We start from the raw sequence: 137,510 nt of genomic DNA, 5'->3' as shown, positions 1-137,510 counted from the left end.
TGAATATTTAGAAAATGACTAATATTTTAGGAATAAATAAAAAATTGTTGGGTGTAACAGATTTTCTTTCGGTGTAGGAAGAAAATCCCTTGAAGTGAGTGATGATTCAACTACGTATTGGGCTAAAATACATTAGTGAGACGGATTTGTTTGAGCCATTTTCTAGTTGCACCACCAAATTATTTGATACACCCAACTCTACTACATGAAATACTGGAAATGCCCTTACAAATAGATTGGCAATCCGTTTTGGTCCATAATTGTGTAATCATGGGCTTTGGTAACAATTATTTATAGTGGTTAACAAATTTTGTTGTATCTCCTAGCATATCATTTTATACACGTTGTAGTCAAAGGCAAAAGCCGAAAATACACTTAGAAATTGTGGATACAGTATAGTAATCCAGGGCTATTTTTTTAATTATGATATATTTTTATTATGTTTTTATGTGGGTGGAGACAATATTGAAGGAATGCAATTTTTACTGAGCTAATGAGATTCTCAACCAAACCAAACACTAACATTAATTTCACAAAACAAGAATGCATCTCAGAAAGGAGAAAAGCAAAGAAACCTGCAGAAGTTGTTAAAAGGACTTGAACATTTACATATTAAAAAGAAAAAAACAACAGAGTAAAGAACTAAAACAGAGTATATTTATAATGCAAATTGATTTGTAGCATACGAATTTGGAAACAATCTCCAAGGCTATTTTTTTTTTAATTTTGATCCTTTTTTAATTTTGTTTTTATGTGGGTAGAGACAATATTGAATGAATGCAATTTTTATTGAGCTAATGAGATTCTAAACCAAACCAAACACTAACATCAATTCCACAAAATAAAAATGCATCTTAGAAAAGAGAGAAGCAAAGTAAAACAAAAACTTATCATAGTCAGTGTCCTCGTGCTTCCCTGATAGTTTTTTACTTCAGATAAAGAATATCTTAGTCATTAACAATGGAATTGCAAAAGTGAAATGAGTTGTTCTTCCACCAAGGAGAAGCAAACTGACAATACCACTAGATGAAGCATTCAATACAATATTCTTTTGGGCTCTAATAGCAGCTGACAATATATTTCAAAGGAAAGTCTTCCCAATTGTTTGTAGCATGAAACCTTGTTTATGAAACCCACAATTGTATCCTAAGGTGTAGTTGCATGTGGTTCATTTGTAATTGTGAAGTTTCTACCAGAATAATCAAAATTGTTAGATGGCTTTTTTTTTCCTAGCAAATGCACCAATGCTTGACACGTGTAGTTTTTTTTTTCAAATGAAGCAGTTTTTGGATCCTCAAATGTTAGTCATATAAATTAACTCCACCATGATCTGATTGTGCTCCTCTGTCAACAACTTCAATAAAGTAGAATGGAGCTTAGTTAACTAAATTTGTGTCACACTTGAGTTGTTCTACAATGAATTTATTTTCATATAAATCAAAGTTAGAACTATCTAGACATGGTAGAGAAGTATAATCTTTTAAAGATTTTTCATTCTAATGTTCCTACCTGATTTGTATGATAAGTCAAATATACTATGGTTGTATGCTGAGTCAACTACCTTTTCAGAGTCAATTTTCAAACACACAGTCTGCTTTTTCAAACAACCATAATCCATTTGAATACTGCATTATTAACATTGTTATTGGTATTATGACCGGTAAAAATCAGTTTAACATTGAAGATTTAATAACTCAGTTGTTGAAATTAATTTTAAAAAATCATGCATATTAGACAATAAATAACTGTATTCGAAATTCTTTACTAAAGTTGCTACCCATTATGAATTGGGGGTCCAAAAACAAATACATTGCTAAACAAACAACATTAACTCTTGAATTACATTACTTAAAGTAGCATAAATCAAAACCTAACTTGACATTAATAGAGTAAATTAGTCTCAATCATCATCAAATATTGTCTGCAATTTCATTCTTGAATTCAAAATACAAAAGACAAACACAAACACAAACAAAACAAAATAGTCATTCCTACATAACTTCACTTTTGCAGCACGTATAGTCCACTAATTTAAAATCAAATATTCTCAACTTTGATCCTTTTCTTCAAAGAGTTTAGTGGCAAATGCATTCTAAAGATTGACTCTGCATCGGTTCAACATCCACACCAACACCATCCATCTTCCCTTTCAGTTTGGAATTTTCATTAGTTTTAACACTTTCAAATTCACCACCTTCTAATTGCTTATCTGCACCTTCCTTTCTTTTGGGTTGTGACTGCATTTGAGTTCCAGAATTAATGAACAAACATCATTTTCCTTTTTTCAGGTTACAGACTCACTTTCATTCGAAGTCAATACTCTCATAGCTGATTTGCAACTATAAATGTGTTTGGTAGGAGTTAACTCTTCAAAATCCTTTGATAAATCAGTTGTTTCTTTTTCATCATATTGCAAATCATTTTCAACAACATTAAAAAACTTGGGCATCAAAATCCTAAAAAAAACATGGCATAACAAACCAAGGCAGTATTGCTAGAGACCTTGTTATATTAGTCTTAAGTCTTTAAAACTGAGAAACTTCTATTAAGTCCATTAAAGTAATTCATCAATCACATTAATATAAAATTATTTTTTTATTTAAGTGACAAAATTAAATACTTATAATTTGTTAAGTTTCTCGTAAAAAAATAATTTGTTGACTTAAAAATTTAAATGAAACAATTAAAAAATTTAAGAATTTTTTTAGAATTTTTTTTTAATTTGAGGGACTAATGTGAAAACATAAAAGGATACCAATATCAATTTGGATAGAATAAATTCCCACCTTCGTTTCCCTAAATAATGAGTTCATGACGCCAACCTTATACTCTACTATATAATTTTCCTCAGTTGTTTTGGGTGCTGCAAAATCTAGCTAATTGTCATTTCTCGTTGTTGGTGCCGTCATTACACCAAAACCACATCCTATAAAGAAACGGCCAAAAAGTTGAACTTTATCGGAACTCAAATGATAGGTTAGCCAGTTGCATAACACAACTTGGTCAACGGAGAAGTTTAGTTGTATTCTGCTTTGGGTGATTCCATGATATTATACAGGACGATGTCAAAGGTTGGAAAGTTGGATAGGTGATCTAAAGTGACGAAATATTTTATGACATTAGATATATTAGTTAAATATTCAATGGTTAAGATTGTTTAATTATTACTGATTGGTTCAGTTTTTAACATTTAAGTTTGTTTTGCATATTATTTTTCATATTACTCTACTACCCCTCTCATATTTTGTCATCTTTCAGCCTTCACCTTCGAACAACAATGTTGGGGTTCAACTCTCATCCACCAAAATCATTTGCTACAATCCAAACACTGCTACTTAGGCTAATGAACCAATTCAAGAAAAAGCAAGAGCTCCACCATATTTCAAAGCAATGTAAAGTCCAAAACACAACAATTTGTAATACTAATCAGTATGAAAAAAAACATATTAGAAAAGGAAACAAAAATCTTTTTGTCACTAGAACATTTGCCAAACGCCACCATTGGAAGCGATTTTCGACAATGATGCTTTTTCTCTTCCCTTTAGTCTTTCTATCTCCAATAGTAGGTGTAGAAGACACTGAAGTTGTTGCCCGGTGCTCCCTCCATTGCGATTTACAAATTTACTTCGCAATTAGATCTAATTCACACTCGTTCCTTAGATTTTCAATTACTTTTTTAATGAGGGGCTCTAATGTCATTTTCAAGTTTTAAAAAAATGTATAAAAAAATAAGTTGGTTTAACCTCTTATTCTCGGTAAAAAAAAAAACTTCCCCATCCTTATCTTACTTCTCCACCTTAGACGTCGTCATTATACAGCTTGTATGTGTGAGAATTGATAGTTCCATATATGCCAAACAAGGAAGAGAAATGTGGGCTTTTTTTTTAATCCTATAAAAATTTGCCACTCAAAGTCTCAAACTACAAATTGAATTATTGATAATGATAAATGTGTTGCTTCTTTTTTAGTGGATGAAGAAAGAGCCCAATTTTGCTGCTTTCTTCTTTGATAATGATTTGAAAGGCAGTTAATTAGTCAGGTACCATTATTAGACCAACAAAAAAAACAAAACAAAAACAAGTACATTATAATATTCATGCTTAGGGTGCCTAGTGCTTTACACGTGATCTTAAACAAAACTAAAATATTATCAAAAAATTATTACATTTATAAAACCTTTTCTTTTTCTTTTTACAAATATATTAACTATTAGGTGGTGTTTGATATAAAGAAAATAAAACATTTTTCATAATAATTGAATATAATTATTTAATATTTTCAAAAAAAAATAATAAACAAACTAATTATTTCTAAAAGTATAATAGTAATGAAACATATTTTATAATATTTTTATCAATCCTGTTTTTAAGAATCTCATTATAAGAAATGTGATTTGATTAAAATAAAATATTTCTTAAATCAATGTCATCTTGAAATATTTTTAATTTTTAACTCTACTATTTTAAGTGAATATTTATAAACTTGAAGTTAGATTAACTCGATTTCATAAATTTTATTTTAGTTAATTGGTTTTAAAATAAAGTGATTTAGGTCTATACTCTTTTTTAGAACTTGTAATTTTTGTAAGAAATAAAAATGATGAATTTCGAGTATACAACTATATATGAATGATTAAAATTAATAGTTAGGATATATCTACTTAAAAAATGTTTTTTGTCTTTTAATTTTAATCATTTAAATATAATCTAATAATTTAGATTTATTGTTCTTAGTTTGCAAAATTGCATATTTAAGATTTGAATTTAAAATTATTAATCAATTAAGTTGAAACAATCTCACACTAATTAACCTAGTGAGAATAACAACTAATAAGTGAGACTATTACAACCTTTTATTTTGAGACTTTTACACTACATACTTTAAACTTAAATTCAAAAATATTGATCAAGTTAGAATAATCTTACGTTTGTTGATCTAGAAGTATGGATAACAAGTAAGTCTCATTTTAGAATTTATATAAATTATATTCAGATAAAAAAAAACTTATCTTTCTTGAAAATTTTTGTGCAGATCATCTGAGATTGTATTCAGATCTCTCACAATAAAATAAATAATTATAATTGTTTGAGCAACAAATAATAAGGTAAAAATTAAAAGATTTAATTTCATTTTTTGCCATTTAGGTATTACAATTGTGTCATTTTAATCTTTAGTTATGGCAATTGTATAATTTTGGTCTTGTTAGTTTTTAAATATTTAATGATGTAGCAATTGACATTGTTTCACACATGTCATATGCGTCTTAATTTTACTTTTTATCTTTTACAATTATAATTTTAAATTAAAGGAACTAAATGTCTAATTAAGTCAAGTGCCATCATTTTTTTTAGAAAACATGTCATCATCTAATGTTTAATAAAATTAAAAAATATTTAATAAAATTAAAAAAATTAACATGATAAAAGAATGAAAATCACATTTATAAGAATCTAATTCACACAATCAAAATTTAGAAAACTAAAATCATATATTTATAATATGAAACTAACAGTGGAATTAAGTTAGATAAATATATGTTTAGATTGAAATTTGGATTAAGCTTAATTTTACAAAAACAATTCAAATCTTATTTTTATAAAACTGATTTTTTAAGACAAAATATTAATTTTGATGTACCAAGGTTGAGAATAACCATGTTACGAAAATAAGTTTACTCTCAAAAATAGATTAAATATCGAAAATGTACTTTTTGAGCTATTAAGCAAAGATGTACTATAAATACATCCGTTGATTCGATGTATAACGAACGATTCTGTGAAGCAATAGTTTTTCTGCGAGCCAACACAACCATAGCGTTGTGTACACTGTTGCATTGCTAATTACACACAGACACAGCAGCGTTATTAAGTTTAACATGATGGAGTGCAGAAGAAGAAGAAGATGGGCGTGGATTCAGATTCTGATAAATTTCCAACGGTAAAAGCGGGTGGCACAGAAGAGAAACGTGCCGAGAGCGAGCGACGACATGGGAGAGTGTACAATACCAGGTGACACAAAGTTGATTGATTGATGCGAAAACCCTGCTGCATTGCAACGACGTCGTGGCTAGAGAAAGAGAGAGACATGGTTGAGCTGAGAATGTGATTAACCAAAAGCAACGCAGTTACAGAGTGATGTGATACGTGTCGTGACGGGAGAACAGAATAAGCATCGCATTTCTATAGGACATAGGACGTGCCGTGAAAAGCAATAGGTATGAGGCATGAGCCACCACTGCACTCTCTTTTCTTTTCTTTAGATATTCATTCCATCAGTACTATCACTCACTCCGTCCAATCATCATCTTCAAATTCACTAATCAAATAAATACTTCTACCATTTACCTTCTCTTTTAATTGGAAAAATAATATTAAATGATCTAAACACTCATGTTGAAAAATATTCACAAGTGTCTTTATGTTAAAACGCATTTAATTGACCAATTAATGTCTATTGAATTTAAGTGGTAAGAAGTTCGATTGTAAGTCAAGTCTCGTGTTTAGGTATTGGGAATGGAACATAAGTGTTAAGAGTTTTACTTTCCCGTTAAATAGATTTAATGCATGTTTGGTTTACCCTTTTAACATTTATGATCCATGAGCAATCTAAAACATTTAAATGTTGTTTTTGTGTCTTTTTAAATTTTTGACACGAAAATGAGGAGTAACACACATTGGGGACGCTTAAGCAATAACACACAGTTACTGAACTCAACTCAGATGATATTGAGGATCTTAAAAACATTTATTTAAACTTTTTTGTATTAAAACCTTTATTGTTTTTTAAAATAATTAAAAGTATTTAATATCATATATTGAATATTTAAATATCCTTTAACCAAAAAATTAAGGAAATCGTTAACAAGATTCATATATTAAAATTTTTTATTTTTCAAAATAAATGTAAATATGTTAACCTTACCAAATTACATTAAATTTCTGTACCATTAGGATCTATGGATTAATTCCCATGATTAGACCCAACAAAGGAAACCTTGTCATGCAGTAAATTGTATTGAGGTTCTCCATGTGTCCCAAGGCATGACATTTTTTACCTGTGGTGGAGCTTTCTACAATCCACCTAAAAAAATGGGCGAATTTGCACCAGAAAATCTCAGTCATCAATGTAAATGATTTTTATATCAACGCCGGCATTGCTAACAGTAACAGGTTCTTTTGTTGAAGTTATATTTATTAATGTTCACCACTATAAATGAAAACAGGATTCTCATACTCTTTTTCCATTTGTACTCCAAAAATATCGTTCAACTAACAGTAAAAAATTAATTCATTTTGAGATTTGGAAGATAATAAAAGTGAACATAATTTTTTTATAAAGTTTTTTTCTATACAAAGATGTTAAACAAATCTAATTAATATTTTTAAGGAATTCAATTATCTGCATATATGCCAAAATTTGATCACCTTTCACTTCCTTTTAGTATATTATCATCTTGTTCTGTCGAAGTTACCATTCAATACGAGGAATGGATAAATGATGATTACTTGCAAATCTGGAATTGGTAAATGGTTCAAACCAAAACGCTTTTGAACAAGCGACTGAAACAGAGAGTGCTCCAATGTAGTTCGCGGTGTGGTTGTCTCAGCATTTAGGTATAGAGAGAGGTTACAGTCCAGTAGCAAAATGCAAGAGCTTTTATTGGTTTCTCCTTATTATTCTTTCTTGGAAGCAATTTTGATCCATAGCAATGTTTTAGCGGAAACTTCATTCATAGAAAACACAATAAATGACTTTTAAAATATTTATATTAAACATTTTTTACATTTCTAACCTAAGATTAGAAACTTAAAAGAATATTCCCCTACTTAGCACCCCCATAAGGTATTGATCAAAGAAATCAATAATAGAAAGTTTTACTAATTGAAAAGATGCATTTTAAAATCCTGCAAGAGGTGCATTAATAACATAATAAAATTTGTCTTTCTTTTAACTAATATTTTTAGGGAATTCGTAAGCATTAATTTACCAATTTGATTTTGTTTTTTGGGATTCTTATCCAAAGTTGAAACTAGCTTATGGCGGTGATTCCTAACAGAATATTAGAACTTCAAATGTGCACTTTTCATAATTTTACAAAAGAATCAGGAACATCTTCCATTCACAATTCACGTGGGTTGATCTTGCCACTCTTTTGAAGGAAAAGAGTTTGGATTATGTTATGAAACATGAAGTATGCATGCGGCATTTGTGTTCACTTTAACCATTTCAAAATGATGCTTGCTTCACGTTGTAAAGTATTTGCTCTCTATTTGATTAAACAGCCTAGACTAGAAAGCATCCAACTAGCTAGGAGTAATTTGCGTAAAGAATCTAACTTATGGTCCCATTCTACACCCCTCTTCTTTCCAAAAGGCTACCATGGTTTTGCACTTTCCCACATTTAAAGCCAGATGCTGATCAAGAGACTATTTTCCCATATTGCCAAGATTCTAATCTAAAATGTAGAAAGACGAAAATATTATTCCTGTTTATCCTTAAGAAAGATGCACACGTGCCAACAAAAAAAAATAGCTAGCTCAAAACAAGTGGCCATGGAATTGGTTTCATCAATTGTTTTTTAATGCTGCATGGATGATAGTTAGGTTGAAAGGCTTTCATTTTATTTTTTCTATTATATATCTAGAGTTATATGGACTTTATATTATCTGTTAGGATTAGTTTAACGGTGAATGATTTGAGTGATTTGTATAAAATCATAAGTTGGAAACTCATTAATAATAACTGCACTTTCTCATCATAACCTATTATGATAAGTTTAGCTAGGTGTTTGTATAATTAATTGTATCTGATTTGAGTGCATCCTATTCTTAAGTCTAAAAGGTTTCACATCAATAAATTGTGCTGCTTATCCAAAAACAAAAAAAGAATAAAAAAGAAAAGAAAACGATTTTATTTATAAAATCACGTAAATTTTTTATAATAATTTTTTTATTAAAAATTACCATGTTAATAATACTTAATATTATTCTTTCATATAATATCTTTTTTGGGTCCGTATATAATATCAAGAAAAAAAAAATCAGGTATTTGAAACATAGTTGGACCATAGATTGTGGCTATTTTAGCTTGGGCTTCATCTTCTTTACCAACGTGGGCTTCAACTAGGCTTGCTAGTTATACGGACGTAAAAAATAATGATTAGTTTTCTAATAGTGTATAATTTTAAGTAATGATTGCTAAGCTTTATATTTAGACTTTAAACACTTTGTTTTGTTTGGTAAACAACAATTTGGAAGAAAGAAAGATACATAAAATGTATTTTTTTTTAAATGTCTTCTGTTGTACAATGGTTTGGAAAAGTATAAGAGAAAGCAAAAATAAAACATTATAGGACCCTAATCCCTTAATTTCTCTCGATAGACTGAGACCAAGAAAGAAGGGGGAAAACAAAATTATCTATTAGAAAATGATCATATTTATTAAATCTTAACGACATAATTATCTATATTTAAGAAAAAATTATTTTGTTACTCTTCATGTTAAATTTTTTTTGTGAATAATACAGGTTTTGATGATACTAAGATTTTGAATGTGTAATCAATTATCATTGATGTGTAATCGATTACCAGTAACGGAACTTTTGAAATTTAATTTGAAAAGTCATGACCCTTCAAAATATAAATGTGTAATCAATTACCAACCTGTAATCGATTACCAGTGAAAATTTTTAGAAAAAGCTTTTTAAAAAGACACATATCTTCAAACCATTTTGAAAAGGCACAAAGGACCTCTATATATGTGTCTCTGACTTTAAAGTAAGAGAGATATATTCTAAGAGAACTTCATTGCCAAATGCTCTCTCAACTACTCTTGGGCAAACACTTGCAAACTATTGAGAGTTCATCCAGGAACATCAAATTGTATTATCCACTCTAAAGGAGAGGAATTTTTTTGTTCATCTTAAAAAGTAAGTTGTAATCAAGAGACTGGTTGTCTTCTGAATTGTGAGTTTCCTGAACACAAGGAAAAGAGATTCGTGTTCAGAAGTTGTAAAAACGATTTTTACAAAGTTAGTGAAAATTTTAAGTGGGTTGCTTGAGAACTGGACATAGGCATGAGAAATGGCCGAACCAGTATAAATCGAGTTTGCATTTCTCTCTTCCCTTATCTCATTTATGTTATTGCAATCAATTTTGTCTTGCATGTTTAAAGAACATTATTAAATTGATTGTTGCTTCTTCTTCTACATTTTGAGCCTGTTATTTAGAAGGGGGTTAAAAGTTTGTTAGTGAAAAATTTTGAAACTTAATTCACTCCCCCCTTCTTAAATTATTGAAGCCACTTGTCCAACAAGTGGTATCAAAGTAAAATTCTTGTTTACAATTTAAAAACTTCAAGAATAATTATGGTCTCATCTAACTTCTTTTCATTTCCTGAGGGAAATTCTATTAATAGACTTCTTGTTTTCAATGGCGAGGGTTATTACTGTTAGAAAACCCGAATGCAGAAATCTTTATAGAAGCCATAGATTTAAATATATGGGAAGCCTTTGAAATTGGTCCCTTCATTCCTACAATGGTAGAGAGAAATGCAACTATAGAAAAACCTAGAGAAGAATGAAAAGATCTGACAAGAGAAATTTCAAAGAAAAAAAAGCATACATCACTTGGGAAGATAATGACATAGATTCTTCAAGTAATTCAGAAAATGAAATCATAAATCAAGGTCTCATGGCCAAAGACTATGAAAGCCAAGAAGAGGTAATGTCTTCTAACTATGACTTATCTATTTCTTTTGATGAACTCCAAGATGCATATTCAATGATTTGCATAAAGAATCTGTTAAACTTGTCAAATTAGTTTCATATTTTAAAAAAACTATTTCAAGTTTAGAGATGGAAAATTTGAAATTAAAATTTGAAATTCGAAATTTAAAATTTAAAATTTGATATTTGAATTTGAAATTTGAAAATGAAATTTGAAATTTGAAAATTGAAATTAGAAATTTGAATTTGAAATTTGAAATTTAAATTTAAATGTGAAATTGAAATTTGAAATTTTAAATTAAAAATTTTAAATTTTAAATTTGAAATTGAAATTCAAAATTTGAAATTTGAAATTTCAAATTTGAAATTGAAATTTAAAGATTTAAAAATTATTATTGCCAAATTTACTGTTGATACTAGTTCTACTTTGTTAACATGCTTTTAATGTGGTAATAAAGATCATTAGTGCATCAACATGTTATATTAGAAAAAAAGTGTAGTAGCATTAATATGGGTTCCAAAAGGATCCTTACTCAAAACTAACATTCAAGGACCCAAGAAAATTTGGGTACCAAAATTAAAATATGGTCATATGAATGATGGACTCCTTAAAGCAAAGTTGACACATTGATAGCGGTTGCTCCAAACACATGGCGGGAGATGCATCAAAGTTTATTCACATTTCTTCCAAAGATAGTGAATATGTGATCTATGGAAACAACAAATAAAGGTAAAATTATTGGAGTTGAAAAAATAGGTACGAATCCCTCTACTTCCGTAAAAAATGTTTTACTTATTAATGATCTTAAGCATAGTTTATTAAGTATTCATAAATTATGTGATAAAGGCCATTTATCTAATAAGAGGATTTTAATGTTTGTCTATTTTTTTGATTATTTTTGCCTATGATTGTTAACTTTTGATTGAGTTTTGATGTTTGTTTTCTGTTTGAGTTTTGATTGTCCTTGATGATTATGATTGATAGTTATGTTGATTGTCTTTGATGATTCCTTTTGATGATTGCTTTGGATTGAGTTTTGATTGTCTTTGATGATTGTGTTTGAGAATTATATTGATTGTCTTTGATGATTGCTTTTGATGATTGAGTTTTGATTGTCTCTGATGATTGTGTTTGAGAGTTATGTTGATTATTGATTACTTTTGATAATTTTTTATTATTATATATTTTGATTATTTATGCTGAATATGTATTTTTGTGAGTGTAAAATAGTTAGTTTTAAGGCATTTTGATATCATTTGATTCTCATACATTCAAACAAGCGGTAACATTCTCTTTTGGGGCCAAGAAATGGTACTTTGAACGGTATGACATGCTCTATTCTTTTAATTCATTATAAATTGCTTAATGCTATTCTCCTCTCTGCTCATGATTTATTTTTGATATTGACAAAAGGGGAGAGATAGATAAAAGATAAGATGGTAAGAGGACTTATCTATTTTATTTACAAGACAACTTTTATATATATATATATATATATATATATATATATATATATATATATATATATATATATATATATGACATCTTCAAATGTTTTATATAAGCAACCATTGCAAAATCAAAGGGGAGTAAACTATACAAATAGATATTCTTTTGTTTATACTCCTAACCTACAGATGATTGTCATCATAAAAAAGGAGGAGAATGTGAATCATGCAGGTTTCAAGTTTTGATAACGCCGAAAAGAATTTACTTGATAATTATTCTCATAATAAAAAAGGGAGAGAATGTGAATAATGCAAGTTTTGATGATGTTGACAATTTGAATGTGTAATCGATTACCAGCAACAAAACTCTTGAAATTCAATTTGAAAAGTCATGACCCTTCAAAATATAATTGTGTAATCGATTACCAGAAACTTGTAATCGATTACCAGTGAAAAATTTTAGAAAAAGTTTTTTGAAAAGACACATCTCTTCAAACCATTTTGAAAAGGCACGAAGGACCTATATATATGTGTGTCTGACTTCAAAAAGTAAGAGAAAGATATCCTAAGTGAACTTCATTGTCAAATACTCTCTCAATAACTCTTGGACAAACACTTGTAAATCTATTGAGAGTTCATCCAGGAACATCAAATTGTATTATCCATTCCAAAGGAGAGAAATCTTTTTGTTCATCTCAGAAAGTAAGTTGTAATCAAGAGACCGGTTGTCTTTTGAATTTTGAGTTTTCTGACCACAAGGAAAAGGGATTCCTTGAGTTTTCAGAAGTTGTAAAAATGATTTTTACAAAGTTAGTGAAAATCTCTAGTGAGTTGCTTGAGGACTGGACGTAGGCATGAGAAATGGTCGAACCAATATAAATCGAGTTTGCATTTCTCTCTTCCCTTATCTCATTTATGTTATTGCAATCAATTTTATCTTGTATGTTTAAAGAACATTATTAAATTGATTGCTGCTTCGTCTTCTACATTTTTGAGCCTGTTATTTAGAAGGGGGTTAAAAGTTTATTAGTGAAAAATTTTGAAACTTAATTCACTCCCCCCTTCTTAAGTTATCGAAGTCACTTATCCAACATTTTTCTCACACTAAATAATCTAAAAATTTATTAGTTTAATTTTTCGTATTACTTTCTTTCTATTCGAACTATTCTTTACTTAGTTATTTATGTTGGAATTTTATAATTCCTAATTAATTAATTAATGTGGACTACATATTATATTATAACATTTATATTAGTTATTTATATTTTTTATAGGCTGAATATAAGTGATCTAATTTGGAGGCCTATTAGACTATCAACAGAAAAATTGATATGAACTTAATGAGCGAAAACCAGTTTGACCCATTAGGGGATAATGAGAACCCTAATAGGTTTAAAACCTGAGGCACGATTATGGTCCGCAACATACTAAATCAAGAAACAGTTTCTCCTCTTCCCATTTAAAGAGAAATGACAGTCCCATAAGGAATAAGGTGATTTGGTTAAGGAAGATCATTAAACCAATTGTTCATGACTATTATCTAGATTCCGCTGCGTTTGTTTGATCAATCATTATGGATTTAAGTATTTCTAAAACTCTTCTTGATAATCTAACATAATATATTCCTGGTGGTTATTGATATTTTATAAGGATCTCTTAAAATTTCAACAAATAGTATTAGAATCACCATTACTATTAGATTATTAGGAATTAAAGTTGTCCGGTTCATGGTGTTATATATATATATATATATATATATATATATATATATATATATATATATATATATATATATATATATATATATCCCATTTATTTTTCTATCTAGTAATTTTTTTTAATTAAATTGATTGACATGATATATTTCCAAAAGTAGTCCCTATTGTGAAAATTGATTTGATTAAAATTACATAGATTTTTGTATGAAATTCTTTATGCGAATTGTGTTCGGACCAAAGGAAGATGCAATTTGGTCAAATAATATTGTACATGTGATGATAAATGTGTGACAATTATAAGATATTTTCATGTAAATAATAGTCGGTCCAAAGAAATTATATTATTTGACAAAATTTATCGTTAATATTTGATCATTACATTGAGAGTACCAATTAAAAATTAATTTCTTTGTCAAAAGACTTATTAATGTTGTGCTAGGACCCAAAGGAAGACACAATTTGGGAGAATAATTACATGCTTGCGATGGTAAACATGTGATGATTATAAATAGTGTGATCTTTCATATAAATAATGAAATTTACAAAGACAAACATTATTTGACTGGAGTAATCATCATATAAGTTTTTCATGTGAGTAATGGAGTGTCCAAAGATAATCTTTATTTGATAGGACTTATCACCAATGTTTAATCAATGCATTGAGAGTATCACTTGTAATTAGTCTTCAAAGACAATAAAATGGAATTTAAATAACTTTTTCTCTTAATTTTATTATTTTTAATAATTTTTAACCTGTTGAAAAAAGTGTGTTTCTAATTGAAGGAAGAAGAAGGAAGAGAAAAATTGTGGATTCAAATATCTCTTGTTAACATTTTAACAAAATTATCAATTTTAATTTTGGGATTAAGAAAAAAAAAACAAACACCTTACCTTCTCGTGTAGAAAGAAGAAAGAGTGTGACGCAAATGCAACACTCTGACTCAACACTCAACAGTATGACTCTCTCTTTTTACACTAGCAGACCCAAGCAATAAGCATCATGTGACATCAATATAGCAATAAATCAGTGGAACAATGAATTTTAAATTTTTGTGTTTTAATGGAAATGGAATGGTCCTATTGCGTTCCAAATTGTGAGTGAGTTAATGAAAAATATTTGTATCATCCCAATAAAGATGGGCTAACATGAGGCCCAATACATCATACGCAGCCCAAGGAATCAGTGGGACAACTCATAGAATGAGGTGTTGCACGACCCAAGAGTAATGCTTTTTTTAGCTTTTTATTTTTTTCTTTCTAAACTAATGATTCTTTTAACTTTTATCATTTTGTCCAACAATATATCTAAATATAGTTAAGAGGACTATTTTTTTTACTCCTTTTCTAAGTGGGAGTAGTTGAAAAAATACAAGAACTTGTAGAATAATTTATAATGTGGTAGCTGGAAATTTAAGGATATTTTAGTCTAAATATATACTAATTGAGTATTTTTTTTTATAATCTTTGGGTCATTATAACCTTAAAAGGACTATTTTTTTTGGAATGAGAATATTATTTTAGCATATGTATTCCATAAAATAAAATCTACTTTATACAACTAAATTTACTACTTCTGAATACATAATTAATATTATAATTAAAATTTGTAATAAATAAATATTTTTAATATATAAAATGGAATTTAAATTTATGATAAATAATTTATATTTTGATATATTATTATTTTAAATTATTAATCATTTCTTTAAAACAAATATTAAAATGCAAGCTAACACTAAAGATATTAAAAATAAAAGATTGGAAGAGAGATAAATGGTTAAATTAAATCATTCATTTGATATTAAAAGCATAAACATGAGATATATCAAATGCATTTCAGGAGATATTAAAATTTTGAAGATAATATATATATATATATATATATATATTGTTTTTAGTCTTCATATTTTAAATTTTATTTATTTTCTCTTACTAAATAATCTAAAAATTTATTAATGTTTTCTTATTATTTTTTCTATTTATTTATTCAAATTAAATAAAATGTGAGAGGTTTTGATGGCAGACGAGGGAAGAAGGAATAATATTTAATATTATTAGTTCATTAATAACAAGTTTGTGTCGCCTACAAAAAAAAAGTTTATGTCAATCACAAGAAAGCCAAATAAAAACATGCATATAAGCATATTCAACTATGTACACTGAAAAAAAAAAAAACCCTAGTAAGATCGATGGAGACATGGAGTGGTCGATGAACTGGCTTGGATGAACTTATATATTGAACTAGTTGCATGCATTTAGCCAAAAATACGAAAGTTCATCCAAACATGTCTTTTCCGTAGAAGAGGTCGTTATCGTATGCATCATCAAAACGAGAAGTTTTAACATCATTTTGCATGGAATAATCCCCTCCAACTCGAAAGGTAGCTTGATTTGGCATGGCACATTTGCTAAACTGGTCAACATAATCAGAAAAACCTTGTGGTTCATCAAAGTCCCATAAACTAAACCATGAGTCATCATCCACTAGAGTACTGTCTTGCCACGTGGACGAGAATCCCTCATGCAGGGAATTAGGAACGGTATATTGGTGCTCTGTTGTTGGATACATGAAGCCCATTTCTTGTTGCTTACAATTTTGTGTCTCAAAGGATTTTGTTTCGTTTACGGTCTCTTCATGAGACATGATGCTTTTAATATCATACTCTTGAGGTTGTTGTTCCTGTTGTTGCTTGTGTTTCAATTGTTTAAGCACCCTTTTCACTTTTGGCCTTTGCAGCTTCTTCTTGTGTTTGGATCTCTCCCTCTTCCCGAAGTGAGTTCTCCAGTAATTCTTAATCTCGTTATCAGTTCTACCCGACAAGTACTTTGCTATTGTAGACCACCTGCATGTTTTTGTAATTCTCATAAAAATAATAAGTTTGAGAAATTAATTAGAAAAAGAAGGCAAAGAAGAATATGGTGTCTATTAATTACTTGTTACCCAAGGTTGCATGCAGTTCAATAATGATTTCTTCTTCCAGCGGTGTTAATTGACCTTTCTTGAGGCCGGGTCTCAAATAATTTACCCATCTTAACCTGCAACTTTTGCCGCTCCTATTTAATCCTGAAATTCAATTACAGGAGAATTAATAAGGTAGGACACTGTCTTAAAAAAAAGGTAGAAGCCAGAAGAGAAATATGTACAAAGGAAAAATATAGATGTTTCCTTCTTAATTATCAAAATTAAGTGTGTGTCATATAAGTCACACAAAAATAACTATGAAAAATTTCACAATTTTAAAGTTACATTTCATTCACACTCATAAGAGAACTAAATTGCAAATATATCTTTTACCATTCACTTTAGGGTAATAAGATATAGAAGCCTATACATCACAAACACCCGTTTTACATCTCATACAACGTATATATCTCGTGAAATTTTCATCCCATATACCTATATACTTTATTGGCAAAAAAAAAAAAAAAACAAATATATTCGTACAAAAAGTGGAGTTCAACCTTTATGTATATATTCGTCTGCATTTTCACCTTCTCCTTGTTTTTCACATTCCCAAATTTTACTTCTATCGTTTAATAATTTAGGGGTACGTGGTGCAATATTCATAATATATGGGAATCAAAGTAAAAGTAATATACCTGTAAATTTCGCCACCGAACTCCACCTACCATCCCCATGCAAGCTAACATATTCACTTAACAACTTGTCCTCTTCACCAGTCCAAGGGCCTTTCCTCCACCCTTTCTGTGTAGCAAGCGAACCCATCATAGCTACCACGATTTCACTTTAACTTATTAGACACAATCCTACTTATATCTGTGGTTTCTATAACGAATATTAATATATCATGCTCCATTTATACCATGTTAGTGGGCCATATCTTAAATAGATATTATCATTGAGAACTTTGAAATTAATTCCTCAGTTCTTTATTGTGATGTCAGCTATATACTCCACATATGTTTCACAGCTTAATTACCTTTGCAATGAGAATGGGGCTAGTGGATCAAGGAAATCTTAAGCTCCCGTACGGAATATAATACAGATATATTCCAGCGAAAGTAGAAATATGGTTCATCATATGCACGACATAATCTTTAATCAAGACAAAAAAAATAAAATAAAATAAACTGGAGTGCCTTGTTGTTCCCTTGAAAGTGGCTTTTGATCCAAGGCTAGTCCAACAGCTGTATGATTAATTATTAATTAATCCTTAATTCAGGATTTAGATTACATGTATATTGATTATTAGAATATATTTGTAAAGCATGCTATTTTGTTTTATGTTTTTTTTACCAACCTTGGCCGTGTGCTTTAAAATTGTTCAATGAAACTAACCATAATTTTCAGCATAGGATTCCAATTAAGGTATAATGGGGAACATGACTATGTGAAAGGTGAGTCACTTAGTCAACACGTGGCCTTCCTACTGTAATTAGTAGCATATTTGGTGCATTAAAACATTGTTTAATTGCTTAGTTCATATGATACTGAAAGTGGTTTTGCCCGTAAATAGGTATTGACAGCAACTGAAACAATTGAAAAATGTAAAGTTGTTCGCTAAAAGATGCAAACGAAACTTCAAGATCTTCTAAAGTTTCGTAGGCTTTGGTATGGGATGCTTGGTTTGATAGTGCTGAAAGATAATGGAATGCTTTATGGATCTTCTTCGTTTAAGAATTTTGCCATTCAAAAGTAGACAATTAATATTAGTGGCGTTTACGCTCACGTGTACATATGCAAGATTACGATCTTCTTCCCCAAATCTAATTTTGAGTGATGATGCAAAAACAACGACAATCGATTTCAAAGTTTTCTCCATACAAATGTTTGTCGGAGTTTATTTAGAGATTTTTTTTATTCTGTAGCGAGAATATGCCGACCCTTTTTTCTCTATGTTCATAATAGCGTTGAGCATCGAAGATTACATATCGAATTAGGATAAAAATATACAATAGAGTATAATAGAATAGGATAAACAATAACATAACACCATCTTATCTTATTAACATAATAATAAATAAATTATAATATAATAGAATTATTATCCTATCGTATTTCCTTTTATCTTGATCGCTAAACAAATTTTAAAATAATAATTATTTTAAAATATTTTTTTGTCACGTAATAATTATGAGACTTAAGAAGTACTAAGGATAAGAGGAAAGGGAGTAATTAACAAGTAATAATGGGCTTTAGAATTATTCCAAAATTAAATGACATTAGGAAACAAATGCTGGTGCCTGTCAGATCGATCAAGATTACTGGAAACAGCTAAATTTTGATGGCATTTATTTAACAGTGAATTTGATTTCTCTATTATCCTTTTCATGCTATTTTTATGCTACCCGATTAAAATCATATAATTTTTATGATTTTTAAAATTAAATATCATCATTAAATTGTTATTTTAATAACACAACACAGAAATAATAAAAAAGCCAAATCTACAAAAAAGTATCCACATTCATGAACGAGTTGTTTAACATGAATTAATATGAACAGGTTGCTCACTCCGAGTCATCATATGATGTATTTGTTTTCCCACCCATTTTACCAATTCTTGGAATCTTCATGTTTTTCAATAATCAATTTAATTAAAAAACATCGTTATTCATGAACGTCCATAAGTTAACCTGTTCATAATTACCGACTTCAACATATTCTGTTCTATCTTGCTGGGCTCCATATGATGTAGTAAGCTTGTTCTGCATATGCCAACTAATGTGTAAACAGTAATCCTTATCTTTTTAATTTATTTAATTCAATACGTCCCCGATTTAGTTAACTGTAATAAATCCTCTTCTCTAGTTTAATTAAATTATAGTGAAGGTAAATGCGGATAAAAATATTTCAAAATTTTGAAAAGTTGAAATACATGACAATTTATTTCTTTTCTTTTCAAATTTTGTTTGAATAAATTAAACAATTCAATTTTTTTTTATTTTTTGAATAAAATAATTTGGTTTTCATCGCATGCAAAATGTTATTTTTGAACATATATTAAAAAATCAATTTATATTTTTTTTTTATCTAAAATAAACATTAGCCAATTACTTAATAATAAAAAAATAAAAATTTCTTAAAGTCAAATGATTAATTATATCATTTTAATTTCTTTTTCATAGATAACTACAGAATCGAATATTAAGTTTTCGGTATTCTAATTTCAACATATAATTAATGAAATATTTTTTATTAACAAGAAAAAATATATTAATATTTTATTATTATTAATTGTATTGTAAACTTGTATTTTAATTATCATAAAAAAGCAGAAAGAGCTGTGCGCAGTAGTTAAATAGTGGTCGAATTATACTTCTTTAAAATAAAATAATACCAGTTTCTTGGTACTATAATATATATATACTTCTCTACAAAAATAATACCACTTTCATGGTAAAACCGTAAAAGAATACCAATAAAAAAACTTGTATTCTCTAAATAGTATCAATATGGTCTAAAGCAGTTAAAATTAGTATAAAATATGATTTTTCTGTCTATAGTATATCTACTTCTATTTTTTTAGGTTTATAATAATATCTACTTCTTAATTGCAATCTGATAAGTAATTGTAATTCAATGAATTGACTAAATTTTCTACAATTATCTAATTATCGATCGAAGTTGATGATAACGGTGAGGTGGCAATATAATAGTTATAGTAGTAGACTAGAATTTTTGTAGACTTCAGATGTCAAATGTGTGAATTGCGTAAGTGCGTGCAAACTCCCTCATATGATCACCCATCTTATGTATTTACTATTAAGTAGGTAGCGCCTTAAATAATTTTCAAAGTCATACTCCACCAATCAGAATTCAGACTTAATTCGTTATAAATAATAACAAAAAAAAGGAATTCAGACTTAATTTTAACTTTTTTTCTCTGTATAATCAACATACAGTTAAAACTTTATAAATTAATAATGTCGGGACCGGAGAAATTTATTAATTTAGAGAGTTATTAATTTATCAATAAATTAATAATTATTAATTTAAAGAGTTTTTAAGTAATTATATTGTACATACCAAACAAAAAGACAAATTAGTCTATGTCTCTTAGAATTACGTTGCAGCGAACTTTGATACTCAACGTAAATTAGTAACTACTGTGTTCATATGCATTGGAAATCAATAATGACTTTTGAAGTACTTAAAATATAAACAAGAATAACAAATGTGTTCAATGTATTCTTAAGCAAGTTTGACATATATAAATTACATGACCTTGAGACTATGATCAATCAATGTGGCTATCGTAATAAAATGAATATCGACAATCTAATGAACTACCCAGGTGAAAATGAAGCATGTTCGGAGGTTCAGAGTTTAAAAGATATTGTAGGTACTATCATTGAGAACAATGCAGAGGATGACGACGAAGATGATACGGTGTCTTTGGAGTGTTACGCGAAAGAAAGCACTTATGGCGTCGAATACTCTTTATAACTTTATGATACAATATAAGAATACAACACCTGAACTATTGAATGTAATAAGAAAAGTTAGAGATGAGCTCCAAATAGACTTGAACTTTAAAGGAAAATAGACAACTATTGAATCATTTTCAATAGAGTATAATATATTTTTTTTCAGTTTCTAAGAATTATTAATTTATGATTTTATTGAGACCGAAAATTATAAAAGGATCTCACAAAAAATTATCTTATTATTTTATTGAATTTTTTAATTTTTTACATTGACCCAAATTGGAACCAAACAAATTTATTATTTTAGAAAATTTATTAATTTATCGAGTATTAATTTAATGAATTTCTACTGTATAAGAAATATATATGTGATATATATCAAACTTCTTTACGCCTTCATTGCCTTGTACACAATATTTAGAAAACACATTACACACATTCAAGAGAATATAGGAGTTAACAACATGGATCAAAAGCTTGTCTCAAGCTGGTTCCATCTTCATTCCTCAGTGCCCTTATCCTACGTGAAACCACCGGAAAGTAGACCTGGCATGGTTGTAGCTTCCGACAAGAAAAAATCCTGGTGGTGGATCTTGGGCTACATGATCGTGACCTTGAAACAGATTTTGAAAGCCTCCGAGGAGTTTGGGTTTTTCCAGGTTCTTTCTCAAGAATTTTCTTTTCCTTTGTGTTTTAAGTAATTTCACTACCTATGTGTTTTCTACTTCCATCTAATAATTTCTCCTTTTTAAATTAATCAGCACACATAGCAGGTAACTATATAGTAAAAAACTCCAGATAATAATCATTTTCGTGTACTAAAAATATGTAGACTAAATTACACTTTTAGTTTCTTAATTAGGTATCACAATATGCATATGGTCCTTTGAATCTCAATTGCATAAAATGAGTCTTCCTGGTATCATAATTGTACAAGTTTAGTTGCTCCATTAGTTTTCCGTAAAATATTTGATAAATTTTACAAATTTTTCAGTTATAATACATACAAATACTAGCAATATCTTAGCGGCTAATTATATCATATTTTAGTGTCATATGAGTAAAATCTATTATTTAATAAAGGATTTGATAAATATAATATATGATATTGAAATTGTTTCTAACTATCTTTATAAAAAAAGCAAAAAGGATTAGCAAAAGTATTCTAGAATCGAAAGTGAAATTAAGTTAATATGTATGATTAAAAAAGAGCAGCCAAAATGACAATATAACTATGTTACGAATGAAGCTCCACAATCACCATTAACAGAGGCACAAGCAGAGCAACCATTAACAGAAAGGAATCAGAGGCAGAGAACTAAACCAAAGTACCTGAAGGACTTTATTGTCTAAAGGGAAAGGAAGCTGACGTGGCATAGAGTGGTCCAGAAGGGAATTATCCCACGAGCCTTGTAATTCTGTTAGAATAGAATCTTCGTGAATCCTTTTTTGGTTAGGCCCTAGCATCAGAATTCATCAATTCTGTTTGTAACAATTCAAAGAACATACTATATAAAGCAATTACTATGTAATCAAAAGGGCAGAATGAATAAAACTCATCTTCTTCATCTTGTTTCTGGAGAGTCCTAGCTCTCGAATTCTAGAATTGCAAAAAGGGGAAATTCGGCCATAACAACTTTGGTGCTTTCATTGAGAGTTGTCCATGGCTGAATCCACTCGATCTAAGTCCAACATGGAACGAATCGAGGAAGCCATTGCCAAATTAGCCACCAACCACCTCAACGTTTCAAACAAACTCGACGATCTTCTTAATCGAGTCTCCGCCATTGAAGCCAACCAACACAATACTCCCTCTCACTCATCTTCCTCCGCTAACCCGACACCTCCTCACACCCCAAATCCTTTACCTCGCATGAAGCTGGACGTTCCCCGTTTTGATGGGACTGACCCCTCCGGCTGGATGTTCAAAATAAGCCAGTTCTTTGCTTATCACGCAACCCCTGAACCAGATCGACTCACCGTCGTTGCTTTCGCCATGGAGGGACCTGCCCTCGCATGGTTCCAATGGATGTCGCGGAGCGGGCAAATTTCTTCGTGGCTGGGATTCTTGCAAGCCCTTGAAGGCCGATTTGCGACTTCTCAGTATGAAGACCCCACAGGGCTCCTCTCGAAGCTTACTCAAACCGGTACAGTTGCGACGTACTTGTCTTAATTCGAGACCCTTGCCAACAGAACCATAGCGCTTCCAAACTCTTTTTTACTCAGTTGCTTTGTCTCCGGTCTAATACCGGAGATACGTCGTGAGGTGCAGGTTGCACAACCCCTCACTCTCACACATGCCGCGACCCTGGCTCGTCTGCATGAGGAAAAGCTGGCAGACCAGCACCACGCGAACCGCGGTAGGTTTGGCTCACCAGCGCCACCACGGTCGTCGCTCGCCGTGCCCTCACCAGTGGTTCCTGCTCTTCTGCCGCCACCAGCTAAACCTCCCCCTCCGCCACTCAAACGCCTGTCCCCGGAAGAAATGGCGATGCACCGCGAAAAGGGGCTGTGCTTCAACTGCGATGAGAAGTTCTCGTGAGGGCACAGGTGCTCCTCCAAGTTCTTCCTTCTCATTGCTGAAGCAGATGATGCGGCCGTAAACCCCAACCCTATGGAAGAAGAAGCCACTAATAGTGACCCTGACCCGCTCCAGGCCCAAATAAGCTTCTACGCCCTATCGGGTCAATTAGCCCCAGAAACTTTGCGAATGGTGGGCCGGGTCGCTAACCAACCCGTGGTTGTGTTGATCGACGGCGGGAGCACACACAATTTCGTGCAAACCCGTCTCGTCCGTCCATTGGGCCTCACGACACAGGCCACACAACCTCTTCACGTGGTGGTCGGAAATGGCAATGAGGTCCTCTGTCAACAGCTATGCACGGGGGTGACAGTCATAATTCAGAACCAGGACTTCACCATGGACCTTCACGCATTACCTTTGTGCGGTGCCGACATTGTTCTTGGCGTCCAGTGGCTTAAGTCTTTGGGTCCGGTCTTGACAGACTACAACAACCTCACCATGAAATTCATTTCCGACGGACACATAGTGGAGTTAAAAGGAGACACTGATGATACCTTGCAAGCAATAACACCGCCACAACTCCGCCGTATCGTTCGAACCGCAAGTGCCAGTGCCTATTTTCATATCAGCCTAATCCCACCTGAGCTTCCTTCAACCTAAACACTACCCAGAGATTGACGCCTTGCTTACTACCTTCACCACTCTCTTTCAGAAACCCACATCGCTACCCCCTTCGCGTCCCACCAACCATTCCATTCACCTCCTTCCCCAATCAGAACCTGTAAATGTAAGGCCCTATAGATATCCTTATTTTTAGAAATGCGAGATTGAGGCCCAAGTCGAGACCATGCTACAACAAGGGATAATCAGACCCAGCACGAGCCCTTTTTCTTCTCCGGTTCTGCTCGTGAAGAAACGTGATGGGTCCTGGCGTTTCTGTGTTGATTACAGGGCGCTGAATGCCATCACCGTGAAGGACAGGTTTCCGATACCGACAATTGATGAATTAGGTGGTGCATGCTGGTTCTCGAAGCTAGACTTATTGCAAGGGTATCATCAGATACTGATGAAGGAGGAAGATGCTGGCAAGACCACTTTCAGAACCCACAACGGTCACTTTGAATTTCGTGTGATGCCCTTCGGGCTCTGCAACGCGCCCTCATCGTTTCAGGCGACGATGAACAGTACCTTTGGACCACACCTACGCAAATTCATCATCGTGTTCTTTGATGATATTTTAATCTATAGCAGAACCTTTCAGGAGCACGTGAGTCACTTGGAACAAGCTTTCCAGATTCTTCTCGCCGGAAAATTCTTCCTCAAATTATCCAAGTGTACTTTCGCTCAGCAGCAGGTGGAGTATCTGGGCCACGTGGTCTCTCAGTCTGGGGTTCAACCAGTCTCGACGAAGGTAGATGCCATTCAGCAATGGCCGACACCATCCTCGACCAAGGCCTTAAGGGGCTTCCTTGGGTTATCCGGCTTCTATCGCAGGTTTATTAAGGGGTATGCTTCAATTGCATCGCCCCTAACTCAGGTTTTGGCCAAATACAAGTTTCGATGGTCACCGGAAGCTCAAGCAGCTTTTGAAAGACTCAAGACCGTCATCTGCAGCGCCCCAGTCTTACGACTGTCGTATTTCTCTCTGCCATTTGTGGTGGAGACGGATGCATCGGGAATCGGAATGAGGGCCATTCTTTCTCAACAGAATCATCCCATTGCTTTTTTCAGTAAGGCCTTTTGCCCCAAGTTGCTCTGCGCTTCGACTTACATTCGTGAGCTCGCCGCCATAACGTCTGCTGGGAAGAAGTGGCGCCAGTACCTACTGGGCCACCAATTCATCATACTCACTGACCATCGGAGTTTAAAGGAACTAATGTCCCAAGTGGTTCAAACTCCAGAACAGCAACTCTACTTGGCGCGCTTATTGGGATATGATTATAAAATTCAGTATCGCTCCGGCAAGGCCAATGCGGCGGCAGATGCCTTATCTCGCATCCCAGACACAACTCCAAGACAATTACTTCTGCTAACAACACCAAATTTCGTGTTTTTGCAGGAACTTCAGACTCAGCTCTGCCAGCACCCAGACTTCATTGCTCTTCGAGCTTCAATTAACCAGGAACCAGAGAAACACCCTGATAGTATCATTGTTCAGGATTGGATCATGCATAAGGGGCGAATTTGGCTCCCAAGGTCACTCAGTCTCATTGAACCCCTCCTCCATGAATTTCACTCAACCCCAACAGGGGGCCATATGGGTATCACAAAAACACTGGCGCGCCTCAGTGACAACTTCACGTGGACAGGGATGAAGGAAGATGTTCGTAAGTTTGTTCTCGCTTGCAAGGATTGTCAACAAACTAAGAGTGACCATAGGAAGTCACCGGGATTACTTTGCCCCTTACCCGTGCCGGTACGACCGTGGGAAGACTTATCGTTGGATTTCATCGGAGGATTGCCGGCCTTCAAGGGTCACACAATGGTGCTCGTTGTTGTGGATAGATTCTCGAAGGGAATCCACCTGGGTTCACTTCCTTCCCACCACACCGCGTTCAATGTTGCCCATCTCTTCATGGAAATCGTAGGGAAGCTCCACGGGATGCCTCACAGTCTAGTTTCTGATCGTGACTCGTTGTTCCTAAGCCGCTTCTGGCAAGAGCTGTTCAGATTAAGTGGCACGAAACTCCGTATGAGTTCGGCCTATCACCCACAGTCTGATGGGCAGATTGAGGTGATGAACAGGGTGGTGGAGCAATATCTCAGGGCGTTTGTTCACTCTCGACCGGCGACGTGGGGAAGGTACCTCATGTGGGCTGAATGGTCCTACAACACGTCCATTCATTCTGGAACGCAGATGACTCCATATGAGGCGATTTTCGGTAAACCACCCCCATCTTTTCCTCAATACATCACAGGGAGTTCGAGCGTGGATGCAGTAGACGATTTTCTAAGTAATCGTGAGGAATTATTTGAGAAACTTCGAAGGAAGCTCCTCAAGGCACAAGATAATATGAAGCGCTTTGCAGATCGTAACAGGCGTGATGTTGAGTTTGAAGTGGATGACTGGGTATTTGTTAAACTCAGACCACGACGCCAGGTGTCAGTAACTGGAAATTCCCATCCTAAGTTGACCAAGAGATTCTTTGGTCCTTTCCAGATTACTCAGAAAGTGGGCCCAGTAGCGTATCAACTTCGACTTCCCTCACACTCGCGCATACACTCAGTTTTCCACTGCTCTCTGCTCAAACCATGTCATGATCCCTCAGACACAGGCTACACTGTGGAGTTACCCCCATCGTCGATTGGCAATGATCCTCTTATCTCACCACTTGTGATTCTCAACACCAAATGGGACTCAAAAGGGGGCACTCCTAACCTGAAGGTATTGGTTCAATGGGCAGGCCTCCACCCAGATGATGCTACATGGGAATCGTGGGAAGAACTCAAAGCAGAATACCACCTTGAGGACAAGGTGTTTTTTGAAGCACAGGGGAATGTTACGAATGAAGCTCCACAATCACCATTAACAGAGGCACAAGCAGAGCAACCATTAACAGAAAGGAATCAGAGGCAGAGAACTAAACCAAAGTACCTGAAGGACTTTATTGTCTAAAGGGAAAGGAAGCTGACGTGGCATAGAGTGGTCCAGAAGAGAATTATCCCACGAGCCTTGTAATTCTGTTAGAATAGAATCTTCGTGAATCCTTTTTCGGTTAGGCCCTAGCATCAGAATTCATCAATTCTGTTAGTAACAATTCAAAGAACATACTATATAAAGCAATTACTATGTAATCAAAAGGGCAGAATGAATAAAACTCATCTTCTTCATCTTGTTTCTGGAGAGTCCTAGCTCTCGAATTCTAGGAATTGCATAAAGGGGAAATTCGGCCATAACAAACTCCCACGCACATAATGGGGTCTAGGATGAGACTATTTTTGAGAATTAATTTGAATACACCTCAGTGCTAAAATGGTGAACACATTTAGTTAATATATATGAAAAACTGTGATGTAGGTTATCAACAATGGAGTTTCCAAGGAGTTCATGGATGATACACTGAATATCTTCAAGGAATTTCATGCCATGCCTGCTGAAGAAAAGATAAGGGAAAGCTCCCGAGACCCAAACGGAAGTTGCAGGCTCTATACAAGCCGCGAGATTAACAACAAAGACATCGTTCAGTTTTGGAGGGACACATTAAGACACTTCTGTCCACCTTCGGGAGAATTTATGGAGTTTTTGCCTCAAAAACCTGCAAAATATCGTTAAAATAATCTTCAAGTCTATCTATTGCGCGCTTTCATTTTATGTATTTTTTGTTATTTGAAGTATATAGCTTCTTGTGCAACTTAATTTAAATGAGCTTCACGAAATGCAATCTTATTTCATCTTTGAGTCAGCATTAATATAAATAAATTATAGTAAATCCTTGACAATGATAAATTGATAATGATACTATAAATTTCAATTCAAGTCAGAGATGCTTTGAATGTACGTAGAAGTTGATGTGTTCTCGGGTCGGTTGACATGACATCTTACAAAATTATAGTAGGTCAATCAAATTTTTTAATTCCAATCTATTCTTTGAAGCATAATTAATTCCTATAAATTTTATTTCTAGATTATTTCATATTCGTCGATTTTTTTTTCTCTACATGCATTTTCTAAAATAAGTTGGTAATGAGATTTTAACCATTACACTTGGTTTAGTCTGAACATCCATGAGTCATCACTGATTCATCTGCAATGTCCGTATGCATTATTTATACCATGAGTCATCACTAATTGAACATTATTATCATCTCTACGTACCGTTACTATAGTTGCATATCTAGTCCTAATTACCAAAGAGTACAATTGACATCAACACTTTCATATATATAGTTACCACCCATTACGTACAACTAACTACGTAGCTTCCCTCTTTATGAAAACACACACACAAATCCAGTTGACAAATATTTCACAATTTTTCCTCGTATATGAGAAAGTTAGTCATTTGGGGAAAACATGTTGGAAATTATCTTTGTAATTAATATGTGTATATTTACTTTCCTTTTCTAGATAAAGATACAATCCCACTAATTGTGGATCACACTATCTTAGCATTAGTATTAGGACTGATTGATAAGGCATGATGTATATATATTATACTTTTTGTAAATAAAACATATCCTTCAGTACCCTTTTCTAGAGTAAAAGCACATTCTAAAGGGTCATTGTCTTAAATACTATAATAATTGTTATTAATATATTATTATTGGTATTAATTATCATTATCAGTGATTGTAATCTTAACACGAAAAATATTATTTATCTTCTTTTACAACCCAACTCATTCTAATTAATGAAAAAATTATTGTATCCACTACGAATTGGCTATTAGCTGGTTTAATGTTCAATAATTTAAGCAATTTTTTTTGGTGATGGCACGTTGCAGTGAAGTTGTTGCAAAATACGCACAAGAAATGAGAACACTAGGAGTCAAAATTTTGGAGCTGTTATGTGAAGGATTAGGGCTTGACCCAAAAATACTGTTGTGGTGGACTTAGTGATAGTCCATTATTGCTAGCTCATCACTACCCGCCTTGCCCAGAACCAAGTTTAACTTTGGGAGCTCCTAAGCACCGAGATCCAGACCTTGCTACCGTTCTTCTTCAAGAAAAAGATATAAATGCACTTCAAGTCTTCAAAGATGGGGAATGGATTGTTGTTGAACCAATTCCTTATGCTTTTGTGGTTAACATTAGCCTTATGTTGCAGGTGTATGTTTCTCCATCATGTTAGCTCAGAAATTACTATCTACTAGTATTTGACATTGATATAATTATAAGTAGTACACTAGTACGTACATTAGTTGGCATAATATTTGTATTCTAAAACTTCACATCACACACATACATGATGATTAATCACTTGTACTTAATGGGATTGAAATTACTTGCTCTCGTCTCGTGTCTTATTTCTTTCTTTGTTTTCTCAATTAAAAATTGAGATGTGGCAATACTATTATATCTTTCCTAGTTACTCAAAAAAATTATCTTTCCTAGTTAATTTGTTAATGATCGACCATATAGGTGTTATTTTTTAATTAGGAAAACACTAGGGTAAATAGCTAGGTCAAGTGATTTGGTTCCTAATTCGATCCCATTCATTATTAGATAAGGTTTTGCATGACGTACGAAATTCAATTGTGACTTATCAATGTGCAGATCATTAGCAATGGAAGGTTCATCGGTGCTGAACACCGTGTCGTCACAAATTCAGGCATTGCGAGGACCACTGTTGCATATTTTATCCGTCCAACAAATGAACAGATTATAGAACCTGCAAAGCTTTGGTTAAGTTCTGGTGCTCGCCCCATCTACAGCTCCATTACATTTGAAGAGTTCGTGAGAAATTTCATGAGCAAGGGTCCTGACATTGAACAAGAATTGCTCTTATAACCTTCGTAGGAAAGTGCACTTTATAGAAACGTTAATGCATGCCCCTCTCAAATGTTGTCAGCCAATATTTTATTGGTTATAATTCATTTCATGCAATTTCTTATGAAAATCATTCATGCTAAATAACACTTTTCTGTAAGGAAATAGTATGATCAGTATCCATCAAGCACTTCAAAGATTCAAAAGCACTTCAAAGATTCAAAAGACCCAAGCTTAAATACCCACTCTACAATCGAAATTTTGAAAGTAATACAGCCACGACATTACGGATCTAATCTTAACCAACCCAAAAAGTTTTCTGCACCTTTTGACTCTGCAGGATACACTTATTGGGACTATATTGATGTCTGGACGAATGTGTTTTGACATCAGAACAATAAATTCAAACATTCATGGTTAATTTATTTCAAAAATAATATTGTATACAATTTTCCAAACTGGTTTATCCAATGGTGAACTTATTTTGGTCCAATCCCACAAATTTTCTCAGAAGAAGTCCAATAAGGATTTCAACAATTCAACATAATGTTCAACAGCTAGGAATCAAGAATTCCAGCTGATCTAATGTATTTTTCCAGCTTTGGTTTGCCATGGATCTTTTCATGGCAATACATATATGGAAAAATAGATAATAACAAGCAATATCCACCTTTGCAAAGACATGCTTTTGTCAAATGGTGGAGACAATTTGACACTTCAAAGGCTGCTCCGGACCAAGTCAAGAACTGGTTTTAGAGTCACCCAGAATTTCTCAAACCTACTGACCCAGAAACATCATTATTTTTTAATCAAAAATCTCAACTTGCAACATTCCTGGCCAGCTCAAAATCCAAAGAAAGCCTTGCGCAGAACCTTAAAGAAGTTCTCCAGCTACTTCAACAAGAAGAAGAGAAAAAATCTTCAAAGAAAGAGGTTGAATCTTCGGAAGACATTGATGATTAAGACGATGATCCTTTCTACCAGAATGAGGATGATTGTTTCGGCATCTCATTAGAAGAAGATTAATTAGTTGTAATGAAGGATTAATCATTGTAACTAAGTAACCGGTCAAAAAATCATTGTTTAAGTCAATTATTGTAATAGTCCCGGTTGTTGTTACCGGTACTGTAGAAACAGTAATTCATATGTCTATTTAAGGAGTCCTCATCTTCATTGTGAGACACCCTTTCACATAGACGTATTTCAGGTCATCAAGAGGATATAGGTGCTCTAAGAACAACTTTATAAGCATTTCTTTCCGTTTTCAATAAAATTCAAGTTTTTCATTCATTTCCCTTCTCCCTCCCTACTGATCCTGTGCGGCTCTGTCGCCGCTTTGATTTCCTTGCTTGCGAAAACCTGGGATTTGTAAGTCGGAATCCGGTGTGCCCTTGATAACTGTTTTCAAATTTTGCATTTACATCTGTCATTCTAGATTCCTTACTTCTCTTTCGTCCGTTTGATCCCCCCCCCCTCTCTCTCTCTCTCTCTCTCTCTCTCTCTCTCTCTCTCTATATATATATATATATATATATATATATATATATATATATATATATATATATAACAATGGGAAAATCTCCACCGTAGCCCACAAAAAAAACTATTTTGTGCTTATTATTTTCTCTATCTAAAGTCTATTAATTAAAGAAAAATAGATTATGTTTTTCTATAAGCAAAAGTTTTGTTTTATTAAAGAAAAATATATTAGTAGCTGTATAAAAATCTATAGAAAAAGATAGAAACTGTTTATACAAAATATGGTAAGAGAGTGAGGAGACAAAATAATAAGATAGTGAGTAATTTTGTCTTTTATATCTGTTGTACTTGAAACAAAAATTATCCCATAATTTAGTGGGTAACAAGATCTTATATGTTTTCTTCTGTGTTCTCTTGTCTCTTTTATATTGTCCGATAACCGTAAATCCTTTTAAAATTGAATGTAAAACAAATATAATATTTTTGTGTTGCTATGTCCTTAAAATTATGCATATATGACGCATATGGACAAGAGATTGTGTTGGTGACATTAGTGTTAAAAAAATTTATTCCATAATCAATGTGAGCTATTATAAAATAATTATATTAATTATTTATTATTAGTGAGTTTTATTTTATGTGATCAATTTAAGTGAGTTCGTTAGACAATTAAATAAGATGATATATAGTTAAATAAGCAAAGGTTATTGTGACCCATTAGGAGATAATGAAAACCCTATTAGGTTAACACACTCTAAGAAGGTTATCATCTCCTATATACCAAGTCGTCATACATAGTTTTTATTCCTTCCATCTGAAGAGTTACGAAGGTCCTATTGAGGAATAAAGAGATTCCGATTGAGAAAGAATCGTAATATCATTATTCGTGATCGTGATGGATAGCTGCAAAGATCTTACAACATATGTCAAAGAACGCTTAGATAAAGAACCAACTACGAATCTAGGTATTTTATCTAATCCTTAATAATCAAATATGCCCTAGATTTTAGGGCTTTCGGTGAATTATCCTAAACTATAGACCTGTAAATTTTTAACTTCCACATAAAGAATAAAGATTAAAGGTATTCCATCAATTACTTTTTAAGCATGTTTCTTAGAAGGTTTCTATTTTATTAGGTAGTGAAACATTTTCAACAGATGCAGAGTTTTGTTAAAAAGTGAGGCAGTCTCAATTGGGGCAAATACCAACCCTAACATGCTTCACACACCAAATGTCTATCACCCAAATTAGCTTAGCTATGAAGATTGAGGAGGAGTAAAGGTGAATGTTTTCGGTAAGTGACAAATTGGAACTATGTTTCTGAAGTGTTTAGGCCACTCAAGTTCCTCACAGAGGCAGTATCCAACAATAATAGAAGAGTTGTGCCATCAATTTTCTCTTGCCGATCTTGGGAAATCAACCAACAACTTCGATCAAAACAGAGTCATTGGACGTGTAATATTCCATTTTTTGTAAAATAAATTAAAAAGGATTTTATTTAAAAATAAATAAAGTTTTAGAAAAATAATGAAATTTTTATAATTAAATACATAAGGAGAAATAATTTTCTTAATTAAAATAATAATTTTAAGATAAATAAAATAAATATATGTCCTTAGAAAAAAATGTTTTATTTATTCATTAGATAAGGAGTAAAATAGAGTTTATTTTTTAAAATGATAAAATAAAGAAAAATATAGTAAATAATAGGCTATGAGTACCTAGTTATAAATAGAGACATAGTAGGTCGGTTTTCACATTGACAATACGTCTCTACACTTTCTCTTCTTCTCAAATTCATTTTCTCTTATTTCTCTCTCAAAATCCTCTCTTTTTCCCACATACACTCAAACTTATCTCAGTAAAATGACAATTCCGGATTCATTAACCATTGGAATGTTGTTAAATTTAAACATTAGGTTCAGAGCTTATTTCCACACATACCTACCGTTAGAATTTTTGAAATAATATCTGCGGTGAGGGGAATATCCCTCTCACGTAACTCTGTTTTTCTAGCATACACTCAAACCTACCCCAATAAAACTACAATCCAGGACAGGTTAACCGTTTGATTGTTGTGAAATTTGGACACCAGGTTCCAAAAGCTTTTCTGCACATTGCTACTGTTGGGATTTGAAAAATAATGTCTGTGGTGAGAGGAATGTCCCTCACACGGAGACAATGAAATGGAAGCTCCAATCCTTTCTCCTTCTCTCTAACACTTGGAAACCCTAACAAAGCAAATAGAGAAAAAACTTGAGGAATCTTAGGAAACTGCTAAAGACATCGCTATCACTATCGAACTACACACGTGAGCCCACTTAGAGGTAAAAGATGATTTTATCACAATTGGGATTAGAATGAACATGTGTAGGGATCCTTAGAGGATCAAATTGGGGTTTATTTTGGTATGTTTATTGTATTGTAATTCTTCCTATATGATTATGTGAAATTGTTTGAGGGGTTTTACTCCCCATGTTGTGAGAAGAATTTTCGAATAATTTGTTTGTATTTTGGACAAGATTACTATATTAGCATAATAAATTGTTATAATGGGATCATGAAATTGTAATTGAAATTGTGTGTAATGGATAAATTGAATATGTGTTGATTTATGAGATACATGGAAACATGTGATGGTGGATTGTGATGTTGTGATATGTTAAAATTGTGGACATGAAATTTGGTTGTGAATAAGTGTGTGGTTAACACTTGATGTGATAATAATTGTGTTGTGAGTTGTGAATTATACAATAACCCAACTGGTGTTTACCTTGAGAAACATGTTTATGCACAAAGTGTTAAAGGGAAAGTTTAGGATTCCTAGTTAGGAACCTAAAGTGTTAAATTGTAGGGCAATGTGTTAAACGTGTTTGAAACACGAGGGTGAGGTCGTGCGTATTGTATAATTCATGAGCAGGATTTGCGTGCAAAAATTGTTTTAGGGGTTGGACCTGAATTAGGAAGGTGAGGCCCTAACGGATTCTTCGGAATCTAGGCCTTAGGAGTAAAGACACTCGATTTGAGTGCTCCTTTAAGCCTATATTGATTTCATATGGTTGGAGCATTCTCGCAAAACAGAGTGACCCTAACTGGTCACCTTATGATTTTACTTAGTGAGAGTGACCTGACATACCCATTGTGTGGTGTGTCTTGTTATGTACTCATAAGCGCCCTAGTGTGATTTTTCACCGACATGGTACCACATTGCATATAGGCTTGAGTTTTAGTATAATTATTGCATAACGCCTGTGAATTGTTTATTATCAAATTCATGAGTGTTGTTACGTCTTGACTCGAGTGTGTGATTCATATGTAATGTGATTGGTGATTGAAAAATGAATTTTAAATGATAAAGTGGTGAAGTAACGTGGATTGTATTAAGTTGAGCAATGTTATAAATACTTCTATAATTTATTTTGATTATGTCTTTGTTTATCTATATTTTATTTAGAAATGTGATAATTTACTCTATGTGTGTTGTTTGTGTTTGGATCTTATGATGATCTCGAACCTTGTGTTCGTGGGAGCAGATGACTAGGTGAATGACTTTAAATAATCTCGTGCTAGAGGACGTTGGGACACAATGCTCTAATAGGATGTGTGACATTGGGGCATGAGTTTTTATTTCAATTGTATGATGTTATTTTACTTTAATTTAATCAACTATTTAACAAGATTTCTTTTGCAAACTTTGACGGCCTTGTCTTGAGCCAGATATGTTTTTAATAAGTTTCATTTGGTAATAGTGAAGTAAATATAATCCTTTTACCTCATGAATTTGTGTACATGATTTTGATAAAATTGGTTTAATTAAATTCCATTATTTTATATATTTTTCTTATTTATATGTATGTCCAGGTAGAGGGTGTCACAAGACGCGAAACATTTAGTACAGTATATAAAGGTTGTCTCCAACATAAAGATTCTTCTAGTTATACAATCGCATTAAAACGGTTTAATGTGGGATATAATGCAGTGTTTAAGAAAGAAATAAACCTACTCTGCCAACTTCACCACCCTAATTGTGTGTCTCTTATTGGATTTTGCAACCATGAAAACAAGATGATTATTGTGTACGAGTACATCTCCAATGGATGTCTAGATAGACGCCTACAACGTGGGAAACTCAGAAGCCAAGCGCTTCATCTTTCATTGTATCCTCAGAGCCAATACCATTCTTTTGGATGAGGACATGGAGCCAAAACTCTAAGGTTTCGGCCTTAGCATATAAGGACCACAATTTAATTCGAAGGCGAAGCCGAAACAAATTAATGCAGATCATATTAAGGGTAATTTTATTTTTTATGAGCTAACTAGGATGAATTTTTTCCAGTTAACTAAGCTAATACAGTAATACTTAAACTTATAGATAGTCTTGGTTACATGCCTTTGGAGTATGTCATGGATGGTTTTGTGGCAGATAAATGGGATGTTTTCTCATTTGGTTTGGTTCTACTACCAGTTGTGTGTGGAATGGATTATTTAATAATGCCAGCAAATATGGAACAAATGGAAAAGCCTGTTGAGGAGAATATTGATTTGAATATCAAAGGAAAGATTGCACCAGAGTGTTTGTGACACCTTCTACCCCGACATACATATAATTAAGAAAAACATAAAAATTCGGAATTTAATTAAATCAATTTTATTCAAATTACTTAAACCAATTCACATGGGTAAAAAGGTCACATTCACTTCATTGTTACCAAATAAAACTTATTAAAAAGCATCTCCAACTCAAAACAAGGTCGTCCAAAACTCCAAAGAATGAACTAAAGACTCAGCATGTGAAACAAAATGATAAAAACAAACTATTCAAAACTTCATGCAATAATACAAAAACTCATGCCCCAATAATATATCTTATCAGAGTATTGTGTTCCAGCATCCTCTAGCATGAGTTTCTCTATAACCATCCACCTAACCATCTGCTCCCACGAACACAAAGTTCGAGATCATCACAGGATCTAAACATAAACCTCACACAGGGAGTAAGTTATCACATTCCTAACTAGTAGAGAGAAACAAGACAACATAGATATACATATCATATAAATGAAATACAACTTACTTAAACACAACTCACGTCATTCCACCACTTATCGCGTAACATCACTTCTGAATACTACACGTCTCACACATTTTCACATCATTCACGTACTTAAGGATTAAAGCACAATATCACTCAACCAATCAATATCGATCAATACACAAACGTTATGCAACAAATATACTAAGACTCAATGCTATATGCAATGTGGTACCATGTCAGTGAAAAACCTCGTCGGGTGCCTAGGAGTACATGACAAGATGGACCACACACTGGAAGTCAGGTCACTTTCACTAGGTGAAATCATAGGGAGACCAGTCAAGGTCACTCTGTTTTGCAAGAACGCTCCAATCATATGGGATTAGCATAGGCTTAAAGGAACATTCAAACCGAGTGTATTTATCCCCAAGGCCTACACTCCGAAGAGTCCGTCAGGGCCTCTCCCTCTTGATTCAGGTCCAATCCAAAAAACATTTTAACACGTAGACTCTATGTATGAAATATACAAAACACACAACCCCTCAATTGTTCTCAAAATAATTTTAACCCGTCGCACCTCAAAGTGATTAAACTCGTCGGGTTCCCATAGTGGATCTCATCACCTTACTCATCGCGCATTAACTCGTCACCCTTAAAAGGTCTTATAGTTGTGTGATTTTATAATTCATAGCTCACAATTCAATGCATACAACATCTCAATACACGTGTGATCTCACAATTTAACACATACTCAACTTGTCACTTACATACAGTTCATCGCACTTCCCTAATCCCAAGACAACAAGTTATCACGCCTCATGCATCATATACATGTTACACAATAAAAATATCAATATGTTATGTTCATACGATTAAACTCCTCAAATAATTTTACATAATCATATCAAAATCAAAGGAATCAAAATCATAGGTTCAAAAACACGAAAACACCAAGAGCACTCAATTTTATCAACCAATTTGCATATAGGCATCAATTGGTCCATCAAACACAACAATCTTGTGATTATAATCATAAAGGAAAAATTACAATAAAATAAACATCCCAAAATAAACCCCAATTTGATCCTCTAAGGATCTTACACATGTTTACTTTAACCCCAATTGTGATAAACTCATCCCTTATCTCTAAGCGGGTTCACGTGTGTAGTCTAGTGTCTCTAGCGGTTCCCTAAGATTCCTCAAGTTTTTCCTTTGGTTGCTCTGCTAGGGTTCCCAAGCGTTAGAGAGAATGAGAAAGTATTGGAGCCTCTATTTCACTATCTTCATGCGAGAGACATTTCTCTCACCATAGACATTATTTCATAAATTCCAACGGTTAAAATTAGTTCCAAACCTGGCGTTCAAATTTCACGACGATCCAACGGTTAACAAGTTTGGCAACGTAGTTTTACTAGGAAAGGTTTAGGTGTATGCGGGAAAAAGAGAACTACGTGTGAGGGACATTTCTCTCACCATATACATTATTTCTCAAATCCCAACGGTGACGGTGTGCAGAAATGAGCTCCAAACCTGGTGTTCAAATTTTACGACAATCCAATAGTTAATGAGTCTGAAACTATTAGGATAGGTTTGAGTGTATGCTGGAAAAAGAAAAGATTTTGGGAGAGGGGGAAGGGAAAACTAATTTGAAAGGAAGAGGGAGTGTAGAGACGTATGGTAAATGTAAAAACTAACCTAATATGTCTCTATTTATAGCTAGGGTACCCTCAGCCTATTATTTACTCTATTTTTTCTTTATTTTATTATTAATAAAAAAATAACTTTATTTTACTGAAGAAATGTAGGTGATTAAGATAGCTGAAATTGAGGTTATTGTTTTCAGTCACAATAAGCTAAAATTGATTGAGATAATTATTTGTAGCTTTTGTTGTGATCCTTTTTTCTAGCATTTTTTATTTTACCAAATGTTGTCATTGTAATAATCTTGTAATAAATTTGAAAGGAATGCAGGAAATTGGGTGCCAACAAACTAGTAATGATAGAACCACTTTATAACTAAGTGCTAATATAGGGCACAATAGTATAGAAGATCTGCGTTATCAATTGTAGAGATCACTACACACCTAAAGCATGTAGTATTTTTAAAAGGTAATGTTGATAATTTTTTAAATGGACAAAGACACGGTAATCTTGGGAAATCCTAAGCCTTTGATAGAACTAGACCAGAAACAGAGGCAAGGAATGTGTGTATTATTATAATAGTGCACCCAAAACATAGTACATATGAGTTTCGAGGTTTCACCACCCTCTACTTCCTAAATTCTCTCCCTCCTCCCTCTAATTCCCCTCTAATAAACTATTTATATTTTCTTAACCAACTAACAGTTAGTTCTAACTATCTAATAGTTAGTTGTAACTAACTAACAGTTAGTTATCCTAGCTATCCTAACTAACTGACAGCTAACATACACCTTTCCTCCATCTATCAATACCTCCTCTTTAAGATGGACCTTGTCCTCAAGGTCAAGGTTAGAAAAACAACCTGCATTTCATAAGCAAGGGTCTCCTTCATCCTCTTCCTCCATAATCATCAATCTGAACTGTTTATTTTTACTCACATGAGCAGGATTATACTTTTCGTCACAGGTGAAATATTCTCCTTTCCTCATTTTCTCATTTACTTTCGTGAGTGACAAATTATGGAAGGTTCTTCTACCTTGCCACCCACTGGATCCTCTTTTAACAGCATTAGTAAGATCAATTGCCTTACTATTTGCTGGTTGCCAATCCTTTACAGATTTCTGACCCGAATAGTTGGGTTTCTGCAAATTATACCCCTGGATATTACTCAAGGGTAACTTCCATAAAACTCTATTCTTATCCTCCACTCTTCGAGCCTTAACCATGGCTTCCTTCAAGTTCTTTGGCTCATGAAGCCTTACTTCAGTACTAATCTCTTCCTTTAACCCCTTAGAAACACTTCCACTAGAAATGACTCCTCCAACACTTTCACCATTCTAACGCACTTTTCAAATTGACCGATGAATCCCTTCACAGTCTCTTCTTGTTGCAATGCCAATAACGCTTGAACAGGATATCCCAAGCTCGAAGCCTGAAACCTTTGAGTGACTGCAATCTTGAATCCATCCTAAGAATGATTTGGATTCCAAGATTCCCACCATTGGAACCAACCCAAAGCTTCCCCCTCCATCGCGATCACCACTACTTCCAGCTTGTCCTCTTCCCTAACTGCCCGTAACCGAAAATATCGCTCAATCCTGGTCAACCAGCCCATTGAATCCTCACCATCGAATATGGGCAATTCTAAATTCCTCCACAGATTGTCGTCGTGCACCGCCATACCTTCATCCCCTTCGCTCGCGTAAATTGTATGCACGTTCATCCTAGAAGATTTTTTCTCCCACGCCGCTGCCAACCTTTGGATCATCCCTTCGATCGAGCTCAACCACGATTCCACTGCTTCGCGATTCTCCTCCATGGCTATCTCCATAGCTTCCATGCGTGTCTCCATTCTTGCGTTCGCCTTCATCACCATTAACGATTTTACACTCCAAGATTGGAGCTTTGATACCAGTTGATAGAACTAGACCAGAAGCAGAGGCAAGGAATGTGTGTATTATTATAATAGTGCACCTAAAACATAGTACAGATGAGTTTCGAGGTCTCACCACCCTTTACTTCCCAAATTCTCTCCCTCCTCCCTCTAATAGACTATTTATATTTTCTTAACCAACTAACAGTTAGTTATCCTAGCTATTTCAACTAACTGAGAGCTAACGTACACCTTTCCTCCATCTATCAGTCTTCAATGCAACTTCAAGAATAATATTGATATCCTAAGCCTTCAATTATTATCGGTTTGTGCCAATGCTCTTCTCATTATCTTCGAATTGCCAAATTAAATATTTCTTCCAGATTGATTTTAATGATTGATTGTGATTGAAATTGTTTGATTATGCCAAGGATATCAACTCCATATTTGGATTTACTATGATATTTTGATCAAGTTTGAAATTTGTGTGCTTCTGTAAAATAATGGAACAATTGGTGTAATTGTTCCAGTTTTACAAGATCTCAATATCAAGTTGCACCAAAGGTATACGGAGGGGGAGTTTCACGGCTCTTGGAATGATCAACACTTGTACTGGGGAGCTAACAGCATTGATGATACTTTCTCCTGGTGTTAGAATTATGCAGACAGCTATGAAAGCAGGGAATAAGTGTATTGGTTGTATAGAGGGGGTTGGGTAGAAATGCATGAAATTATGCAGTCAGGAACTAGATTCTCTTGCCGCCAGGGAGGGTAAGTAGCGCTTATAGTTCCTATTATGCTGGACGGTAGCAACTTTTTTTACTGCTCTGGCTTGGTATGGCCATACCTTTTTCTAATTTTCATTTCTGCAAAGTTTACTCCAGGAATGCTAATAGATATCTGTGACACTGATTATTTTCACACACTTTCCACTTTGCATTCTAGAGATGTACTTGATTATATAAATATAAATAAACTCCAAAAAATGATATGTTTGTGGGGTTATTATTTTCTTTGTAATGAACAGAACTGAATGGGGTTTAGAAAATTTGGGAAGGTACCCGAAGTCATTACAATTAAGATAGAAAGGTACATTTTGTAATACACACAAAGAAGTCATGTTCTTTAAAAGCAAAATAAAGGCATGTGAGCACAATCTGGCTGTTTAGTCACTTACCAGTCACCACAAAACCTTACCAGCCATCTATCTGTTGTTTCCTTCTCTTTCTTGTCACACAAGTGGTGTGCTAATAATACAATGACCTCAATTTTTTTTTACATTTTTACCAATATATTAAAAAATGGGAATTTTAACCATAATAGGTTTGAGAGAGGGGGAATGCAAATCTTAAATCCTATGTTGGGCTGAATTTTTTTGAAAAGCTAAAATGAACATTTTATTAATAGCAGCAGCCTAGAAAAGAGCACAAGGTGTGACTCTTCCTAAGCTAAAAATGAAGCCAAATACAATAGCATATTGACATCCGAAAAGCAAAGCCAATATGAATACCACCTAAGAGTGATATACTTTCTTTACAACTCGAAGGGGCACCAATTGATGTGGATTACTATTGGCCTTTACTTCCTGCACGTCCATACCTACTTCCTACACTTCCCAATTTTTTCAATATTCCTAAACTACCCTTCTGATGTATTTAACTTTCCTTTATTCAACCTTTGTCCTAAAAGCAGCTGACCTACTCCCAACACCTTCTTCCATTTTCATTCAAGTATGTTTTCCGTGAAGGTTGCACTGGCGTAGACATCGTTATATCCGTCGAATGTCACGAACATTGGTTGTTTTGGTGCAGCTCCGCCAAGGTCGGGTCGAGGTAGCATCTACATTCTGTGCATAGCTCCTTTGAGGGTTGGGTTGAGGTAGATACTGTAGGTAAGTGGTTGTTTTGACTCTTTTGCTTGGTTAGTTTTTTGTTTGGAGAACTCATTCCAAAAGGCAATTGTGACTAATTCTTCTGGAAAAGACTTTATGATACACTTATACCACAATTACGGAAAAGCTTTTTTTGTAAATAATTATTATTCAGAATGGTTCAACAAGGATTCTGAAATAGCTACTCCGTGACTTTCATACTAGACTTCCGAAGAGCCTATTCTAGAAAGTGAGTTTGTTTTTTAGAATGTAATCTGGAATGCCTATTATAACTTTCCAAAACAACTCTTCCATAATTCTTTAAATATGCTTCGAGAAATCATTATCCCAAAAAGAAAGTTTTGGGAAAAAATGTTCCAGAATGGTCGTTCTGAAACCTGTAGTATACTTTTGATCTGTAACAGTACTTATAGGGTTTTGGATATACATTTAATCTGTAACAGTACTTATAGGGTTTTGGATAAACTTTTCGAGAAAGTATTTTTTTAATTATTTTTAATTTGTATTATAATTGATCAGATCAACCTAAGTTATAATTTTTTCTTTAATTTTAGTTTAAAAATAAATTTATTCTTAAAAAATTTCTATACTATTAAAATTTACTTTAAAAATGCTTTATGTGGTGATGACAATAATGTCAATAAAAGATAATGATTACGATAATAATATTTATACTAACGACCATAATAATATCAACTATAAAGAGAATAATAATGATATAATAATGTTCATGATAACCGTGATAATGATCACAATAATATTAATGATGATAACTATAATAATAATAATGATAATAATAATAATACCGGTGACATAATTTTTTTTAAAAAAATAAATATAAAAATATTTTAAAAACGAGTTAAAAACTAATTTAAATTCATTTTCATTAACACATGTTTTATGTTAAAACTTACATAAAAAAAAAAAACTCTCAACCTCCCCGAAACAGGCCTAATTAAATTAATATTTTATTTTACCACCGAAGCCAAAACCTGTCATGAATATGCAAGTCACTTCACTTACGTGAGCACATTAATGATTTGAGAATATAAAATATGAGTAAAATCAAGTTATGATTTCAACTATGTTAAAGAAAATTATGATTTGAACTAAATATACTAAACTAAATATTTAGCTTCATGCTAGACTATTTATTATATACCTCCAAATTATGATGTCAACTAAATATACCAGTAGGCAATATGTATCTAAAGTAATGCCTCTAACGGAGTTTATCGCAAAGGGCAACACGATTATTTTTTAGCATCATACAATCTCACAAACAGACAAAATAAGAGAGGACCATACCGAAGGACAAAACAACCGTTACACAGGAGAATCTACAGTAATGCCTCTAATGGAAACCATAAAAATGTTAAGTTATAGATAGATGAGATTCCTGCAGTAAAAGAAAACATGTTCACATTAAACTTTTTCAGTCATATAAATATATTAAAAAGTTAATAAAGTAAAAAAAATATAAGAAAAATGTATGAAGCGATAGATAATGTAGAATCCTCCGGTGACTTTACTGATTCCAGGCAAGTCGGATCCCTAGGAAGATTGAAGAAGAGTAGCAGTGAATGTTTTTGGTAAGTGACAAGTAATAATTAATCAATAATCAAGCAGGTTTTACAAATTGGAACCATGTTTGTCAAATTTGGGCTTCTGCAGTTCCAAGCACACAAGTACAAGTTCATCTCAGAGACAGTATCCAACGGTGATGCAAGAGTTGTGCCATCAATTTTCTCTGGCCGAAGTTTAGAAATCAACGAAAAACTTTTATCAAAACAGACTAATTCATCGTGGAAGTGCTGGTAAAGTATATAAAGGTTGAAGATCCGCATAGGAGTAGCACGTGGACTTCACTACCTTCATGCAGGAGTGAAGCTCACCATCATTCACCTTCACATCAACCTTAGCAACATTCTTTTGGACAACAACATGAAGCCAAAAATCAAAGATTTCAGCCTTAGCCTAAAGGGACCACATTTTATGTCAAAGCCAAAACCAATTAAAGTAGTTTCTGTTGTGGGTAATGTCTTATTTTATGAGCTTACTCTTTGCAATGAATTTTTGTCGGTTAAACTAAGTTAACACTTTCACTTATAGGTACTGCAATGAGTTTTTATCAGTTAAATTAAGCTAATACTTTCACTTATAGGTACTTATGCCTACATGGCTATGGAGTATGCCATGTACGGTACTGTCAAAGATAAATGTGATGTTTAGTCATTTGGTTATAGTTCTGCTAGATGTTGTATGTGGAAGGAAATATGTACAAATAAAAGCGCAAAGAGAATTTTTGGAGAAGCCTGTTGAGGAGGAAATTGATCCGAATATCAAAGGAAAGATTGTACCAGATTGTTGGTAAGTCTTTACAGATATCATGGTAAGATGCTGGGATTATGAACCAGATGAGCACAAAGAATGGGTGAAGTAGAGGTGGAACTTGAGTCTGCTCTGTTGTTACAGGAACAAGCAGATATCACAAACATCAGCAGTAATTATACCTTGTATTCCACCACCAATTTTCCAAAATACCAATGGCCGGTTAGATGGACTGAATCACTGAACTCGGGATACAGTGATACAGATACTGAACAAAGTATTGAATCCGTAGGTGATTTGATTAGGTAAGCTGAAATTAAGGTTAGTGTTTTGAATCAAAAGAGTCACAATGTCCTAACAAAATGACTATGGTTGTGTTGGGTAATGGGGATATCACTAGTGCATCTTCTTCTAGTTCTTCTAGTGAGAGTGAAAGTGAATGTGATGTACAGCCCCTGAAAGGTGATCCTTTGATGGTTAGGAGGTTAATGCGTAAGTGTGTGCAAGGATAGAGATGAAACTCAGAGAGAACATTTTTCATACTAAATGCATGGTGATGGGGAAAGCCTTAAAAATGATCAAGTTGAATTGAGTTACTTGTAACTTTTGTTGTGATCCCTCTTTGTTTCTAGCATTTTGATTTTACCAGAAGCTGATTGCAATAATCTTGTACTTGTACTTGAAAGGAATGCAGGAAATTGAATGCCAACAAATCAGTAGTGATATAGAACACAATAGTATTGATGAGCAATGTTGTCAATTTTTCTGCTGCCAATCTTATTAGATAAACAACTAATAGCTTCAATCAAAACAGAATAATAGAAAGAGGATGCTTTGTTACACTCTTCTCATATGATGCAATCAATGGCAATACTAGATCCAACAGAAGTTAGATGTATACACCAATTATTTTTATTTCCTTTTCCCCAAGGCAGAGACTAACTCCACCTTGATATCTTACAAATCGAGCAGTGGAGGAATGTCGGAAAATACTGAGATGGGGGATTTGTAAGTTCTCTATTCTTTATTTCTTAGACTTGGTAACCTCTTTTTAATGGGCCCTTTTGATGAGTGTCCTTTATTTGCTCATTATTGATTTATATCAGTTTCGAATCGCTCATATAACATAACAAATGGCCAACTTATTAATCAAAACAAAAACTATACATCTTAAATCTTCTAACTTTTCCTCAATTATTACACGGGTGCATAGTGAAGCAAAATGGAAGACAAATGAGATTGTAGTAAGAAACTTTTGAATTTTTAAGCATCGGAGAATTTGTATTTCACACAATCCAATCCCTTAGTTGATTTCACGTTATCAATACATATGAGGTCATTAGCCTGAACAGCAGAGAATTTTGACTTAACTTCCAGAAGAGTTCCTCAATCTTAAGAATACGAAAAATTGCAAATACAATTTGGCCACAAGCCATTCAAGTGTTACATGTTCACTACACTATATAGTTCATATCGTTGGACATTGCATAAACTTCATTTTTTCAAGCACAATATAAATTTGTATAGTCATGAAAATATGTCTGCAAGGGTTTCATTCCTTTTCCATTGTTTTTTGGGAGTTTATTAGGAGCAATTCTTCTTCAAATTGTGAGCCTTTGATAAAAAAAATTACCCCAAACCTCCCCAAAAGTCATGGATCTGAACACTGGAGATGTTAAACTTATCAGAGGCTTTGCAGGTTCTATAAGGGATTCTTTTGTTGGGTTAACGAAATAGACAACATTGTGTCTCGTATTGCTTGAATTTGTGATAACCAGGTGTTTAGCAGCAATGAGTCTTCCATTTGCTAATGATCTATATATCAATCATAGAAAGTTGAACTTTGTCATGCAAAACCTTATCATGAAGGTTAGCTTCAAGTAATCAAACTAATTCTTCACAAGATACAGTACGAATATATGGATTTTAGTAAATTAATCTATCTATAACTGTTAGATAGAAACAATAGTTCTGCATATGAATCTGTTAGTACAAAACTGTCAGGTAGTAAAATCAAAATGAATTATTGAAAAATATATTTAAGCCTAAAAAATTGAGATATACTTTTGATTATTTTTTCCTAAAAATATACTTATTGATTTTTTTTCAAATTATCATTTTGTGTCAATAACAATATATTTGAATGAGTAAATAGTCACTTTTGTCTCTAAACGTGTAATTCACTGACAAATGTGTCCCTAAAAGATGAAAATATAAAATTTATTTCTCAAAAGTGTAAAAAGTGCGACAAATATATTCAGTCGTTAACTTTCGTTTATCACCGTTAATAAAATAACCTATGTGACACAGATGGACGAATTTGTCACTGAAATGATTGTCAACGTGACCAAATCTAATTGTCATCATAGGGACATATTTGTTATATAATATTTTTAACAGAACAATGACACAAAACCCGTACAACCCAATAGTTCTCATTCTTGTAAATATCTCTTTATGTAAACATTTTTTCTGTTAGGCAAAAAGGATATTCATTGGCCTTATTCCTTTAGGTTAATACGTGTATATAAAATTGTATCTTTTTTCTAAAATCAATATACAAAATTCATTCTCAAATCATTACCTTAGCGTCTTGAATATCTTCTCTCTTGTCTTTATTCGTTTTATGGTATCAGAGCTCTGCCTGTTGTCCTCCCATGTCTTCAATGATCCATCGCTCAACCCTTCAAGTCCTTATTTCATCCATCCTAGTGATGGTCCTTCCTCTGTGTCTATTACCCATGTCCTTGACGGAACCAACTACCCGTCCTAGTCTCATACTTTCCATATGGCCCTCATCTCCAAAAATAAAATGGCATTCCTCCTTGGCACAATCCTGGTCCCTTCTATCAAAGAACCTTTTTACTCTGGGAGAGATGCAACACTCTCATCATGTCCTGGCTTTTGAATTCGCTTTCCCCCTCCATTGCTCAAAGCGTCATCTTCCTTGAATATGCTACCTACATTTGAAACGGCCTTCGTGAACGTTTTTCACAGGGAGATCTTCTCCGCATTCCAGAGCTCCAGGAATAAATATATGGCCTTTCTCAAGGTAACTGTTTTGTCTCTGACTTTTACACTGCCTTGAAAATCCTCTGGGAGGAATTGGATAATTATCATCCTTTTGTTACCTATTCTTGTGAGGCCAAGAAATACCACCAGTAGGATTTTGTCATTAGATTCTTGAAAGGATTGGATGAACGTTTTTCTGTTGTACGTTTCCAAATCTTGCTTTTGGATCCCTTTCCGACGGTCAATCGAGTTTTCTCCATGGTGGTTCAACAGGAATGTCAGCTCAGTGTCATTCCTCCTTCCTCTGCTAAACCCAATAGCTTTATCAATGCTTCCAACGATTTTGGTAAAAGTCGTGGTGTGTTTGGTTCGTCGTCCACCAACAAAAACACTTCCAATAAAAAGTTCTCTTATTGCCACCACACCGGACACATTATTGATGTTTGTTGGGGGAAGCACGATTATCCACCGGGTTACCCTCGCTACCCTGGCTGCCCACGGTTCAAAAATCGTGACTCCTCTTCTTCTACCAATAGCGCTGCTTCAGTCGACCCAATGGAGAGACCAACTGCTTCTTCAAGTCCTATTACTTTGACCCAAGCCAATTATCAATCTCTAATGGCCTTGATTCAACAGCCCAACTCTGCTTCTGATGCTACGGGAACAATCTTGTCCAGCCCAATAGCGCCAATCTCATTCAAGTTCCTTTTAATCAAAAAAATGGTTTTGACTCTAGTGGTATATTTCTTGCAACAATACACACTTCACACACAATACTTCTTCCACCACCCGTAAACATAGTGTGCCCTGGATCATAGATTTAGGAGCCACGGATCACATTGCATCTTCTTTAAATTGTTTTTCAAGTTATTCTAAAACAAATCCTATTCAAATTAATTTGCCAAATAAATCCATTGTCACTGCTTATATTTCTGGAACAATTATATTTTCTTCAAATTTCATTCTTCACGATGTCCTCTTTGTTCCTGAATTTCATTTCAATCTCTTGTCTATATCTAAGTTGCTTAAAATTCGTAAATTTACTCTTATCTTTGATGGTTTCTTTTGCATTATACAAGACAAGCATTCGTTGCAGATGATTGGTTTGGTTAATCTAGAGCAAGGTCTTTACCATTTAAATATCAATAAAGAAACCAAGATCCCTCAACCAAAAAAAAAAATCTCCATCAACAATAATATTGTCCGCACCATCTCCTCTTCTAACCTAAGGCATTTTAGACTAGGGCACCTTTTGGGAAACCATTTAAATATGTTACGTGAACAATTTCCTTTTATTCCAAGTCATGTTAATGAGAATTGTGACATTTTTCATTTTTCTAAACAAAGAAAATTGTCTTATAATCTTAGTACTAGTAGAGCTTTAAAGATTTTTTATTTAGTCCATATGAACATTTGGGGTCCTTTTTCCAAAGCTTCAATTGATGGATAAAAATATTTTTTGACCATTGTAGATGATTTTAGTAGATATACTTGGGTAGTGTTATTAAAGTCAAAATCTGAAGCTAAAATGCATGTCCAAAAATTTTATTGCTTTAATAGAAAATCAATTTGATTCCAAAATAAAGTGTATTCGTTCAGATAATGGACCCAAATTTTTTCTTAAAGATTCATTTGCCACAAAGGGTATCATTCATCACACTAGTTATGTTTACACCCCTCAACAAAATGGGCATGTAGAAAGAAAAATATCAACACATTCTTAACATTGCACGTGCCCTTATGTTCCAATCTCAATTACCTGAATATTTATGGTCTCATGCCATAAAACATTCATTCTTCCTTATTAACAGAATACCTTCTCCAGTCACTAATAAACAAACACCTTATGAGCTTTTGCACAATCATAAACTAGATTTTTCAATGCTTAAAGTTTTTGGGTCTTTATGTTATTCTTCAACCAATGGACCACATCAAAAATTTGATCCTAGATCTAGACAAGGTGTTTTTCTTGGATTTCAAACTGGAACAAAAGGGTACGTCATTTTAGATTTCCAATCAAGAGAAATTTTTGTCTCAAGAAATATCATATTTTATGAAACAATATTTCCTTCTATTCAAAATAATCAGGTTCCCAAGGAGGCCCAACATGATCCTCTACCTATGCCAACTAATGCCCAAAACCTTCATGAGGAAAGCCCAATACAAATGCCCAATCCAGAGTTAACTACTACTTACACCACCCAACAGCCCAACTTTATCCCATCTCCAAACCGACATTTACCATCATTTTTTTACCTTCACTATAATCACAGCTTCCCTCAACATCTCCACAATCAAGTTCTCCTCAATCTAGGACACCTGGTTCCCCTTCTTTCACCATTGACACTCCTTTGCACCATAACCCCACTCCTACACCTACTCCCTTTGTCCCAAGACGCTCTTCTCAACCTATCAAACCCAATGTTTGCCTTACAAACTATATTTGTAGCATCGAGACGTAGCCAAATCAATCATCATCAACATGCTTGTATCCTCTCCAATCTATTTTGTCATATTCTAACATCTCTGAGTCTGAGCATCACTATATAATGAATCTATCTTCTGGGGTTGAACCTCGAAGTTATCAGGAAGAAGTTTTGAGTCCCTGTTGGGTTGAAGCCATGAAAGATGAAATTGAGGCTTTGAAACTCAACAACACCTGGGATATTGTTGATACTCCAGCTGGTGTTAAACTTATAGCATGCAAATGGGTCTACAAAATTAAGAGAAAATCGGATAGAAGCGTGGAATGGTACAAAGCACAAATGGATGCAAAGGGCTTCTCTCAAGTGGAAGGAATTGATTTCTTTGAAACATTCTCTCCCGTGGTAAAAGTGGACACTATCTGTGTCATCCTCACTCTTGCTTCTGCAAATAAATGGCAGCTTCAACAACTCGATGTGAGTAATGCTTTCCTCCATGGTGACTTGTCTGAAGAGGTTTATATGATAATTCCTCAAGGATTGCAAGCCCATGGCTCTTCTTAGAGTTGCAAACTCAAAAAATCTCTATATGGCCTCAAGCAAGCTAGCCGCAAATGGTATGAAAAGCTTTCTGATCTTCTTATTTCATCCGGTTACAAACAATCACATGCAAATCATAGTTTATTTATCAAACACAATGGAGATGAATTTACAACTTTGTTGATCTATGTGGATGGCATTATTTTAATTGGAAATTCTGATGCTGAAATGGCCCAAATAAAAAATATTCTTCATTCAAATTTTCGAGTTAAGGATTTAGGAGCATTGAAATACTTTTTGGGTTTAGAAAAAATTACTCTGCTAATGGCATATATGTATCTTAACGTAAATATTGTCTTGAGTTGCTTGCTGATTCTAGAATGATGGGTTGCAAACCTTTTTCAACGCCTATGGAAAGTTCATTGCGGCTGCATCAAGATGATTCTAGTGATCTTCTTGATGATCCTTTATCCTATAGGCGTCTTGTTGGTCGTCTAATTTACCTCACCACAACCCATCCTGACATTGTTTTTGCAACCCAACAACTCAGCTAATTCATGGCTCATCCCATAAAGTCTCATCTAGGTGTTGCAAGGAGAGTCTTAAGATACCTGAAGGGTTCTCCAAGCAAAGGTCTTCAATTCAAGAGGGATACTTCTATACATTTAAGTGGCTTCAACGATGCTAATTGGGCAACTTGTGTTGACACCCGCAGATCAATCACAAGTTATTGTTTTTTCATTGGGAACTCTCTAGTGTCATGGAAAAAAAAAAGAAGCAAAATACAGTGTCTTGTTCATCTTCGGAAGCAATGCATCGTGTTATTGCTACAAGTACATGTGAACTACAGTGGCTCACATATCTTCTCAATGATTTAAAAATATGTTGTTCTAAACTTGCAACATTATATTGCGACAACCAAAGTGCACTTTACATTGCATCAAATCCAGTGTTTCATGAGAGAACAAAACACTTGGAAATTCACTACCATCTTGTTCGAGAAAAGGCTCAAGCAGGTCTAATGCGGTTGCTACCAGTTCCATCCTCTCATCAACTTGCTGACATGTTCACTGAGGCATTATCACCTCGTCTCTTCAAGTCAAATGTATCCAATTCGAGGTTAATTGATCTTTATACACCTCCATCTTGAGGGAGGCTAACAGAACAATGGCCCAAAACCCATACAGCCCACTAGCTCTCATTCTTGTTAATATCTATTTATGTTAACATTTTTCTGTTATGATCCTAAAGTAGATTCTAGAATAGTATGAGTTGTAATTTGTTAGGCAAAAAGGATATTCTTTGGCCTTATTCCTTTAGGCTAATACGTGTATATAAAATTGTATCTTTTTGCTAAAATCAATATACAAAATTCATCCTCAAATCATTACCTGAGTGTCCTGAATATCTTCTCTATTGTCTTTATTCATTTTAATTTTTTTTATTTTTCATTTTCCCACTCTACTAACAAATATGTCTCGAAAGGTGAAAATACAATTTGAAAAAATTTATAATGATTGCGACAAATTTTTTTTAACAAACTCATAAATTAAATTGAGTCTAAAAGAAAAAGAATACTAGTTTTATAAACTCATAAATAACTTTTTTATACTCCCATGCTTGATGAAAGTTTCAACTAAAACAAAAATGCTTTCAAGGAAAACAAAATGCGTCTCTGAAAGATGAAAATATAAAATTTAGTCCCTGAAAGTGTAGAAAGTGCAACAAATATATCCAGACATTAATAATAGATTGTGACTAATTATTATAATTTGGAAAAATTTATAATGATTGCGACAAATTTTTTTAACAAACTCGTAAATTAAATTGAGTCTAAAAGAAAAAAGAATGCTAGTTTTATAAACTCATAAATAACTTTTTTTATACTCCCATGCTTGATGAAAGGTTCAAGTAAAACAAAAATGTTTATTGTAAAACATTATAGTTAAATTAGATTCATGAATAATTTTTAGGAAAAATTACAATTACAATAATATTTTTAATTTCTAAAAAAGACTCACCTCCTTTGGAATAATTTTTTAAATGATCAGTCAATAAAAAATCATTGTGGATGATTTTAAAAAAATAATTTAAAAATCAACAAAATTTTATTATAACTTGTAATTTGATGTCATTGCATATACTAATAGATATTCATATTTTATTATGAAAAATTTATTAAAAAAATTATTAAATAAATAGTGTTTGATTAAACAGAAACAATGATCTCTTTATCGTTTTACAGTAAAAAAAATTGTTTTTTTTTCTGTGTTGATAGCATTTATTCAAGAGTTAACAACCAAATGATTGATTTTTTTGTAGTTGAAGAAAAGTAAGAAGAATTTGCCAAAGTAATAAAAATTCACTTCCATTGATAATATTTTATCGCAATCATTATAAATTTTTCAAAATTAAAATAAGTAGTCACAATCAATTATTAATGTACGAATATATTTGTCGCACTTTTTACACTTTCGGGGACTATATTTTATATTTTCATCCTTTAGAGATATTTTTGTCAACGAAGTGGGAAGACGAAAAATCAAAAAAATATTATATGACAAATATGTCCCTATACTGGCAATTAGAGATGACCACGTTGATAGTCATTTTAGTGACAAATTCGTTCATTTGTGTCATGTAGGCTATTTTATTAATGGAGACGACCAGAAGTTAACGACCGGATATATTTGTTACATTTTTTATACTTTCGGGAACTAAATTTTATATTTCCATCTTTCAGAGATACATTTGTCAATGAATTACACATTTATAAACAAAAGTGATTATTTATCCACATTTGAATTGATAATTTTACTAGAGCAAGCTACGGGGAAAAAATACCTGTAACATAATCCCGATGTTTACCACAAAGGCATTGTGAATTGGCTCAACACCAATCCATTCCCATCTTTGAAGACCTGCAGTGCATTGATCCCTACTTCTTGAAACAAAATGGTAATAAGGATAGATTCTTTGTGCATGAATGTTCCTAAGGTTAAACTTGGTTCAAGACAAGGAGGGTAGAAATGAGACAGCACTACTGGATTTTCACCAAGTCCTCCACAAAAATATTCTGGGTTGAGATCAAATCCTTCACAAATCAGCTCCAAAATTTGAAGTGCCAGTTTCCTTAGTTCTTGTGTGTATTTCCCTACAACTTCACTGAAAAACTGATACATGCTTGGTCAAATTATCAAATAAAACAACTGCAACAGCAGTACAGCACTATGAAAGCATTATTTTTGTGAAAACAATTAGTAATTTTTCCCAATGAACAGCGAAATTCTGTGGCAACATTCAAAATTAGTACGTACAAATAGAAATTAATTAAGTGTACCAAGAAGAGCATTTGGAGAAAGGATAATAAAGTATACCAAGAAGCGTGTGGTCTACCCTTGGATAGTTGGGTCGAAAAGATTCACACTAGGCATGACAACAGGACATGGGCGGGTTTAGCCTCCCCAGCCTGTGCCTCACTCCTTGAACCTGAAACCTGATCCTTGTCGGAGTCCAAAAGTTAAATTCATTCCTCTCCCGCTTAGATAGGGATCGGGTTTCCTTGTCTCGTCCCGTCCTGCCTTTGATCCTATCTTATTTTATTATTCATAAAAAATGGAAAAAAATGATAATTTTTTTTTGTAATTAAACTAAATCTATTACATAATGTTAAATTAAAATTTTAAGTAAAAATCATTTGATCTCATTTATTTTTGGATAGCTTAAAAAAAATAATGATCATAACACCTTGTTTATTAAGGTTGAAATTCCAAGTATTTAGCAGTAAATAAGTAAAAATTATTTACTCATTTATTTTTTCAGCTCAACATGAAATTAAGTAAAAGTTATACATAATTATAAGAAAAATAATAATTTCATGCATAAAATAAATATTAATCCATTAAAATTTATAATAGAAACTAGTAACTAGTATCATCAAACAAAGTGTTCTAAAATAAACATACAGTCTTGTTCCATCTTCCAACAATCTAACAAAAAACACAAAAAATAAAAAGAAACATAGTCTAAACTTTCAGGTCTAGCAAAGTGTCATAATAAAACCTAGTTGACACGCATAAGAAATATTTAAAATACTAATTTAAAATATTTATTATATTAGAATAGTAATAGGAAGGGGGCAGAGATTAGCATTTCTGATCCATTTTGAACTCAACTTTCTCAATCAAGAAAAATTCAAACCCAACTCGACTCTTATCAACTTGATTTTTCCGGTCAAATTCGAGACGAATCCGGGTCAATCCCACTGGGATGAGTACAATTGTTATGTCTGATTAACGCATGCTTTTTTTTAAAAACAAAATATTAACACAAGCTTTTTCTTCTTGACAATTGTTAACGTTTCTCTTAAATGTACATTAAAAAAAAATTAACAGCTCAGAATAAAAAAAAATCAATTGACATAATACTAGGATATCGTGTTCAATTCGAATAAAAAAAATCAATTGACATATTATGAAATATGTTCACTTCTAAGAATTTACATTCTTTAGATTATCTAAACTGATTGTAGAATATTATAGTATTTGTGCAATACACGGTCTAGCTATACGCAGAATATTATCTAAACGTACTGATTAATATTGTAGAATATATATTTATTGTATACCTAGTAGTTATAGTTGCATGATATTTATTCTCTCAAATTTTGCAGATTTGTATAAGGAGATATGTATTAAGAGTTATGTGACGCAGCTAAGATTTTGTTATTTAAAACGGCACCGCCCGTTGTTTTTATACCCTATTATTATTATTATTATTATTATTATTATTATTATTATTATTATTATTATTATTATTATTATAAGAAATCCACGAGCTAAGAACACATTATTATAAACCTAGCTAGCAGCTCAACTACAATTAAAAAAAAAAAAGATATATTGAAATTTAAAGGAGGTAACGTGCACGTTTAAGTAAAAAAAGAGAGAGAGAAAGCAAAGAAGAATTTACCGGTATCCAACAGGTTTCTCGGGCCAATAATCCTTGAATTCTCCAGAAGGTTGACATGGGTGTGATAATGTGTCTTTCCAATATTCAACCACGTCTTTGGTGGTTCTTGCACTACTTGTATAGATCTTGCAGCTTCCATTTGGATCCTTAGGGCTTTCATGTATCTTTACATCCGCAGGCATGGCATGGAATTCTTTGAAAATATTCTGTGTAGAATCCACTAAATCCTTAGAAACTCCATGGTTGATAACCTAGCTACTTCACAGTTTCAGATTAACCATGGCATACATAATCAACCCAAAAAACAAATGATATATATATATATATATATATATATATATATATATATATATATATATATATACACACACACACATCTAAGACTGTCAAATAATGTATCGTATTTTGCATAACAAGAAATTTATTGGACACACCAAGTTATATAACATAACACCAAAGATGCATGTTATGTAACTCGTGTAGCCAATAGATCGTATGTTACACGATGAAAGCTGATTCCAACTCTACAATACAAACACATTTGTAAAAACCAGTACTCATCATGTTACGACAAACACATGTGATGAAGGACGTACTAATAAAAAGAAGAAATTAACTAAATCATAGGGAAATAGTAATAAATCAACAATTTGAACCTGGAAAAAGACATAATCCTGGGAGGAGTTCAAAATGTTCTTTATGGTAACAGCTCGATCATGTCCTCCAAGATCAATAACTGGAACTAACTTGCCAGAGGCCAAAATAGCATTGCCGGGTCTTCTTTCTGGTGGTTGCACATATGATGATGTCACCAAAGAATCAAGATTATACCAACTAGACACAAGCTTCCGATCCACGATGTTAAAACAGCATGAGTGGCACGGATGATCTCTCGGACGATAATAAGCGAAAATGCGAGGCAATTGTTAAATTAAATACACTTCCTTATGATGTATCCCCTTCCTATTTTTCTTTTAATTTTTTTTGTTTGCAGTGACTGTTCACTGAAATAAGAGAGATCTATTAGCATTTGACTTTGGTTTCTTCAACACGATTTTTAAGAATAAATAAAACTAACTCAAGGATTGATTTCCAAAGTAAGATACTACTATGCTCAACTCTGCATTGACAATGACATGACAAAGCTCAACTCTGCATTGAATAGCATGAATACAATGGACAAGACATGCATGACAGCCAACAATTGTTCTTCAGATAGGCTAAGGCTGAGTAATTAATAAAAATTACCCACTCCGATCCATTTTTATTTGTACACCGCTCTTCCTGGTGTGATAGAAACACATGTGTTTGCCAGTCATTTCCTTTATAATTAAGTTCATAAACAGCTGGGATACATGTTAACGGACTCATAATTGTCACACATGTTGGAATTTTCAGTTTTTCAATTCCTATTTTCCTGTAATGTTTTTTGTTCGATTTTTATGGGAAGTGAATTTCTGTCCATGGTCCATTTTCTAGTTACATTCAACCCATGTTGACCAACGTTTCAGCAATAAGTCATGATATTATTATTATTATCCATATCCACTTTATAAATAAAATTTAAAGTTCTTATTTTGGATCATCAAACCTACTCCTCTCTTTAAATAAAACACACCATCGAGTTTAAACAAGTGAGGGATCTAGAAAGTTAAAATTATGAAGGTCGAAGAAGGTTGATAACAATGGTGAGAGATATGTATCTCTGAAAATAATATTTTTCTTCTCTGTTTTTAGTGTTTGGTCTGAATGTGTTGTTTATGATTCAAACTAGTATATTTATAAATTTTACATTTACATTTGATATCAGAGTCTTCTTTGCCTCTGTCTTGTTTCTATTTTGACACTCATACGTTCTTTTTTTAAGATATGGGCACTTCTTGGTTTTTGAACGTTTTAATTTATATTAAAACTGAAAATCATATTAGAATCGATTTTCCTTTTTATATGTGATTTAAAATGATAACTTTGACTTTGTAAATGACTAAAAACCATCGGGTGTCCATTCGGGTTCGTGGGTCGCAACCGGGTCAAAGTGATCCGGCTCAAGGTTGAAGACAATTAAATGACCTTTCGTATTGTTTCATTTCCGTCATTTTGATGCTAATGACGTGGGCTATTTTTGGAATCACTTATTGCATTTTAGTACAGACCATCTGGCTAATGCTTTTAATAATATTAAAATCATACTCTACACAATTGATGCTGAAGGCTATGTTTGCTTTGGCCACCCATGTCGTTTTTAAACCATTTGAAGGCCTAATAATTGTTTATATATATAAACAACTTATACATTGTCCAGCGATATAAGTTTTATGTGAAATACCTTAATGTCTTTAATTAATAATTAAATACGTACAAAATTTGCTAAATAATTGAATAACATATGCTAAACATTGTCTTCCCTTTTCATATGCCATAATTTTTATTGATAATTATACATATGTTAAATAATTAAATTGAACTGTTTAGTATATATATGGTTATGAATTATTTAGTGCATTTTAATGTGTTTAAATTATTTTTTCATTATATGTTTGAATTTAATATTTATTTAAGCATGTAATATTAAGTTAAATGATTTATGCACGTTAAAAATAATCATTAGAGAGCTTACACCTTTTCTTTTATTGAATAATGATATGCATATATTATTTATTTATTTCTTGAATTTTGTAAGTATGATTTTATGATTATTGTACATGCAAAATTATGTTAAATAATATTTATGCAATGTTATTCAATTATTTGCATTATTGAGAATGTTATGCAAATATTTAGCTCTTTATTAAGAATTAATTAATGTTAAGTAATTAATATAATTTAAATGATTAGAAAATAACCACAACTTCTTTAATAGATTAGGTGGGTATATATATATATATATATATATATATACTTAAACATTAGTTGTGATTAATCATATGTAATATAATATAATCTGCCCACAGGGATTTTATTATATTTGTATGACTAATTAGGATAAAATATTAGGTTGCATTTCTTAATTTACCCACAAAAATTAAGGAAAAAGGAACATAATTTGATAGTTTTATCATAAGTTTGAATCTAATTGGGTAGGACTTTAATTCACAAGCAAGTTTTATGTCACTAGGTTCATAAACTAATACAAGTGTTACATTAGTAAAACAAAATATTTTATTTAGTCTTAAATTATGAATAATGAGAATGTATGTTTGAACTTTGTAATTAATCAATTTGCGAGCATTTTTTATATTAAGTGTGATATTCCCGAATTGAAAGGGGACAATTGTAAGGTTTGGAAAGAGAGAATTCTCCTTCATTTAGGGTGGATGGATATTGACTATGCCATTAGAAAAAATGAACCACTGGTATTACTGAAACTAGAACTTCAAATGTTATTGATCTTTATGAAAAATGCGAGAGATCTAATTGCCTCTCTGTGATGTTCATAAAAACCAATATATCTACTAGTATCCGTAGTTCTGTTGATCAGCATGAAAAGGTCAAGGATCTTTCTAAGGCCATTGATGATCAATTTGTTACATCTGATAAGGTCCTTGCCAACACCCTTATAATCCAGTTCTCATCCTTAAAGCTCTATCGGATAAGAGGAGTACGTGATCACATCATGTGCATGAGGGATATAGTGGCTCAGCTAAAAGCCTTGGAAATTACCATGTCAGATTCTTTCCTAGTACACTACATTTTGATGTACTCTACCTATGCAATATGCCCATTTCAAAATCTCTTATAACACACATAAGGATAAGTGGTCAATTAATGAGCTATTGACTATGTTTGTTCAAGAATAGGAAAGGTTAATAATGGAACAGGGTGAAAGAGAATATTTGACTGCTCAAGGAAAGAAAAAGGGGGATCAAGCCAAGAATAAGGACAAGATTCCTGCTCAGCCGGTCATAAAGAAAAAGTCAAAGTGTTTCTTTTGCAAGAAAAAATGGCACATGAAGAAAGACTGCTCAAAATTTAAGAGTTGGCTCGACAAGAAAGGTACTTCATTTACTTATGTCTGTTATGAATCTAATATGATTAATGTTAATCATAACACATGGTGGATTGATTCTGGTTCTACAATCCATGTTTATAATACCTTGTAGGGTATGGAAAACCTCAAGAGACCAGTGGAAAGTAAGCAGTACATCTATTCAAGAGGCAAGATGAGCTCGTATGTGGAAGCCATTGGGACATGCAGTTTAGTTTTAAGCAGCAGTTTTATTTTGTGTTTAGAAAAGACATTTTATGTTCCAATTTTTTTTAAGAATTTGATTTTTGTATCAAGACTTGCACCATTGGGTTTTTCCTTTAATTTTTCAAATTTTGGCTTTTCTTTAATTAATAAATCTGGAATTAATAGTTCTGGTGCATTACTTGATGGCTTTACTTTATTGAATTTCAAAATGATGTTGCCTATAATTTTATGCATGTTACTGTTGGGTTAAAATGATGTGTTGTGAATGAGGAATCCTCTATGTTATGGCATTGAAGATTAAGACAAATCTCTACCGAGAGAATTAAGAGATTGGTAAATGAATGAGTACTTATGTAGATTGCATTAAGGATAAGCAAACTAACAAGTCTAAGAAGGGTGCAAAGAGGAGCTTAAACCTATTAGAAATCATACACGCTGATATTTGTTGTCCAGACATGGACTCAAGTGGCTCGAAATACTTTATCACTTTCATAGACGATTATTCACGATACATGTATCTCTACTTACTTAATTCTAAAGATGAAGCTTTCAAAGTTTTTAAGGCCGAAGTGGAGAAACAATGTGAAAAGCAAATTAAGATCATGAGATTTAATAGAGGTGGAGAGTACTATGGTAGATACACGGAGAATGGACAAGCACCTGGTCTATTTGTAAAGTTTCTTCAAGAACATGAGATTGTTGCCCAGTACATTATGTCTGGTTCTCTGGATTAGAATGGTGTGGTAGAAAGAAGAAACCAAACTTTAATGGACATGGTGAAGAGTATTGTTAGTCACTATTCATGAGTTAGTTTAGTGTTGAATACTTGCAAGAAAATAGCGCTTTAACTCCAATTTATGGTTCTATTTGTAGGAATTGTACATATTTTTTTGTTTAGTGTGATTTTATATAGTAGAGACTCCAATTTTGTGAATTAATGTTGAATCCAACTCAATTTCAGGCCAAAGAAGATAAGGTTCAAGTAGTTGATGACTCGCTCAGCGAGGCAGATCCGCTCAGCGAGTGGCATTCGCTTAGCGAAGCATCAAGCTCGCTTAGCGGATGGAGAAACCCGAGAAGAGGATAAGCCAGAGATGTGCTCGCCCAGCGTGCAACCAGCCCGTCCAATGAGGACGTTGTCTCTTCTCGCGCTCAGTGCGCCCAGTTTCGTTAAGCCAAAATTCACTTACTCTCGCTTAGTGAGCCAGTCTCGCTAAGCGAGCCTTCAAAAGCTGAAAGGTCCAAGAGCCTTTAAAACACTGAAGTTGGCGGAAATAAAAAGAAGAAGTTCGCATTTGGAAGCAGAAGAGACACAAGGAGAGCAGCAAAGAAAGCTTAGTCCAGAAAATAGAGAGATTTAGGGTTTAGAGGTTGTAGGAGATATCCTCAACCATCTTCTTCCATTTCTTTCACCAAAAATAGTTCATTTCTTTTAGTTTGAGTTTTTGCTTGTAATGGAAGGCTAAGCCTCTTTGTTGGGGAGCTCTGCTGAACAATATTGATGTAACACTCTTACTATATATTCAATGTTGTTTTTTTGTGTTCATTGCTTCTATCTATGCTTATTTTATATGCTTGTGGCTTGATCACCCATTTGTATGTGTAGTTAGGCTTTTTAGCATTAGGAAATGCTTCAAAACCTTAGAACTTGTTAGAGCAAGCTAGAAATCTGTATGTCTAGGAATAAAGCGCAGTGATCTAGTCCATATTATGCTCTAGGCTTAATACAACTCTTTTAGACTAAGTTTGTTGAGGGATCAAGGACGAAGTTTAAAGAGAGTTAGGCTCATTCACTAGAGGAATCTTGGTTTGAGTAGTTTCTCAGCATAAGAACACTAGGATAGCGTTAAATAGAGAAAAATGCATACTAAACATCAAGAGAAATTCAGTAGAACGACCCAATGCTCTTTACTTGATAAGTCTCACCTTCATAGTTTTAGATATTTTGTTTATGTTCAAATAGGTTTTCTAGTACAAAACTCAATACTTACTTTGCTTTTAATTCCTATAATTGTTTGCATACTGAATGTACATGGTCTGAGTGAAACAAATTTCTTGAGGATACGATACTCATACCGTTTTATACTACTTGTGTGAATTGGTACACTTGTCAATCAGCATTCCAACAAGTATGAGGAGTAATAGAAAACTTCCTTAATTCTTGTGGATTGAAGCACTAAAGATGATTGTGTATATATTAAATTGAGTACCAACCAATGTTGTCTCAAAGACACGTTTTGAGTTATTCAAAGGTTGGACATCGAGTTTGCAACATATCGCATTTGGGGATGCCCGTCTGAAGTGAGAATTTATAACACACAAGAAAAGAAACTAGACCAAAGAAGTATCAGTGGGTATTTCATTGGATATGAAAAAAGGTTCAAAGGGTATAAATTCTATTGTCCATCAAATACCACTAGGGTTATGGAATCGAGAAATGCAAAATTTCTTGAGAATGACTTGATCAGTGGGAGTGGTCAATTTCAGGACATTGATTCTGAAAAGGATCATTATGAAGCTCAACCATTTGGCTTAAATGATAGATTGGTTGTCATTCACAACCCTCAAGTACAAATGTGTGTTAAACAACCAATGATTGAAATTTCACAAACTGTTGAAAATGATCCTGTAGATCAAGTTGCAGACAAGGAGCCACAAATGATCTTGAATCATTTTCACAGGCAATGAGTTATAAGGAATCAAACTTGTGGTACAATGCTATGAAAGATGAAATGGATTCTATGGCATCTAACCAAGTCTGGGATCTCGTCGAGTTGCCTAAAGGTGTAAAAGCCATTGGATGTAGATTGGCCTTTAAAACAAAGAAAGACTCACAAGACAACATTAAGAGACATAAGGCAAGACTAGTTGTCAAAGGGTTCACTTAAAGAGAAGGAATCGACTATACAAAGATATTTTCTCTTGTATCTAAGAAATATTATTTTCGAGTAATTATGGCATTAGTAGTTCATTTTTACTTTGAGTTACATCAAAGACATTCCTTAATGGTCATTTAGAGGAATATGTTTACATGAAACAACCTGAAGGATTCTTCTCTAGTGATAGTGAGCACTTAGTCTCTAAGCTTAATAAATCCGTCTATGGATTGAAACAAGCCTCCCACCAATGGTATCTAAAATTTCATGAGGTCATCACTTCATTTGGTTTTGAAGAGAACATCATGAATCAATGTATATACCAGAAGGTCAGCGAGAGTAAGATTTGTTTTTTGTGTTATATGTGGATGATATTTTGCTTGCAACTAATGATAAGAATTTGCTATATGAGGTAAAACAATTTTTTCAAAGAACTTTAATATCAAGGATATGGGAGAGACATCTTATGTCATTGGCATTAAGATCCATAAGGAAAGGTCTTGAGGCATTTTAGGTCTGTCTCAAGATACGTATATTAACAAAGTTTTAAAGAGATTTAACATGAAAGATTGTTCACCAATTGTAGCTCTCATTGTGAAGGGTGACAAACTCAATTTGAGTCAATGCGCAAAAAATGATTTTGAACAGGAACACATGAAGAATATTCTATATGCTTCAATTATTGGAAGCCTTATGTAGGCTTAGGTTTGCACCATACCTAACATTGCATATGTTGTTAGAGTTTTGGGAAGATATCAAAATAATCCAGGTATTGATCATTGGAAAGCTACAAAAAAAGTGATGAGATATCTTCAAGGAACAAATGATTACATGCAGGTGTACAAACAAACTAATTGTCTAGAAGTGATTGGCTACTCAAATTATGACTATGATGGTTGCGTTGATTCACGAAAATCAACATTTGGTTATATTTTTATGCTAGCTAGTGGAGTTGTATCTTGGAGAAGTGCCAAGTAGACCTTGACTGCTACTTCCACTATGGAGGCTGAGTTCGTTTCCTGTTTTGAGACTACCTTGCATGGTGTATGGTTGAAGAGTTTCGTAGAGTTGTGGACTCTATTTCTAGGCCATTGAAGTTGTATTATGACAACTATGCTGCAATATTCATGGCTAAAAACAACAAAAGTTGAAGTCGAAGTAAGCACATCGACATCAAGTACTTAACCATAAGAGAACATGTTAAAGAAAAGAAAGTGGTATTTGAACACATTAGTACTAAGTTGATAATTGTCAATCATTTGACTAAAGGCATGCCACCAAAGAATTTTAAGGATCATGTAGTACGAATAGGACTTGGTTTCATGGTGTGATTTCATTGTAGTACAATTGATATTTTTGAAACTCTTATTTAGTTTGATATTTTCTCATATTGTTTTGTGAACATTTTTAATTATTTATTTTGAGAAATGTCATTAAGTTTAGATCTGGAATAAATATATGGTTTATTTATAAAGTTGAGAGCTAGCATTTACAGACTTAATATATTGAGCTAGCATTATACCGTTAAAATAAGTGGAACCGCATATATGCGATAAATAATTTATATTATATATGATAAAAATATTTTGAATTAATGAATGGTGTTAATGTCAATTGATAACGTAAAAAAATAAGTTCATTAAATTTAATATTTTAAAATTAACTAATTATACTATTATTGATTTTTAGTTTATTCAAAATAAGAAATAAAATGAATTATTATTATTATTATTGAAATGCAAAAATAATTAAAATAATTAAAACATTTTTAATGTCATAAAATAGTCAGCTAATCTATTAAAAAAATTAAAATTAAAATCTTCTTTTCTAATTTTTCTTTTATATCTAAATATTATCACAAATAAACAACATAAGAAAACCATATAATCAATAAATATTTTGACCAATGAGATTTAACTCAATTAATTGAATAATATAAATAAGTTGTTGTAAATCTCAAGTACTATTTTCAATTCTTACAATGAAAAAACCAATAAATATTTTAATTCAATCCTTTTTATACATTTTAAAATATTACAATTTAAAAGAATTTATTTTGTATTTATAATATTTTTCATTAAAATATTATTTAAAATGTTATAATTATAAATGTGTTTAGATAAAAGCTGACCAATTAAAAAAAAACTTAGGTATTTATACGTTAGATTGGCATTCATAATGATAAAATTAAAATTCAAAACAACCCCCATGGACGGATAATATAAATTAATAACTCGATCTATTGAATGCGGACGGCATGCTCACTAAAGTTCTGAATAGCAAAATTAGTTAAATTACATTAATTAAACTAGTTTTTTTGAATTAACTAATTAAATAGTTTACAAAATCTAGAAAGACGCCTAATCAAAATAAGAGTCTCGCCAAGGAAGTCAATTCTTGGTCCCTTCAAACAAGAAAGTGTGGTAGTAATTAATATTCTACATCGTGATCTCTTTATATGTGGTTGAAGTTGTCGTGAACAACTGCATTACCCTATTGACCAGACCTTGGGTCATTCTTTGCATATATCAACTTAAAAAACCGAAAAAACATGAGGCTTGCCCCTGGTTTTCTTTAAAAGTCAAATATTTTATCTTTGAACACAGCCCACTGTATAGGCCGAACTTGTATGCCAAGTCTTCTTCTAATCAGCCCTCCAAACCCTATATATACAAATCGCACACAGAAATTCAGGCCATGCAAGAAAATCAAGATCAAATTAACAACCATTGTTCGTTGTGGCAGTAGCAAAACAACACCTTTTTGAAACCCGAGGTTCAGAGAGAAAAGAAACATTTTCCAAATTAATGGGGCGTTGGATGAAACCAGAGGTACATACCATATACATTATTTAATTTCATAGATTTATTAATCTCTTGTTTATGAGTTGCTTTCACTTTTATAAAGTTATTTATTGACTGGACGGTATATAGTAGTTGTGTTTTACGAGACTCTGGCACCTGACCTATATATATTTGTAGGTTTACCCTCTATTGGCTGCAATGACCTTTGTTACCGGCATGTGTGTGTTCCAACTAACAAGAAATGTGCTCGGGAACCCTGATGTTAGGTAAAGTTAGTTGATTCATCAAGAAATATTATACTCAAATTCGTTATTTCAAGAGCTTAATTTTCATATAATAAATCAATATAAAGAACTTTACATTATAAAACTATATTTTGATTTGTGCGTTCAGTGACTGGATTAAAAAATCTTATAAAGGGGTTAAATTTTTTTTTTTCTTTATAGTTATTTAAATGTCTAACTTTTAATAAATAATAATTTTTCACTTAAAATTAAAATTATTTTTTATATTAAATAACAATAACCTTATTTGTTATTATAATAACAACAAACACAATTAATTTTATATAATTTTACATTAGTTATCATCTTAATCATTATAATAAGATCATAAACATAACTAATTTTATACTAATTAATATTAATCATTATTACAATAACAACCAATTAATTTTATATAATTTATATTAATCAACTTAATAAATGAAAAAAAATCAAAAAAGGAGAGCCGAGCTACTGCTAAACAGTATTATCATACATGACCATCTACTAAAAAAATCTTCATACTTTGATTGCACTATTTTGCTCATGTTGTTTGGCAATTTGCTGTAGGATTAACAAAACTCGGAGAAGCATGGCAGTGTTGGAGAACAGAGAAGAGGGAGAGAAATATGCTGAGCATGGCCTGAGGAAGTTCCTTCGTACTCGACCACCAGAGATTATGCCAACCATCAACCACTTCTTCAGCGAGGATAAATGAAAGAGTGTCACACGTAGTAGAATACCAAAATAATTCAACTTATGGAAGAAAAATCAAAGTTTCTAAATCTGTCAAGCAGCTTGCATATGAACTTTGTCATATTACGTGTTGTTTGATGTCTCTTCGCGTCTTGTAATTGTCGGCATCAAAATGAAAAATAAAATTTTTGTATAATTTTGTTTATATATAAATCATTGCTGTTCTTACTTTTATTACTGGCAAGTTTTTTGTGTAAGTTTAAATAAAATGTAAATAAAAATTAATTAAAGAGATTAATAGATATTTTTATTATTAAAAAATGTTATATTTATTAAATAAAAATAAATTAAAATTAAAATTTAAAAAATTATGAAAAATAAATTTTTGATTAAGATGAATCATCTTTATTGATATGGTGTGGTTAATTAGTCAGCATTAACAATATTCTTAACACTAAATTTGGATTTTTTTTTTAATATTGATTCTTTATTGTTGTAAGAGTTTAATGTCTTTACATGTAAAATTTATTTTATATGATTATCCAATCATAAATCACTTTTTGAATTATTTTAAAATAATTTTAAATCAACAAACTTATTATAAATGTTAAGTTATAATTGAATGATTATATAAAAAAATTTACACTTTTAGTGTATAAGCATGTTTACAAGTTATAGAAATATAATTGTCATAAATCAATAATAATCTTATTCCCATGTTTTATCAAGGGCACCTTGCCACCTCTTTTAGGGAAGTTCTTTTTGCAACTTCCTTTTTTCTACCTGCACTCCCCATGTTTCTCTTACTTTCTCACAATGTTAAAAAAAAAAAGGAAAAGAAATGGGTAGTGTGAAGAAAAAAAAAGAGTTAGAAAAAGAAGCACCCTTTCTTATACTGTTGTTTTAATTTTGTTACGGTCCACTTCTTTTTTCGGGTCAACTTTACTGCCTTCTCGGATAAAACGCAGATGTTCTTGGGCTCTCAATTCAGTATGAGTGTTTATTTCTGTACTTTCGGAATTGCTTCTTGTTGCACTTCTCATATTAAGAAGAGTGCAAGAAGCAATTCAGGGTGCAGGAAACAATTGTCCAGTATTTTTTCCTTACATTATCTCTACCCATTTGTGTAAGCCTAAATATTCTAGTGCTAAACTTGGACTTGGGTATAGCTGCCGTTAGACCTTTACTGCTCATCCTTTCGAGTGTGTATGGAAAAGAAAAAAGGTTACACATTTGTTTCCATCCTATGTAATGTGTACTCTATACTCTTTAGACCGGGAAAAAAATGTACTTTATCTTATATATTTAATCAAAATTCAAATCCCAAACTGGAGAACCTACTAAGAAAGAACCCCATGAAAGTACATGTCAAGATGACAATTGAAAAATATCCCGAATCCTCATTGTCTATGCATATGATTCTTTGGATGCTATTCAATCATATCGCAAGATTCACAGTTATGCTTCTCCCATGTTTTGCTGTATGAATAATGGGCTGCAAGTTAAGAATGATTTAAAGCGAAAGTAATAAAAAAACAAAAAGATAATCCCAAAAAATTACATTTATCCATTTCACTCCAACACCATTTGCTGGCATTGGGTACTAATCTTGCTACCCTATGACCCGACAGAGAGGACTTATCAGTTTTTAAATATAGACAAACATCAATGGTCATGCTTTTTGTGGCTTAAATCCATAACAACTTAGTTATATTTCACCATGCAAATCTAATATTTTTGGTTGGTCTCCTGTTAGTTTAATTTAATCCTTTTTTAGCTTGCCCCTTTTTTCTTTCTTTCTTTCTTTTAATTTTTTAATTCTGGGAAAATAAAAATGCCATCAGTATCAAAGGAATTACAGGCTTACACTGTTGCACAAACCTGAATAAATAAATAAAAAGTATTATCAAAGCATGATTGTCAAACGCATGTGAAACATCACTTTCACTAAGGGAATCATTTTCTATTTTGCATCAATCAAGCGTGACCCGAGATATCGATTTGCTTGATCAGTTTATTTGAAAGAAAAAATGAGTTGTAGGTACAAACCTTTTTTAAGATTTTGAAATTTCAATTTGGAAAACAAAGGACACTGATTTGTAGTACAATTACATTTAATAGGAAAGTAGGATTTGCAATTTTGCATTTGAGATTACTATTAGCCACATTTTATTGGGGCCATCCTCCGAAAGGTCTTTAACTTAGACATGTGATACTACTACTTTGGAAGAGTCATTCCATTCCATTCATGTTGCGAGCGTAGTAAATGTATCCACCGGCACAGGTTCAGAGAGAGTCAGGGTCAGAGGGAGCCCATAAGATTGTGAGCAAAAAGAGGTGGCAAGTCAACTTCAGCTTTTGAATAATCTACACTCATTCAAACACACATTTCAATGGTTCATGACTTCAATTTGAAGTTTGAACCAATCATTTATAAAATCTCTGGTATTAACCTTCCCAGCAGTTTAATCCGTTACCCCCACCCCCATGTAGTAGTATTTTGTTATGAAGCATGTGATTAGGTAGATTAGGAAGTGTCTTACACATGTTGCAATATTAATTAAAGACTTAAAAAAACCACAAAAAAGTAATCTATCTTGAACTTTTTCTGAAAATATTATGCATATATAGAATACAGGATCCGATGATTAATCTAATGCTTGCTTTCTCTTCCAAGATGATTTGGTCGCTCTGTGCAATAATAATCGTGGGGTATTGTAATTTACCTTAGAAAAATAAATAAAAAGATAGGGTTGGGGACGGTTTTTGTAACATAATTTAATTGTGAAAAAAGTGTGTTCAAGAGGGGGTTTTATATTATGAATGGTTAGGTTACAAAAATTTGGTAGCTAATTCCTCGGGCCACATGCATACTGTCGAGTTATTTTTTATGTAAGTAATAAAATTTAAACGTGAAATCTTAATGATTGAAAGATGAATTCTAAATGTACAAGATATGCTTATAATTATGATCACCGTTCTTTTTATAATTAATGATTTACAAAGTCCAAGAGCTTAAAAAAGTACTTAATTCCTAGACATCTTTTAAAAATCATATGGATATAAAGCAGAGTAGTAGTACACTATATAAAAAACAGGTATTAAGTTATAACTTTTTCCATAGACATAGGATGATAACTTATTTAGCTTCAGTGGAATCCATGAATGGGTATAATTATGGAGATGTCAACCTCAAGGTTTAAAATGTGATTGACCATATTGAAAAGAAAAGAAGAAATTGCAACAATAATAGTGTATACATTTTTGCAATGGAAGAAGAGAGGGGGAGGGGTCACTGGATGGAGGGAGGTACAAATGAAAACTTGGTTAACGGGGCTCACAAGTTAACTGTTGTCTGGTACTTGTCAATAGCTTTGTTTTGGTACGTACCAAGGTACGATATTCCCTCGAGGGGGTAACATGCAATCAGGCATCATTTTCCATTGTTGTTTGTGGCACAAGCGCAGCCCCACTAGTTAGTTCCTTTGAGCTTCATCATCCTCAATGTGACCAAGCAGACACCGGATCACATGGGTTTTGGTACTCCTTTTCTAACATAAGGTTACCTATTGTGGACTGAAAGCAAGGGAATGAAAAATTTCAATACAATTTGCATCAATGGGAATGAAAGAAACAACAGCAAAAGACAAAAGCACTCCTTAAGTATCAATGGGGGACCTTCTACACATGGGCTGAAGTGTTTGATTTTGTGAATGTGGAGCCTCCCTCCATAAAGCTAAGAATCGTTTCTTAAGTGTTGCTGGTTATAGCCAATTGCAAACTAGCTAGTATTATATGACGGTTAATTACGTTCATCGGAGTGAGAGATAAATAATTTTGATAATTGGATCAATCATCAAGATTAAATTTCCCATGATTTTCAATGACTATATATGTAAGTTTCAATCTTCACTTGAGAGGTGGCTCTGGGCTCTGATTGAGATAAGGTCTCTACAAACATCTTCATAGATCTAACCCGAAAATGACTGTGAAATTAAGTAATATGAAAATCTAGAATATTTATCTATTAAAAACAATCTGGTTCGAATAGGTTAGAATTATTAACGACCACAAAGTTATTTGATCAATAATTTAATGCAACTGAATTCTCATAACCTAAATTTAAAATTACAAATTAAACTAAAAACAATCTTATTATCATGTCAGTTAATATTCATGCTTAACATTTAATTTTTTGTATAGATGAATTGGATAGTCAATGAATAAGTAGGTTGAAAGATATGCATTTAAATGATAAAAGTACATAGTTCTTATTATCACATAATATCTATTAATTTTATTAATAATTAATCTCTATCAGAAAATATAAATATCTATTTTTAGTATATTTTCTTTTCTCCCACAATTTTTTCATTCAAAATATCCGATTAAATTGTTAAAATACTTATAATTTAGTGTAAAATTCAAATAACATCCATAATATTTTAAAAGCTTAAAAATATTTTTGCGTACATGTATTTTTTATGTTTAGTTCTTGTAAGGTTTCTTTTATCCCTGTAAGTGTTAAACCTTTTGTTCTTAGTTCATATAGTCTAATTCCATAATAAAAATGTTGATGCTCGTGATTGAAAATGATAACATTATCAAGTATCACATTAACAAAAGATTATCTAAGATGATCTCAACATGTATCACACAATTAAAAATGACATGTCACCATTTTATTTTTTAATTATTTCTTAAATTAAGAATGAAAATAAAATAAAATATTAGTGAAACTAAAAAAAATTATATATTTACATAAATGAAAAAGATATGTGACTATGAATTCGAATGATTTGTTAAAGATATGATACTAAATAATACAAGAGAAATACCACAGGACAAATATACAAGTTATAAGATAATTTTTTATCTTATATATCATTTAACAAATAATGGACAACATAAAATAAAATAATATAAAAATTATTAAAATACATGATATTAATTATCTTAATACAATTTATATTAAATTTAATATATTTATCGAAATAAAGAGAGATAGAGAGATTATAATAAAAAAAATATGATTTTTTTAAAAATAATTATGTTGGTTGATTATTATTTTTTCAGTTATTAAAGAGATAAAAAAAATATTGATATATATATATATATTATTTTAATATTGATAACCTTTGCGTAATATAAATCTTAATTGTGAGTGATATTTTGAACGTACATCCAAGCCTTTCTTTCTTTCATGTGAAATCCAAGATTCAAATCAGTCCGAACAGACGCCATGCATGCACCCATCTGCAAACAGGACCAATAGTGACAAATTTTAAATAATCAGAACATGCTAAAATAAGATTATCTCTTAAAATTAAAAGAGAAAGACACAAGAAAAATAGAAACATAACTAGTAAACCTTTTCATAACACCAAATCATGATAATCATTCTCTTATGTCTTTCTTTCCTTAACAAGATCATTAATCATATCCCGCAGAGAAAAGATCCAATTCCACTCAAGAATACTTGCTCAACTGGGAAAGGGGAGAAAGCAAACAATCAAACAAAAGAATCACATTTTGATAGTGTCGGTATACTCATTACTTGGTAGTAGTTGTTTGCCGAATTATGTTAATTGTGAGTTATAAGTATTTATGTACCTAAGTTGAGTGTGTGTGTCTGCGTGGGCTGCAAATTTGCAGCGTGTGCATGGAAGTAAGAGGGTCAGTGCTCAGTGGGATAAATTAAAGGGGAGGTCGCTGCATAATCAACTGCATGCCCTGCACAAAAATCAGATATGGACCACACGTGAAACATTTCAACCATTCTGCCACCGTACTAAACACCAAATATATAACAAATAAAACATGATTTGTCTTTTTTTTAACTTCACTTTTAGTTCTTAAATAAAATATTGATTAGTCTTAATTCTTAAATTTTTATTTGCTAACATTTTTAATTCGTCAAGTATTATTATTTATGTGATAATGTAAAAATTACGTGAGTTGTTGTATCATCAAATAATATGATAGATAATCACATTTACATTTCTTAATAAATTATGTTGTTAGTTCTTTATTTTTTTATAAAATTTATTTTTAATCACTCAATATTTTTTTTACTAGTCTTGTTAGTCCTTTATTTTTTTTTCACAAAACTTACTTTTAGTTTTTTTGAATTTTTTTATCTATCATTATTTTTAGTTTCTTTCAATCAATTATCATCGTCAAACAACTTATATTAAATTTATTCTAATTTAATGTAAAACCAAATCCAATAAAACATGATTTGGTTAGGTTGAATTCATTATTTTTTTGTTAACCAACCCACTCAACCTTAATTGTGATGATTTGGGTTGGGTAATCAAGTTGCTGAGGTTGATTAATTAAAATAATATTAATATTTTTATTTTTTTTTGCAAATTTGAAAAAGAATAAACAACATAAAAATGAAGTACCTAAATATATTTTGAGAATAATTAGGTGCTTCATTTTTGTTGATATCTTCTTGAAAAGGGATAAATTAACTTCTCTACTAGGATCAATGGCACCTAATATCTTCTTGTTAAGGGTATCTTAATGTTTCATGCATAATTAAAAGAGTTGAATTGCATATTTAATGACCAATGCTCCTTATGTAGCAAGACAATGACACTCTGGTCGCCAAAGATCACCACAATATAGCAATGTTTTAGAGTAAAAATATTTTTTACCATTGAGTATTAAAAGAGTTGAATAGCATATTAATTTAATGACCAAGTAATAAAGTTAACTCTAAGCTTTGCTTTGGCTTCTAAGAATACTTATAAATTTTTTAACAATATTGATAATATGTGCAATCTTTTAGAAAAACATTATCCCATTAATTTCAATGAAAAATAGAAGATTAATTTGCAATGTGAACTTCAACATTTTATTATATATACATACTCATTAAAAATCTAAAAGATAATAAACCTCGAAGAATTTATCAATTATCTAAAATTGTGTACTGGTTTGGTAACTAAAAGAAAGTCACAAAATTTAGTACTTGAATTACAACCTACTGTATTTTATCATGACTCTTCTAATTTCTCCTACTACAATTGAAATATCTTAATTTCTTAGTAAAGGAAATATCAAAGGTTGAAAAACAAGATCAAAGCTTTGTTTATAAAAAAAATAACATGATAGTCTATATTAAAAGTGAGAATACTAGAAGTTTTAGTTCTAATTCAATTATGAACAATTTATGCTCATAAAAAAAACACACATAGACACTTTAAGGTAATTCCTAATAATTTTTGTTTACATCTTAAATTTTAAAGAAATAATATATTGTTACATATAATATTATTAATTTTTATGATAATTATTTTGAAAGAAAATTATAAAATTCTTAATTAAAACATGTGCTTGCGTATTTATTATTATAATTATAATGTATTATTAGATATAAAATTATTGACTTTTATCATAATTATTTTAAATAATTTTAATTTGATATAGCATTTTATTATTTCTCTAACCTATTCAATATAAAAATATTTTTTATATTTTTAATATATTAAAAAAATTATATTTTATAAATTATAAAAAATATTTATAAATATTATAAAACATTTAGCGTATTATTGTGTGTCGTGATAAATTAAAGTAACTGCAAGGAGACCCAAAGGAAAATAACCTCTCCATGAAGAAAATTAGAAAAGATATAGGAAATAAATAAGCGACAAACACATCGATTCAGAGAATACAAACAGGTGCACGTGGATACGACCTGCCACACGTGTACTCAATCATCATGCGGATTTTTTTCCCTTCTCTCTATGATAAGAATAGAATAATAAAGTTGTAAAGAACTAGAAAACAAATGAGCATTGATGTCTGATTCTGACCTCTGAAGAGAACTGAGGCTAGCTGTTAGTGATAGACTTCTAGGTCTGCACAAGATGCATTAATCTCATTGTAGTTTTTGTGTTTTTTTTTTTCTTTAAGTTGGTAACTGAGTCTCACTGTCTCAGAACCTCGACGGGGTTGAACATTTATTCACCGTTTAATTCTTGGCGGTATTCTTTAAGATCATGTTGGTTTGGAAAAAAAAAAGTGAAAAATAATAGAAACGAACAATAAAATTATATAAAATTAATATTTTATTTTAATTTCAGTTTTTTTTTTACTCTATCAAACGGATCCTTAACAGTTGTAAGGTGCATGATCAGCCATCTTTTAATTTCGTTATTGGTATCAGCTGGTTGTTGGCACATTTGAATTAGAGGGAAAAATTCAGAGAGAGAAACTATAAATAAAGATATGTTTTGTTATTTGAGTGAAGGAAAAAAAGATAAATTTTTTTATTTAAATATTTTTTCTTATAGTTTAGTATTTTTTTATTTTTGTTCCTGTAAAAGAAAATTGTTTTAGTTTTTATAAAATGTATTTATTTTATTTTTCATCCTTAAAGAATATTAGATTAGATAGTATTCTAAATAGTAAAAAATGAAAAAAAAAATAGTATTTAAAATAATTTAAGGACAAAAAATAAAATAAATACATTTTGTAAGGACTAAAATAAAAGAAAGTTATAAAAACAGAAAAAAATGTTAAATATCAAGAACTAAAAAAAATAAAAAAATAACTATTTTTTATTTTAAATTTCAAAGTTTTCTTTATTTTTTCAGCCTACCAAACACGAGGTAAAGGATTTAGGTATTTTAATATATATCAAGGCTATGTTGGATAAGCTAATTCAATCAAATTCTTTATTAACTGTAACTTTCTTTTTAAGAATATATATTAAGTGTAATAATTTTTTTTTAAACCACATATATTATTCACCAAAAATAATTCTATTTGAGTAAGATATGATCACCTTCAACAATAAAACTCTTCCTCGAATGATATATTAAGTGTAGTTGTTATGAACTGAAACAATTAATCCTTAGTTTCAATGACTAAGGGCCTCCAGAATTAGAAGGGAGAAGGGACACAAAACTGATAATTCTTTCATATCCTCAAAAGCTGCAATTACATATCTATATATAGTATTCATAGGTCCTAAATATAAGAATAAAGCAGCAGCAATTAACGAACCTATCCCACTACCGACAACACTAGCTATGACAGAATTGCTAATTTGTTGGCAGACAACATTACTATTGTTACAATAGAATTTCTATAACAAACTATTCCATATCTAATTGCAATTCCTTTAATACCCTTACAGTAACTAATTTACTTAGGCTAGGTTCCTAACAATTCCACCCCTCTTCACAAACACCTTGTCCTCAAGTTGTAGTTATGGTCAACACTTCAGCCTTTGGAAATTTCAAATTAGAACAATCCACTTCCTTCATTTCACCTGTGTGAATTGAAACAATCTGAGCCTCAAATGACTTGTGCCTGTATATCAACCACTCTTTAGGCATTCCATTCTCTCTTTTCGACATAACAAATAGTCGGCGTTCATCAATGCTCTCATGGTTTCTCAAATTAAGGGTCAGGTCTCTCAGTTCATCATGTTGAGTAACTAAGATCTCAAAGCAACTGCTATACGTGCCTGTAGCTCGAGCCTTTTTCAATAAGGTGAGGAGATTTTTTTTTTTGGAGAGCTCAATCACAATGGCATAAGCTTTTGTTTCAGGAATATCATGGATTTCCACCCACATATTGATGAGAACATCCAGAGGGATTTTCTTATCCTCAAGAAAACAACACAGGTCCAAGTAGCACTCCTTGATCTTCTCTGGAAGGTAATTGATACTAATTGCCATTCTGTCAATCAGATTGATTTCATGGGATTCCCCAATACTTTGGCCCTATGATAGCCTATTTTTAACACTCAACCAAAACATCTCAGTATGATCTTGCAAAGAAACTCCAATCACCTTAAGAGCCAAGGGAAGCCTTCCACATTCAGTCACAGCCTGCTTGACCAAATTCTCATTAGCAGCTAAAGGAATTGATTTCTGTCCAAAAGCATGGTGACAAAACAAAAACAGGGCATCCTCTTCAATCAGAAATTCCACTTCATAACTCAACACCGTTCAGAATTTTGGCCTTGATACCACAAGAAACTTGCAACCTGGTATTCTACACATAAGCTGATCCACCACGGAGAGTGTCCACACATCATCCAAAACAATCAGAGTTCGAGCTTCACTTCTGCACTTAAATTGTGGCATCCATTGGGGAACCACGTAATTCGTATCCAACCTCTCGTTGCCCATAATATACCCCCAAATATTCGTCCTTAGTTTGCTCCACATTCGTGTTGGATCAAGTGGTCTCAGAATAATTATGAAGGGGGGTTGAATTAATTATTCCTAAACCTTTACTAATTAAAATTTTACTCTTTTAAGGCTTTTACTTATGTTGTTAAGAGAATAAGGAGTAGAAGAGAAACTTAACAGAAAGTAAAAGAGGAAATTAAATGCACAGCAGAAATTAAAAGAGTAGGGAAGAAGGAGACAAACACACAAGAGTTTTTATACTGGTTCGGCAACAACCCGTGCCTACATCCAGTCCCCAAGCGACCTGCGGTCCTTGAGATTTCTTTTAACCTTGTAAAAATCCTTTTACAAGTAAAGATCCACAAGGGATGTACCCTCCCTTGTTCTCTTTGAACCTAGTGGATGTAACCTTCACTAGAACTTATCCATAAGAGATGTACCCTCTCTTGTTCTCAATCAAACCCAAGTAGATGTACCCTTTACTTGTACCACAAAGGATGTATCCTCCAATGTGTTAAGACAAAGATCTCAGGAGGTTAAACCTTTGATGCTTTGTGAATGGGAATACAAAAGAATTCTCAGGCGGTTAGTCCTTTGAACACTTTTGAATAAGGGAATGGGAAGAATCAAAAGAATTCTCAGACTGTGTCATTTTGAATTCTTTGACAAGGGTGAAGGGAGACACAAAAGAATTCAGGCGGTTAGTCCTTTGTTCTTTTGGAAAAGGGAGAAGAGAGACACAAAAAGAATTCAGGCGGTTAGTCCTTGGCAAATTCTTTTTGGCAAAGGGAGAAGAAATGAAAAGAATGAATAGCACAAGTTTTCAAGGTTTAGAAAACCAGAAAACTTTGGAAAGCTTTTGGCACAAAGAAGAAGAAGAAGTTCAAAGAGATTCAAGGCTTGTAAAGGATTGTATAAGATTGATTGGAAAAGTATATTGAAAAGCAAATCAAAGCCTTGCTTTTATAGACTCTTCATGTCTGGTCAAGAGGACCATTTAGAAGAGTTATAACTTTTAGAAAAACTTAAAACCAATTTGAAAAAGTCAAAAACCATTTGAAGAGTTACATCTTTTGATTTATTCAGAAACAATCACTGGTAATCGATTACCAATTCAGTGTAATCGATTACACAAGGATTTTATGTGAAAGGATGTGACTCTTCACATTTGAATTTGAATTTCAACGTTCAAAGGCACTGGTAATCGATTACCAAAACATTGTAATCGATTACAGCTTTTTGAAATTAATTGGAACGTTGTAAATTCAGTTTGAAAACTTTTTCAAATCCATTTTGCTACTGGTAATCGATTACAACAATCTGGTAATCGATTACCAGAGAGTAAAACTCTTTGATGAACATGTTTTGAGAAAAATCCATGTGCTACTCAATTTTTGAGAAAACCTTTTCATACTTATCTTGATTAAGCCTTCTCTTGATTCTTGAATCTTGAGTCTTGAATCTTGATCTCTTGAATCTTGATTCTTGAAATCTTGATCTCTTGAATCTTGATTCTTGATTCTTGAAATCAACTTTCCTCTTGAATCTTGAAGTGTTCTTGATTCTATCTTGAATATCTTGAACTCATTCTTTGATTGACCTTTGAGCTTTTTGTCATCATCTTTTGTTATCATCTTTGTTATCATCAAAACATTTGTTAATCACTCTTGATTCATCATGAAGCTTTGCTTCTACAATTCGGTGACTGCAACACAATCAGGAACAAAATCTTATCCTTGAAATAACTTGGAGTGCTAATACCGAAATTGATAGCAAGGCAAGCAATTCTCCTCCAGGAAAATTGGTGATCAATTATTTCCTTTCTTCTTTCCAAGCCCTTTAAGTAGCCTCCAGGGTCAAATGTGTCAATACTAAGGAAATGCCCCAGACCTTGTGGTATAAAAATAATACCCAAGTGTGCAGCCATCAAGACATCAACATTACCCAATAAAATGTGTCTGAATTGCAAGTGACCTTTGTCGAACTTTTTGAAGAGCCGAAGCGTTTCTCTGTCGTACACCCAAAAGGGGTTCTCCTTCATGACTTCAAATGAAACAACATTAGCATCCTCTGAGTTTAAATGGCCGAGTTCGAAGGGCATATGGCAATGAGACACTCTGCAGTTGTAGTTGCCGAATCCACAACCTTGTCCAAACACTAGTTTCTCATTGCTTCCCAGTACGAATTTGGAACCATCTTCACCATGAATTTCCGCCTCCATGGTTTGATTTTCCGCAACCCTCTCCCTTGACTAGAAACCGAGTTCAGCGACTCTTCCATGAAGTTCTGCACCTTTTTGTCTAAGCAAACGAGCTCGGTTCGAACTCCACGGCTCCGTCTTCGGTATTCGACTAAGAAACCGTGTCGGCGGCGGGTTTCTCAGATGAAGGGGTTGAAGAAGGCTAGAGCTCATTGGAAAACTGATAATGGATTTCAAGAAGGGTCAACCTCTGAAGAATTTCGTCCAGTTTGGTGGACATGGTGTTTTAAGTAACGATGAAGTAGAATTGATCAGAGGTGAGTTCCGCAATGGTGGCTTCGATGCGATCCATAGTGGACGTGGAAGAAGCGAAGGCAGCCATTGATTCTCTCAATGAAAGCACCAAATGTTATGAACTGAAACAATTAATCCTTAGTTTCGAGGACTAAGGGCCTCTAGAATTAGAAGGGAGAAGGGACAAAAAACTGATAATTCTTTCATATTCTCACAAGCTGCAATTACATACCTATATATAGTATTCCTAGGTCCTAAAGATAAGAATCAAGCAGCAGCAATTAACGAACCCATCCCACTACAGACAACACTAGCTATGACAAAATTGCTAATTTGTTGGCAAACAACATTACTATTGTTATAACAAAATTGCTATAACAAATAAGGGTGGGAATAGGCCAGGTTAGGCCTGGCTTTAAAAGGCCTGAGCTTGGCCTATAGCCTATCAAAGATTTTTATTTTGACTTAGTCTGACCTTTTTAAAAGCCTAGTCTGGCCTGATAGCCTTTTTAAAAGCCTTCTTCACATTAAACCTTTAATATTCCTTTGATAGTTGTTTTTACAAAAAAAAAATAACACACCTTCTATAATAGGCTAAACAAGGCCTTAATATATAATTTGACCTAATTTTTAATCTAACGTTAATTTAGTTGGTAGTCCTACAAATATATTATTAATATAAACTAAAATCACCAGATGATATAAAATAATCCAAAACAAAAGAGAACCTCATGCTTGAGGTAGATCATCGAAGCCTATCAAACCAACATATTAACTATTACAAACAAAAAATAAAGCCTACATCTCCATTTCATTTGAACAGAACTGGTACATAAAATATCTACTAATAAAATTAATAGTAACGCCATTTCATCATTAACTCCTCCAGATCATACACAATCACCATAAGAATTTCAATGCAGCATGCAAGCTTTCTAACCAGACAAGACAATCAAAACTTCAATGTGATTTGTACCTTTTCTTTTCCAGCCTTCAGAATAAGAAGAAAAATACATATATATTAGTTACTGAACTGAAAAACACTACATAAATAAATGAACAAGTTGCTAAAAAATGATTAAATATTACTTATAAAAATTATAATAAGTAATATTAACCTTTGATTTTTTTTCTTCACATTATATTTGTGACGAAACCAATCTCCACCACAAATTAGAGCTTCAACAGATTCTTCGTTTAATTTAGAGCAAAATTCATCAATTACTCTACCTCCAGCACTAAATATGAACTCCGATGTCACAATTGAAATTGGAATAGCTAGTGTATCAGCAACCATCTTAGACAATATCTTATGTTTTATGCTATTGTTCCTCCACCAGTCCAAAGCACTAAAGGAATTAGTTTTAGGAACATAAATACCTTCACCAAGATAATCTTGCAATTCTGATTTTATAGGAGAAATAACTTCCTTTTCATGTAGCATGCTCATAATTTCGTCAAAACCAGTGACAACTGAAGTATTCAATTGGGAGGATGATGAAATATTATCATCCAAATTAACAACACTAGACGTAGACTCTTTGTAAACATAGACCTACATACTCATCATACAATTCTTCAAATGAACTTTTCACCTTCTTTATATTCTCACCAGCAACTTCTTTAGAATATATCAAGGGAAAACATATACTCACCATATGAAATTTGCACCTAGGATCCAAAACACTTGCGATAGCCATCAACATATTACATTCCCCCCAATATTTGTCAAACTTTTTCTTCATTGGACCTACATTTCCCTCATGAAGAGATCTTCATCTTCAATCTCCTTATCAAGTATTTGTTTAACCTTCCAAACTTCTGCCAAATACAAATTTGCAGTCAGATACTCACTACCTGTGTTTAAATAATAGTTATATTAAAGAATTTTAGGGATAACAAAGTGATCTAATAAAATACAAAAAAAAATTGTTATTGTACCTGAGATGACATGAGTAGCAAGATTAAAAACTTCCAGCAGCTTACAAACTTTCTCAACTTGATTCCACTCCTCAAGTGAAGGTGCATAATTATAGTGAGACTTTCTTTCTTTGTAAGAAGCAAATGCAGTCATAAATTTCAAAGCAGTTGACAACATATTAAAGGTTGAATTCCATCTTGTTGGACAATCAATGACAAGTTTCCTTTCTTTCAAGCGTTTTTGCTCAACAACATCACAAAATGCCTTTAGTCTTGCATCGTTGTGGTTAATATATTTGACACTTTCACTAATATTGAAAATGATATCCTTAATTGTACTAAGGTCATCTTGCACTAACAAATTCAATATGTGAGCACAACATCTAACATGAAACAAAGAGCCACCAAGGAATAACTTACTACTTAGAGATATATTCTCTTTGAGACATCTTATGCATGAGTCATTGCAAGAAGCATTATCCACAGATATTGAAAAAACTTTATTTTCAATCCCCCAAGTTTTCAAACACTTAAAAATAGCATCAGCAACATCAATACCATGCCTTGGAGCAGGCACTTTCACAAAACTTAAAACTCTTTTTTGAAGATTCCATCCTGCGTCGATGAAATGTCCAGTAATAACCATATATTCAACTACTTGATGGCTAGATTTCTACATATCTGTAGTTAAACTGATCTTGCTCACACTTTCTAACAATTTCTTCAATGTTTTCTTCATCTCAAACAGTGCCAAACAATCATTTCTTGCCGTTTTATGAGTAACCTTATGAAAACTAGGGTTTGCATATTGAAAGGCCCACATCCAAATAGAATCCTCAACAACACTAAAAGGATATTCATGAACCATGATAGCAGTTGCAATTATTTTCCTCATCTTTCCGTTAGAGTACCTAACACCGGGAATCATAAAAGGGTTATTTGAATTTGAAGGCTAGAATGGAATAGTGGGTTGTCTACTTTCAATAGTTGTTTTAGCCTTCTTTTGAATGCAACTTTTGGAATGTCTTTTCAAATGGGTAGTACTTGACCCAGTTCCATCAGTACCAAATTTACTTTTGCAATATTTGCAAACAACTTTCTTTACCCTAAGGGAGATTTCCATTTCATCAAAATCATTCCAAACAACTGATGTTTTTTTCCTCTTTCTCCCAACAATTGGTTCTTCATGTTCATTTTCTTGATTGTTAGCTTCTACTTGAGTTGAATCTACATGAACTTGTACATTCACCTCATTATCATTTGTACGAGTGGATGCTATTGGTTCGCTAATTTTCAAGGGAGAAGACATATGCTAAACATAGTAAAAATATGAATTAAAAAATGACACAACATAGGACAACAACAAGAGGAACCATTAAAATTGATGTCCCAAAACTATCTAAATATAATAGTTATAATGACATGCAAAAAAAGTATTGATAGAAATCATATATCACCAAGTAACAAAAAACCAACGTGAACATGCTTAAATCAAGACGCAAAATGAAACTTGTTAAAGGAATAAGAAGATGAAAGAAAAAATGGCAAGATTTTGAAGATTTACCTCTATCAAAGCTTGAAGTGAAAAGGATAAGATTTTTGTTTGCTCCACAATTTTTGTTTAGTTGTGTTCCGTATTTTACTTCAACAGAAACTTAATAGGAAAAGGAAACGGTAAAAGGAATAGGAAAATAAGCCAATAAAAATAATGAGGAATATAAATGGAATGAATTGGATCTCTTAAAACTAGTAAAAAGAATGAAACCACCGTCAGTACATGACTCACACCACTTAAATTATAATTAAAGTCTTACTTGATTATAGGAATAGAAGTTATGAAACAGTTTGTAATCAAAGTCTGCTAGTTTCAAATAAAAAATATTAATTATATCGTGTATTTTGTTCAATGCAATAACACATATATATTGGTACCCAAAAAATAGTATAAGTATATATATATATATATATATATATATATATATATATATATATATATATATATATATATATATAGGCCGGCCTATCAGGTTTATAAACCTAAGCCTGGTCTATTTAATTTAATAGACTTTTGAAAAAACCTAAACATAACCTTTTTATTAAATAGACCAGTCCAGATCGTAGGTCCCTATAGACTGGCTTGGCCTGTTCCCACCTCTAATAACAAACTATTGCATATCTAATTATAATTTCTTTAATATCCTTATTGTAACTAATTTACTTAGGCTAGATTCCTAAGAGTAGTAATAACGAGTTAAGTAGTATATATATTTGATTTTTTGTAAATAAAATTACAACTTCAAATTTTATGTGTAATAATATAACTTTATTTTTTATGTGTAAAAAATTAAAAGTCAACCATCATATTATTGCCTTTATTTTAATTTTGATTTTAATTTTTAGAAGTTGACAATTCTATTATTAACTCGCAAAAGAAGAAAAGAATAACAATAAGTAATAACGTTACCTATTTGACTCGCAAAAGAAGAAGACATAAAATATAAATAATATTTTTTATATGCTTATAACTAAAAATGGAAGCAGTGAAATGTAAAATAAAATCTCAAAACACTTTATTATGTATAATTTAAAAATTATAAAAACACTTTTCTTTCTTTAAATTTCCTTAAAGTTGGAAGAAAGACAAAAGCAGTAAGAGAGGATTTTTTTTAGAGATCACATGTACTATCCATGAACACAATTTTGACATACCTAAAACTTGAACTCAAAATTATTAGTTAACAGAATTTTGTGTAAAATGATATGCATCCTTAATGATTGATAAGAGGGGCTTTTAATTTCCTTATTTCCTCTCCAAATTTCCAAATTAATAATGCGACAAAAATATAATTAAGATATATTAAGACAAGATTTTTAAAACATTAGATATGTGTCAATTAAATAATACTCTAAATTCTAAATAAAATATAAATTGACATCATAACAAAGAATTTTTTTAAAAAAAATAAGAAAAATATTAAAACACAAAATAACATTTTTATCATCAAATTCACAAACTAAAAAAATATATATAAATAGTTTTCACCTACTCTGTATGTCACACAATTATTTGTATATTCACTCTATAAATTTAAATTATTCTTTATTAACATGTCTCTTTATTATTATTTTTAATTATTTGATCGTATTTATTTATATATTTAATTTTTAGGTATTTAATTTATTGTAACAATTAATCTCTTATTAATATCAATTAAAAATAAATAATAGTGATAATAATTAAAATTCTATTACTAAAAAAATAATGAAATAAATTATTACTTATTGTTTTTTTTTCATTTCTTTTTATTTAGATATGATAAGAGGAATATGGAGATAAATAGGAAAATAAAGAAAAAGAAATAACAAATGTGATGAGTAATATTATAATAGTAACAGAAAAGTTGAATAAAAGGAAATAAAATAATATATAAGGATGGTCTAAAAAATGGATGTAAACTAGGTCATCAAAACTTATGTTATCAACATGTCATTATCCATACATGAAGGGTCAAGAATTAAGGTGGTTAATAGAAAATGAAAGGGTAAATAGTTATTTTTGTCCTTGAATATGTAGGGCACTGATAAATTCATTTTCGAAATATGAAAATTCAAATTTTAGTTCAAGAAAGTGAAAAAAATTACGACAAATCTATTCATCCGTTAATTTTCGTCCGTTACCATTAATGAAAGAGCCTATGTGACACATTCATGGACGAATTTGTGAGTGCTCTACAAATTCAAGGATGAAAATGGTTATTTATCCAAAATATAATTTAATCTTCATTTTCCTCCTTTTTTTTAATCATTACAAGCATAACATTATGATAAACACTAAAAAAATAAGTTAGAACAAATATAATGATAAGCATAATGTTGATTTATAAGCATGACCTGTCTGTTAAAATTAAATTTCTATTGTGACAACATTAGGTAGTGAGAAAATTAAGTTGAGTCTTTTTTTTTTTTTGTAAAGATTAACTTAATATTTGTGCATTTTTGTTTCAGTTTCATATTTTGGGTAAGGTACTGTCACGTTATAAATTTCAGTTATGTTTATTAATATATTTGTTTTAACTTATGTTTATTTTCCTATTTTTTTTAGTATTTATTGTAATGTTATGTTTGCAACAATTAAAAAAGAGAGAAACATAAAGATTAAATTATATTTTTGGTAAATAGTCATTTTCATTCATAAATATGTAAAGCGCTAACAAATTCATTTCTGAATGTATTACGTAAGCTCTTTCATTAACAGTAACTAACGAAAATTAGTTTTGTCACACTTTTTTTTACTTTCGGGAACTAAAATTTGAATTTTCATCTTTCAAGGATAAATTTATCAACATTCTAAACATTCGGAGACTAAAATTTGAATTTTCACTTCCTAGATTTCTTCCGTGGATATTATCTCTATTTATGTTTTAAGATATGGTCCCAAATGCATGATTTAACGGTTTGAAGACAACAAGAAAGCAATGAATAAAGATATATATACTACCATCTTTTTCAATGTTTTTCATGACGACATGCAAAATGGAGACCATACATCAGAGAGAATCGTGTTAAAACTTGAGCAATACTGTATCAAACCTACATGGTATAGTTTGACAAAAGTGGCCCTATACAGGGAGCAATTACACAGTAAACCCGACAAATATAAGTTAAAATTAACAGAAGGATTAGCATTACATTCTTTTCAATATATTTTTAATATTGATTAAAATCTATTAAAATTACAAGAGAAATTTATTAAATAAGATATGGGCCTAAATCTTTTTATGATTTTTAATAAATTTTAATTAATAGGAGAGGGTGTGTTAAAAAAATTATTAAAAATGTGTTGCTAATATTTTTCTAAAACTAATACTTGAATCATTTGTTTTAAAATAGAAATTTTAGTTAGACACTTTCTAATATATTTTCGTTAAATATATGAAATTAAAACAAAAATATTTAAATATGGATTAGAATAAAAGAAAAGAAACGTAGAAATGTAACTTCTCGAGAGAAAAACTTAAAGATAGATAATATTGGATAAAGAGGAGAGGTTTGATTGGGGGCATATCATGACTTGATAAAAAAGAATCCCTAATAGTGAAAAGCGAAGAAATCAAGCTGCACACCACATAATCAGAAAGATTGATGTCACCGGGGATTCATTGGTCGAAAAAAACTGAATGGGATGGTTCATGAATATTTTTCACGTCGGAACAAAAATACAAACAATCATGCGCATTTTAGGAGCAAAAGAAGATAACAAAAGTTGATGATTATAGTACACCTATCGAAGGAAAAAATGCAAGAACTGAAAATTTTGAAATTTCTTGACAGCCACTAATCGATAGAATCGGCCAAAACCAGAGCCGTGATCAAAATGGTATGCATTGGCTTTATTCAGACAAAGTGATCAATAAATGTTCCTTACTACTACCATTATAGTGTGGTGAAAGTTTTAGATGTGTTTTTTTTTATAGGTAAATGTTAATGGTTAATATTATTAGTTTTTGTTAATGAAAGAATTCGAATTCACAATTTTTTTTATTAGATTAATCTTATATTTTTAAGTTTTAGATATGTGTAACATATGTACTATGTAGTATCTTGAACAAACCATCCACGATTGAGATAGCTCAGAGTGTGGAGCCAAACACCATGAAGAACTAGATGACAACCACACGAGAATTGACCAAAGGAGAAGAGCCACAAAATCCTAGACATAAACGGAGAAAAAGTGATAAACCCCAAAAATGGTTTAAGGGATTATACAAATATGTTGACTCTTTCTCAAGTCTAAGTAAGACCCACTATTGGTCCTTCAATTGCATATTTACATACAAGGTCATTCACGCGTGCACATGTGCAACTGTATCTTCAAGCTATAAAAACAGAATGAGACATTCAATAGTTAAAATTCTTACAATTTCCTTGAATAATTTCTTTTCTTACTCTAAATTAAAGAAATGATTTTCACAATTGTTTTTTTATTTATTTTACATTATAGTTTCTTTCTCTTTCTCATCATTAAATGCAATGGGTTGAGGTGCTATTAGAGGAAGAAAATTCGTCCATGGAATAAGTTCTCCCCAAAGGCAATTATGAAGATAAAATATAATGTGAATGTTACTCGAGAAGGACACTGAAGAAGAAAAAGTACACAATTTCTTGCAAGAGAAAAAGCACATCGAAACATAACAGAGGCCCTCGTGCAAACTTGATGTCTCAATGTACATCACAAACTTTTTGGACCAAAAAAAATTGCATATCACTGTATCAGAAACTTTGGTTTAAAGTGAGAAATAAATGAAAAACAAAGCAAAAGGAAAGGATATAAACTTCATGCGTGCGTGTGGGTAGACATTCCTCTCTCTTTTCTGCAACCATTGCCGTGGCCCACCTCTCCCAACCAAACCAATTATTTGACTCACCTTTCTTCCACCCTAACATGCTTCTATTTAACCTATCTATAGTTCAGTTCTGTGAATCTCTTTTGTGATCCACCTTAAGTCTTATCATATGTATACAGTATTTTTTATGGTTTTAAAACTAGGTTAAATTATTTCATAGTTCTCTAATTATTTGATAATTTTTAATTAATTTTTTTAATTATTTCCCTATATGTATACCATATTTTATGGTTTAAAACTAGGTTAAATTATTTCATAGGTATCTGAATTATTTGATAATTTTTAATTAAGTTTTTTTTAATTATGTCCCTTAACTTGTATTATTTGTTTATTAATTGAGTTCTCTTATTGTTATTAAAAAAATAATACATACACTTAACCAGAAGTGTAGTTAGGGAATTGATGTTTCTGGAATGTGTGTTGTAAACACAATTTAGTAGTTATAAGAGTTTTTTGCAGGTCAACCTCTGTAAGTTAACTCAACTCAATATTCTTTAGAAAAATCTTTTTAAGCTCCACCCAATAGCAACCTTGCAAAAAAAAATGCTCTTGCAATTGATTCAAGTGTACTTACAACACACTTTTAAAGCATCAGTTCCTTGTAGATGTCTGTTAATTTTTTATAATGGCAATTAGATAGAAAGACTCGATTAAATAAAAAAAAATAGAAACCTAAATAAAAATTATCAAATAGTTCAGAACTTACAAACATTATTAAAACTACAAATACTTTTTTATGAGAGCATGAATCCTTCATGGATCCCTTTTCCAACTTTGTCGCAAAATGTAAGAAGTAGCACAAGGATTCATGCTCATCTGCTGAGGCCAAATATTGTTTTATGATAACCACTATTTTTGAGTTAAAGTGGTTAAAGGAAATTCTTTCCATATTTGCTATCTTACATTCTTAACCTATGCATCTTTATTCTAATAACCAACTAGCTAACTAGCATTCCACAGTAGAGAAAGGGGAAAAAAAAAAAAAAGCATTCCACAATACAAATAATTTGGATTTCACAACTGTGCCAAAACATATATTGAAGTTAATTTGTCATTTTGTTTGGGATGAGATTCTAAAGAGAAGTATTAAACCTACTTATGTCTCTGTCACTTCACAATTGGTCAATATATTTACTAAAGCATTCAGTCCTACTCAATTTACTTCCTTATTGCTGGACATTTGCAATTTGCATTCTCCAACTCTAGTGGGGTAATGTAAAATGTGTACAATATTTTTACAGAAGTTATAATATATCATCATGATTATAAAAAAACAGGAAATTAGAAAATAATGATATATATATATATATATATATATATATATATATATATATATATATATATATATATATATATATATATATAAAAGGAGAGATCAAATTATTTTTTATTTTTATAATTTATTTTCTTAAAATCTAAGAGTTTTAATGAATAATTAATCTTAATTATTATTTTTTAAGAAAATGAACTATAAGAAGAAAAAGTAACTTTTAGAGTTATTCTTGATGTAATTCCATTCCTATTCTAAATGAATACATTATTATCCACGAAATTACAATAATAATAGTATTACTTCAACGACTTACAGACTAAGGATGAAACTAACAATAAAATCACATATACTTCCTAGATAGTGAAAAGCTTGACCACTTGCCATCTACACATTCCAAAAAGCCATGAGGATGAATGAAACAAACATGCAAATGATGATTAGGTAAGAAAACATAGGAAAAGATTAGGCTCCTCTCAATAACCAAACATTATCAAATCATATTTGTAGCCAATATTTACCAATCAAACAAAATGAAACACTCTTGAAGGAAACCTATCTCTCCGTTCAAATAGAATAACAATATATTGTAAAAAGAGATACAAAACACTTAAATTAAAAGTTTCTACAACCGTGATTAACTATCCAAAAAATTATCCTCTTTTTCTGTTGAATCAACACTGGTTTTTTTTAGGAAAGTTAAACTAATTTTCTTAATCAATTTAAGTTTTTTTTGTGAACTTAATGTATCTCCCAAGTTAGCAGGAACCAAAGACTAATCACTTAAAGTACTAAAATTAATTTGAGGATAAATATTTTCTCTCTCTGTACATACATACATAATCATGGAAATCAAACTCTAACCACATTTAAAAAAAAAAATATTATGTTAGTTGGGTAAAGTACGGGTCTTTTAAAAAGTATGAATGAAGTAGTAATACTGATTAATGCTCCAATACTATCTATACCATTCCCATCTCTAATTAATGATTATCGAACCATATTTTCTTTGCAATCTTTGCCAACCATAGGTTTATAGCAATTGTTATTTGTAACATCATCCCTTTTGGCTTACCAATTGCCACTTTTTGTTAGCCTTTATCACACAGCACTACAAAAAAAATTGTCATTTAGCGACGAAACTATTTGATCGTTAAAATATCAAATGCAGTCACTTATTTATTTTGTGACCAATTCAGCAACCCACATGCATCGGTGTCAAAACCCCCACTGCATATGTTGTCACCGAAAATATTAATTGGTTTCTAAATTCAATAATTTTGCGACCAATATTGCCCGTAATAAAAGTTAGGCTAAATTGTAATTTTGGTCTCTTAACTTTTCAAATTTATAATTTTAATTTTCTTGATTTTTAATTGTAAAATTTGATTCCATAGTTTTATAAAATTATGATTTTAGTCCTCTGGATATATTATTAACTAATAATTTTTATTATTAGTGATATTAAATTAATTATAAATCAAATAAAAATTATTAATCATTCAAAACTTTAATAAAAAATTATTAACCTTAATATGATGTTACTATCGATATCGATAAAGTCGTGTGCAGTAATGGAGGTAGAAAAGATATTTACAAAGAAGAGGAGCACAATGTTATGAAAAATTAAGATTAATAATTTTTTATTTAATTTTTTAATAATGAATGGTTTTGAGTATTTTATAATTAACTCAATAAATCAATTAATCAGAATTATTCAAGGAGGATCAAAATTACTCATTTATAAAACTAAGGAAATTAAATGTTATAATTAAAATTCAAGAAGACCAAAATCATAAATTTTTAACTAAGAATAAAATTAAAATTTAGCCTAAAAGTTACTTGGATCATGAATATTTATAATTAACTACTAATTTAGCTACCAATGGTATCCATTTCTAAATTAAAAATATTATTGTTAGAAAGTTCATAACAAGATCACAATCACTAACAGCACTACAATCTAAATATATTAAACTGTGTAATGAATATTCGCCCGTAAACTTTCTCACATGTTTCACAATATTCCGCGCAATCATTCTTTTCATCAAAACTTCCTATCTTACCTAAGTTTTTTCATCTACACTGCTACACATAAATTAATCATCTACATGCATAAAATCATATGAGGAATTAAGCAAAATTCCTAATCAATAATCCTTGCAAAAATATTTCTTGCAGCAACATACATAATTGTAATTTGTGTATGCAACTGATATAGAAATACAAACTTAAAATCAAGTAATTGAATATTTATTATAACATTGAATTTCTTTAGTTTAGTTGTAAGTTGGGTTTTATGTTTGATGCAAAAAAATATTCCAAACTAAATTACTTTTCTCAGAGTAAACATTTCAATAAATATTCTTAAGAAATTTTACAAAATATGTTTGATTGTCATTTATTTATTTTCTTCAAAAAAATATTATGCTTAGAGTCAAATTCAATGCGAATGTTTAATATTAACTTATATTCAATTATTGCAAAAAAATAACTGTTTCCACTTATCAAAGTAAAATATACTTTTTTACAAATTAGTATCTAAAAATATTATGTTTAGAAAATATTTATTATCTTCTATATGTAAAGCTTGTATATTAAGTCACTTTCTCAACAATATTAGAACATTCTTTATATTAATAGTTTAATGTATATGCATTCTGTATTAGTGAATTTTTTTTTTAAACAGAATGACGCAATGGCAAATTAAATTCTTATTACTAATTTATGTAAACAAAAATAACACCAAAAAATATATATAAACTAAATTCTTGTATTAAAATTTTCAAATAACACTTTACAAACAGTGTTTCTTACCCAATAATTTTTTAGGTTAACATGATATTAGTTTAAAATATTCACTAATTGAAACTATTTGACTAATTATATTTAGTAAATTTTTTTTATTTATATTTTTTCATTCATAAGATTTAAATTTAAAATTTTATATAAAGGAAATTTAATTTCACTCTAAACAACAATTTATTGTTACACTCGAGAATTTGAAAGGCATAAAAGACTAAAAAAAGAATCTTATGGTAATTTGTGGATAACCCCATGCTTTTTATTTGTGATACTAGAGAACAATGGCTGCAATTTTTTATGTCAAATCTTTCTACGGATCTCCTAGTGGAGCAAATTGACCTAATGAGATTAGTTTTACAAATTTATTCCCAAAGTGGGTCTCTTTAGAAAGAAATTCTAGAAGAAGTTTGTTCTTAACGTAACTCGCCATGCATGCTAGCGAAACATGCATGGGACGCGACACGTGACGACGATTTTGCCATTGTCACTTGCAAAATGGAATTACTTATTTCGCCAGTCAAACTGGCGATATAGGCCAGGTCAAGGTAGTACAACTAGGTCGACAGGCACGCAGAGCAGCCGTGCATATTTTGCTAGCATGATTGGCGAAACATGTGTCATGCATATTTCGCCATTACTGTTGAATCTTAAGTCCTATTTTTGGAAAAATCAATTTACCAAATCCCCTTCGAGAATTTGCTAGGGGATTCCTCCTTCAATTTCGAGCATTTTGATATATTATGGGTCTCAAACGAATATTTCTATAAAAAGTTACAATCATTTCAAGCTTATAATTTATGTATGCCGAAAGTATTTCGCCAACAGTAATGACGAAATACACTGTCCCTGTTGCCACGTATTATGTATTTTGCAAATGGTAATGGCGAAAGATGCATGACAGATGTTTCGCCAACCATGCTAGCGAAATATGCACTGCTGCTATGCATGTCTGTCAACCTAGCTATACTACCCTGACCTGGCCTGTATCGCCAATTTGACTGATGAAATAAGTGATGCCATTTCACAAGTGGCAATGACAAAATCGTCACCACGTGTCGCATCCCATGCATGTTTTGCCAGTATGCATGGCGAGTTACGTTAAGAACAGACCCCCTCTGAAATTTCTTTCAAAAGAGATCCATTTTGAGAATTAGTTTGTAAAACTAACTCCATGAGGTCAATTTGCCTCCTCGTGGATCCTCACTTTTCTTTTGGTCGCCATCCAATCTAACCTTTTATGCCACTTGAAGACAAGTCCTCTCCTTAGTCCTTAGAGCAAATTAAGTCAAAAAACAATATAAGGATTGAGGAAGGAAATCATATTAACCAGAAATCACAGGACGAACGTATGCCTCATTTGAATAATGTTAGAGACGTGATCATCTCGTACATCTACCTATATTAGCAATGATAAAAGTCAAATCCATAGCGGGTTGGATTGAAGTGGAAAAAGCGAGAGAGATTGAAAGAAAAAAAGTAAAATTAGAGTGCAAAAATGAATGATAAATATGATAAGTGATTAAAAAAAAAGAAAGATAAAATTGAGATAGAAAAGAAAGACTACATTACTCGTTTAATATGTTCTTTTATTTATTATATTCAGACTCTTTATTATTAAAAATTTTAATTTAATAATTTAATTTTTACAATTAAATTTATATTAGACTTTTCGTAAAATTAACACTAACCACGTTAACTCTCAACTCTCAAGCTTATGTGTCAATTTCACTATATGTCAACTAATGTCATGTTAGTTAGACAAAAAAAAAAAAAAACATTGACTCGATTTTGATAATTGAGAAACCAAACTTTTTTTTAATCCAAACTAATTTTTTGAATAATACAGAAATCAAATTAAATATATTAATTGAAAAATGGACTAAAATAGTATTTTAGTCAAAAGAAAATGAGTAGTATATATTAAATATTTTCCATGAAGAATTTATGCGGATCTATCCTAAGATTGGCATGGTATGTAAGTATATTTAATTTAATTAATATTGATGAACGAATCATAATCCTCCTCAATAAGGAAACAAATAAATAAATAAAATGGATAAAAAGAAAGAAGTGTTTGTCCTAAGATATCGTTGGCCGGCGATCCAGTACGATGTTTTACTAAACAAGTCATGTTTTTTTATTTGCCATTAAGTTGTTTTGTGTTTTGAACAATTTTGAACATATTTTACAAATAATACTGATAAGAAGTATATAGATCATTGGGGTGGGTCTAGTGATAAGACGTTAGAATAACTATATAAAGACTTATATTTTAATCTTCTTTGTCATAATTGTGCAACAGGTATCATAAAAAATACATGTATTAATTGTTGTGAGATTGCTAATTTAATTAGAGATCTTAATTTCAAATCCAAAATATATAATTATTATAAATATATACTTAAAAAAAATTTGCCCACCTAATCAAATTGAATCTCGGACCAAATGAGGAGAAGCAGATCAAAAAATAATACTAAGAGGAAAGTGACACTTTTTAAAATAGGATCGCATGACATTATTCATTTCATCTTGATCGGATGAGTTTGATTGGCCACCATCTTTTGTACGGTTAGTGTTCAATGGTCGGTCGGTATCCTTTCGTTACTTCAAATTTTTCGAGGTTTCTAATTTTCATGATTGTAAGGGTAAAGATGAATTTCAGAGAGAAATACGGCGTTCATTTGCATACGTTTTTTTATTTAAAAATAAAATATTTTAAAGCATAATATTTGGTAGGAAATTTTTTTCATCTACGATATTATGATTAATTTCTGTCTAAGATATTAGCAAGAAAACAAATTTATTGGGGATCGAGTCTATGGGAGCACTTGAAAGGATATTGCAGTAAAAAGGGTTATCAAGAGAATTACAAATCACATCTCCATAAAAAAAATTGAAGGCATTAGATATGAGTTACGTATATTGTATACTACAATATTTATCTTATAAGTTATAACTATAAATGTATTGTTTTTTTTAAAATATTTTATAGAGTGAAGCTATGTTTTAAAAAATTATTTTTACAATTTATTTTTTTTATCTCTCTTTATTTTATATATATATATATATATATATATATCATGTATATTATTTTACACTTTTTTAATCTTATATTGTAAGAATTATTTCTGTAAAAAAAATAGAATTGTTCTTTGAGTGAAATTTCTATACATTGTGGTTATAAAAGCCTTTCTGCTGTCAACCAACAAAAAATAATATTTGGTATAATTTTTAACATAATTATCATAAAAATAAAAAAAAAACTATTGCATTATTTGTGCATGCATTATTTACTCTTATTCTATTATAAAACATGGACACTTTTTTTTTTTGTTTTTTTGGTCATTTTTATACTTTTTCAGTTTACCCTACTTTATTTTCCTTTTGTTTTTAATAACAAATTGTCAGTTTTTATGTAAGATTTTTTTTTTATATATAAAAAAAACCCAACCATTTTAACTTCTAAACGATGTCGTTTGCAATTTCTCTTGAAAGCATTTTTTTTTAATTTTTTTGTTGACAAATCTGAAAGAATGGATCGTCGTCATATAGTCTAAGGTGAAGTATCTATTTCAGTTGGAAAACCACATATGAAACACCAAACTAATTCATTAGCTTTAGTTATCATTATGTAAAGGAAAAATATGTCCTTTGTGAGCCTCAAGTCTCAACCATGCAAATTTTCGTAATCAACAAGGAAAACTGAAAAGTAAAGGGTAATCAATAATTAACCATCTTGAAAAATTATATACGGTATCTGGGTTGGTTGCTGAGACATGGCACCATGGCAAAATCCAAATCTCCATTTCCTGTTAATTCGATCAGATGCATGCGTTTAGCTCATGTTTATTGGAAAAATTAATCACATAATTGAGATAAAAATAATCACATATATTATAACGTGTTCCTTTCTTTAGATGGTAATAGTTTTTGTAATGGAATTGAAGTTCATCTTCGTTAAGATATAAAAGTTAAGGCTTATCTTTCATTGATTATGATTTATGTGATACATCTATAATTCTATATCTATGTATACATACATACTTACATTCTGGGTTTCTTTTCTTTTCTTTTTTCTTTCTTTTTGCATGTACATGATTGAAACTGATCTGGTAGTACTTGTTTGGTAATTCACCCATTGTGGAAGGCCACAAGACTGAACAGTCCAAAAAGTCAATAGCACAGTTGAATGATTTTCTAGGAATTACAGTCCCACAGGTTGAAACTGCAAGGGCGAGTCTAAATTTAAAAGCATGTAGTTACTAGTTACTATTAGATGAGAACTAAATTTTCTCCTCTGGCGACACACATTCACATGAGAGTTGTATTACTTTAAATATGAAAGAATTTAATTAGAAAGTACTTAGGTTATCATTTTTTTTCCTACATGACTATCTTTTATGGGAGAAATGACTATTAGGAACAATAATTTTTTTTTTCGAATATGTAAGATTATGTTGCTGTTTAAATTGTGGCAAACTGAATTCCCATGATTGCTTGAAGGTAATGCACAACAAAACAAATATGTACTAATACAACTTTATTTTGGACTTAGTTTCAAAAGTATTGATTAATCTAGTGGAATGTCATGTCCATATTCATTGAACTTTGCATTATGTAATATTTATAATGTCATCTAATTACATTAAAAGGAACATTTGATGATTAAGAGTATATTTTACAAAGTAATGTTACTTAAGTTGACTTAGATTATTATATGTAATAAGTTATTTTTTGGGTATTTAACATAGGTGCGCGTGCATTCAATACACAAATTAGATACTAATGATTAAACTAAAAAACTTCACATAAATTGATCAATACACTCAATTGTAATTAAGAGTTTACATTGATAATTCATAGAAATTAAACTGAAAATCAAAATAGCAATAATCGTAATCTTATTGTCCAGGTGATATTATTTAAAATAATAAAAAAATTGAGAAATTTTTTTTTTTCCTCGCATTTATAAGTGGTAACCCAAAATCAACACCATATACCAAAAGAACTGGCGCAGTAAATAATTTACTGTTATATACTTCATTGAACAATCATCAATCAACATCCTTCCAACCGACCCTTCATTGCTTCTCTTCCTTCTATAAAGGCAGCAAAGGTTTCTGGCTTGAAATCTGTATTTTTTACACACCATCATTGTAGACTACTAATGTCTGTTGAGTTGAGTTGTACACTCCCCTGATATCCTTTTCAAAAGGCAACTACTTTTTCTACTCCTATAATCTCCAATTCATTTTCTTTTTTCCTTTGGGGTGTTCACTTTTTAATTTTTTAATCTCCAAGGCCTACAATAGGGGATGCCACTAGCCTTATAGAGTGGCGGTTTTTGTTTATCTAGCTATTCTTGTTATGTGCAAATGGTAGTAGCTCAAGGTCCTATATATATGTGTATGTGTGTGCACTTGTTGTGACTTCTTCAACAACTGAAGCAGGGTGTTACAACTGTCTTAAAGTCTCTTTTTTGGGAGCACCAATGGCTTTGTTCATAGTGGTTCTTGTTGTTGTTGCCTTGGTGCTCTGTTTTTGCACTGCTCTCTTGAAGTGGAATGAAGTGAGGTATAGGAGGAAAGGTTTGCCTCAAGGCACAATGGGGTGGCCTGTTTTTGGGGAGACAACTGAATTTCTTAAGCAAGGTCCAAACTTCATGAAGAACAAGAGAGCAAGGTAACTGCTTCATATGTGTGTGTTTGTTTCTTTCTTTCTTCATAGTTATGTGCATGTGTTCACAAGTCTTATTCTGTTCATTTGTGTTAGAGGGGAAGTAGTTGCTTTGGTTGTAACAGTTTGGTACATGGTTTTTATCTAGTATCTAGCCTATTCCTTTTGTGTGAGCATGACTTGTATATTTTAGCATTTTTTTTCCATTGAAAGATGTTTCATCAACGTCCCCTGCATGCGACTGTGATTTGTCACAGCAATTAAGGTTATAGTAGGTACTAGGCCTAGCATCTTGCATTTTCATGAGGAAAAGTTTGTGACTGTTCATCCATGAGTGAAGTGGTTTTAGAGATGTCAACGAACGTTGTTAGAGAGTAAAATCAATAAACTACTACTCTCTTCCCTTGTAATTCTGGGAGTGAAGAGAAGAGGGTAGTGGGTAGGGTCATAAAGCATAGACATGAATGAAGATCCAGGGAAAGATAAACTCTCACTGTCCCTAATGAATGGCACTCACATCATCAATGTGTGTAAATGAAAAAAAGAGACATCGGATATATACTACAAATTTTCTACAATAATTGTTTTTGTAGAACAAAGATATAATTGATGTGATGGAGATATGAAAAAAAAGAAGGTCGTAGAGATTGTGGTAAAAAAGTGTAATAGGAATAGCATGAAAATAAAAAAACATTATCTTAGTGATATATTTAATTTTTCCACAAACTAGTTAAACTGGGTGTGAGGTAAATACTGATCATTGTTGTACTTGTTGTCTTTTTGGTTATGGATTTTATGATTAAAACTTGTATTTTTCTTCTTCCCTTTTGTGAATGGCAGGTATGGCAGTTTTTTCAAATCCCACATCCTGGGGTGTCCTACCATTGTATCCATGGATCCAGAGCTTAATAGATACATACTCATGAATGAAGCAAAAGGGCTTGTTCCAGGGTACCCACAATCCATGTTAGATATTTTAGGCACACGCAATATTGCAGCCGTTCATGGCTCCACTCACAAGTACATGAGAGGAGCACTTCTTTCAATCATTAGCCCCACCTTGATCAGAGACCTGCTTTTACCAAAAATTGATGAGTTCATGAGAACCCACTTGAGTGATTGGGAGAACAAAGTCATTAACATCCAAGAGAAAACTAAAGAGGTTTGTATCAGCTAACAATTGAAATCTAAAAAATACTTGAACATACAAACCGGAAAAGTTTTTAACGTAACTGCAAATTCTTAATTTTTTTGGGACAGATGGCATTTCTCTCTTCCCTGAAGCAGATTTCTGGTATGGAATCCAGCTCAATTTCTCAACCCTTCATGACCGAGTTTTTTAAACTAGTTTTAGGAACTCTATCTTTGCCTATTAACCTTCCTGGCACAAATTATTGCCGTGGATTGCAGGTATGGTCCTTGATCTTTCTCCCATTGGTGCTTGATATTGATCGTGTTTGAATTCACATATTTTAGGCAACTTTAAATAACTCTTACATTGGATAAATATTTTATACTAAATTTTTGTATTAACTTATTTTTAAATAAAAATATTCAAATATAAATCACTTTATTTCAAAATCAATTTACAAAGTAATTTTCATTTAAATTCAATTTTAACGAGGTACATCCATACACAATATGTTTTATAAAAAATTAGACCTTTAAATTGTTCATATTGCCAATCTATTCTTCAATTAGACATTAATAATATATATTTTAATCAATGTGTCTTGCAGGCAAGAAAGAGTATTATCAGCATTCTTAGTCAGCTGCTAGAGGAAAGGAAATTATCTCAAGAAGCCCACGTAGACATGCTTGGTTGCTTGATGAATAGAGAGGAAAATCGATACAAACTAACTGATGAGGAAATCATTGATCTAATTATTACAATTATGTATTCTGGTTATGAAACTGTTTCAACTACATCAATGATGGCACTAAAGTATCTCCATGACCATCCCAAAGTTCTTGAAGAAATAAGAGTGAGTGCAAGAATTCTCATGTTTCTTTAGTAATCTTGGTGTTGCTTTATTGTGTTGTCTGTGTCCTGACTATGATAACACTAAATACAGAAAGAGCATTTTGCCATCAGGGAAAGGAAAAAGCCAGAGGATCCAATTGATGGTAATGATCTCAAATCAATGAGGTTTACTCGTGCGGTAAGATGTTTCTATCATTTTTCATTTAATGCTTTTCAGTTTGATTTATTTTTTTCAATAATTGCGTTGAATCTTTGAAGTTTGATCACAATTTTGATGTTTTTTTTCCATCTCTGTCTTTTGCAGGTGATTTTTGAGACCTCGAGATTAGCTACAACAGTTAATGGGGTTCTAAGAAAAACAACTCATGACATGGAACTAAACGGTGGGTTATATGTCTCTAACTCTTGTTGTGTTCATGTTTATGGGCTCAAGAAGCTGTTTTTTTTACTTTTGGGGTCTTCTTTCAGTCACTTTTTCAGCATCAATAAAACTTGTTAGAAAGTAACCGGTTAATAATTTTGTCCCTAGGATAGTGTAATTGGACACAGGGCATTGCCTATCAGCCAAATTTCCCAACCTGAGTCATTCCATTAGTATATTTAACAAGTTATCCATCTAAAGATGTCTTTTTCCTCAAATTCCTCTTCTATTAGCATCATTTTATATTTTTAATATGCTTTGGTCATAGATACAAAAATCAGGAAGGGGCCATGTATGGATTTTACAAAACATTGTTCACTTTCTTTTTTAATAACTATAACAGTATGTGTGATTAGCATCTTATTGCAATCAAGATACTTATTGGAGCTTATTTTTTTATATGTTTTCAGGCTATTTGATTCCTAAAGGGTGGAGGATATATGTATATACGAGAGAGATCAATTATGATCCATTTCTGTATCATGATCCACTAGCATTCAACCCATGGAGATGGCTGGTTTGTAACAACCTATTCCTATACCTTTTTCATTTTCTTTTCTTATTTCATACTTTTAACAAAATAAAGGCATAATTTAATGACCAACTGCAAAATGTAGGGTAACAGTCTAGAGTCACAAAGCCACTTCTTGATATTTGGAGGAGGGACCAGACAATGTCCTGGGAAGGAGTTGGGGATAGCAGAAATTTCCACTTTCTTACACTACTTTGTAACTAGATACAGGTGAGACTTTATTTGTTTGCCTATTCAACATCCATCACTTTACAAATTTGTTTGTTCGATGTTACTTACTGATCCTGCACATTAACAAACCACTGGTTTGTCTGTTTTGAAAGTCGAATGATGTAATTAATAAAACACATTCAGTTTCTGACATGTGATATTTAATGTTTCCATTGCAGGTGGGAAGAAGTAGGAGGAGGTAAACTAATGAAATTCCCTAGAGTTGTGGCACCAAATGGACTGCACATAAGGGTCTCGCCTTACTAACTAGGATTTGTGCATGTACAGTAATGAAATATTGGAATAGTAGGGGAGTTTTATTTTTTGTATGATAATATATTCTAAGTTCTAACAAAGTAGATAAATCAATGAAATTAGCTTCTTTCTACTCTCCTTGTGTTACTCTATTTTTTTTTTTTCCATCGTGTAAGATGCTTTAATTTGAGCAGCATTTACTATAATGCTTGACAAAGTAACAAACCATGCAAATGTAATATGGAAGAATATTGGAGGCATGCAAATTGCAAAGTGGTTTGGTTAAGTCAGTCACTGGTTTAATAGGCCTGGCTTTGCAGTACTGAGGCCTAGCCCATGCCTTAATTGGTAAACCTTTGGAAGCATATTCATTTGTGGATCAGGCTAGAACACGCTTTGGTCAAAGCTAGAGCTTAGAGTGCCACACCCTAGGATGCTCCTATCCCTTTCAACTGATGCACACTTGGGCCAGGCCTAAAGTTTTGGCCTCAGATTTCAAAGCTATGCTAAGCCTGTCTAATATGTCAGGATTCGGTTTGAACTTTGAACCGAAACTAAAAGAGTCAGGACTCATTCATGTTCTTGAAGAATTTAATGTAAGAATATTCAAATCATACATCGACACACATGGGATGTTTGACCAAAAAGAGGATAATTTCATTTCATTTGAAATTTATTAAATAAGAATATTTTTTGAATTAACACCGAAATAAGATTAAGTTAAAAATATTTTATTTCATTTTATATTTTTAGCATTGAAGTTGTAAAAACTTCAAAGTCCAGTTTTAACTTTTTCATTTTTAATTATTTATATAAAGTCGTAAATTTTTTAAAAAGTTAAATTGTTTTTTTTAACTATTTATTTAATTTAAACGACTTCAAAGTCGTATTTATTTTTTAAAATTTTTAAATTATTTTTCAACTCTAAAGTAGTTTTAATTTATATTTTAATTATTATTTTATTTAATATTTTTATATTTTTTTACTAATGTTAATGATTTTTTTGGATTATTGTTTGTTTTATAAACTAGAAAAAATATGTAAATAAAATACATTAATTTAAATAAAAAGTACTACATATAGATTTAATTTAAAAAAAAATATTAATAATGGAATAATATCCAACGGGAGTTCTTTTTGGATGTGTCGTGGAGTTCTTTTGGATGTATCTTGATCTTTCATATTTGATTTGATGATCGTTGTTATCTTCTTGTTCTAAGATCTCTTCTTCTTCTTATTGCATATTAATATTGTTTTTACTTTTTAATTTTATGTTTGTGTTTGATTTGTATTGTTTAATTTATATTAATATATTATGTTGATCTCGTTTTAACAATTATTATTAACTTATCTTTTGTTGCAAATATTAAAACAATTTTATCAAATAAAATCAATTAATTATATTGCACAAAAATATTAGTTTACTTAATGATAAATATAAAAAATAATTTAATATTATTTAATAAATTTTGTTAAGATTAATTTAATATTATCTGTTAATAGCAGTAACAAAAATATAAAAATATTGAAACAAACTATTAAAAAATAGAAAAGTCAAAGAAATTAAAAAAAAGTCATTCAAAATTAACTTTAAAAAAATTATGACAACTTTGAAGTAGTTAAAATTAAATAAATAATTAAAAAAATCGACACAACTTTGAAGTTATTAAAATTTTTATGCCTTTATATAAATAATTAAAAATTAAAATTAAAATGTGATTATAAAGTCATTGAGTTTTTACAACTTCAATATTAAAAAAAGTTCAAAGTTTTGAATTTTTTTTACAACTTCATATCTAGAATCATAAAAATCCTTATGACTTACTTCTATTAGGATATTAATTCAAAAAATATCCCCATTTGATAAATTTCAAATATAATTATTCTCTTTTAGTCAACCTCTTTCCCCATAATAATATTATGGTAGTACTATATATATAAATCATCAATAAGATCAATAAACGAGTTATATTAAATTTGATTTCCTTAAATAAAGTTTTATTTCAAATCTTATATGAAAAAACATAATGAGGAAAAGAAAGATTCATTAAAGGTGATCAAGTTTATCATGAAAATTATTTATCAATAAAGTTGATGAATATTTCGTATGAATAAAAGATAAAATAAAATAAGTAAAAGAGAGATTAAAAACACGAAGTTATATTTATTCCAAGGCTTATGTGGATTACAGAAAATCCAATGCAAAAAGTAACAGTGAAAGTGGAGGAAGTTTTAGCCTACTTCCACTCCACACTAAAAGTGAATTGACCCATTTACTGTAGTCAATATTGGGCTTTCGAACTTAGGCCTGTGAGTTTCATAATCAAACAACAAATAATGTGGAAATAGCTAAATATACCTTTAAATTGCTAAACGAACTCTATTAACTTTTTTTAAGAAAAAATTGGAGCTTACTAAAGATACCCCCTTCCTAGGACCTATGGAGCTTGCCCAAAAATCCATCCAACTGGTGAAAATAATAGTAGGCCCATTCTTTGTTATTATATCTGTTTCAGTATGTATTTTTCATGACAATTGCTAAAAGTATCCAAAATTTCAAACATATTCGTTGTTTCGTTGGGGAATAGTTTTGTGAAGGAAAAGTGTCATTGTGGAAGAAAGAGTCGAAATTATAAATGGAACAAGGAACAAAAATGAAGAACTTTGTCAGAGAATGGGAAAAGAAAGAAAAATGCACAATCAGGAGAAGCAAAAGGAAGAGTATTTGAGTACGTGAAAAGAGATAAAAAAAAAAGGTATTTGAATAAAGTTATTAGCAAAAAGTAAAAAAGGAATACATTTAACAATGAGCAAGGGTGCATTTAGTGATCTCCTAAGAAGTTAGTTTTTAAGTGTTGTTGTTGTCTGTTTGGGCCTTATTTTTGGGCTCTTTTGTTGAACATAAAAATGAACTTGGACCTCAGCACCAATAGGATACTTGTGGAATGGAACCAGAACCAGAGCCAGAACCATAGTGTGCTGCACGTGCGAAAGTGATATTGTAGGCAACAATCGTAATTTTTTAAGTAAATTGCAAGGCATTGACAAAAAAAAATCAAATAAAAAGTAAATGGGAAGAGGGGTTGGGTGGTCAGTGGCCTAATACCATTTAGACTAAAAAATTGCCTAACCCAATAAATGACTGATCAATGTGCTTTCTGCCACAGTCCTCACGTCAAAGCAGATGCATTTTCCACCAAATGTGCCGAATATGTTGTTAAGCTAACACTGTCAAGCAAAGAAAAGGCAAGTCTAAGTTCAGCTTCAGAGTTTCATTTACATTACGTAGATCATTTAGCTAGCTAGTTAGTTAAAAAATAACGAAATAGGCACGCCATAGTTAGGTTATGGACCATATAATGGTGATGTATCTCTTTTATCTTTGATTTACCAATTTGGTTTCGAGTGTTGCAATTTGCAAATATGGCTTTATTTGTTTCAACTCTCTCTTATTATAGCTATATATGTTAGCTAAATATTCTATTTGTAGTCCAAATAAATTGGTTGAGCCATTGTTTTTAATTTTTATATTTTTGTTCTGATGACTATTATGTTAAAGATATTGATTAAGAATTCAGAAAAAATCTTGGAGGAATTCAGAAAAAAAAAGATATTGATTAAGTATTACCGATTTGAGATTATCACAATTAAATAAGGTGATCAATATAAATCATTTTTAGATTTCAAGGGATTTATATATATGTTTTAGATCAAATATCACATATGCCTCATAAATTAATGTTACTCGTGCTGTTGCTATTCTATTTACTCAAGTGATTCAAATAAGAAAGGTTTAAATTAAACTATTATAATAAAAGCGTGGAGAGAATGTGCTTATCTACTAGTCTACAGACTTCAGATCTATGATGTAGATCTAAACATTAAGTATTATAGTCCATTTTCATTTTAAGACTATATTGCAAGCGCATAAATTAACAAATGACATGTATACATAGATATTTTGACTAGCATCATCATTCATCTACACAACTTTCCATGAATGAGGACAAAAGAGATTGTTAGCTTCGTTTCTTATCATTGTTAAACGCAAAGAAGAACGTGAGATATGCGAAGGAACGTGTAACTCCCTAATTGCATACGCATTCCAATTCCTTTTTCCCGCTATTCTCTCCGCATCAAAAGACACAAAATGAATCCGCAAGTTACCCTTTCACTTCCCTTCTTTCTTTGCATGGATGGTGCTGCTGTTTTGTAAACTTAAATATTGTAGGTAGGGACAAGAATTGGCCAGGTCAGGTCAGACTTTGAAAGATCTTAACCTAGTTTACGATGAATCTTTGAAGTCTGAGCCTGACCTATAACCTATCAAAGACTTTTATTTTGACTCGGTCTGGTATGATAGTCTTTTTAAAAACTTTTTTCACAATAAATATTTAATATTTTATGGAGTAAGAATTTAATAAAAAAGTTAAAGAAAAAGGAAAGTCAATTAAAATAATGAAGAATATAAAAGGGCACATGACTCACATCTAAATTGTAATTAAAGTCCTTGATTATATGAATAGAAGTTATGGAGCAGTAATGTGTAATCAAAATCTGATAGTTCCAAAAAATAATAGTATATACTGATACCCAAAAAATAATATAAGTATATATATATATATAGGCCGATCTATCAGAAGACTTTTTAATAAGCTTAAGCTTGGTATATTTAACTTAATAGGCTTTTAAATAAGCGTAAGCCTAACCTTTTAATTAAATAGGTCCGTTCAGATCAGACTTTATGTAAGTCAGATCGTAGGTCCTTATAGGTCGGTCTGACCTATTCCCACCCCTAATCATAGGTTTATTAATTCTCTGACCCTTTAAGGCATATTATAATATTTATATCACTATTTACATTTAAAGAAATTGTATTTAGACGAGGCTGGCCTAACGATTAGTTAGACTTAAAGTGATTAATGATAGTGCTATATATGATTTTTCTTATTTATAAAAATTAATAACAATTTTTTTTTTGTTGAAACTAAAACTTGAGTGGCTTATTGTATATGAATAAGAAAAAATATTGTATCTCGTAAAATTACTTTCTAACAAAATAAGGGGATTATACTGGACAAACAAGTGTCACTTATGTTGTGACAGTTGTGAGGAATACCTTTACTCACCCGGCCATTTTATTGATTACATTTGGACTTTTCTTTTTGGCTTAAATTTGAATAAAATTACTTTTTTTTCCCTTCCAATCATGAAGGAAAAAAGAAAAAGAATTCAAGAGTTCAGATTTCAGAATAGTCTTCGCCGCGTAAGAATGGGGAAGGCATAATCGTCACTAACAATTCTGACCAGCGATAGTGCAAAAATTGAATGGGAAAGAAAAGAAAATGAAGACACAGCTAATAGAGTTTGAGATAAATCACTTTCAAAGATGTCCATAAGGTTGGCTCTTTTTGTAACTACTAATTTGACCAAGCCACCACCCTAAGATTCTTCTTAAGTTAGAAAATGACATTTTTAAGCTATTAAAAGTCATTGCTTTTTCTTTTGCCTCTTTATATATCTTAGGTACTAAATATAAATTCCGTTACTCTTCACTTCACATTGAATATTTGATGAGGAAAAAGACATATTTTTTAACGCTTTGACGAAGCTCATGAGAATGACATAAAATCTCTTCGAGGTTAATTGTACCTAAAAATTTATTTCCTTTAATGAAAGAAAGAGCCAAAGAGGGAGTGTTGGATTATTGGGTGACTTTTCTTCATTGAAAAATTCCATAAAAAAAACACAAAAAGTAGAGTAATAATTGAATATAGCAACGCAGACATCTTTTAATTTTATATATTATTGTACTAGTTTTTTTGACGTAATATTATTGTACTAATTAATTCTTTATCGAACTGGGATTTTTATTTGAAAAATCGACTAAATACTTGCTGGATTTTGTTTTCTTTCATCTTTTACCCTTTCCTTTTTTTTCTCTCTCAAATCATGGATGATTTTTTTTTTCTAGCCATATAATTTACATTTTTTTATAACCATGTTATTGATATGAAATTGTTTCCACCAAAACTCACAGTTTACATTTTGAATCTCCTTTTAACTTGAAATATTAACCTGTAACTAAAGTATTAAACTCATAATGTATCCATGCGATAATTATAAGAAAAATAAAATAAATAAATCAAGTTATATTTAATATTGGATATTCTGGAGAATTAATCATATACATTCCAATTTCACATAAATAATTTGCGTATAATTAACTTAATCGGAGTTTGCCTTTGAAGGAAAATACTCCATATTCGTGAGAAATCAAGAAAGTATAATTAACATAATTAGAGATAAAAAAACTAAAAGAAATAAACCCTTTATAAAAAATTCTTAATTGGGATTGTTTCTAAACTTCACACTAATGTGAAGTGAATAAAAATTCTAGATTTAATTATCGCTCCCGTTAAAAGGAAAGAGAATATCACAAGAGTAAGACTATATATATGGTGAAATATATTCTAGTTAGCACCATCTTAATTTAGTTTTTTTTTTTACGTTTAATATCAACAGTGATGAAATTATCACAAACCTTAAAATCAATAATTGATTTGTTATTTCCCAAAGAAAAACTGATATTTGTTTATGGTACATAAAGAAACCGTCCAACTTGGTTTCTGAAGATTAATTTCTTATTTTGATGGATCCTAAGACTTATTCTTCTTATCATATGGTAACTTCTTTACAAACGAACCATTATATTAACCTCATTTCAACGTTAATCTCGTTCTGGCTTGTTAATTGAAAGCAAAAGAAATTAGAATTTCATGACCAAGCTTTAGTAGTGATTCTCTATCATAATCAGGTCAAGTATATTTTTCTATATCAAATCAGGCGAATTAACCAAAATATGATTCTCACAAATCTCTACCACATCAATATGCATTAACCCCAACACATGAAACAGAACACGTACAATAATTAATATTACTATTATTATCATGAGTTACTATAAGTATTAATAATATTTTCTTTCTGGCTTATGGTGAGTGTGCACCTCATTGTACGGCAATCACACACCACCAAGGTTTGAAGTTGAAGGAGTCTTCTTACCTTAAACATTCAGACACGTCTCTCTGAAAGCTCTCCCACTCGTGCCGAAAACAGCGGTCACGCACGTGCCAATCATTTATATTATACCCCATTACAAACTTCCTCTCTCCCTCTGCATCTTCAAACACAACACACACACACTGTGTTTGTGAAACTCTCACACAGACAAGTCACAACAACAAGTTTCTGTTGGTCCAATGGCATCAGCAACACCCCTTTTGAAAGATGAGCTGGACATCGTGATCCCAACGATCAGGAACCTGGATTTCTTGGAGATGTGGAGGCCATTCTTTGAGCCTTACCATCTCATTATTGTGCAAGATGGAGACCCTTCAAAGATCATCAAGGTCCCTGAAGGCTTTGACTATGAGCTCTACAACCGCAATGACATCAACAGGATCCTTGGCCCCAAGGCCAATTGCATCTCCTTCAAGGACTCTGCATGCCGTTGCTTTGGCTACATGGTCTCCAAGAAGAAGTACATCTACACCATTGATGATGACTGCTTTGTGAGTACCCCTTTGTTGTGTTCTCTTTGGTTTTTTTTTTTTTTTTTTTTTAATTTGAGTTTGGTATTGGCTAGATCTTGACATGGTTTGGTTTGCAAGGTTGATCTCTTTCTTAGTCGTGTAAAGTTTGGATCTTGATATGTTGGTTTTCTGTGAATTTCTTCGAGTGTAATTGATGATAGTATGATACTGCCTCTGCTGTTTCTGGCCATTGCATGTCTTGGATCGTCTTTTTGGCCTTATGATCTGTTTGAAACAGAATGTCGGTTTGTTACTGTATAATTAGTGATTTGTGGACCAACAGAGGTAGGTCTAATGGATGGTGTTAGCTTTCCACAATGTGGCGAATTGAGGTTTCAATCTCCACCGTGGGAGGTGTCCACATTGATTTGGTATTCTTTTATTGTGAAGCTTTGATGTTGGTCCATTATGTAAAGTTTGTTTGTCTTCTGTTTCACTCTCCTTAATTGAAAATTTGATACTATGGTTAGATTTAGTGTCTACATTTGGTGAATAATAACATGATATAGATTGAATCATTTGCAAAGGATGGGATCCTGAGGTGTCTTCCAGCTATATGTACTAGTGTTGACATTGGTTTTATTTACTTATTTTGTTAGCCATATATGGTAATACGTTTTTGGATTTCATCAATGTGTGTTTCTTTCTAATCTTTCATTTAAAATTGTAGGATTTATGATTTAACTCTTATTTTTGTTGTGACTTAGGTTGCCACTGATCCATCCGGACACAAGATTAATGCACTTAAGCAGCATATAGAAAACCTGCTCTGCCCATCCACACCCTACTTTTTCAACACCCTCTATGAACCTTTCCGAGAAGGTGCAGATTTTGTTCGCGGTTACCCCTTCAGTCTCCGGGAAGGTGTACCAACTGCAGTTTCTCATGGTCTTTGGCTCAACATCCCAGATTACGATGCTCCTACTCAGCTTGTGAAGCCACTTGAGAGGAACACTAGGTACTACTTGTACTCCTATGACCCTTTGAAATTTTCAAAAACAATAAGTTGTATGTAAGTTTGATTGTGAATATTGTGATTATTACAAGGTATGTGGATGCTATTTTGACCATACCAAAGGGCACTTTGTTTCCCATGTGTGGAATGAACTTGGCCTTTGATCGCGATCTCATAGGAGCAGCAATGTACTTTGGTCTCATGGGTGATGGTCAGCCTATTGGACGCTACGACGACATGTGGGCAGGCTGGTGCTGCAAGGTCTATTCTTGTCTTTTATTTTCCCAATTCTATACAATCAATTGATAGTTGTACTTATATGAATATCATTGCATGAAAACAACTGAGATATACGATAATGATGATTGTTTAGGTAATCTGTGATCACTTGGGATTGGGAATCAAGACTGGTCTGCCCTATATCTATCACAGCAAGGCCAGCAACCCATTTGTGAACTTGAGGAAAGAGTACAAAGGCATATTCTGGCAAGAAGACATTATCCCGTTCTTCCAGAGCATTGTTCTTCCTAAAGAAGCTACCACTGTTCAGAAGTGCTACATTGAGCTTGCCAAGCAAGTCAAGGAAAAGCTTTCCAAGGTAGATCCTTACTTTGACAAGTTGGCAGATGCCATGGTCACTTGGATTGAAGCTTGGGATGAGCTTAACCCTGCGGGAGCATCAGTGGCCAATGGCAAAGCGTGAATCGGTTTTTGGTTAACTGCATAACAGCCACAGAACTTGGAAATGGAACTATTTATATACTGTATTTTTTTTCCTTAGTATTTATCTTCAACTTAGCTGTTATTCTCGGCTTAAAATTTGCAGCATTGTTAGCTGTAATTCTGTTTAATAACTTCATCATTTGAGCTTAGAAACAATAAGTACACCCGTAGGGCGTTACTTTCTTTTTATTATTGTTTGATGGGTAGAGATCACATGGCAGCATTTCGTTACATGTGAAATAATAGAAAGGTTATTGATGTATGTCTTGTTTATTACTGAGTATAGATCCATAGTGATCAATTTTTAACTGATGTGTTTGGAAGTTTGGATTTTTCTTTGGTACTTTATCTGCCACTTGATTATTGTCCTATCATACACTTGCTATATAAATAAATATTAAGTCTCTTTTCAAGTGGATGACAAACAAATAAACTCAATTGAATGAAAACTTACAATTAGTTACAAGAACTGCAGGAAACTTGAACCAAGATGTCCCTTAAACAAGCAACGGCAATTTACAAAATATATACATTAAGTTGATAAAAAAAGAATGCTGAAGTATCTTTATGCTGTGAAAATGATCCTAAATAATAATCTCTTCATTTGGTAGAAAGCATATTAGAGTTCAAGTGAATAAAAACATACCAGTATTTTAGTGTGGCTGCGATAAGAACATGTGCATCCCTGTTACTTCTGGATTTGGAAGCTTCTTGATATTGGTTTTTATTTGAAAGATGTTTCTGAACCTGCAGAGCTGTTATTTTGGTTTTATTGGGTGGATACTATTTTTTAAGTTTTTAATTTTTTTTTACTATGGTCCCAACTAAACTCCATTACTCATTTAACAATGGAAATTATTGTCACGGGAGAATTGTGGTGGCCATGTGTTTGTACTGACTATCTGGTAAACTCGTGCAACTTTTTTGTTTGTCTTTGTTGGAAAATTTAAGTTGACAGCCTATGGGATTTTACATTGCTATAGTGTCACTTTTGCGATTGTTGTAGTTTGGACCACTATATGAATCTCTGAAGGGAATTTCTAGGGACACCTAGCGTTTTGCATGTACACCCAGAAAAAATGTGAAATTCCAATTTTACCCTTTCATAAATCTAATATGGATTGCCAATCCATACGTGGCCCATAGTTTTTTTTTTGTTTTTTTTTTCAAAAATGTAACTTAGGATTTAATTTAAAATTAATAATCCAAGTAAGAATCAAATTTGTGCCTTATGCATTATTAATAGAACACTCAAACCAACTAAGTTAATAGACACATTGTGTTATAAATAAATAGGGTCGCTATATATAACACTAAAATTTTTAATTTATATTTAATGTACATGTAAATTTATATAATAAATTTTGTGATTGATTATTTTTTATCTAATAATTAATTTGTTTACATATATAAATTATAAATAAAAATCAGGTTTAATAAGTATTTACATATGTAAAAAAATATCAAATTTATTTAATTATCAAATGCTATAAAAAAATCTAAATACCTCATTCAATTAAATATTATATTTATTTAATTTTTAATTATTATAATAAACATCTAAATACATCATTCAATTAAATATCAAATTTGTTTAATTATCAAATTTTGTAAATAAATCAAATGAATAAAAAATTTCTAAAAAAATAATTTTTAAAAAATTAAAACATACGGATTGACAATCTGTATGACTATACAGATTGATGATCTGTATGGATATATGGATTAACAATCCGTATGACTACGAATCAACAATTTGTATGAGTTAAGAAAAATTTATACAGATCGCCAATTTGTATGAGTCATACGGATACGGACCGCCGATCCCTAGAAAAGGTGAAAGGTATTTTAGCCCTTTCATTGTGTTGTTGGGTGTCCCAGCAAAAATGCAGGGTGTTCAAAGTAACTGTCATCTCTGGATTCGGAAGCTTGTTATACAGAACAAATCCCTGTACTGCGGAATGCCCAAAAGCCCATTAATGCTCCAGTAACTACAGTACCATTTCTCTTTTGTTCTACTTATATCAATTAAATCATACTAAACTCAACACAACTTTGACAATCCAAAAGCAAAGCTAGAAAAATGAAGCATTTATAAACAAATAATCTGCATCAATGCTCCTTCCGAGTTGTCTCGAAGTGAAAGACTTGATTTTTATTTTTTTGGTAAATGAAGTAAAAGATTTGGTATGTCTTAACATAGGTCTAGACTAATGCGTTAACTGAAATCAACTGTAGTAACCTAAATATGCTTTCTGAAATTCTTTGTTCTTCCTATTAACAAAACATTGCATATATTTCCCATGTTGCTCAATAAAAAACAATCCTTAGTAGGGGTATCAATAATTTGTTCTTGTTAACATCTTCATTGCCACAATAAAAGGTTGAGATAAATATTGTTATTGAAGACCAGCATACAATATCATATACCTGAACTGATAGAGAAAAAGAGAAACGTAATTAGCAGGTTCTTTCACGGGGACGAAGTCAAAAATTGAAACTTCAACCACATGAAAAATACAAAAATCAATGAAAAAAATATTATTTAACTAAACAAATTCCTAGACTCTATCTAATCAATGCAAAGAGAAATATGACAGTACCTAATTGAGAAACTACTATATTATCTAGCTCTCTCACTAAGGCTCACTTTCCCTCTTTTATTTACAAAATGTGATGACAACAAATGGGATTTCCTCAACAGCCATAATATAGAGTCCCAAGAGCTCTCAAGATTGAAAAATTGATTTCTAAGAAAGAACCACATTTGTGAGCTAGGCTGTGATATTATATTGTCTCTCTTGCCTCTTACTTTTAGATTCTTCGTTCTCTTCTTGATTGAGAACTGTGACACCTTCTATCTCGACATATATATTTATATAATATCATACATGAAAATGCGAAATTAATTAAAATAATTTTATTCAATAAACATAAAGGAGCTCACGTGGGTAAAAGATTCACATTCGTGTTAATTACCAAATTAAAAACTTATCAAATAAGGATATGAATACATCTCTGGTCCAAAACAAGACCATCCAATTTTTTTACAAAAGGAAATAAGTTAAGTAGCGGAATAACATAAAGTAACATATTCAGAATATTATGCAACTAATACAGAACCCATGTCCTAATATTATGTTTTATCAGGGCATTGTGTTTCAGCGTTCTGTAACATAAGGTTTTCCATAGCCATCCACTTAACCATTTGCTCCCACGAACACAAAGTTTGAAACCATCACATGATCAAAACACAAACAACACACAGGGAGTGAGTTATCACATTCCTAACTAATAGAGAGAAACATAACAACATAGATATACATATCATATAAATGAAATACAACTAACTTAAAACACATCTCACGTCATTCCACCACTTATCGCGTGACATCACATCTCAATACTACACGGTCTCACACATTTTCACATCATTCACATACTCAAGGATAAAAACACAATATCACTCAACCAATCAATATTGATTAATACACAAGTGTTATGCAACAAATATACTAAGACTCAATCTTATATGCAATGTGGTATCATGTCAGTGAAAAACTTCGTCGAGCGCATAAGAGTACATGACAAGACAAACCACACACTGGTAAGTCAGGTCACTCTTACTAGGTAAAATCATAGGGAGACCATTCAGGATCACACTGTTTTGTAAGAATGCTTCAATCATGTGGAATTGGCACAAGCTTAAAAGAACACTCAAACCGGGTGTATTTACCCCCAAGGCCTAGACTCTGAAGAGTCCGTTAAGGCCTCTCCCTCCTGATTCAGGTCCAACTAAGAAAACATTTTAGCACATTTTAGTACAACCTGCCCAATTCCTTCTATTTCCGTAGCATATCTAAGAAAAACAAACCAAACAAAAATAAATGTAATTAAGAAAATTATGTCTTCAAACTCAGTAACTTCTTCTCCGTGCTTTGAAAATAACACTTAGAATGAGATAATAATCTCGGTGAATAAAACAACTAAAAGAAATTTATTGTAAATGTAAGTATCCATACTCTCTTCCCCATCCAGATGACTTATATATAAATAAACATCATTATCATTTCAGATGGACGTATAATCTCATAATAAGATGTACATCATCAAAAAAATTATAAAAATATCATTTTGAAAAAATTACCAACTAATTCCCTAATTTCGTGCATCTGATAACAATTCTCAGAATTGCACTACACCAATAATAGAATCAACTAATAATATAAAATCATATATATAAATATATATATAACAACAATTATATACGTAATATAATAACTAAAACATATAATATTTATAATGACCAGACCATAATGTACAAATTGATCCTGATCCTAAAGGTTAAATTATAAATTTATTAATTCAATGATAAAATCCTTTAGATAATCTCTCTCTCTCTCTCTCTCTCTCTCTCTCTCTCTCTCTCTCTCTCTCTCTCTCTCTCTCTCTCTCTCTCTCTCTCTCTCTCTCTCTCTCTCTCTCTCTCTCTCTCTCTCTCTCTCTCTCTCTCTCTCTCTCTCTCTCTCTCTCTCTCTCTCTCTCTCTATATATATATATATATATATATATATATATATATATATAAAGAAAACATTCTCAAGAATTCATACTATGAAAGTTTAGAAAAAATTATTTTACTCACTTCTTGAAATAAGAAGTTTCTCTTTTTCGTGATTCTTCTTTTCCTTTACCAATTGCATCAAAATAATTTCTTTATTTTTTTCAATCCTTGAACAATCCATTAATACCAAGAAAGACCATTTGTGTGATTACAAGTGAATAAACTGTCTACTCCCTTACATAAGAATGGTATATAATTTGAAAATTTATTTAACCGATATTTTTTATCTATTATTTCTATTATCTTTAATTATAATTATCTTTAATCAATTTAATATTGTTATTCAAAATAAAAATAACAATATAATATATTAAAATAATTTCATTTATCTTTTCTTTTACTAAAACATATATTTAAATAAGTATTAAATTATTTTTTTAGGATGTTACATTGGTGGCTTCAGTTACCTATGAACTTTTCCATATGAAATGTCGATTGACTCTCCCACAGCATCGCATTCTTCTGTTGTGCTGCACGGTTCTTCCATAGATACCTCATCACATTCTTTTGGCAGAAATGCGTGAGCTCCATCCTCCATAACAGGTTCAGAAATGCCATTTTCGGATACTTTTTGGGCTGCTTTTGTTCTCTTGTACAGCATTGCTTCATGTTCTTGCTTCCGTTTTGAAATGAAAGCTCTCAATATAGCAATTGACATATCCCTGTTATTAACCTAACAATTATACAACGGAAGACTAGAATAATGAGTAACATTCATCAACCACAAAAAGTGAACTTGATTATTCAAAGCACAAAAACATAAATGAGAGAAGATATTATAAAAATAACCAAAGAGAATGAATCTAATGAAAATAATAATATTCCGACTTCACTCATTTATGTGATTGACATTTAGGCATCAATAATGTTAATGCTTCTAATATCACCCAAATTTCAATTTTTTTTATTCCTTCACCCTATTGACAACTTTTATCGAAGTTAAGGAACTCTGCTTGGGAATCAAAGAACTCAGCCGATACAATGCGAACAGACTTCAATGATTTAAATGACAGACAGAGCACTCAATAAATTTCAACTCAAACAATCCATAAGCAGAAAATAACTACAATATTTTAGATATCTATATCCCGTTACTGTTGGAAATGACTTGAAGTCAGAAGTACAAAATAGAAAAATATAACACAGATTGGAGGTTTGTTGTGCCGTGAAAAATCATTGCCTTGAAAGCAAAATTCGACTAGACCTTGATGCAATCTAGTTTGCCGACTGCTCCCCAAGGTTAACACAGCGAGCCTATGAACACGTGCACTCGTGTCCTTAGGCTATGGAAATCACAAAACAATTGCCCAGAATTTTAGAAGTAGATAATAAGAAAAGAATTGAAAATTATTTTCTGCCTGTGCAAGACTATGACAGTCCTCTTTTTAATAGCAAAACCAATGAAAAACGTCTTTCTATTTTCCTGTCCACAAATCATAATTATTAGCTACACATTTAACAAATTGACCGTTAGAGAATTGCTTGCTAATAAAGTGGAGGTTATGCTATTTGGTTTATAGCTAATCAAGAGCATTAAATAAAAGGAAATATTTGTTAAAAGAATAACAATCAAAACTGTTTAAAATCAGTTAGGAAATTTGGGAATAAAGAAAAGGAATATTATATTTCCGATGTAGGACATCACAATGAAACAATTGTGGCTTCAGTTTGCCATTGTCCAACAGTTACTACCCAAGTGTCATAATTTGATTTTTCTTCACTCTATGAACTTTTTTGTGTAGGAAGAGTTTCTCAGAGAACACTAGAAGTTCAACTACAAAAGTACTTGGTGCACAAAATGAACGCATAAAATGCATGAAAAACAGAAGAAAGAGGAGATTTTGGGACCTGGGCTTTGTTATAGAACACTTCATTCTTGAGGTGCATAAGAATCTCAGCGCCACCCTCTTTTATGATTTTGTAATCGTGGAGATCCAATGAGATGGTGAAAGAAGAAGACCAACAGAACAATCTATCAATCTTCCACTTCTACAAACACCAACGCGCGAAAGTAATTGCCACGTTGTTCACGTTATGGACGTACGAGGAATGTAGAACTAGTTTTTTTTTTTTAATTCAAATTTTCTTCTCCCACAAATTCTACAGGAAATCCTTAGGGCATAATTTTTTCCTCCTTTTCTCCTTTTGTAATTGTTTTTGAAAAAAAAACTGTCCAAATCTAAAATTATTTTAATTTTAATAAATGTTGATTTGAAATAACTTTGATATATTATTGATTGGAAATTTTTATCTACAAAAGTAATAATACAAAATGCATAAGTATTTACATTCTAAAGCGCTCTTAATAACTCTATATGTTCCTTACAAAAAAAACTCTATATGTAATAATTTATTCCTACGTACTTATACTAAATTTTCCTTTAGTGTTGTAATTTAATGTTCTATTACATATTTTGGTCCAGAGATATATATTTTTTTCATTTATCCTAGGTATGCTTAACTGATTGTTATTAAAATATTTTGCGTCAATCCTAAGTTCCTAACCCCCATAATGCAAAGGGACTTGTTAGGTGTATCCAACAATATTAAAAAATACCCATTTTGCCCCTCTGCTACATTTCTTTAAAAGGAAACCTTGTGTTTCCTCTTTGCTTATGCATTCGGCTTTGTTTTTTTGCATTTTTTTGCTGTGGTCCCGTTGTTGTCGTTTTTGAAGCTCTTAGAGGGTTATTGTTGGTGTGTAGTTGGAACTTACTGTTTTCATTTCGATTCGGCCGAGGTATCCCTGTTTCGTTTATTTTTTTTGTCGCCCATGTAGTGTTCTTCGTTTAGCTTTTTACGAAAGAAGCTTTTCGTCAATGTGAAAATTTGAACCTATGGAAGAACTTCTTCCGTATGATTCATACGAAAGAACTTCTTCCGTAGGGACATATGGAAGAACTTCTTCCGTACATATAAATTTTGTATTACAGAAGAAGTTCTTCCGTACACAAATTTTTCATTACGGAATAACTTCTTCCGTATGAATCTTACGGAAGAACTTCTTCCGTACGACTCATACGGAAGAACTTCTTCCGTAGTTGTTCTTCTACAACTACGGAAGAAGTTCTTCCGTATGAAGTAATTCTTTTTTGTTTTTTAAAGATTAAATGTTGATATTTTTAATTTGGTAACATATTTAAATATTTTATGCCATATTTTAAAGATTAAATGTTTATAAAGTATGTAGAAGATTAAATTAGTTGGATTTTTTTAGATGTATTAATCTGACAATTTATTTAGGTAGGTAGTTATGATGTTCAAATTAGGTAGTTAAATGTTGTATTAGTTGAAAAAATTAGGTTGTAAAATGAATTAGTAGATTTAGTTGATAGATATTGTTAGAAGTATGTTTTGTGAGTTAATTTGTGTAGTAATAATGTTGAAAATAGGTAAGAAAATGTTTAATTAGTTGGTATTTTTTTTGTATGATGTATTAATTTGACAATTTATTTAGGGGTAGTTACGATGTTCAAATTAGGTTGTAAAAATGTTGAATTAGTTGATTGTTAAAATGTTGAATGAGTTGATAGTTATAGTTTGAATGAAGTCGTGGGTGATGCTCATTTTTTTTTTAGTTTTCGTTAAGATGGACGAAGATCAATGGATGTATGATAGTTCGATATACGGAGAATTTAATATGGATTTTGATGATGAACAACAATGTGGCATGAATGAAGGACATTTTGATTCTTCAGACGATTTTAATACTTATCAGGTAATGATGTTCATTAGTTTCAGTCGTTTGGTGAATGTGTGTTTTGTATAAAAATTAATATGTGAGGGTTATGGTGTAGGTCTTTGGTACCTGAGACGATGTTTTGCTGTGGGCTACATCTGTTGCCCATGAAAATGGGTTTGTTGCAATTATTATTAGGTCTGACACAAATACTGGTCGTAAAGGAAGAAGTTTGTTTGTGTTAATTGGTTGTGAAAGGAGCGGTCAGTACAAGTGTAGGAAAAAAGAATTTTTTAGAAGAGACACTGGGACTAGGAAATGTGGTTTTCCCTTCAGGCTGCATGGGAAACCAGTGGGTAGAGGTGAAGGTTGGATGATGAAGCTGATCTGTGGGATGCACAACCATGAATTGGCCAAGACTTTAGTTGGACATCCATACGCCGGACGATTAACGAAGGATGAGAAGAATATTATTGAAGATATGACAAAGTCGATGGTGAAACCAAGAAACATACTCCTAACATTGAAGGAACACAATACCAACAGTTGCACCACGATCAAGCAAATTTACAATGCAAGAAGAGCATATCGTTCTTCAATAAGAGGAGTTGATACTGAAATGCAACATCTAATGAAGTTTCTCGAACATGATCAATATATCCATTTGAATGATGAAGTTATGGTGCAGGATCTGTTTTGGTGTCACCCAGATGCAGTGAAATTATGCAATGCATGTCATTTGGTGTTTTTGATAGACAATACCTACAAAACAAATAGGTATAAACTTCCACTGCTTGACATTGTTGGGGTGACACCAATGGGGATGACTTTCTCTGTTGCTTTTGCGTATTTGGAGGGTGAGCTTATGAATAATATTGTATCGACTTTGGAACGGTTCCGAGGTCTATTTTTATGAAAAGATCGCCTCCCTGGTGTTATTGTCACCGACAGAGACCTAGCATTGATGAAAGCAGTGAATACTGTCTTTCCTGAGTGTACCAATTTGTTGTGCAGGTTTCATATCGACAAGAATGTAAAGGTCAAGTGCAAATCTTTAATAGGCCAAAAAAATGTTTGGGATTATGTGATGGATAGTTGGGGTACTTTGGCAGATTGTCCTTCGAAACAACAGTTCCCTGAGTGCCTTCAGAAGTTTGAAATGGCTTGTTCACCATGGCCGATGTTCGTCGACTATGTCTGTGAAACATGGATTATCCCACACAAGGAAAATTTTGTTATAGCATGGACAAACAAGGTGATGCACCTAGGCAACACAACAACAACCAGGTATTAAAATGTTCATTGGTTGTAGTATGGGTTAGTAGTAAATGCATGTATTTTTTTAACCGTTTGTTGTCTGTTTTAAATGTAAGGCTGAATCTGCTCATTGGTCTCTGAAATGAATATTACAGAGTAGCCTTGGAGACCTGTGTAGTGTTTGAGATCCCATGAACAACATGATGACGCTGTAGCACACTCAAATTAAAACATCCTTCGAAACGAGTACACATTTCATTCGACATGTATATAAAAGAACCTTATTCAAGAGGTTTCTTGGAATGGTTTCAAGGTACGCTTTAAATGAGATTGCTGCTGAGTTGGACCGCATACAGTATTGTGGCAATGATCCCTCTTCTTGTGGTTGTTCTATGAGATCGATGCATGGTCTTCTTTGTGCATGTGAGCTATCTAGCTATGTTGTTGCCAACATCCCTCTAGAATCGGTCCATATGTTTTAGAGGAGACTTCATTTTTTTGACTAAGGGTTAAGTGAGGCAGAAGTCAGCATCGACGATGAGATAGAGACCATACGTAAAAGATTTAAGGACGTTGATGTTGGCGGCAAAGTTACTCTGAAGAGTAAACTTCGAGAAATTGCATACCCTGAGGACTAAAGGTGAAGACTAAAGGTGCACCGAAGAAACCCCTGAAAAGAAGCGAAAGATCCATAAAGCGTGATCCATCCTATTAGGAGTACGTTGATGCATTTAATTCTTCTCAAAGCAGCAACACCTCAGTGAAACGTAGTGCATCGTGTTATGAACGGTCGAAACCAACAAGGATCATCCCGATGTTGGATTAGTTTGTGCCTTTTATTCAGGGTTTCATTGAGGACGTTGTGGACGTCAAAGCGGATGGTAACTATGGATATCGTTCCATTTCCGCTTTGTTAGGTATGGGCAAAGAATCTTGGCCCATGGTCCGCAACGAATTGATCAAAGAACTTGGCAAATGCTTGCATGACTACATCAACCTATTCGGTGGCACAGAGAGATTCGAATAATTAAGGATGTCGCTACATGTTGATGGGTTCTCCCAGGTATGTTGTATTTGCTAATTTTTTTTATAAAAAAAAAAGTTTTAAAATAATTACATGTGTATGTTTCTTTGATTCAGGTTAGTGTGGACAAGGGGATGGATATAATGGACATGAGATATGTCATTGCATCTAGGTATAACGTAATCGTTGTATCGTTATCCCGACAACAAAGCATGACATTTTTTCCTCTGAGAAGTCAACCACCACCGAATTCTTCTGTGCACCGCATGATATGTGTCGGTCACATGTTTGGAAATCATTTTGTTCAGGTACATTAAAGATAATTATTATCATTTTTACAATTATGCAATGACTTAGCTCGTTCATTTGAGTTGATAATGTTTGTTCACGTACAACAGGTTTATCTGAAAGATCATTATCCTTTACCGCCTATAGCGTTGTTGTGGTCAAGCAATTGTCTTCCTCAGGCAAAGCAGTGGCCAACTGCATATATTGGTAGAATACAACAATACATGAACCTAATGACAATTAGAAGAGAATATGTGGACCTAAATGAAGACTGAACATTCAGTATTATGGCTGCTTGATTGTGAAAAGTAATTTGTTGTATAATAATGAATCATTAGACATTATTAATTGTTGTGTTATGGAATAAATTTGTTCGTGCCTCTAAAATGATCTACGCATGTATGATATGTCGTTATCATAATTGACAACACATAATTTAAAGTCTGAGCATGACACAAAAAATGACTTGGCAACATGTTGTGATGCACGATAAAGCTTACGGCCACATTGGTTTACTTGGGAACATAAACACGAAACATGTTCACATGTCTGTATTTTTTTAAAAACAAAGTGAAGCAATCTGTCGGTGGAAATCATCTATATATATGAGACTCGATAACTTGCTAATAGAATCACACATCTACCTGCTTTCACATTTTCTCTCTATTGTTACAACAAAGTATGACATTCTTAGGAAAAACAAGCAGTCACACGATTGTGAACTTAAGGTTGGGTTTCATTTTTCCAAATGGATCAATTATTTACAACGATAGTGGGGTTTACTTCCAAAGTTTCACTCCAGTGCCCATTCGAGTACCAAACAGTTGTGACCTTGCAACGCTTAAAACCAGAATACACATCACCCTAAATCTAACCCACAAATTTTTTTTGAATGAAATTCACTACCGGCAGCCAGTCACAGAGACACGTAACTATTTTTGCTTTCAATGTATGCAATTAAAAAATGATGACGATGTCAACACCATGTTAATGTGTAACGACCAATTTTCATGTGTTGGTCCGATTGAGTTTTTATGCACTATTGGTAGAACAACAGATGGAATATTAAACTTACTTCAACGCACTATGACCCCTACTCATGACGCACTCATGTATTACAATGGGAGGTGGAACATGCCACGCCAGAACAACTTTGTAGATTGCGCGTTCACAGGAAAAAATCCAAAGAAATTTGAAATTCCTTCATGATGTACCAACGATGAACTGAAGGATTTGATAAAGCAAGTTGCACCTAAAGGGATTCCCCCTCATGGAATTCACGAATCACAAACGGTAAGACGATTATTTTTTCGGCAACCAGGTCATTTTGAGTATTCAGATAAAGTTATAAAATATGAAATTATTGAGCTGAAAACCAATGATGAAGTGTTGAAGGTGTTAGTACAGTCTAACTACTGGAAAAAATATGGGTCAATAGAAATTTTAGCTGTTTTTACAAAACATGTTATGGAAATGGAAGACGCGTGGCTGCCACGTCGCTAAACAACTGAATGCAAGGTTTATTTTTTTTTTTGTTTTTCATGTAAATTTTATCTGATTGAATGAAAGTTTCATTTTCCAGTATTTTGAAACAACACGTTGGTGTCCATATGTCTGATCATGTATTTTTTTTTTAATTCTTTGACGTGCAGACCTTAGGCATACTTTGAATGGTCAAAATCCATTTTTTTTTATTTTGTGGTTGTTTTTGAGGGCCTATTCGATGGAACCGGTTCATGATATTTTTTTTCATGTTCTTTGACGTCCAAACATGAGAAATAGCGCCTCTCGAATGCCGTTAGCGACTGCAAAATAATTTTTTAAAAATGCCGAAAAGGGCTACTTAGACATATTTGAAGGGTCAAAATCCAATTTTTTTTATTTTGTGGTTGTTTTTTGAGGGCCTATTCGATGGAACCGGTTCACGATATTTTTTTTTTAGTTGTTTGACGTTCAGGCATGAGAAGTAGCACCCCTCAAATGTCTTAGGCGACTCGCACATAATTTTAAAAAAACACCGAAAAGGGCTACTTAGACATATTTGAAGGGTCAAAATCCAATTTTTTTAATTTTATTTTGTGGTTGTCTTTTGAGGGCCTATTCGATGGAACCGGTTCATGATATTATTGTTTTTGAGTTCTTTGACGTCTAGACATGAGAAATAGTTCCCCTCGAATGTCTTAGGCGACTCACACATAATTTTAAAAAAACGCCGAAAAGGGCTACTTAGACATATTTGAAGGGTTCAAATCCAATTTTTTATTTATTTTGTGGTTGTTTTTTGAGGGCCTATTCGATGGAACCGGTTCACGATATTATTTTTTTTGAGTTCTTTGACGTCCAAAAATTATAAATAGTGTCCCTCGAATATCTTAGGTGACTCGCACATAATTTAAAAAAAAACACCGAAAAGGGCTACTTAGACATATTTGAAGGGTCAAAATCCAATTTTTATTTTTATTTCTTGTGCTTTGTTTTAGGTCCGATTCGATGGAACCGGTTCACACTATTATTTTTTTGAGTTCTTTGACGTGTAAACAATACAAATAGTGTCCCTCGAATGTCTTAGGCGACTCACACATAATTTTAAAAAAACACCGAAAAAGGCTACTTAGACATATTTGAAGGGTCAAAATCCATTTTTTTTTTATTTTGTGGTTGTTTTTTTAGGGCCTCTTCGATGGAACTGGTTCATGATATTATTTTTTTTGAGTTCTTTGACACCCAGACATGAGAAATAGCACCCCTCGAATGTCTTAGGCGACTCACACATAATTTTAAAAAAACGTCGAACAAGGGTACTTAGCCATACTTTTAACAGTTCAAATCCTATTTTTTATTTTTTATTTTTTGTGCTTTTAAGTTCTAGGCGTAATTAGATTTTATTTTCAGCAATTGATGATGTTACTCATAAACACTACACAAAAAATTAAATAATGAAACAAATAATTTACAAAAATTGTATTACCAAAATAATGTAACAATTACAATATTGTTATCAAATACAAAAATAATACACATCATATGAAAAACTAATCTATGCGCTGTCTACGTCGCACCCTAAGACTTCCATCAGAGGCCTCACCCTTAGCGATACACAGGAAATCTTCCATGATGTCATGTAACTTTGTTCCTGCAGTCACCATCCTAAGGTTGAGCACAAGCTCCAACCTTTATGCGATCGCTTCGCAACCTTCACAAGCAACATGTGACAGTAAAAAAAAACACAGTTATTACAAAATATTAAATAAAAAACAAATTACAAAACACTAAACCAAATTAAAATACCATTGAGTGTCTGGGGAGATCAACTGCGACTGGAATCTCAGGGACATGTGACTCGACGTATGCATCCATATCTGGGGCAGCTGGCTGTCTGGGCTCATCGCCTTCCTAGGTCGACGTGACGAACGGGTGAGATATCTAGAAAAATCACTCCATGTAGTCCGCTGCTGCCTGCCCAGGGATAACACAAATCTCACCCACGGGTGCTAAATGGTCCCCGAAATGCATCCAACTCTCGTCTATCTCGTCATACGACAACGAACTAGTAATCGGTGGTGGAGGGATGGTCTGGATGTACCTAAACTGTCGTACCACCCGCTCTGGTTGGATGTAGACCACAACATGACCCCATCTGAGCTGCCCCTGGTAGCATGAAATAAGCTCGAAGCCCCTAACGGGCCGATGCTCACTATAGGGAAACCAGGAAACGTCCGTGATCGTCAGAGCATCTAAACGTGCCCTGTACGGTGCTCCCTTGATCCCCTTCATGTGTGCCTTCGTTGTAAGCCACCTCGACGCACGTGGGGTAGTCTCAGCATACGCATTATCAGTGACGCACTGATGAACACTGGGAAAGTACTCATATATCCAGCACTACACAAAAAAAGTGAACATAACATAAAAAACCTTAAAATTCATTTTCCAACTTAAACCTATTTTCGAACTTTAAAATTTACATGTAATAGCGTCAAGTACCCACCCATCTGTCGTGTGGGGGGTCTGGGAAGCTTCATTTAGTTGGTCATACATGTGAACCAGTGCGGCAACTCCCCAGGCATAGCCCCCAGACTGACCCAGGTCTCGAAAAACCTCCAGATGCACCACATGAACATGGGTTGAACTTTTATTAGCAAAAAGAGTACAACCGACCAGGTGGAGGAGGTAAGCACGAGCCTCTATAATCCCATGTCGGGCTTGGCATCTACTCTCATACACCTCACGGAGCCATGACAGTCGCACGTAAGTCCCATGAGCACATACGGTCTCAGCTCAAGCCTCCTCGTCGGATACCTCTAGAAGCTCCATTAACAGCAAGATCGCCTCGTCCACGCCCAGAGGCTCAAACCTGGGTAATGCCCCTATGATAGGAAGATGGAGGAAACACGCCACATCGTCCAATGTGATCGTCAACTCCCCCACTGGAAGGTGGAAGGTGCTGGTCTCCCTATGCCACTTCTCCGCAAATGGGGATATAAGTCTAGGATCGCCGGTGACCATAGAACAACCGATCAATGGACTTAATCCAATGCCAGAAACAAGACCTTCAATCTCAGGCGCTGGACTCCCAAATTTATCAACTTTCCTACCGTGGGAGACCAGCTTCAACTCAGGTCGTTCCTGAGTTGAATAACACAACATAAAATTTAATTAGACATTCATTATCATAAACAACACAACAAAAAATAGATAATTATCAACTACCAACATGTCCAAATTAAAATACCTCGCCATGCCATATACTATATGCCACATGGTCAGCAAACAATGTCAGCAATGATGTGTCACGTAGCCCACTAGGGCATCCATCGCCATGCTCAACAGGTGATCCCTCAGCACCATCAGCGGCTACATCCGCAGCATCTACGTCCGCGATCGGAATGTCCTCGTCCACATGAGGAACATCCTCTATCACATCAAGAATATCCTCAGTCACCTAAGGAACTTCCTCAGCGACATCAACTTGAACCCGTTGCCTACGGGCAGAAGCGGTAGGCCTACGACGCTGGGGAACATCAACATCATGCTCATCCCAACCCATGCCTCTGCCTATACCACCACCTAAGGCACGAGCTAAACCTCTTGTTCCAACCTTGATCTGAAAATCATGAAGAACAATGTTTTTTTTGTCAAATTAACTATTCATATAATTGGTAAAAAAGGTTTGTCAGTTGAAAATTTTCTAGATAATGAAGAACATGTAGTCAATTCAGAGTAGTAGTGTTAATTTGGATGTCAGGATATGCTATTCAATGGGGTCTTTTCAGTATATTGTGTGTTTTTTGTGTCTAATTTTTATATAGGAACATATTATAGATAATTGTTTTTTACTTGATGTAAATTCTTGTGTTTAGTCAAGCCTTCTTACTGCCAATTGATCTTTTTTCCCCATTAAGTTTGATGAAAATTCTTGTGTTTAATCAAGCCTTCTTATCATGATGAATTGGTAAATATTGGAAATTTATGTATTGACTTATCTTATGTGGCTGTAAGGTATTTGGTGAGCCAGGAATTGTCAATGTCTGTTTATAAGGTCTTGAGAATATTCTCAAGGTTGGGGAAGCTGAGAGAGCTTGGGTAATACTGGAGATGTCAACTTGTATGCTCAGATGATAGACAAAGCAGAAGGTCTTTTTCATTTTTTTTTACATTCAGGGTCATTAATCAAAATTTCCACCCAATTTTTTATATAAATTTCACAATGTTCTCTAAACCAAAATTGGTTTCTATAATTGTAGGAACCTGGTTGGATGGAGCAGGGTTGATGCTAGGGTGACTGTCATCGTCGAGTCTGGGTGGGGTGGGGGAGTTGGGGGTTTAGTTGGGTGAGTTTGGCCTTTGCACCTCATGGTGTCTGTCTTGATTTGGTGAGGATTCATCAAGAATTGGTGCTTGGAATTTAATCAAGGAATTCAACCTAGGACTATGTTGTAATTCCAATTGGTGCTCTGTCCAATCATATATGGGTAATGGTAATGGGTAAGACAGACACAGACCCATTAATCATGTTGTATGAGGAAATTTTAATGCTTAAATGTAGCCACGTGACTACTGTAATGCTTACAATTGATTAGTTTGAATTAGGTCCAGAGATAACCCTACACATACTCATATAAGCTTGAATTAGTTTGAATTAGGAAATTTTAATGCTTACATGCATTACACATTCCAATTACAAATTAGGGATAAACTCAATCCTAGGCAAAATAAGCAATATAAGCAAAATCCCGATACCAATACCAATATAAGCAAAATACCAATACCAATACCAATATAAGCAACAAAATACCACTACTGTGTATAAGCAAAATACCAATACCAATATAAGCAAAATACAGGAACAATCTAAGCAATATAAGCAACATACCAATTCCAATATAAACAACAAAGCAATACAAGTAAAATTATCTTTTCAAAAGTAACAAAATACCAATACCGTGAAGCATTTCCAAACAATATAAGCAATATAAATTTAGATATAATCATGTATAAGTCTAATAACAACATATAAGCAATATAAAATTAAAAAACAAACAAAAAAATCAAAAATCAGATTGCAGAAAAGGAAATCCTTCACATCGAAGAAGGTTCTTCCATAAGAAGGAAAACCTTCTTACGGAAGAAGGTTCTTCCATAAAAAGGAAATCCTTCACACGGAAAAAGGTTCTTCCATACGTTCTTACGGAAGAACCTTCTTCTGTAAGAAAGTAACCCTTCGTATGGAAGAACCTTCTTCTGTATGTTCTTACGGAAGAACGTTCTTCCGTATGAACGATTTTCACAAAAAAACACCTACGGAAGAACATTCTTCCGTGGTCCAAAAACTCTTCGTCTCCTACCTCTCTCTCCCATGGTTTCTCAGACCTAAAAGCAAGAAGTCTCCTACCCTAAAACCACCCTAAATTACATTATACTAGTAGATAAAAGGGGAGGGAAGATAGAAACTACTAACCTCGACGACAAACGCGGCAAACGCACCAAAAAACTTGAGCAACAAGCGACAATGGTGAAACTGGTTGGAAGGCTGGGTGCGCGGAAGAGAGGAAATTTTTTTCAAAATGCTGGGTGTGTAGGCTGAGGCTTCTTTTAAATATTTTATTATAAGGGCAATATGGCCCATATAATTGTTGGGTGCACCAGCAATATTGCTGGGTGCACCTAGCAACACCCTAATGCAAATTAGTCTTTCTCAAACAACAATCAGATTTGTGAAAATAAAAACAGACTCTTTATCCCAAAAAAATTGTTGGGCTCGTAGCAAAACGAATGGGCCTATTATACCAATAGAATTCAGGGAACTGCTCAGGGCACCCAGCTTTATTGCTGGTACACCCAACAGTTTTCCTAAATACTGAAAAAATCCTTATGGGTATTTTCGGTTATAAATAACAGATCAAGTTTTTCATTTTTGCAGCACGTTTTTTCATAAAACTACACTTCCTTAGTGTAACTTGTTTTCGTTAGCGTTCTTTTCTAAGCGTTTGTTGTCTCTGGTGGTGTATGTGCGTTATTTACGAATATACGGTGAAGTTCGGTGATTTTTTGTTGCCGGAGAAGAAAAGGTGCATAATTTTTTTTCAAAACATACGGATTGGCAATCGGTATGGTTCATACGGATTGTTAATCCGTATGAATCATACGGATTGTTAATCCGTATGAACCATACGGATTACCAATCCGTATGTTTTGATTTTTTTTTAAATTATAATTTATGTAGAATTTTTTATACATTTAATTTATTTACAAAATTTGATAATTAAACAAATTTGATATTTAATTGAATGTTGTATTTAGATGTTTATTGCAGTAATTAATAGTTAAGAAAATTTGGTATTTAATTGAATGATGTATTTAGATATTTATTACAGTGATTGAAAATCAAACAAATATGATATTTAATTGAATAATGTATTTAGATGTTTATTATAGCAAATGATAACTAAACAAACTTGATATTTAATTAAATGATGTATTTATTAGCATTTATATGATATTTATTAGTCATTTGTGTAATTATAATATTATTTTTTTATTTTTTATAATTGAATATATTAATGAAGATATGTAGTGAAAATGTATTTTGTGGCTGTATGATGTACAATACATGTTTTTTTAATTTTGTATAGAGCTATATTTGTGTCGATAACAAATAAAGTGATTGTATAATTTTTTTAAGTCATTTTTTTGTTTATCATTTAATTTGTTAAATGTTTTATTAAGATGGATGAAGAACACTGGAGGTATGATACTATCATGTCTGAAGAAGTTGATATGAATGTTGAAAATGAGGAAGATGTTGGCGTGAAAGTAGAACACATTGATTGCTCTTATGCCTTTAATACTTCTCAAGTATTTGTCTAATTTGTTGTTGGTACAGTAATTATATTACATAAATGTTCATTGATCTCAGACCTTCTTTGAATTGTGTTATAATTGTTTGCTACCCGTGATAAAGTTTTACATTGGGTTCAATCATTGGCTCATGAAATTGGATTTATTGTCGTGATAATGAGGTACACAAATACTAGTGTTAGAGGAAGAGCATCATTTCTGTTAATAGCTTGCGATAGGAGTGGTAAGTATAGGCCTAAGAAGATGGATTTGGTTAGAACATACACTGGTAGTAGAAAAAGTGGATGCATGTTTAAGTTTTGTGCAAAGCCAATTTTGGGAGAAGAAGGATGGATGGTGAAGTTAATTTGTGAGACTCACAATTATGAAATAACAAAGTCATTTGTTGGGCATCCATGTGCGGGTCGACTGACTAAAGATGAGAAGATTGTTGTTGCTGATATGACGAAGTCCATGGTGAAGTCAAGAAATATTATTTTGACGTTGAAGGAGCACATGCCAATAGTTATACAACAATCAAACAAATTTACAATGCCAGAAATACTTATCGTTCTTCCATAAGAGGGAGTAACACTGAAATGCAACAACTCATGATGCTACTTGACTGAGATCAATATATTCACTGACATAGGATGAAGGATTAAAATGTTGTACGTGACTTGTTCTGGAGTCATCCTGGTGCAGTCAAATTAACCAATATATTCACATGAGTGATTCCACACAAAGAAAAATTTGTTAAAGCATGGACTAACAAGTGATGCATCTAGGAAACACAACTACTAACATGTATGAATATTGTTTTTTTGTTTGTGTTGATTTGTTTAAGTGTTGACTTAATTGAAAATGTTGCGGTTGTTTATACTTTGTTGTATATTTCATTTATAGGATTCAAAATGATCGTTGGTCATTAAAGAGACTTCTACAAAATAACCTTGGTGACATATGCAATATTTGGGAAGCAATGAACAACATGATGACACTTCAACACATCCAAATTAAAGCATCTTTTGAGACAAGTACGCATATCTTTGGGCATGTGTTTAAAGTTACCTTGTACAAAAAAACTACTTGGCATGGTATCAAGGTACGCTTTAAATAAAATTGCTGCTGAGTATAAGTATGTAGCTTATGCAGGCAAAAACCCTTCACGTTGTGGATGTGTCATGAGGACTACCCACAGTTTTCCATGTGCATGTGAGTTGTCTAAATATGTTGTTGGCTCCATATCACTAGAGACAATCCATATTTTTTGGTGTAGACTCGGTTTTTTAGATCAAGGGTTATGTGAGGCTGATGTGACCATAACTGAGGAGATGTAAACCATATCGAAACGATTTGAGCAACTTGATGTTTGTGGCAAAGTACACTCGAAGACAAATCTTTGGGAAATTTCTTTTCCTGATCTGAACTCTACGTGTCCTCCTCTAGAAAACGTGAAGACCAAAGGTGCTCCAAAAAAATCGCTGACCAAACAACAAAAGTCAACAAAATGTGATCTGTCTTATTGGGAGTATGTGGTGCATTACACTCTGTACAAAATAGTAATTCTTCAGTGAAATGTAGTGCATCATCATCTAAGCAACCAATACAGAGACCGAATATTCCAATGTTGAATCAATTTCATCCGTGCATCCAGGATTCTATTGAAAACATTATTGATGTCAAAGTGGATCGTAAATGTGGTTATCGTGCCATAGCTGCCTTATTGGGTATGGGTGAAGATTCGTGGTCATTGGTGCGCAACCATCTGCATAAAGAACTCATAAGCTGGTTAGAAGAGTATATCAACCTGCTTGGTGGAATAGAGAGATTTGAGGAATTAAAGTGTTTCCTACTTGTTGACAGATGATCTATGGTGCGTAAGTTTATTGTTATGTGACTTTTTCTTAAAATGACATTTAAGTAACCACTATTTGTTGTTTGTTTTTTTTTTGGGGAAAAATGTAAATTATATTAAACCCAAAATGATACAATGATAAACGAGGCATACCCCGCAGTTAAAGAAAATCAAAAGTCTCCCTAATACAAGAAAACCTATATCAAGATGCTAAAACAAATGCAACAGGTGCGCTTGTCTATACATAAGAAACTTAATCTTGCTAATAACCTCTATTACAGAAAATTGATAATCTTCAAAAATCAGCTTGTTCTTAGACAGCCAGATGCAGTAGACTGTAATTGCTATAACCAGACAACGTAATTTTCCTTGAACACCTAATGTGGATCTGCCCTTAATTAAAGAGTCAGTAATGCGCTGTAAAGAAGTGAAACGCCTGCGGAAATGAGCCAAATCACGAATGTGAGCCCAAACTTGGAGAGATTTCCTGCAAGAAAAGAACAAATGAGCATTTGACTCAGGCTTATTTGAACATAAAGGGCAGAGGGAACCCTTGTTCAAAAAAGCAACTTTGTCAAGAGTAAGCAGCCGATTCCGTTTAGCAAGCCACAAAATGAAAGACATCTTATAGGGGATTGCTGGGTTTCATATAACAGAACACCAACTAACAGTAGGCTTGACTCCTCTAATGTATTCATAGACTTTGCCAACAAGCAATTGTTCATTGGTGCTCCAAGATTGAATCATCTTTTTGGCCTCTTCCGTACTTAGCTCTTTAGAGATAATAAAGTCCCTTATTTGAATGATTTTCTTTATCAAAACTGAATCTGATGAAGAAGTATTGTAATTCCACACATCGCTCCCTCTGAAATAGTAATGGTGAACCCACCGAACCCATAGAGAATCTTTCTTACAATGAAAGTCCCACAGGATACAGGAAAGAAGCGCAAGATTCCAGTCCTTGAGATTAAAAAGGCCTAAACCCCCTTCTTTTTTCGGAGAACAAACTACTGACCAATGTTGTTTGTTACATGTAGGTTACCATAGACAAATGGATGAATATTACAGATATGGGATATGTAATTACTTCACGATACAACGTGATCGTTGTTTCTCTTTTACGACAACAAAACATGACATTTTTCCTCTTAGAAGTCAACCACCACCAGATTCTTCTATGCATCGCGTAATATGCATTGTTCATGTGTATGAGAATAATTTTTTTTCAGGTAATTGCATAATTATTATGTTAGTAAAAATGTTGACAATGTTGTTGGTTATCTTATATTGAATCTGTTTGTCATTATCTAACAAGTTTTTTTTTACAAGACTATTGTCCTTTACCACCATTGGTGTTATTGTGGAATACACATTGCCACTATCAGGCAAAGTAGTGGCCCACCCCATACATAGGTAGAATGCAACGTTACACAAATTTGTCCAAGTTGAAAACCAAATTTGTTAATTTAGGTGAAGAATAAACATAAAATATGTTATTTCCACTGACGTTTCTGTAAATAATTATTTTGTTCACATGTTTTATGCTATGCATGTTATTTCCACTAATTGTGTTGCTTTATTAAGATAAATTTAAAAAGTTACGACATAAATAAGTACTTTGAAAATAACAAACATATAGTTTCATTAGCTAATGGACACCAATTTAAACATTACATTAACTTACAAGAGAGTTGAAACAAAAACAAAATGCAACAAAAACTACAATTAAATAATACTAGTTTTGCATTGAATCATGTTGCGACCAAGACATGTCGTCTTCCATTTTGGTTATCAGTTTACTAAAAACAGCTAAAATTTCTATTGGACCAAATCGTTTCCAGTAGTTAGATTGTATTAAGACCTTCAGCATGTCATTGTCAGTTTTTAACTCAATTATTTCAAATTTGATAACTCTTTCTAAATACTCAAAATGACCTAGTTTTCGAAAAAACAATCGTCTTATTGTTTTTGATTCATGAATACCATTAGGGGGGATCCCTTGAGGTGCAACTTGCTTGATCACATCCTTGTGTCCGTCGATGCTACATCCTGAAGGAATGTCAAATATTTTTGGATTTTTTTCCATGAACGAGTAACCCACAAAGTCACCTTGGCATGGCATGTTCCACCTCTCGTTGTAATATAATAGGGCATCATGAGTATGAGTCATAGTGGCTTGAAGTAAGTTTAATATATCATCCGGTGTTCTACCAATGGTACATAATAACTCAATCAGGCCAACACATGAGTATTGATCATTACACATTAACATTGTGTTAACATCATCATCATTTTTCAATTGCATAGATTGAAAGACAGATTGGTTACATGCATCTATGAATGACTGTTGGTAGTAAATTTCATCCAAATATTGATCGTTGGTTAGTTGAAAGGTATTGTGCATTTTGCTTTTTAGTGTTTCAAAACTACAATTATTAGGTACTCGCATGGGTATCAGAGTGGAACTTTGGAATAAACACCAGATTCATTGTGAATAATCAATCTATTTGGAAAAATAAAAGCTAATCTGGAGTTACCAATGGTCTGACTGCTTGTTTCTCTCAAAAATGTCATAGTTTCGAGACTACAATTTCGTTTCTAAAGGTAGATTGGGTGAGAATGTGTGATTGTTAAGAGTGTTTTTGTGGTATTTATAGATGTTGTTCAATTAGACTTAAATAACCGAGTAGGCAATTGAATGTCAGTTTTGTTGGTGTAGTATTTTTTTAAAAATAGACGTGTGCCACTATCTATGTGTTGTCAAGTACCACAATGTTGTTTCATGCTTTAATGTTGCATTAGACATGCATTGTTACTATCAGAACTAAAATAACTGAGTAGTCATTTCTATGTCAGTATGTAGGTGTAGTATTCATTTTTTTAAACAGACGCTTGCAATTCACAATATGTTGTCAAGTTTGAAAATGATTTATGATGCTTAAATGTTGCAAAAACATATACATTCATAATTTTTTAAGGATGAATCAATTTATTCCTTAAATCAACATTAACGACTAATTAACGATAAACGGATAACAAAAATCTATATAAAATAATCAACCATGTGTCTGTAAGTAACACACCAAATTTATAAATTAACCAAATGTCAATGTCAATAAATAAATGTACCAAATAAAAAAATATCCAAAAAATTAAAATTAACGCATGATCGTCCACACGCTGCCTACGCCTCGATTTGTGACTTCTAGTTGGTTGGCCAATGTAGCTTCTGGCGATGCTCATACATTCTTCAGCAACAATATAGGCTTCTATTCCTTCGGTCAGGATCCTCAGGTTCAGTAGCCTCTCCAATTTATCAACAATTGCTACATAACCATCCTAGTAAGTGAAAAAAAACAAACATAAAAATTGTTAGTAATAAAATAAAAAACAAAACAACAAACACAAAATATGAAAAAAAAATTACCACTGCATGTCCAGGATGATGCACATCAACGTCGGGTTCATCAGGTGCCGCTGCCGCCATCGGTTGCTGAGGCACATCTGATTCAAAAAATGTGTCATATTGTTGAACTGATAGAACTCTAGGAGGATCCCCTGGTTGTGCCAGAGTCATAAACGGATGTGAAATCATGTAGAACCACTCCATTTAATCTGACGATCACTGGCCAGACACTACACAAATTTGCCTTACAGGTGCAATATAGTCACCGAACTACATCCATCTAGCATTCATTTCTTCAACAAAAGCCGAAGGCACAGGAGGATGTAACGAAATGGTCTGGATGTACCCAAACTGTCCTACAACCCTCTCCGATCGGTGAATGACCGTCAAGGGACCCCATCTAAGATGGCCAGAAAACAAGGAGATGACCTCAAATTCTCTAAATGAACGAGGATCACCATATGGAATCCAACACATAACATCAGGGGTCAGTCTGTCTAGACGCCTACGATATGTTGACATGGGTAATGCCTCCATCGGCATGCACGCGGTCTTCACTTGTCGTAATCCTCGGTAGCTACGGCGGAACCAACAGACGAGAAATGGTCGTAGATCCAACACTACAGATATTTTGCAAACATATTCCTTAAAATAAGTGACAACATATAATAACCAACGCCAACGAAAAAATGTTTTATTAAAATGTGAACCAACTTGTAACAAAGTGATATATCCTACAAGTTGTCTCATCGTGTTCTTTGACGCCCCATTTAAATTATCATACATATGCACAAGTGCAGCAGTGCCCCAAGCATAAGTCCCACTCTACGTCAAGTCACACAATACATCTAAGAATACCACGTGCATGTGTGTGACACTCTTGTTAGCAAAGAGTGTGCATCCAAGCAGATGCAACAAATACGTTCGCGCTGCTACGATACAGTGACATGCCTTGATTTTCATCTGATACACGTCTCGTAGCCAGGACAGTCGAACATAAGAGCCATGACATTGAATCGTTTCAGCTCTTGCCTCTACAGCGCTGGCCTCGGGTAATTCCACCAACATATCGACAATGTCATTGACATGAAGTTGCTCGAAGCTATGAATGCCCCTACGATCGACAAATGCAACAACAACGCCACGTCATCCAAGGTGTTAGTCACCTCTCCTACAGGCAAATGGAAACTACTAGTTTCCTTATGTCAGCGTTCCACAAAAGCAGACATAAGTCATCGATCGCCCATATCTAGGAAACATGCAATCAAAGGACCTAGTCTTATGGCAGCCACAAGGCCTTCAATCTCTGGAGCAAGCCTGCCGAACATAGCCATCTTCCTTCCATGGGAAGATAGCTTCAGCTCAGGGCGCTCCTACAAACAATAATATTGATCATGTAACAAAAAAATAATAAGTTCTAAGCTACGTGCTTTATGTTTTTTAAGATTTACATACCTCTCCATTTCATACTCTCAAAGCAATGTGATTTTCAAAATATCCCAAGACTGATGTGTCATGGGATCCACCTGAAAACCCCTCAACATCAGTAACACCTTCTTCAACAGGTGGTTGTTGTTGTGCTTCGTTTAATTCCTCCACGGCCGTAGAAGGATCCTCAACAACACGTGCCTATTGTCATTGCCTACGAACAGATGCGATAGGCCTTCGTCACTGGGGGGGAGGGGCATCATTATCATCGTCACAAGCCTCTCTCCTCCCTAGTGCTTTTCTTATTGTTCGGCCTAAAGCCCGTCTGAAACCTCTAGTTCTAACCATTATCTGCACAATATTTTTTAAAACTAACAATTTTAAAATATTTTAAATTTTGCTTTCAATCATTTTATAAAACTAAAAAATTTTATATATTTTAAAACTTGGTTTCAATAATTTTTTAAAATTAACTAACAATTTTAAAATATTTTAAAATTTGGTTTCAATCATTTTATAAAACTAACTAACAATTTTAATATATTTTAAATTTTGCTTTCAATCATTTTTTAAAACTAGCTAACAAAATTTTAAAATATTTTAAATTTTGGTTCCAATCATTTTATAAAACTAACTAACAATTTTAATATATTTTAAATTTTTTATTTCAACAATTTTTTAAAACTAACAATTTTAATATATTTTAAATTTTAGTTTCAACAATTTTTTAAAACTAACTAACAATTTTAATATATTTTAAATTTTGGTTTCAACAATTTTTTAAAACTAATTAAAAATTTTAATATATTTTAAACTTTGGTTTCAATTTTTTTTAAAACTAACTATCAAGTTTAATATATTTTAAATTTTGGTTTCAAATGTTTTTTAAACCTAATTAACAATTTTTAATATATTTTAAATTTTAGTTTCAACAATTTTTTAAAACTAAATAACATTTTTAATATATTTTAAATTTTGGTTTCAAAATTTTTTTAAAACTAATTAAAAATTTTAATATATTTTAAATTCTGGTTTCAACCATTTTTTAGAACTAAATTGCAATATTTAATTTATTTTAACTTTTTGTTTCAATATCTTTTGAAACTAAAAAATTAAATATCTTTTTAATATTAGTTTTCATATTTTTTAAAAGTAAAAAATTTAAATTACTTTAAACTTTGGTTTCAATATTTTTTATAACTAAAATATTTAATATCTTTTAAATATTAGTTTCAATATTTTTTAAAAGTTAAACAGATTTAATATTATTTATTATAACTTTTTTTACCAATCTAATTACTAAACTAATTTTTTTGTATTGTTTTTATACCACTATAAAATAATATCACCAAATCAATAGTTATAAAATTGCTAAAACTATTGCTAATATACAAAAAAAAATTACATTACAAAAAAAATTAAAAAATAAATCAGAAAATAAATTTACAATTAAAAAAATCAGAAAATAAATTTTCAATAAAAAATAAATTAGAAAATAAATTTAGAATAAAAAAAAATCATAGGGATTGACAATCCGTATGGGTCATACAGATTATGGATTGTCAATCCGTATAACTTTTTGTTCGCAAAAAATCCCATTTTGACGCTACCATCGTCGACAGCCAACAATCAAAATTCCATCATTCAAACAAAACTATGCACAAACAAATTGAAAATGATAAATGGAATAACTTACCTCGAAGTAGAAGGAAAATGCGTCAATGAACGGAGCGCGAATGGAAGCAATGAAGAACAAGAACAAAGAAGAAGCAACAACGATGGAGCAGGAACGAAGGAAGAAGAAAACCACGAAGAAGAAGCAGCAAGGAAGGCGCATGAACTAAGGAAGAAGAAGAACGAGAAGAAGAAACGGCAAGGAAAGAGTAGAAGTGACTTGTCCCAACAAAAATAATAAAACCAAATGAAATCAGACAATTACTTC

General features: G+C 32.3%; 5 protein-coding genes and 2 pseudogenes across 8 annotated transcripts; 5 read left to right on the top strand and 2 right to left on the bottom strand.

The window, feature by feature from the left end:
- Positions 1-15,932: 15,932 nt before the first annotated feature.
- LOC100785540 (transcription repressor MYB5-like) lies at positions 15,933-17,684 on the bottom strand. Its single transcript, NM_001254008.2, has 3 exons — positions 17,494-17,684; positions 16,828-16,957; positions 15,933-16,736 (listed from the first exon to the last, which is right to left on the bottom strand). Exons 1-3 carry the CDS (start codon positions 17,621-17,623, stop codon positions 16,169-16,171), a joined length of 828 nt encoding a protein of 275 aa, NP_001240937.1. The 5' UTR covers positions 17,624-17,684; the 3' UTR covers positions 15,933-16,168.
- Positions 17,685-21,746: 4,062 nt separating this feature from the next.
- On the top strand, positions 21,747-30,259 carry LOC102663097 (protein DOWNY MILDEW RESISTANCE 6-like; annotated as a pseudogene).
- A 2,773-nt stretch (positions 30,260-33,032) lies between these two features.
- LOC106799554 (receptor-like protein kinase ANXUR2) lies at positions 33,033-45,199 on the top strand (annotated as a pseudogene).
- A 7,847-nt stretch (positions 45,200-53,046) lies between these two features.
- Positions 53,047-56,733, bottom strand: LOC106799769 (hyoscyamine 6-dioxygenase). 4 transcript variants are annotated; one of them, XR_005892652.1, is made up of 4 exons: positions 56,089-56,733; positions 55,433-55,638; positions 53,839-54,050; positions 53,047-53,626 (listed from the first exon to the last, which is right to left on the bottom strand). XR_005892652.1 is itself a non-coding variant. In XM_014779236.3 (3 exons), the coding sequence occupies exons 2-3, from the start codon at positions 55,612-55,614 to the stop codon at positions 53,326-53,328; spliced, it is 483 nt and encodes a 160-aa protein (XP_014634722.1). In that variant the 5' UTR covers positions 55,615-55,638; positions 56,089-56,729; the 3' UTR covers positions 53,047-53,325. The 4 variants fall into 4 exon arrangements, 2 of the variants coding, with proteins under 2 accessions (XP_014634722.1, XP_040874354.1); XR_005892651.1 differs by having other exon boundaries at positions 53,494-53,634; XM_014779236.3 differs by lacking the exon at positions 53,839-54,050 and having other exon boundaries at positions 56,089-56,729.
- Positions 56,734-65,171: 8,438 nt separating this feature from the next.
- On the top strand, positions 65,172-66,497 carry LOC100527287 (uncharacterized). The gene is made up of 3 exons (XM_003531827.3): positions 65,172-65,331; positions 65,482-65,570; positions 66,138-66,497. Exons 1-3 carry the CDS (start codon positions 65,308-65,310, stop codon positions 66,283-66,285), a joined length of 261 nt encoding a protein of 86 aa, XP_003531875.1. The 5' UTR covers positions 65,172-65,307; the 3' UTR covers positions 66,286-66,497.
- A 29,901-nt stretch (positions 66,498-96,398) lies between these two features.
- Positions 96,399-100,530, top strand: LOC100818290 (cytochrome P450 85A). Its single transcript, XM_006585742.4, has 9 exons — positions 96,399-97,001; positions 97,836-98,157; positions 98,256-98,405; positions 98,735-98,980; positions 99,071-99,157; positions 99,284-99,362; positions 99,811-99,917; positions 100,018-100,142; positions 100,322-100,530. The coding sequence occupies exons 1-9, from the start codon at positions 96,811-96,813 to the stop codon at positions 100,407-100,409; spliced, it is 1,395 nt and encodes a 464-aa protein (XP_006585805.1). The 5' UTR covers positions 96,399-96,810; the 3' UTR covers positions 100,410-100,530.
- A 6,866-nt stretch (positions 100,531-107,396) lies between these two features.
- LOC100783948 (probable UDP-arabinopyranose mutase 1) lies at positions 107,397-109,978 on the top strand. The gene is made up of 4 exons (XM_003531825.4): positions 107,397-107,971; positions 108,700-108,950; positions 109,040-109,208; positions 109,321-109,978. The coding sequence occupies exons 1-4, from the start codon at positions 107,660-107,662 to the stop codon at positions 109,648-109,650; spliced, it is 1,062 nt and encodes a 353-aa protein (XP_003531873.1). The 5' UTR covers positions 107,397-107,659; the 3' UTR covers positions 109,651-109,978.
- Positions 109,979-137,510: the final 27,532 nt, after the last annotated feature.

Source organism: Glycine max, chromosome 8, assembly GCF_000004515.6.
Source record: "Glycine max cultivar Williams 82 chromosome 8, Glycine_max_v4.0, whole genome shotgun sequence".
Lineage (NCBI taxonomy): Eukaryota > Viridiplantae > Streptophyta > Magnoliopsida > Fabales > Fabaceae > Glycine > Glycine max.
This window is presented reverse-complemented; position numbering and strand designations above follow the sequence as displayed.

Bases quoted from the DNA above. Each gene is read 5' to 3' on its own strand.
- LOC100818290 (XM_006585742.4), top strand. From the start codon at position 96,811: ATGGCTTTGTTCATAGTGGTTCTTGTTGTTGTTGCCTTGGTGCTCTGT. The intron at 98,406-98,734 runs GTATGGTCCTTG...TGTGTCTTGCAG, and splicing joins ATTATTGCCGTGGATTGCAG to GCAAGAAAGAGTATTATCAG. The intron at 99,363-99,810 runs GTGGGTTATATG...ATATGTTTTCAG, and splicing joins TCATGACATGGAACTAAACG to GCTATTTGATTCCTAAAGGG.
- LOC100527287 (XM_003531827.3), top strand. From the start codon at position 65,308: ATGGGGCGTTGGATGAAACCAGAG. The intron at 65,332-65,481 runs GTACATACCATA...ATATATTTGTAG, and splicing joins GGCGTTGGATGAAACCAGAG to GTTTACCCTCTATTGGCTGC. The intron at 65,571-66,137 runs GTAAAGTTAGTT...AATTTGCTGTAG, and splicing joins CTCGGGAACCCTGATGTTAG to GATTAACAAAACTCGGAGAA.
- LOC100785540 (NM_001254008.2), bottom strand. From the start codon at position 17,623: ATGATGGGTTCGCTTGCTACACAGAAAGGGTGGAGGAAAGGCCCTTGG. The intron at 16,958-17,493 runs GTATATTACTTT...ATTGAATTTCAG, and splicing joins TTCGGTGGCGAAATTTACAG to GATTAAATAGGAGCGGCAAA. The intron at 16,737-16,827 runs GTAATTAATAGA...AAAAACATGCAG, and splicing joins CATGCAACCTTGGGTAACAA to GTGGTCTACAATAGCAAAGT.
- LOC100783948 (XM_003531825.4), top strand. From the start codon at position 107,660: ATGGCATCAGCAACACCCCTTTTGAAAGATGAGCTGGACATCGTGATC. The intron at 107,972-108,699 runs GTGAGTACCCCT...GTTGTGACTTAG, and splicing joins CCATTGATGATGACTGCTTT to GTTGCCACTGATCCATCCGG. The intron at 109,209-109,320 runs GTCTATTCTTGT...ATGATTGTTTAG, and splicing joins GGGCAGGCTGGTGCTGCAAG to GTAATCTGTGATCACTTGGG.
- LOC106799769 (XM_014779236.3), bottom strand. From the start codon at position 55,614: ATGCCTGCGGATGTAAAGATACATGAAAGCCCTAAGGATCCAAATGGA. The intron at 53,627-55,432 runs GTAAATTCTTCT...TCAGTTTTTCAG, and splicing joins GAGAAACCTGTTGGATACCG to TGAAGTTGTAGGGAAATACA.